General features: G+C 41.2%; 1 protein-coding gene across 5 annotated transcripts; it reads right to left on the reverse strand.

The window, feature by feature from the left end:
• Positions 1-463: 463 nt before the first annotated feature.
• ACSL5 (acyl-CoA synthetase long chain family member 5) lies at positions 464-86,110 on the reverse strand. Of its 5 annotated transcripts, none has more exons than XM_007520006.3 (22): positions 85,935-86,110; positions 53,755-53,938; positions 49,051-49,159; positions 42,163-42,227; positions 41,950-42,051; positions 32,018-32,117; positions 30,352-30,530; positions 29,287-29,319; positions 29,152-29,203; positions 27,949-28,022; positions 26,497-26,574; positions 25,405-25,539; positions 19,027-19,161; positions 17,022-17,117; positions 8,404-8,476; positions 7,473-7,561; positions 7,062-7,178; positions 4,148-4,291; positions 3,765-3,866; positions 2,840-2,911; positions 2,309-2,455; positions 464-675 (listed from the first exon to the last, which is right to left on the reverse strand). In XM_007520006.3, the coding sequence occupies exons 2-21, from the start codon at positions 53,908-53,910 to the stop codon at positions 2,315-2,317; spliced, it is 2,052 nt and encodes a 683-aa protein (XP_007520068.1). In that variant the 5' UTR covers positions 53,911-53,938; positions 85,935-86,110; the 3' UTR covers positions 464-675; positions 2,309-2,314. The 5 variants fall into 5 exon arrangements, with proteins under 5 accessions (XP_007520068.1, XP_060027298.1, XP_060027299.1 ...); XM_060171315.1 differs by lacking the exon at positions 85,935-86,110 and adding an exon at positions 82,438-82,675; XM_060171316.1 differs by lacking the exons at positions 53,755-53,938; positions 85,935-86,110 and adding an exon at positions 82,438-82,675.
• Between the last annotated feature and the right edge of the window lie 24,862 nt (positions 86,111-110,972).

The following is a 110,972-nucleotide window of genomic DNA, read 5'->3' on the forward strand; positions in this document are numbered from 1 at the left end:
CCATGGCCGGTGCGCCGCTATGTTCCATCGCTGGGGAGCCAGAGACGACCCAAACTGCCCCTGCGGCTACAGACAGACTATGACCCACATAGTCAACGACTGCCACCTCTCCAGATTCAAAGGAGGTCTCGAAACTTTACATCAGGCTCAACCTGACGCTGTTGACTGGCTACGGAAGAAGGGCAAACGCTAGAAGAAGAAAGTTGTTATTGATGTCATAGCTGTTGGATAGGACAGAGAGAAATGGCGAGAGGAAGGGGAAGACAGAGAGGGGGAGAGAAAGACACCCGCAGACCTGCTTCACCGCCTGTGAAGGGACTCCCCTGCAGGTGGGGAGCTCCAACCAGGATCCTTACTCCAGTCCATGTGCTTTGCACCACATGCTCTTAACCTGCTGTGCTACCACCCAACTCCTCAAAGGCTAATTTTCATTGTGGTGAATGAGGAAGCATGCACTATACTGTAAGTTTTTGCAACAATTTATTTCAGACTTTACAAGAGGAAGCAGCGTGTTGTTTAAGAGTGAGTTTTAGTATTTCTTCCCAGAAGATAAGCCTGACATATAAACATCTTGTTTGCTAATAGGTCTTTGTTCTCAGCCCAGGAGATTACAGGAAAAGTGTACTTGATGTATATTTCAGCTCCTTCTCCCATAGCTTCCAGCTCAGCTGCAAACTGTGGAAAGCAAAATGAGTCATCATTTACAACTACAGATAACACTTGAATATTCATTCTGGACAAAATGTTATAGGTCCTTTTTTTTTGCCTTCAGGATTATCACTGGGGCTCTACTGGCACTACGAATCCACTGCTCCTGACAGCCTTTTTTTTTTTTTCTTCAATTTTATTGGATAGGACAGAGAATTTGAGAGAGGTGGGGGGAAGATAGAGAGGGAAAGATAGACACCTGTAGACCTGTGTCACCTCTTGCAGAGCAGGGTCCTCCCCACACACACACACATAGGTGGGGAGCCAGGGACTTGAACCGACATCCTTGTGGGGGTCCTTGCACTTCATACTATGTGCACTTAACCTGGTGTGACACTGCCCAACCCCCACAATTTTTTAAGTCTTCCAAGTAAGACACTAGAGAGCTAATATATGTGCACATAGACAGTAATGTACACACTACATAGAAGACATTCGTATCGTGCTCTGGGAGGTGGCGCAGTGGATAAAGTGTTGAACTCTCAAGCTATGAGGTCCCAAGTTCAATCCCCGGCTGCACATGTACCAGACTGATGTCTGGTTTTTCTCCTCCTATCTCTCTCCCTAATAAATAAATAAATAAATAAAATATTTTTTAAAAAGAAGACATTAGTTTCCTGAATATGATAAATATTAGTGATGTATTAAAACTCAATTTCAATTGCTTATAGTTTCATGAAATAGTTTTAAAAAATGTGAATCATAAATGTTTCATAAAAAAATAAATAAATAAATGTTTCAGAACTGAAAGATCTGTTACTTTGAATATAGCAGAGCTGTGTATTGAAACTATCAACAAGGTAGGTTTACTGTAAATTATCAAAAAGTCATACAGGGTCATTTTTACCCTTGAGGTCATGGTAATCTAATAAACGTTAGAAACCATAGGAAGGGCCGATGAATGTCAACATGCACCTTGAAGAACAGTATGCTGATAAAAGTAACCCTAAAACTAAAGTGTAGGCAACATTGAAGAGGAAGTGGATAAGATTTACTTGGTTCAGGACTAAACTTCCACCTTAAGTTTCTCAACTAAGTATGGCTTTATAATTTAGTAGGAGACATAAAAGAAAAAAAGGAAAACATTTTTTTCCCCTTTTTTTGTTTTTGTTTACCAGAGCACCGCTCAGCTCTGGCTTATGGTGGTGTGGGGGGTTGAACCTGGGAATTCAGAGCCTCAGGCATGAGAATCTCTTTGCAAAATCATGATATTATCTACCCCTGCCCATAAAATTAATTTTTAATATTTATTTATTCCCTTTTGTTGCCCTTGTTTTATTGTTGTGGTTATTATTGTTGTTGTTGTTACTGATGTCATTGTTGTTGGATAGGACTGAGAGAAATGGAGAGAGGAGGGGAAGACAGAGAGGGAGAGAGAAAGATAGACACCTGCAGACCTGCTTCACTGCTTGTGAACTGACTCCCCCGCAGGTGGGGAGCTAGGGGCTGGAACCCAGATCCGGAACTGGGATCCTTCTGCTGGTCCTTGCTTTGCGTCTGCGCTTAGCCCACTGTGCTACCACCCGACTCCCATAAAATTAATTTTTAATCATCTTTCCATATGGCAGGCTCCCTCCAAGCCCCTTCCTGCAGTGAGTACCTCCATCTACTCCTGGATTGTCTCATACAGGTGATCGATTTCAGCCCGGAAATATTTGGAAAGCTCTGCTCGCTTTGCTTTCAGTGTTGGTGTTAAAAGCCCGTTTTCAATGGAAAACAGATTTGGATGAAGAAAGATGTTCTTCACCTAGAAGAGAATGCACATACAAATATATGTATGTTTATTACTGTTGGGGCTTTTCAACAAAACCCCCTTAAGTACTATGTAAAGAAGCTTAAAGACGATTTAACCTTATAAAAGTGAAGTTGATGAAGACTGAGGGGACAGTGGCAAATATTCATTCTCTCACATTTATTTACAAGAGAGAGAAGTAGTGAGAAGAGAGTAGATAGTGAGCTGTAGCGAGGAAATGAACAAGTAATTACTAAAAGCTACAGCCATTTGCAGTTAACAGGTTAATGGCCAAAATCTAAAATCAGTTCCTTGGACACTGCATTTAAATTTCATTATAAATGGGAACTTGAAACTTTCAGTGTATTGAGATACCTGGATAATGTCAGTAGTACATACCTGCTCAAATGATTTAAGGCCACTTTCTTTCCCAATTTTCTGCAAGTCTTCTAAGATGGCTTGCTTTACAACCTATGAATATAAACGTATCTTAAAGCATGGCTGTTTCAAAAAGAGCCTGAATGAAAGACTAAGCAAGAAAGCTCATAAGGATAAAAGGCAGAGCACAAATGTATAGACAAGCAGATTTTATACAATATAGGGCTCAAAATAATTAATGTGAGAAGAAGAAAAATATAACTGTTAATAGGGCTTTCCTCTGGATGGTACTGTTTTTCTTCCTATTTTTTTCATAGTGTACATATTACTATACAAAGAATTTTAACATGCATCCTATTCTCCAGTCCAATAAGACTACTCAGTTCGGGCTGGGGAGATAGCATAATGGTTATGCAAACGCCTTAAAAGCCTGAGGCTCTGAGATCTCAGGTTCAATCCCCAGCACCACCATAAGCCACAACTGAGCAGTGTTCTTCTGGTCTCTTTCTCTCAGTATATTTCCCTCTGTGTCTACTCTTTCTCATTAAAATAAAATAAATGAAAATATTAAAAAAAAAAAAAAAGACTACTCAGTTCATCTATTAGGGCTGTCACAAATGCAGGAAGACTTTCTCTTTTCCAGAGAGAATCTTTGGTGGTATTTTTCCCTTTTCCCACAGGGGACTTCATGGGTATGCATTTCTTTTTTCTTTTCTTTTATTATTATTATTTCTTTATTGGGGATTAATGTTTTCCAGTTGACTGTAAATACAGTAGTTTGTACATGCATAACATTTCCCAGTTTTCCACATAACAATTCAACCCCCACTAGGTTCTCTGCCATCCTGTTCTAGGACCTGAACTTTCCCACCCACCCACCCCAGAGTCTTTTACTTTGGTGCAATCCAGGGTATGCATTTCTTAAGCTTTCTTCAGTGACACTCACTTGGTTTTGGCACATTTCTTCCAGTGACCCCTTAACCCCAAGTTTGGCTGCAAATGCGGGAAGCACATCTGGGTCGGGAACCACCACTGCTACTAAGGATGACTATGGAAAGGAAACACAAAGCGACATTCTGAGAAAACTGCTAACAGTGTCCCCCCGGTAGCTCCAGAATTCAGAATTTTTACCATGCTAACATCTCCCAATATCTCAACTTTAATACTAGTGTTTTACTCTTCTTACAGTGCATTTCAAACCCTCGTGGAGCTCTAATCCCACTTTCTCAGGTTTGTGACCTTAATACTTTGTTCATCCTAAGTCCACCATACAGATTCCACCTAATTCCAGGAAGCCACTTGAGCTACTGGTAAAGCAGTTATTATTACCCGCAAACTGTCTCCATGTACAAAAATTTGTGCCACTGGACTACTCCTGATGTAGACATTCTCTATTTTCTCTGGAGCAATATATTCTCCTTGGGCCAGCTTGAAAATATTCTTTTTGCGGTCGATGATCTTCAGAGTTCCATTCTGTATGAGATAGATAACAGTATCAGTGTTCTTGAAATCTAGCGGGAGTATCAGCAGAGAGCATGGTGAAGTCAAATGTACTGGGAGCTGAGCAGTGAAGTGGTGCACCTAGTTAAACACACATATTACCAAGCACAAGGATCCAGGTTCAAGGCCCCACTCCCCACTTGCGAGGAGTCTGCTTCACAAGTGGTAAAACAGGTCTGCAGTTGCCTTTCTCTCCCTCTCTCTATGTTTCTGTCCCCTCTCAATTTATCTCTGTTCTATCTAAAAAAAAAAAAAAAGTAGAATGAAAAGAAGAAAAAGAAAGCTGCTGGGAGCAGTGGATTCGTAGTACCAGCACAAAGCCCTGCAATAACCCTGGTGGCAATTAAAACAGTCAAACTTACCCTAAAGTTTTAAAACCTCTTTAAACGTCATGCTTTTAAATTTCAAGTCTTTTTTTCTTTTCCTTCCTGGGTTTTAAGGGGAGGGAAGGGAAGCAAGTTCCATATGTGTTTATGTGGTGAGTTAATGGTCAGAGGTTCTAGGATCTGCAAGGTAGTCTTATTCAAGAGAGAAACTCTGCAACTCTAAATTTCTAATAATTTAATTTTCAATTACTCTACTTCTCATAACTGTGAGAAATAGAAGAGGAGCTCTTTTATTAAACCTTGAGTGAGTTAGCTCTCTGCCCTTCCTTGATTCCCTTTTATGTTTCCCCCCTGTTAAGATCCAAAGCAAGCTAAAGCAACTCCGTTGTGCTAACACCAATTAAACACGTCAACAATTCTGCTTTTTAGGACAAAAGCAAGATGGGGAAAGCTTCCCTAACCAGGCACCGGAGAGGTCATCTGCCCCTTCATTTCTTTGTGTTAATTGATCTGCCGAACTTAGGTACTTGGGTCATCCTACTCTGCCACTCGAGGAAGACTGTTTCTGAAATGAGTGCAGCCTAAAATGTTCTAACTGTGACAAGCTCAGACTGATGGAAACTTAGAGGTTAGACAGGCTCCTGTGCTAAATACGAATAGATATGAGCCCTAGGTCCCTAGGCAGATCAATCAATGTGTCCTGGAACCCCACCTCCTCAGAGCCCTGCCCCACTAGGGAAAGATAGAAACAGGCTGTGGGTATGGATCAACCTATTCAGTGGAGAAGCAGTTAACAGAAGCCAGACCTACCACCTTCTACACCCCATAAAGATCTTCCATCCATACTCCCAGAGGGATAAAGAATAGGGAACACTCCAGTAGAGGGGAGGGAATATGGAACTCTGGTAGGAGGAATTAAATGGAATTTTACCCCTCTTATCCTACAATACTGTTAATAATTATTAAATCACCAATAAAAAGAGAATTTGAATTGCAGAAATGGGACAAGTGAAAATTACAATCCACATGATCACACTCTAGGTAGGGCTTTAGACTGGACCAGTCATTGGCAAGGCTGATTCAGCAAATCAATCATCATTCAACCTTAACAGACATCCGAAAGTTATTCATAAGACACTGCCCTTTATAACTCAAGTTTAGGGAGACATCATTGACTGCATCGTTGGTTTATTGGAGCAAAATGCTCTTACTCTACATAAACAACATATTAGGAGACCCAGATCAGTGAGAAGCAACATTAGGAAAAGAATTCTTGGAAAGTGCATTGGCCATATTTTTTTTTTTGGGGGGTGTTGCTTCAATCTTGAGAATATTGAGCAAAAAGAAGTTTCCAGCTCTAGTTACATTTTCTCTTCCCCAGCACACCAAGAAGAGGTCTTAGAAAATCCCTTGTGGGAGGTTTGAACATTCCGTCTATGGAATAATTTCTGTTCCTCTTAGGAAAACAGATGAAGTTCACAGAGACTATTCATTACATATCTGTAAGTTATACTTAAAACCCTTGTCTCAGTATAGACTCAATTTAGAAACCCTGCTTCTTTTATGTCTCTACATAGTACATAACTGGAAATAAACTTATACTTTAGAAACTTACAAAACGCCAACATTATAAGAAATGAGGTGCAGTCAAGGAGGTGGCATTGGAGTCTTAAGCATTGGACTCTTAAGTATGAGGTCCCCAGTTCAAACCCTGGCAGCACATCTACCAGAGTGATGTCTGGTTCTTTCTCTCTCGTTATTTCTCACGAATAAATAAATAACATCTTTAAAAACAAAACAAAACAAATGACATTATCCAATTACAATTTCTGCCTCAAAAAAGTGCAAAGGGGATAAGAAAATACTACTATAATTCCTTTCCTGCTGAAGTCACAATTTTCCTCTGCTTGTGAGCAAATCTATTTAATATTAAGGGAGCCATACGTTCAATTTTGGTCTGAAAATAGTGCTGGTAAGACTGACTACTGACGTTTTTGTGTATTTTTATTAAAATAAGCTAAAAAGAAAATCCTTCTACTGGTTAGTATTTGCTATCTCTTATAACACTGTGATCAAATATGATCATGAGAAATCAAAATGATCTTTTTAGCATTAAGAAAGTCTAATTATGGGAAACCCTATTCACATTGTGATTTTTATCAGGATTTCATTTGGGGGGTGGGGGTTCATGGAACAGTTGAACTTAGAATATACATCTTCAAACCCCTAAGCTAGGTCCCATCAAAATAGATGTTCTCTTTATAGTTTGAGAAAGTCAGAAACTAGTTAGGATACTGACCTAATCCCTCTAGTTGTCTCAACTGACTAGTCTCCTTGGTTCTCTGTTCATCTTGTTATTAAGCACATGTTTCTGTTAAGTCTAGCACACACAAAACTCATTTTGAAAAAACACTCACCGGGAGCCATCGACCAATATCTCCTGTGTGGAGCCAGCCATCCTTATCCAAAGCCTCATTTGTCTTTTCGGGGTCCTTCAGGTAACCTTTGAACACATTGGTGCCTCTGATGCAGACCTGCACATAAGACAGTGTAAAGTGGTGACAGTAGCAAAGGCTGATGCTCCAGGCACGGGTACTTCACAGCTCTGTTCATACCTTACATCATGTGATGGTCCCCACTACAGTGTGGATATCACCAGACTAATCTTCCCAATTATAGGGGATAGGAAACTGAGGCTCAGAAAAAAATCAATTTTTTATGAAGCATCTCATGTCAGAACTAACCCTGCTCACAATTGTGTGCTCTTTCTGGAGTAAATAGCCCCACCATGATTCTTTGGCAGTGGCCCCGGATTTCAAACTACATACCTCTCCTTCATTGTTCACTGAAAAATAGTTCATGTCAGGCACGTCTTCCAGTTTTATGTGATTGCAAGCTAAGGGGGCTCCAACATGGCCTAGAACACACCACATCAAATCAGCTGAGAAATAATACAGGGAGAAACCCCAGGCATATTTCTGAAATGTCTATGGGCTTGAAAGGAATAAGACCAGGGACAGGCAGTATGTATTCTGTTGAGTGCACGTTACCATGTGCAAGGACCCAGGTTCCAAACCCCGGTCCCCACCTGCAAGGAGGAAGCCTCATGAGCAGTGCTGCAGATGTCTCTCCTCCTCCCTCTCTATCTCTATCCATTTCTTTCAGTTCTATCAAATAAAAAAAAAAAAAAGAAAGGAAGCTGGGTGGTAGTGCAGTGGGTTAAGCACACACGGCACAAAGCACAAGGACCAGCATAAGGATCCCGGTTCAAGTCCCCGGCTCCCCACCTGCAGGTCTGCGGGTGTCTTTCTCCCCCCCCCCTTCCGTCCTCTCTCCATTTCTCTCTGTCTTATGCAACAATGACAATAACAATAATTACTACAACAATAAAAAACAACAAGGGCAACAAAAGGCAATAAATAAATATTAAGAAAAAAAAAGGAAAGGAAAAAAAATAGTCACCAGGAGCAATGAATTTGTTGTACAGTCACTAAACCCCAACCATAACTCTGGTGGCAATAGTAGGTGGGTGGGGGGAGAAGTAAGACTGAAACATCATCTGGCACCAGTGATGGGTTATCATGATAGGAATGTGACCTTTTATCATGATAAGATGTGACCTGGAGCAAATTCCAAGTTTCACATTTGCCAAATTGACATGGATCCAGAGCTTTGGGGTTATCTAAACTTCAAAGTCCTAGTCCAATAGAAGCTTTATCCCAACCACCACACTTACTGCCCTGGAGCTGCGGAACCGACCTGATGTCCAATCCCCGGGGGATGTGAATGTACAGCCAGCAGTGCATTCTGTTTGGCCGTAAGCTTCAAACACCTGGAGAAACCAAAGAAAGACTTAGACTCACTCAAGACAAAACATGAACTGGTCATGCCTGATAGTGAAAATTTAAGGAAAACAAGATCTCGAAGTACTTTGGTACTAAAAGATACAAATCTCCACACTATTAGGGAAAGAGAGAGGCAGACTGAGAGTATGGATCAACTAGTCAATGCCCATGCTCAGCGCAGAAGCAATTACAGAAGCCAGACCTTCCATCTTCTGCAACCCACAACGACCATGGATCCATGCTCCCAGAGGGATAGAGAATGGGAAAGCTATCAGGGGAGGGGATGGGATATGGAGATCAGGTGGTGGGAATTGTGTGGAGTTGTACCACTCCTATCCTACGGTTTTGTTAATGTCTCCTTTCTTAAATAAATAAATAAATAAATATACAAGTCTCCTCATCACTTCCTTCACTTTAACAATGAGAACATTTTCGAAGATCCAGGCCATTGAGGCAAAGGTCTCTGGCCAAACTGCTAAGTTATCACAACTGGGCATCTACTCAAAAAATCAAAAGGATCCAGAAATAGACCAGAAATATTGGAAACTTAAGACTGTATTTTGGGAAATAGGGTCTCTTCTTTGGAAGGGGAAATATAACTTATTCATGAAGTGATGTCCAGCCCTGTAGTAATTGAACTTGAACCTGGGCAATGGAGCTCTGCTGAAGGGATTGAAGAAAGTCGGAAGTGATCTTGAGGGAAACGGCAGTAGCTGTGATGTACAAAAGAGACTGGAAAAAAATTTTCCCATATAGAACCACACAGTGAAATGTTTCTCCCCTCTGTGAGCCACCAGGTCTTTAAACTACTCAACCCTCTTAATGTCACACAAAAGAATCCATGGGCAGCATGTAAATGATTAAGTAAAGCTGTGCCCCATCCTCATTTTAGTTACAAAAACAGACAGCAGGTAAGATGTGGTTTGTACTGCGGTCTGCTAACCCCTGTATTGAAAAAAGCCTTGCTAGAGAGGGAAACAAGGGCTTGGACCACTGCAGTGGGAGTGTGGCTTTAGATAGTGTTGCTCTTAGCGAGCCAGAGGAGAGCATTTCCCCAAGGTAATGTTAACAACCTTCCAATAAGTTGGTATTAAAGGTGGAGAGAAAGGAAAGTATGAAAAATAGCCAAAGTGGGGCTAGGTGGTGGCGCACCTAGTTAAGTACACACAGTACAGTGTGCAAGGACCCAGGTTCAAACCCCTGGTTCCCACTTGCAGGAGGAAAGCTTCACAAGTGGTAAAGCAGGGCTGCAAGTGTCTCTCTATTTCTTTCTCTCACTCTATCCCCCTCCTTCCCTCTCAGTTTGTTTCTATCTAACAATAAATAAATAGATTAAAATAAAAAAAATAATTAAAACAAAAAAGTGGTCCGGGAGGTGGTGCAGTGGATAAAGCACTGGACTCTCAAGCATGAGGTCCTGAGTTCAATCACCTGCAGCACATGTGCCAGTGATGTCTGGTTCTTTCTCTCTCCTCCTATCTTTCTCATTAATAAATAAAATCTTAAAAAAATAAAAAGAATAGTAAAAGTTACCCCACTTCTGAGAATTTATCCAAAGAATACAAAAACACTAACTTGAAGAAGCGCGTGCACCCCCCATAGTCATTACAGTATGATTTATATCAGTCAAGAGTTAGAAATAGGGCAGGAGTAGATAGTATAATGATTATGCAAAAAGACTCTCATGCCTGAGGCTCTGAAGTCCCAGGTTCAATTCCTTGCACCACCATAAACCAGAACTGATCAGTCCTCTGGAAAGAAAGAAAGGAAAGGAAGGAAGGGAGGAAGGAAGAAAGAAAGGAGGAAAGAAAGAAAGAGAGGAAAGAGAGAAAGGAAGGAAGGAAGGAAGGAAGGAAGGAAGGAAGGCAGGAAGGAAGGAAGAAAGGAAGGAAGGAAGGAAGGAAGGAAGGAAGGAAGAAAGAAAGAAATTCTATTATACTTGTAAGGACATACTATCCTATAGGGATAACTGCAGAGGTACTAAAGAATCACAAGTCTCCTCATCACTTCCTTGACTTTAACAATGAGAACATTTTTGAAGATCCAGGCCATTGAGGCAAAGCTCTCTGTATATATAAAGAAGTGACTAGAGATTCGACTTCCGGAGGCGGAGCTACGAGCAGCAGATCGCTTTCTCTCCTCTCCTCTCCTCTCCCGGATCAACTAGGAATACCAAAGGAGACCACCCGGACCGAAACAAGACAGGACTAGAATGACCACAGAAACCCAGTAAATCACCCGTGAGTACAAACACGCGTGGCTGGTGACAGAGAGGAGAGAGGGGCCTAAAGAGAGACTAAGTGACTGCTAACAGTTCAACAGTTTGTCAGTGGAGACACCACCTCCAGTCTGCTCCACCAACAAGGGGACAGCTGAAGGGAGGAAAGGACTCCCCAGAGACTCACCAAGTGCAACTCTGAGTCTCCATTGCTACTACCCTCAGAATCTGGAGCAGCAACAGGGAGGGACACCAGGGTACACCAGGGTACAGAGATCTAACCGGGAAACTCAGGAGAAGACCTATACCTTGGTGGCATAGCTGAGGGGCTGTGAAAGTCTCTTTGCATAACCACTGGATTATCTCTGCCACACCCTGCTTTATCTCTTGGTCAGGAGTCAGTGATTAAGCTAAGAAGCCTATTGATAGTTTAAAAGCCCTCAGGCTCCCATAGCCTACAGGGGAAAAAAAAAAAAGCTTTTACACCACTGAACTCCAACTCAGGGATTGAAAAAACTGTTAACTTATATAAAATGGTTAAAACAACAAGAAAAAATATTGGAGACTCGAACCAGGACAAGAGTCCAGCTAAAAGTCCTCCAGAGGGTGAAGCACAAAACAACGAGTTCAACATCCAAACATTAGCTAAGGAAATAATAACAGGAGTGAGTAAAGAATTTGAAAAAATTGTAATCAGAAATGCAGGAACAACAAATGAGAATATGGAAGAAAATTCTAATTATCTCATGGTTATTAGAGAGCTGAAAGCTGAAATCGCTGAGCTAAGAAGGCAACTAGCTGAACAAGCTAAAACAGTATCAGAGCAGGGCAACAAAATAGATGAACTCCAGAAAGCAGTAGAGGGCAGAGAGAATAGAATCAATGAGGCTGAAGACAGAATTAGCAAGATTGAGGATGAATTAGAGACAACTAAAAAAGAAGTAAGAGATCTCAAAAAGAGATTAAGAGATGCTGAAAACAACAACAGAGTCCTATGGGATGACTTCAAAAGAAACAATATACGCATTATTGGCTTACCAGAGGAAGAAAGAGAAGGGGAGGAAGAAAGCATTCTCCAGGCCATAATAGCTGAAAATTTCTCTAGTCTAGACAACACCAAAGACATAAAGATTCAAGAAGCCCAGAGGGTCCCAAACAGAATTAACCCAGACCTAAAGACACCAAGACATGTCATACTTAGATTGGAAAGGAATAAGGATAAAGAAAGGATCCTCAAGGCTGCAAGAGAAAAACAAAGAGTCACATACAAAGGAAAACCCATAAGATTAGCAGCAGACTTCTCCATACAAACACTACAGGCCAGAAGAGAATGGCAAGATATCTATCGAGTGCTCAATGAGAAAGGCTTTCAGCCAAGAATACTATATCCTGCTAGATTGTCATTCAGACTAGATGGAAGCATCAAAACCTTCTCAGACAAGCAACAGTTGAAGGAAGCAACCATCACCAAGCCTGCCCTGAAAGAAGTTCTGAAAGGTCTCCTATAAACAACCAGACCACCACAAATAGGACATATATCAAAACACTCTAAAACTCTACAAGAATGGCGTTAAAATATTTTCAATCTTTGATATCAATAAATGTCAATGGCCTGAATTCACCTATTAAAAGACACAGAGTAGGAAGATGGATCAGAAAACACAACCCAACAATATGTTGTCTACAGGAAACTCACCTAACTCAACAAGACAAACACAGACTTAAAGTGAAAGGATGGAAAACTATCATTCAAGCCAATGGCCCACAAAAAAGGGCAGGAGCAGCTATTCTCATGTCTGACATGATAGACTTTAAAATAGATAAGATTAAAAAAGATAGGAATGGACACTACTTAATGCTCAGAGGATCAGTCAATCAAGAGGACTTAACAATTATTAATATCTATGCACCCAATGAGAAGCCATCTAAATACATCAAACTTCTACTGAAAGAGCTACAGCAATATATTAACAGCAACACAATCATAGTAGGGGACTTCAACACCCCACTATCTCAACTTGACAGATCATCCAGGCAGAAAATCAGTAAAGACATAAGGGAGCTAAATGAAGAGATAGATAAACTAGAACTATTGGACATTTTCAGAGTCATTCATCCCAAGAAACTGGAATACACATTTTACTCAAATCCGCATGGATCATTCTCAAGGATAGACCATATGTTAGGCCACAAAGACAGCATCAGCCTATTCAAGAGCACTGAAATCATCCCAAGCATCTTCTCAGACCACAGTGGAATTAAACTAACACTTAACAATCAACAAAAGATTAGTAACAGTGCCAAAATGTGGAAGCTCAATAGTACACTTCTTAACAACTTCTGGGTCAAAAAGGAAATCAAGGAAGAAATCAAAATGTTTCGAGAGTTCAATGAAAATGAAGACACAAGCTATCAAAATATTTGGGACACAGCTAAAGCAGTCCTAAGAGGGAAGTTCATAGCTATACAAGCACACATTAGGAAACAAGAAAAGGCACAAATAAACAGCCTGATTGCACATCTTAAAGACCTAGAAGAAGAACAACAAAGGAATCCTAAAGCAACCAGAAGGACAGAAATTACTAAAGTTAGGGCAGAAATAAATAACATTGAGAATAGGAAAACCATACAAAAGATCAATGAAAGTAAATGTTGGTTCTTCGAAAGAGTAAACAAAATCGACAAACCTTTAGCCAGACTCACAAAACAAAAAAGGGAGAAGACCCAAATAAATCGGATAGTAAAGGAAAGAGGAGAAATCACAACAGACACTGCAGAAATTCAACATATCATGCGAGGCTTCTATGAACAACTATATGCCACCAAGCTAGAGAACCTGGAAGAAATGAATGATTTCCTAGATACCTATCAACTTCCAAAACTAAGTAAAGAGGAAGTGGATAACATGAACAGGCCCATCACAGCTAATGAAATTGAAACAGTTATCAAAAATCTTCCCAAAAATAAAAGTCCTGGACCAGATGGTTTTACAAATGAATTCTACAAAACTTTCAAAGAAGAACTAATACCTCTACTTTTAAAAGTCTTCCAGAAGATTGAAGACACTGGAATACTCCCTGCCAGCTTCTATGAAGCCAACATCACTCTGATACCAAAAGCAGACAGGGACACAACCAAAAAAGAAAACTACAGACCAATATCTCTGATGAACATAGATGCGAAAATATTGAACAAAATTCTAGCCAACCGGATACAGCAGTATATCAAAAAAATTGTTCATCATGACCAAGTGGGGTTTATCCCAGGCATGCAAGGTTGGTTTAATATACGTAAATCAATCAATGTGATCCACCACATCAACAATAGCAAGACCAAAAACCACATGGTCATATCAATAGATGCAGAGAAAGCCTTTGACAAAATACAACATCCCTTTATGATCAAAACACTACAAAAAATAGGAATAGATGGAAAATTTCTGAAGATAGTGGAGTCTATATATAGCAAACCTACAGCCAACATCATACTCAATGGTGAAAAACTGGAAGCATTTCCCCTCAGATCAGGTACTAGACAGGGCTGCCCACTATCACCATTACTATTCAACATAGTGTTGGAAGTTCTTGCCATAGCAATCAGGCAGGAGCAAGGAATTAAAGGCATACAGATTGGAAGAGAAGAAGTCAAACTCTCCTTATTTGCAGATGACATGATAGTATACATGGAAAAACCTAAGGAATCCAGCAAGAAGCTTTTGGAAATCATCAGGCAATATAGTAATGTGTCAGGCTATAAAATTAACATTCAAAAGTCAGTGGCATTCCTCTATGCAAACACTAAGTTAGAAGAAATTGAAATCCAGAAATCAGTTCCTTTTTCTATAGCAACAAAAACAATAAAATATCTAGGAATAAACCTAACCAAAGAAGTGAAAGACTTGTATACTGAAAATTATGAGTCACTACTCAAAGAAATTGAAAAAGACACAAAGAAGTGGAAAGATATTCCATGTTCATGGGTTGGAAGAATTAACATCATCAAAATGAATATATTACCCAGAGCCATCTACAAATTTAATGCTATCCCCATCAAGATCCCAAGCACATTTTTTAGGAGAATAGAAAAAATGCTACAAATGTTTATCTGGAACCAGAAAAGACCTAGAATTGCCAAAACAATCTTGAGAAAAAAGAACAGAACTGGAGGCATCACACTGCCAGATCTCAAACTGTATTATAGGGCCATTGTCATCAAAACTGCTTGGTACTGGAATATGAACAGACACACTGACCAGTGGAATAGAATTGAGAGCCCAGAAATGAGGCCCCACACGTATGGACATCTAATCTTTGACAAAGGGACCCAGACTATTATATGGGGGAAGCAGAGTCTCTTCAACAAATGGTGTTGGAAATAATGGGTTGAAACATGCGGAAGAATGAAACTGAATCACTGTATTTCACCAAATACAAAACTAAATTCCAAGTGGATCAAGGACTTGGATGTTAGACCAGAAACTATCAGATATTTAGAGGAAAATATTGGCAGAACTTTTTTCCGCATAAATTTTAAAGACATTTTCAATGAAACGAATCCAATTACAAGGAAGACTAAGGCAAGTATAAACCTATGGGACTACATCAAATTAAAAAGCTTCTTCACAGCAAAAGAAACCACTACCCAAATCAAGAGACCCCTCACAGAATGGGAGAAGATCTTTACATTCCATACATCAGATAAGAGTTTAATAACCAACATATATAAAGAGCTTGCCAGATTCAACAACAAGACAACAAAAACCCCATCCAAAAATGGGGGGAGGACATGGACAAAATATTCACCACAGAAGAGATCCAAAAGGCCAAGAAACACATGAAAAAATGCTCCAAGTCTCTGATTGTCAGAGAAATGCAAATCAAGACAACAATGAGATATCACTTCACTCCTGTGAGAATGTCACACATCAGAAAAGGTAACAGCAGCAAATGCTGGAGAGGGTGTGGGGTCAAAGGAACCCTCCTGCACTGCTGGTGGGAATGTCAATTGGTCCAACCTCTGTGGAGAACAGTCTGGAGAACTCTCAGAAGTCTAGAAATGGACCTACCCTATGACCCTGCAATTCCCCTCCTGGGGATATATCCTAAGGAACCCAACACATCCATCCAAAAAGATCTGTGTACACATATGTTCTTGGCAGCACAATTTGTAATAGCCAAAACCTGGAAGCAACCCAGGTGTCCAACAACAGATGAGTGGCTGAGCAAGTTGTGGTATATATACACAATGGAATACTACTCAGCTGTAAAAAATGGTGACTTCACCGTTTTCAGCCGATCTTGGATGGACCTTGAAAAAATCATGTTGAGTGAAATAAGTCAGGAACAGAAGGATGAATACGGGATGATCTCACTCTCAGGCCGAAGTTGAAAAACAAGATTAGAAAAGAAAACACAAGTCGAACCTGAAATGGAATTGGAGTATTACACCAAAGTAAAAGACTCTGGGGTGGGTGGGTGGGTGGGGAGAATACAGGTCCATGAAAAATGATGAATGAAATAGTGGGGGTTGTATTGTTAAATGGGAATCTGGGGAATGTTATGCATGTAAAAAAAAAAAGGAAGAAGAAGTAGAAACGCAAAGCAGAAATTGACTGAGTTTGGAGTATGACACCAAAGTAAGAAAGCAGAAGTATACTAGAGTTTGCAGTGAGTACCTCCCTAATACTTCCTCTCCACTTTTCCAAGCTTTGGGTCCATGATTGCTCAACAATTTGTTTGGCTTTGTATGTTAACTCTCTTTTCAGTCTCCAGGTTCCAAGTGTCATCAGGATGCCGGCCAGACTTCCCTGGATTGAAGACCCCACCAATATGTCCTGGAGCTCGGCTTCCCCAGAGACCCACCCTACTAGGGAAAGAGAGAGGCAGAGGCAGACTGGGAGTATGGACCGACCAGTCAACGCCCATGTTCAGCGGGGAAGCAATTACAGAAGCCAGACCTTCTACCTTCTGCAACCCACAATGACCCTGGGTCCATGCTCCCAGAGGGATAGAGAATGGGAAAGCTATCGGGGGAGGGGGTGGGATATGGAGATTGGGCGGTGGGAATTGTGTGGAGTTGTACCCCTCCTACCCTATGGTTTTGTTAATTAATCCTTTCTTAAATAAAAAAAAAAAAAACTAAAAAAAAAAAAAAAGAAGTGACTAGCAGGGTAATTTCTCTTGAGTTAGAGATATGGGGTGATCCTTTGGTGCTTTCTGGTTCTACTTTCACCTTTATTGAAAACTTGATGTGTAAACAGTGAACTTGATGTGTGGAAGAAACTCAAATCAGATGTCTTCAAAGAAAGTGCTTACCTGACATCCCAGTGCTGCCCGGAGGAATGTGAGGACTGGAGAGGAGATGGGGGCGGCTCCAGTGACCATGAGGCGGATTTTCCCACCCAGGCTATCCTGCGTGGGGGAAGCATAAGGATCAATGAAGCTGATACCCTGGGTCTCCATTTCCTCCACCTCAAAAAGAGATAATAGTCCACCACCACCACCACCCCCCATGCTTTTAGGAAAATGAAAGCAGTTAACTGGTAAAGCACTTAGTGTAGGGCATGGCACTGAAAAGCATACTTAAATTTTTTTTCCTACTTTGTGTTTTCTTCTTTTTCAGCTTTTTAAAAATTATTATTAATGATTTAGTTACGATCAACAAGACTGGGATAATAGGGGTACAATTCCATGCAATTCCCACCACCATAGTTCTATATCCCATCCCCTCCATTGAAAGTTTCCCTATTCTTTACCCCCCTGGGAGTATGGACCAAAGCTCTTTAATGGTGTGCAGAAGGTGGAAGTTCTGGCTTCTATAATTGCTTCTCCGCTGAACATGGGCATTGACAGGTTGATCCATACCCCTAACTTGTTTCTATCTTTCCCCAATGGGGGCAGGAATCTGGAGAGCTTCTGCATAGCCAAAGAAACTATCACACAAAGAGACACTTAAATCTTAGAGCAGTTACTGTCACCACCATTCATAACTGGATCTCAACCTGTTATAGACATAGGCATAAATGTATGTCAAGGTCATCACTGGTGTCTACAGGGTTCCACTATCACTGATGGCCCTTATTTATTTTTTTATATAAGGTGAGAGACAGAGAGAGATTGGGAGGAAGACAATGAGAGACAGACAGATGGGGGCATATCTGCAGCACTACTGCACCACTCATGAAGCTCCCCACCCCTCACAGGTTGGGACCAGAGTCTTGAACCCAGGTCCTTGCCCACAGTAATGTGTGTAACTCTACTAGTTGTGCCACTGCCCAGACGCCTGGTCTGAATTTTTAAAAATACTTTATGTTTTTATAGCTTTAAATTTTTATTTACTTATTTACATATATATTGCATAGAGACAGAAAGAAATTGAGAGAGGAGAGAGAGAGCTAGAAAAGGAAAGAGAAAGACACTTCAGACTTGTTTCACCACTCATGAAGCTTCCCCTCTTGCAAGTGGAGACCAGGGACTTGAACACAGGTCTTTGAACACTGTAATGTATATATTTTACCATGTGCACCATTGTAAGTCCCACTTCAACCTGCATTTAAAAAATTATTACTAAATAAATCTTCAAATTGCTTATAATTCCAACAGATACCTAAAAGAAAAAAATACATATATAGCACTAGAGTCTAAGTAAAATTTCTATTTTAAAAATACTGTACTTTTTATTTATTTAATTTATTTATTGGATAGAGACAGAGAAATTGAGAGGAAAGATGGAGACAAAAATTGTGAGGTAATGAGAGAAAGAGACACTAGAATCACTGCTTCACTACTTATGAAGCTTTCTTCTACAGGTAGGGACCAGGGGCTTGAACCCAGGTCCTTGTGCATTGTAATGTGTTTACTTAACCAGGTGTGCCATGTCCTGGTCCCAAAACTTCTGTTTTCTTTTTTTTTCTCTTTTTTTTTTTCTTTCTTTTTTTTTTTTTTTCTATTTTCTTTTTACAAGTATTTTATTTATGTGTTAATGGGAAGGCCAGGAGGAGAGAGAGAGAGAGAGAGAGAGAGAGAGAGAGAGAGAGAAAATAAGAACATCACTCTGGTTTATGTGCTGCCAGGGATCAAACTTGGGACCTCAAGAGTTCATTGCTTTATCCACTGCACCACCTCCTAGACCACAAAAACTCTATATTCTATCTGATTTGTATCATAGACAAAATTATCCAAGAGACACTCAAAAAGCACTGAGCATGAAAAGAGCCAAAGAATCTGAAGTAACAAGACACTCAGCCATCAAAGAAAGAGAAAGGCGTGTTGCCTCCATGGACAGTACACATCTTTGCCAGACCCAGAATTACCAACCTACCTGAATCTTTCCAAAGATGATCTTGTCCCAGATACTGTTGCGTCTGATAATGCCCTTTTTCACTTCACTGAATTTACATGCAACAGCCAAGTTCAGCAAGAACTTCTTCAAGGGTGTCTTGGCTTCATTTTGTACCTGAAGGATGAGAACTCATCTTTTAGTTGGAAACCTGTTGAAGATACTCACCAAGGTCAGTCAGTGAGCAACTGATGCTGCTACTGGTTTCATTAACAAAGTGGTTCTCATTCATCAACTGTGACTGGCTGGCAATCAGTTCAGAGACATTAAGAAAGAAGTGAACTGAGCACCCCATAACAGAACTTCAGCTACTCCAGATTCTTTGTCCTGGATAAACAATTTTGACAATGGAAATAAGCATCTCTTCAAAAGGTAATCAATATGTATGTACAAAAACACCTGGGAATACTAACTAAACAACTCACCTGGGAACCACGTCTAGAACTTGGGTTTATTAGGTCAAAGAACGATTTGGCAGGCTGAGTTCTACTTTTTTTTTTCTTGCAATTTGTATGTAGCACCAGGGAGTGTATCTGGACCCTTGTACATGCATGACACAGCTGAATAGTCTCCCTGACCCAATCTCTTTATTTCTTTTTTAAAAAGAAAGAAAAGACAGGCAGACAGACAGACAGAGAGAGAGAGAGAGATGGAGAGAGAAGATACCATAGCACTTCTCCATCATCCATGGAGCTTCCATGAGAACACTAATGCTGTCCATGGTGCTCACATGTGTTGCCAGGGTTCGAACCCAAGACCTCATACACATCAAGGCATGTGTTCTTTTTTAAAATATTTATTTATTTATTTATTCCCTTTTGTTTCCCTTGTTTTAATGTTGTAGTTATTGTTGTTGATGTCGTCATTGTTAGATAAGACAGAGAGAAATGGAGAGAGGAGGGGAAAGGAGAGAGGGAAAGAGAAAGACACCTACAGACCTGCTTCACCACTTGTGAAGCGACTCCCCTGCAGGTGGGGAGCCGGGGGGGCTCGAACCGGGATCCTTACGCTTGCCCTTGTGCTTTGCACCACCTGCACTTAACCGGCAGCACTACCGCCCAACTACCGAGGCATGTGTTCTACTGAATGAACTATCTCTCAGCTCAGAATCTGCCATTTGAAGCAAGTACCACCTTCCCCTGCCATCTCTTGCCTCTTTTATGTTTACATAGAATAAGCCTGGAAGAATACCACTTTTTCTACCATTAAAATTCCTTTAGCTGCCACATATAAAGCCTAACAAGCCTTCCTACTAATGTAATTTTTTTAACCTTTGAGCTTAGTCTGATATTGTTTTCCCAGTTCATATTTTTCACTAGTCTTCCCTCATCAGCCTCACCATGACCCTATAATAAACCAACTACACCCCTGTCAAAGGAAAGCTTCACCAAATAAAATTCAAAGAAAACATCCTCAACTTCACAATTAAATTCTGAACTCTATAATCTTGCTTTCAAGACTCCATATGCCACCAAGCTAGAGAACCTGGAAGAAATGAACAATTTCCTAGATACCTACCAACTTCCAAAAGTAAGTAAAGAGGAAGTGGATAACATGAACAGGCCCATCACAGCTAATGAAATTGAAACAGTTATCAAAAATCTCCCCAAAAATAAAAGTCCTGGACCAGATGGTTTTACAAATGAATTCTACAAAACCTTCAAAGAAGAACTAATACCTCTACTTTTAAAAGTCTTCCAGAAGATTGAAGACACTGGAATACTCCCTGCCAGCTTCTATGAAGCCAACATCACTCTGATACCAAAAGCAGACAGGGACACAACCAAAAAAGAAAGCTACAGACCAATATCTCTGATGAACATAGATGCGAAAATATTGAATAAAATTCTAGCTAACCAGATACAGCAGTATATCAAAAAGATTGTTCATCATGACCAAGTGGGATTTATCCCAGGCATGCAAGGTTGGTTTAATATACGTAAATCAATCAATGTGATCCACCACATCAACAAAAGCAAGACCAAAAACCACATGGTCATATCAGTAGATGCAGAGAAAGCCTTTGACAAAATACAACATCCCTTTATGATCAAAACACTACAAAAAATGGGAATAGATGGAAAATTCCTGAAGATAGTGGAGTCTATATATATAGCAAACCTACAGCCAACATCATACTCAATGGTGAAAAACTGGAAGCATTTCCACTCAGATCAGGTACTGGACAAGGCTGCCCACTATCACCATTACTATTCAACATAGTGTTGGAAGCTCTTGCCATAGCAATCAGGCAGGAACAAGGAATTAAAGGGATACAGATTGGAAGAGAAGAAGTCAAACTCTCCCTATTTGCAGATGACATGATATTATACATAGGAAAACCTAGGGAATCCAGCAAGAAGCTTTTGGAAATCATCAGGCAATACAGTAAGGTGTCAGGCTACAAAATTAACATTCAAAAGTTAGTCCTCTATGCAAACACTAAGCTAGAAGAAATTGAAATCCAGAAATCAATTCCTTTTACAATAGCAACAAAAACAATAAAATATGTAGGAGTAAATCTAACCAAAAAGTGAAAGACTTGTATACTGAGAATTATGAGTCACTACTCAAAGAAATTGAAAAAGACACAAAGAAGTGGAAAGATATACCATGTACATGGATTGGAAGAATTAACATCAAAATGAATATACTACCCAGAGCCATCTACAAATTTAATGCTATCCCCATCAAGATCCCAAGCACATTTTTTAGGAGAATAGAAAAAATGCTACAAATGTTTATCTGGAACCAGAAAAGACCTAGAATTGCCAAAACAATCTTGAGAAAAAAGAACAGAAACGGAGGCATCATACTCCCAGATTTCAAACTGTATTATAGAGCCATTGTCATCAAAACTGCTTGGTACTGGAACATGAATAGACATACTGACCAGTGGAATAGAATTGAGAGCCCAGAAGTGAGCCCCCATACCTATGGACATCTACTCTTTGACAAAGGGGCTCAGACTATTAAATGGGGAAAGCAAAGTCTCTTCAACAAATGATGTTGGAAACAATGGGTTGAAACATGCAGACGAATGAAACTGAATCACTGTATTTCACCAAATACAAAAGTAAATTCCAAGTGGATCTAGGACTTGGATGTTAGACCAGAAACTATCAGATACTTAGAGGAAAATATTGGCAGAACTCATTTCTGCATATACTTTAAAGACATCTTCAATGAAATGAATCCAATTACAAAGAAGAGTAAGGCAAGTATAAACCTATGGAACTACATCAAATTAAAAAGTTTCTTCACAGCAAAAGAAACCACTACCCAGACCAAGAGACCCCTCACAGAATGGGAGAAGATCTTTATATGCCATACATCAGATAAGAGTTTAATAACCAACATATATAAAGAGCTTGCCAGACTCAACAACAAGATAACAAATAACCCCATCCAAAAATGAGGGGAGGACTTGGACAGAATATTCACCACAGAAGAGATCCAAAAGGCCGAGAAACCCCTAATACTTCCTCTCCACTTTTCCAAGCTTTGGGTCCATGATTGCTCAACAATTTGTTTGGCTTTGTATGTTAACTCTCTTTTCAGTCAACAGGTTCCAGGTGTCATCAGGATGCCAGCCAGACTTCCCTGGATTGAAGACACCACCAATGTGTCCTGGAGCTCAGCTTCCCCAGAGACCCATCCTACTAGGGAAAGAGAGAGGCAGACTGGGAGTATGGACCGACCAGTCAACGCCCATGTTCAGCGAGGAAGCAATTACAGAAGCCAGACCTTCTACCTTCTGCAACCCTCAATGACCCTGGGTCCATGCTCCCAGAGGGATAGAGAATGGGAAAGCTATCGGGGGAGGGGGTGGGATATGGAGATTGGGCGGTGGGAATTGTGTGGAGTTGTACCCCTCCTACCCTATGGTTTTGTTAATTAATCCTTTCTTTAATAAAAAAAAAAAAAAAGGCCGAGAAACACATGAAAAAATGCTCCAAGTCTCTGATTGTCAGAGAAATGCAAATCAAGACAACAATGAGATACCACTTTATTCCTGTGAGAATGTCATACATCAGAAAAGGTAACAGCAGCAAATGCTGGAGAGGGTGTGGGGTCAAAGGAACCCTCCTGCACTGCTGGTGGGAATGTCAATTGGTCCAATCTTGTGGAGAACAGTCTGGAGAACTCTCAGAAGGCTACCCTATGATCCTGCAATTCCTCTCCTAAGGAACCCAACACATCCATCCAAAAAGATTTGTGTACACATATGCTCTTGGCAGCACAATTTGTAATAGCCAAAACCTGGAAGCAACCCAGGTGTCCAACAACAGATGAGTGGCTGAGCAAGTTGTGGTATATATACACAATGGAATACTACTCAACTATTAAAAATGGTGACTTCACCGTTTTCAGCCGATCTTGGATGGACCTTGAAAAATTCATGTTAAGTGAAATAAGTCAGAAACAGAAGGATGAATGTGGGATGATCTCACTCTCAGGCAGAAGTTGAAAAACAAGATCAGAAAAGAAAACACAAGTCGAACCTGAAATGGAATTGGCATATTGCACCAAAGTAAAAGACTCTGGGGTGGGGGTGGGGAGAATACAGGTCCATGAAGGATGATAAATGACATAGTGGGGGTTGTATTGTTAAATGGGAAACTGGGGAATGTTATGCATGAACAAGCTATTGTATTTACTGTTGAATGTAAAACATTAATTCCCCAATAAAGAAAAAAAAAAAAAAAGAAAACATCCTCAACTTCACAATTATATTCTGAACTCTATAATCTTGCTTTCAAGACTCCATCCTGATGGAAGTCTGATTCAAGCAAACCAAAGTCACTTTGCAGTTTAAAATCTGAAGATGACCCCCAGCTATTGGCCATATCTTTAGTCCCATACCCAGGTCTCCAACCAACTGGAACAGCTTATCCATACTTCCTAATACCCACTGTGCTCTAGCATCTAAGTACCTCTTCATACCTGTATCAGCACCTTGTCAATACCTTGCCATCTCTTTCCAAGATCTACATGCAAAAGCTGTCCACATAGTATCACTCCTGACAACTCTCGTAGGCTTAAAAGATAAAGTTTTCTTCAATACTCACAAGACTCCGTCTCATCACCATATTCTAAAATACATCTCCCTCAGAAGTTAAAAGAAAAATCCTACACTATAAACAAAAATCATAATGAACACTATTGTAGGGAAATATTAACATTTTTTTCCCACACTTCTGTTGGAAACCATGACTTTCCAGACCTCCCACCTTCTGCACCCCATTATGACCCTGGGTCCATACTCCCAGAGGTATAAAGAATAGTAAAGCTATCAAGGGAGAGGATTGGATACGGAATTTTGGGGGTGGGAATTGTGTGCAATTGTACCCCTCTTATCTTATAGTCTTGTCAAGATTTCTATTTCATAAACAAAAATTAAAAAAAGAAGAAACCATGACTTTCATGGTTTTGAGGGGTCATCTGTTTTCTCGAATGCAATCTGAGCTACCTCTGATGAGATTCTCATACATGAGGAGGAATGTTGGTAGAAATTATGACCATATGTCACTTCCTACCATGGGCTACCATGACTAAAGAATTATGAAATAGGGGTGGGGGTAGATAGAATAATGGTTATGCAAACAGACTCTCATGCCTGAGGCTCTGAAATCCCAGGTTCTATCCCCCGCACCACAAGCCAGAGCTGAGCAGTGCTTTGGCAAAAAAAAAAGAAAAAAAAAAAATATATATATGACATAGTCAAACGTGTGGTTCAGAGTCTGGGCTATTATTATATTGCCCAGATTAAATATCAGATCCAGGGACTTCAGGGAGAAATAAACTAATTCAAAACATGAGTGAGAAACACACAGGAAAAACTTGTGGGGGGAGTTCTTTTTTCTAGGAGGGGGAATAGTTATAGCAGATTCCTAGTAGGAACAAGGTCCCAGATTAAATCTCCTGCAGTGCTTATAACTGGAACCATACTCCTGTCTTTTCATTAAATAAATACACCTTTTTTTTTTTTTAAAGAAGAGCTTACTAGAACATTTTGTGTCAAAGACAAGAAAGTTATCCAAACCAACTGAGGTCCTATCAATAGAACACCTGAGCATTTTTTTTTTTTTAGGCCAAAAAATGCTCTGCCTTATAGTGGTGCCAAGAGTTGAAATTGGGACCTCTGGTACCTTGGCACAAAAATCTGATGCACTACTGATGGTGTTATCTCTTGAGCCTCACAGGAACAATTTGATGAACTTCCAAGCTAAAACAACTTGAACGTGAAGAAAAGGGACTATGGGAGAGGAGTTACTAATAGCCTTAGTCAGACATGAACCCCAGAGCCCCAGACAGTTCCTTTAGCTCATGTCTAAGCTACAGAGGCAAGGCCAGTACCTTATCATAGACCCTGTTAAGGAGCCGAGGCACTGTAGGGAACACCGTGGGCTTTAGAGTCTTCATGTCATCAGGCAGCAACCGAATATCTCCTTGGAAGAACCCAACTCTGGCCCCACAAGAGTACACAACAGTCTAAAGGCAAAAGCAAAAAAGAGGGTTCAGTTTAAAAGATCACTGTAATTGGGGTATTCCTTGGAGAGAATTGAGTTACTAGGGTGAAAGCCATGAATACTTTTCACAAGTACAGCACCCCTCCCCTACCATTTCAGGAACCTAGAACTCTGGGAGTCTATGTCTAGGGCCCACTGGGGTTGTGGTATGGGCAAGATAGTTTGTGAGTTTTGAGAGTCCACCCCGACTCCACCCACAGCTCTGAGTGACAGTGTCAGATATCACTTTCTATGAAGACTTTATTATATCTCACTAAGCAAAAATTCAACTGTCAAATAAATTAGAGCATGCCTAGAGTTGTAAGAGTATCACAACTTCAGAAATGTTGCAATCCAGAAACATACACTTGATAGGATTGCTATTGTATTAATCAGACAGCCCACTTTTATGCCCATGGAACTGAATTTCATATCTCACTGGATGAACTTGTTGAAGAGACGCTCAAGTGGGGAGCAGAAAGGAATTGTCCTCCATACTGCATCCTGTTTCTGAAAGGCCAGCATTGCTCTCAGTAACCAAAGCAGCCTCAGAATAGCCTGGAAAGTCTCACCACCCTTGTACTACCCTGTATTCCCTGGACATCTGAAAAAATCAAATGCTCCTTCTCTGTCCCCAGCCCTAGATCTTTTTAAATATTCTAGTCAAAGTAAAACTGGACACACGTGTGAGCCACGTTCTAACCTCACTGGCATAGCATCCCCCACCTCACTCCAGTTGCAGACCCTGTGGTACTCGTAGGATCCACAGGAAAGTCCCAGCAGCAAGTTAGGGGAAAGTGTCAGAATTAGAACTTGAGGATTTATCTGGACCAACCCAATGCCTGTCCCCTTTATGCCAGGAAAAAGACAAGATATGGAACTAGCAAGCCAGATGATTGATTTCCTTTTCACAGACCTGCCAGGAGCACAAGACACTCACCTGTACAATCCTCTCAAACATATGAGCCAAGGGGAGGTAGGATATGCTCACATCCTCAGGGGTGGGCTCGAAACTGTACTGCAGAGCAGGAAGCAAAGAGGAGATACTTTCAAGTTAATGCCAATTTTCTCTTCCCAAAGAGCTCTAGAAGCTTCTCCTTCCTGGGATTGCCACATATGGTTATGTAGTTGTTGCATTTCATAACTCTAAGAGGTACCCTTCTGCACTGAGTGAGAGATGTGCAGAAATCTGCAAAATTCAGGTTTGCAAATGCACAGTCCTCTGGGAAAAAAAAAATGTACCACTATTTGTCCATGCTCCGATCTTTCACCTTGTTTTGGTTTACTTACTTATTGGCCTGTATGTTTTGCTACCAGGGTTATCTCTGAGGCTCAGTGCCTACATGACTCCTCCACTTTTTGTGGCCTCCACCCATCCCTTTTCCTATTTATGATAGAAACAGATAGAAATAGAGGCAGAGGTACCAAGAGAAAGAGAGAGACACCTGCAACACTGCCCCAAAGCTTGTGAAGCTTCCACCGTGCATCTGATGCCTGGGGACACAAACATAGATCCTAGCACATGGTAACATGTGCAGTCTATCAGGTACAGCAAGATATGGTTTCTCTCTCTATCTCTCTCTTTTATTTTATTTTAGATTCATTTACTTTCATGAGAGTGACAGACATAGAGAGACCGGCAGAGACTGAACAGACGCCCTAGAGCCTCAAGCATGAAAGTCCGTTGTGTTACCACTAAGCTATATCCCAGCCCTTTACCATGTTTTTCTTCTCTGTCTCCTGTAACTTATCACATACAAGTGCATGTGTATTTAAAACTTGTTTTCTCAGCGCACTAAATGTCATCATTATAAAGTAAACCTTCAGGGGGTCAGGTGGTGGCACAGCAAGTTAAGCGCAAATGACGCAAAGCGCAAGGACTGGAGGAAGAATTGCAGTTTGAGCCCCCAAATCCCCACCTGCAGGGGAGTCGCTTCACAGGCGGTGAAGCAGGTCTGCAGGTGTCTCTCTTTCTCTTTCCCTTTCTGTCTTCCCCTCCTCTCTCCATTTCTCTCTGTCCTATCCAACAATGAATGACATCAACAATAACAGTAACACAACAAGGCTACAACAACAAGGGCAACAAAAGAGAGAAAAAAATGGCCTTCAGGAGCAGTGGATGCATGGTGCAGGCACTGAGCCCCAGAAATAACTCTGGAGGCAAAAAAAAAAAAAAAAAAAAAAAGTGAACCTTCATCATCAAAAATTAAAAAAAAAAATCTTATTACATAATCCCATTCTTTTTCATTCTTAGAGAGAGAGGTGGAAACCATAGCACCGAAGCTGCCTCGGGTCATGTACATGGCAAAGCAGCACACTATTCAAGTGAGCAATTTCACCAGCCCTATATTCCCATTCTAATGAGGCCCCTCTTTTCCAGTTGATGACTGACCTCCATACACTTGAGAAAAGCAGCAGCATTTGAAATGATATTTTCATGTGTTATCAAGGCTCCTTTGGGGTCACCTATAGGAAACAAGGGATGAGGTAAAGACCCTTTACTAGGTAATCCCTGTCTTGGATGAGATCGGGCGCGTTCAGCATCATTTACCCATAGATAATCATTGGCTTGGAAAACAGAAGAAGTTCTGCTCAATTTGTTCTGCTCCAGAAAGTCAAGAACATCTCATGTCACCATGTCTTTTTTATTTTATGGATGATTGATATCTCTGTTTATGAAGATTAATGCTCCTGGGGATTCTACTGCTGAGAACACCCTGAACCTGCTACCAACACACGGCAAAGCCATGATTTTATCGCAGTTAAACAGGTCAAATGTTTAAGACTTCAGATTTTTTTTTTTTTTTTTAACCAGAGCACTGCTCAGCTCTGGCTTATGGTGATGCAGGACGTTGAACCTGGGACTCTGGAACCTCAGGAACAAGAGTCTCTTTGCATAATTGTTATGCTATCTACCCCCACTAAGACTTCAGATTTAACTATATTACCTACCTATCACTTCATAAACTGGAATGTATATAATGATTGGTCATCAGCCATTTTAAAAACTGTTAAATTTTATTTTTCTTTTTTTAAAATTTTTGAAAACATTTATTTATTATTGGATAGAGACAGAATTTGAGAAAGGAGGGGGGAGAGAGAGGGAGAGAGAGAGATACCTGCAGCCCTGCTTCATTGCTTGTGAAGCTTCCAACCTGCAGGTAGGAACCAGGGGCTTGAACCTGGGTCCTTGCGCACTGTAATGTGTGCCCTAAACCAGGTGCACCACCACTTGGTCTCAAGAATTTTTTTCTAATAGCTAAAAAGAGACAGAAGGTAGAGACTGAACTGTGTAGAACTATCATGGAACTATCTTAATAGAATGAACACACTCCAGTTGTGTCAAGTGAAGAGTGGTGGGTTGGAGAAAAATGCTGACTCTCTTATGCCAGTCTTCTAAGACCCCTGCAAACCATCGCATGTAAGTATATTCACAGCACAAAGTTTCTTTGCTTTTGTTTTTCTAGCTAGGCTTTTTATATTCAAAAGACTCTAGGACAGGATTCATTATTGAGTATGTTTATCAGCCTGTCAGTGACTCAAACCATGTTTTTGGTTGACCAGGAGCATAGGGGACAACTTTGTGGACACTAACCTGTGGTCCCACTGGTGAAGCAGATGAGACTCAGGTCTTCTGGCCTAGGAGGCTACAGGGGAAAATACAAGAGCTTGCCTTGAGTTTTAAAAAGTGAATGCAGCAGAAATCAAGTCTGGGTAGAAGGAAACTTACCACAGGCTTTCGGAAGTTCTCTTTGCCTATGTTCTATATAAACAAAAAGCAAAGACAAGAAAATGTTAGTTGACTTGGACAGTCTTAGCACAAATAACAGCTTTTTCTGTTTCCTTTTCATGAGAACACTCTGTGGAAATGTAACCAAGTTCCTGCCTGGATCAGGTGCCGATGTCAACATTTGGGCTCAATGGAAGGCCCAGGGAAGAGCATTAGTGTTTCTCTACAAAACCAGCCTCAAGAGAGCAGATTGCAAATATCCTTAATCATCTAGGACCATTGCTAAATCTTTGAGTAATATGAATAGTTAACAATTCAGGGCTATCTATATATTATTATCCTGATATATATATCCTGAATATATATGTATATATATACACACATACATAAAGATCATTATGTTTTGTAATTGTGACTATTAGATGGCATAAGTGATCATAACCTATATAAATCACTCATAGTTAAACAGCTTAACACATCTATACACGTCTATAGAACTTTGTAACTTGGGCTGAAGAGACAGCATCATGATATGTAAAAAACTTTTACGCCTGAGGTCCTGAGGTCCCAGGTTCAAACCCTAGTGCCACTGTAAGCCAGAGCTGAGCAGTATTCTGATCTCTTTCTCTTTGTACCTATTTCATTAAATAAATAAGTATATAGACAAAATATTTTTTTTTTAAAAAAGAACTTTACAATTCCTCTAAAAGGTAAGGAGTAGAGACTGTTATATCCCCATCTTATAGATAGGGAAAGGAAGGTTTAGAGTAACCTGTTCAGGTGATCACCTAATAGATTTTAGTTTGGACCATCAACCAGGCCACCTAACTGCAGGACCCATATCCTGAACCACTGCTGACATCTGTATTTCCCAGTTCTCAGAAGTCTGCACACTGCAGACTAACAGGCATTTCTCCTGCCTGAGCATAGTAGCGTGAGTTGCATTTATTCCTCTCATGGTCCTCAATCCCCCAGCAATAGCCTGTGCTCAAGTGGCATTGTTCTGCATGTAGCCTGTAGCTTCAGACCAGCCTTGGATCTGGAGACTATATTCCAGAGCCCTACCTCGGCATCAGAGAGGGCTAGGATCTTAACTCCACTTTTCTCGCCTCTTTGCTTCAGATCCTCATCGAAGGGATCCATGAGGATGATCATCTTCAGGCAGGTGGTGAGGCCCTTCTCCACATTGCCCAACAGGGTGGAAGCCTTCTGGGGTGTGTCACAGATCACCGTGGCAATTTCAGCTGAAAGCAGAAAAAGAGCCAGGGGTCACCCTGCTACTCTGTTATGTACCTGACTACCTTGCTAGGAAGATGAAATCTTTGAAAATTTCAAAGCTGGAAGGGGTCCCCAAAACAGATTATGTCTTCAAATCTGATTTGTCATGTCTAAAAGCTAAACATTTAATTGACAGTAAAGAGTTGAACTGAGACATAGTCTTCCTGCATACTATGATATAGTTTATAATTTCTTTATAAAAATACATATATATATTTGTTTATTGGATAGACAGCCAAAAATTGAGAGGGAAGGGAGTGATAGAAAGGGAGAGAGATAGACACCTGCAGCACTGCCTCACCACTTGTGAAGCTCTCCCCCCTGCAGGTGGAGACCAGGGCCTTGATGGGTCCTTGAGCCCTGTACCATGTGCACTTAACTAGATGTGCTACTGCCTGGCCCAAAAAATTTGTGCATTTTTCTTTGTTTCCTTGCCCTGCCCCCTTCTTCCTTAACCAGAGCACTGCTCAGCTCCCATTTATGGTGGTACAGGGGATGGAACCTGAGACTTTGGAGCCTCAGGCATGAGAGTCTGCTTACATAATCAGTATGCTATCTACCCCTGCCAGTTTACAGTTTCTAGGGTAAAGAGGAAGTTGCTTCTGTTTAAGAATACAAACAGTACATGTAGATTGCTTAGGTGTGGTCCTTTCTGGGTGTTTGACTTGGGGAAAGAGAACAGGGAGCAGAACCAGAAGGGGAATGTTTAGCAGACATGCACTTTAATTTGAAATACCGCATTTGTTTTGATACATGCTTGAATAGAAAAGCAAATATAGTTGTATCCATAGTTCAAGTGGATCTACTCAATTTACAAGTTGTGATAAGAGGTGCCATCTTAGTGGTCCACGAGGTGGAGCAGAGATAAAGCTTTGGACTCTCAAGCATGAGGTCCCAAGTTCAATCTCTGGCAGCACATGTACCAGAGTTATGCCTGGTTCTTTCTCCTCCTGTCTTTCTAATAAATAAATAAATAAATAAATATTTTTTTCAAAGTGCCATCTTAAATATGTGATAAAAGTGATTATTTGCCCATTGAACTTGTAGCTGTTTAACAAATAATGCTCAAAAATTCAGAATGTAGGAACATTGGGTCACTCTGGTTAACTAGATAGACTTGGATTTATAAGACTAAGGAATTCAATCAGCAGTGTCACAGTGATTTAGTCAAATAAGTGATTAAGTCACTCATTCAATGACTTCTGATCCAATGTGACCAAGTCAATAGTATTATCTCTAAACAATATTGTTGTACTATGCCATGTTCTATCTCTGCATATCCTGCCTAATAGATTTTTGAGACTTCCCTCTAAGTTATGTTCTCGGTTCTACAGAACAAGAAGACTTGAACATTTTGGGAGGCATAGCATTCCAAATCTACTAACAAAGGAGATATTACAGTATTACTCAGCATTAACACAAATCAAGTTATAATGCAATATCAAAACCTTACCCTTATTGACAATGTATACAATGGCTTCAGTTCCTAGGGTGTCATACAGCGGGACAGCTACCATGGAGTATGTGTAGCAAGCCAACTCAGAAATGATCCACTGTTTGGAGAGAAGTTCAAGTAAGAACTAGAGAATTTGAAAAGGAATAGTATTAATCCAATAAAGTAGATGTTTATTTTCTAGTTTTGAGTTTAAAAAAATTCACTGTAGTGGTCCGGGAGGTGGTGCAGTGGCTAAGGAACTAGACTCTCAAGCGTGAGGTTCTGAGTTTGATCCCTGGCAGCACATGTACCAGAGTGATGGCTGGTTCTTTCTCTTTTACTATCTTTCTTGTGAATAAATAAATAAATTCTTTTTAAAAAATTCACTGTAGAGCAAAAAGAACTGTTTCTATAACACTACAAAGTTAGATAAAGGGGTTAAGTTGGGCTCAGAGAAAGCTAAAAGATATAGATTAGAATACAAAGATATTGTGATTAAGTCCTATTCATGAGAAGTAAGGCAGATTTTAAAGAATTTTGTGGAGGTAGAGTATGCTTTTAGGACTGGGGTAAAACTATGTAGTCTTGGGAGTTGGGCAGTAGCACAGCGGGTTAAGCACAGGTGGTGTAAAGCACAAGGACAGGCCAGGCGTAAGGATCCCGGTTTGAGGCCCCCCCCTCCTGCAGGGAGGTCACTTCACAAGTGGTGACGCAGGTATCTATCTTTCCCCTTCTCTATCTTTCCCCTTCTCTGTCTCCTCCTCCTCTCTCCATTTCTCTCTGTCCTATCCAACAACGACGACATCAGTTAACAACAGTGGTCCGGGAGGTGGCGCAGTGACAAAGCTTTAGACTCTCAAGCATGAGGTTTCGAGTTCCTTCCTCGGCAGCACATGTGCCAGAGTGATGTCTGGTTCTTTCTCTCTCCTCCTGTATTTCTCATAAATAAACAACAACAAAAATCCTTAAAAAAAATTAACAACAATAATAATAACTACAACAATGAAACAACAAGGGCAACAAAAGGGAGTAAATAAATACTTAAACTAAAAAAAAACTATGTAGTCTTTATCAGGAAAATAAGACACCATGCTTAATGATTTAGCTTGAACTTGGATTGAATTCCACTCCTCTTAAAATCTAACATCTGCCTTTGACTCACTGTGAAAAAAGAGCTACAGTCTGTCTCTACATATGTGGTGTTTTGGCTAACAAGATAAAATTCAATAGCAAATACCAATTCCAATGTGATTTTATAGTTTTCCACAACACCCTTAATCTCAGTTTACCAGACACTCATATATTCTTTATTTTCCTAATAAAACAATCTGACTGGCTTCACATGACTCAAAAATCTGGGAAATAATTGAGCTGAAGTGCAATCACACAATATACCATGTCTGACATAACAATCAGGAATTAAAGAGCTAATTCAAGCAGAAAAATATTTGCTGTGGGGGAGTGGTGTTGCGCCAGGTTAAGCGTACATAGTACGAAGTACAAAGACCCGTGCAAGGGTTCAATCCCCCAGGGTTCCCTAGCTGTAAGGGGGGGCAGTTTGCTTCACAAATGGTGAAGCAGGTCTACAGGTGTCTCTTCCCCTCTCTTTTTCTATCTTTCCCTCCCCTCTCAATATCTCTGTCCTAAAAAAAAAAAAAAGAAAAAAAAGAACAATATTGGGTAGGACTTTGAAGGAATGGTAATATTTGTTTGTGGTGGTGATAACAGAGAAGGTAAGCAAGGAAGAAGGAAGAAACAAAATGGTCCAGGAAGGACTTCCAGAGGCGGGGCTACGAGGAGCAGCAGATCTGTATCTCTCCTCTCCTCTTCTCTCCCAGATCAGCTAGGAATACCAAAGGAGACCATCTGGGACTGAAACAAGACAGGACTAGAACGACTACAAGAACCCACCAAATCACCAGTGAGTGCAAACACATGTGGCTGGTGACAAAGAGGAGCCTAGGGAGAGACTAAGTGGCTGGTAACAGTCAGATGGTCTATCAGTTGAGACACCACCTCCAGTCTGTTCCACCAATAAGGGGACAGCTGAAGGGAGGAGAGGACTCCCCGGAGACTCACCAAGTGCAATTCTGAGTCTCCACTGCTACTGCCCTCAAAATCTGGAGCAGCGGCAGGGAGGGACACCTGGGGAAGAGATCTAACCAGGAAATTCAGAAGACCTATACCTTGGTGGCATAGCTGTGGGGCTGTGAAAGTCTCTTTGCATAACCACCGGACTATCTCTGCCACACCCTACCTTATCTCTTGGTTAGGAGTCAGTGATTAAGTTAAGAAGCCTACTTATAGTTAGAAGCCCTCTTCTCGCTAGCCCCATAGCCTAGAGAGAAAAAAATAAAAAGGCTTTTAAATCACCACTGAGTTCCAACTCAGGGACTAAAATACTATTAAAACAACTGTTAACTCCCACCACTGTGAACCCTTTAATTACCTTACTTAGACACAAGTCAATCCAGGAAATAGTGATCAGTAATTTGAAAAGTACTAAGAGAGGGAACTCATAACATAATATATAAAATGGGTAAACCAACACGAAGAAATATTGGAGAATCGAACCAGGACAAAAGTCCAGCTAAAAACCCCCCAAAGGGTGAAGCACAAAATAACGAGTTCAACAATCAAACATTAGCTAAGGAAATAATCACAGGAGTGAGTAAAGAGTTTGAAAGAATTGTAATCAGAAATACAGGAACAACAAATGAGACTCTGGAAGAAATCACTATCTCAAGGTTATTAGAGAGCTGAAAGCTGAAATAGATGAGCTAAGAACACAACTAGCTGAACAAGCTAAAACAGTATCAAAACAGGGAAACAAAATAGATGAACTCCAGAAAACAGTAGAGGGCAGAGAGAATAGAATCAATGAGGCTAAAGACAGAATTAGCAAAATCGAGGACGAAATAGAGACAACTAAAAAAGAAGTAATAGATATCAAAAAGAGATTAAGAGATTCTGAAAACAACAACAGAGTCCTATGGGATGACTTCAAAAGAAACAATATATGCATTATTGGCTTACCAGAGGAAGAAAGAGAGAGAGAGGAAGAAAGCATTTTTCAGACAATAATAGTTGAAAACTTCTCTAGTCTAGATAACATCAAAGACATAAAAATTCAAGAAGCCCAGAGCATCCCAAACATAATTAACCCAGACTTAAAGACACCAAGACATATCATATTTAGGATGGAAAGGAATAAGGACAAAGAAAGGATCCTGAAGACTGCAAGAGAAAAACAAAGAGTCACCTACAGAGGAAAACCCATAAGATTAGCAGCAGATTTCTCCACACAAACACTACAGACCAGAAGAGAATGGCAAGATATCTATCGAGTGCTCAATGAGAAAGGCTTTCAACCAAGAATACTATATCCTGCTAGACTGTCATTCAGAATAGATGGAGGCATCAAAACCTTCTCTAAAAAGCAACAGTTGAAGGAATCAATTGTCACCAAGCCTGCCCTGAAAGAAGTTATGAAAGGTCTTCTATAAACAGTCAGACCATCATAAATAGGACATATATCAGAACACTCTAAAACTCTACAAGAATGGCGTTTAAATATCTTCAGTCTTTGGTATCAATAAATGTCAATGGCCTGAATTCACCTATTAAAAGACACAGAGTAGGAAGATCGATCAGAAAATACAACCCATGTCTATGGCCATACCATCCTGAACACGCCCGATCTCATCAGATCTTGGAAGAAAATACAACCCAACAATATGCTGTCTACAGGAAACCCACCAAACCCACCTAACTCAACAAGACAAACGCAGACTTAACGTGAAAGGATGGAAAACTATCATACAAGCCAATGGCCCTCAATAAAGGGCAGGAACAGCTTTTCTCATATCTGACATGATAGACTTTAAAATAGATAAGATTAAAAAAGATAGGAAAGGACACTACTTAATGCGCAGAGGATCAGTCAATCAAGAGGACTTAACAATTATTAACATCTATGCACCCAATGAGAAGCCATCTAAATACATCAAACGTCTACTGAAAGAGCTACAGCAATATATTAACAGCAACACAATCATAGTAGGGGACTTCAACACCCCACTCTCTCAACTTGACAGATCATCCAGGCAGAAAATCAATAAAGACTTAAAGGAGCTAAATGAAGAGATAGATAAACCAGAACTACTGGAAATTTTCAGTCATTCATCCCAAGAAACTGGAATACACATTTTACTCAAATCCACATGGGTCATTCTCAAGGATAGACCATATGTTAGGCCACAAAGACAGCATCAGCAAATTCAAGAGCATTGAAATCATCCCAAGTATCTTCTCAGACTACAGTGCAATTAAACTAAAACTTAACAATCAACAAAAGATTAGTAATAGTCCCAAAATGTGGAAGCTCAACAGTATACTTCTAAACAACCTCTGGGTCAAAGAGGAAATCAAGGAAGAAATCAAAATGTTTCGAGACTTCAATGAAAATGAAGACACAAGCTATCAAAATATTTGGGACACAGCTAAGGCAGTACTGAGAGGGAAGTTCATAGCTATACAAGCATACACTAGGAAACAAGAAAAAGCACAAATAAACAGCCTGATTGCACATCTTAAAGACCTAGAAGAAGAACAACAAAGGAACCCTAAAGCAACCAGAAGGACAGAAATCACTAAAGTTAGGGCAGAAATAAATAACATTGAGAATAGGAAAACCATACAAAAGATCAATGAAAGTAAATGTTGGTTCTTTGAAAGAGTAAACAAAATCGACAAACCTTTAGCCAGACTCACAAAACAAAAAAGGGAGAAGACCCAAATAAATTGGATAGTAAATGAAAGAGGAGATATGACAACAGACACTGCAGAAATTCAACATATCATGCGAGGCTTCTATGAACACCAGCCTAGAGAACCTGGAAGACATGGACAATTTCCTAGATACCTACCAACTTCCAAAACTAAGTAAAGAGGAAGTGGATAACATGAACAGGCCCATCACAGCTAATGAAACTGAAACAGTTATCAAAAATCTCCCCAAAAATAAAAGTCCTGGACCAGATGGTTTTACAAATGAATTCTACAAAACCTTCAAAGAAGAACTAATACCTCTACTTTTAAAAGTCTTCCAGAAGATTGAAGACACTGGAATGCTCCCTGCCAGCTTCTATGAAGCTAACATCACTCTGATACGAAAAGCAGACAGGGACACAACCAAAAAAAGAAAGCTACAGACCAATATCTCTGATGAACATAGATGCTAAAATACTGAACAAAATTCTAGCCAACCAGATACAGCAGAATATTAAAAAGACTGTTCATCATGACCAAGTGGGGTTTATCCCAGGCATGCAACGTTGGTTTAATATACGTAAATTAATCAATGTGATCCACCACATCAACAAAAGCAAGACCAAAAACCACATTGTCATATCAATAGATGCAGAAAAAGCCTTTGACAAAATACAACATCTCTTTATGATCAAAATGCTACAAAAAATGGGAATAGGTGGAAAATTCCTCAAGATAGTGCAGTCTATATATAGCAAACCTACAGCCAACATCATACTCAATGGTGAAAAACTGGAAACATTTCCACTCAGATCAGGTACTAGACAGGGCTGCCCACTATCACCGTTACTATTCAACATAGTGTTGGAAGCTCATGCCATAGCAATCAGGCAGGAACAAGGAATTAAAGGGATACAGATTGGAAGAGAAGAAGTCAAACTCTCCCTATTTGCAGATGACATGATATTATACATGGAAAAACCTAGGGAATCCAGCAAGAAGCTTTTGGAAATCATCAGGCAATACAGTAAGGTGTCAGGCTACAAAATTAACATTCAAAAGTTAGTCCTCTATGCAAACACTAAGCTAGAAGAAATTGAAATCCAGAAATCAATTCCTTTTACTATAGCAACAAAAACAATAAAATATGTAGGAGTAAATCTAACCAAAGAAGTGAAAGACCTGTATACTGAAAATTATGAGTCACTACTCAAAGAAACTGAAAAAGACACAAAGAAGTGGAAAGATATTCCATGTTCATGGGTTGGAAGAATTAACATCATCAAAATGAATATACTACCCAGAGCCATCTACAAATTTAATGCTATCCCCATCAAGATCCCAAGCACATTTTTTAGGAGAATAGAAAAAATGCTACAAATGTTTATCTGGAACCAGAAAAGACCTAGAATTGCCAAAACAATCTTGAGAAAAAAGAACAGAAACGGAGGCATCACACTCCCAGATCTCAAATTGTATTATAGGGCCACTATCATCAAAACTGCTTGGTACTGCAACATGAATAGACACACTGACCAGTGGAATAGAATTGAGAGCCAAGAAGTGAGCCCCCACACCTATAGACATCTACTCTTTGACAAAGGGGCTCAGACTATTAAATGGGGAAAGCACAGTCTCTTCAACAAATGGTGTTGGAAACAAGGGGTTGAAACATGCAGACGAATGAAACTGAATCACTGTATTTCACCAAATACAAAAGTAAATTCCAAGTGGATCTAGGACTTGGATGTTAGACCAGAAACTATCAGATACTTAGAGGAAAATATTGGCAGAACTCTTTTCTGCATAAATTTTAAAGACATCTTCAATGAAATGAATGCAATTACAAAGAAGACTAAGGCAAGTATAAACCTATGGGACTACATCAAATTAAAAAGCTTCTTCACAGCAAAAGAAACCACTACCCAAACCAAGAGACAGACCCCTCACAGAATGGGAGAAGATCTTTACATGCCATACATCAGACAAGAGTTTAATAACCAACATATATAAAGAGCTTGCCAGACTCAACAACAAGACAACAAATAACCCCATCCAAAAATGGAGGGAGGACATGGACAGAATATTCACCACAGAAGAGATCCAAAAGGCCAAGAAACCCATGAAAAAATGCTCCAAGTCTCTGATTGTCAGAGAAATGCAAATCAAGACAACAATGAGATATCACTTCACTCCTGTGAGAATGTCATACATCAGAAAAGGTAACAGCAGCAAATGCTGGAGAGGGTGTGGGGTCAAAGGAACCCTCCTGCACTGCTGGTGGGAATGTAAATTGGTCCAACCTCTGTGGAGAACAGTCTGGAGAACTCTCAGAAGGCTAGAAATGGACCTACCCTATGACCCTGCAATTCCCCTCCTGGGGATAGATCCTAAGGAACCCAACACATCCATCCAAAAAGATCTGTGTACACATATGCTCTTGGCAGCACAATTTGTAATAGCCAAAACCTGGAAGCAACCCAGGTGTCCAACAACAGATGAGTGGCTGAGCAAGTTGTGGTATATATACACAATGGAATACTACTCAGCTGTAAAAAATGGTGACTTCACCATTTTCAGCCGATCTTGCATGGTTCTTGAAAAAATCATGTTAAGTGAAATAAATCAGAAACAGAAGGATGAATATGGGATGATCTCACTCTCAGGCAGAAGTTGAAAAACAAGATCAGAAAAGAAAACACAAGTCGAACCTGAAATGGAATTGGCATATTGCACCAAAGTAAAAGACTCTGGGGTGGGTGGGTGGGGAGAATACAGGTCCATGAAGGATGATAAATGACATAGTGGGGGTTGTATTGTTAAATGGGAAACTGGGGAATGTTATGCATGTACAAACTATTGTACTTACTGTTGAATGTAAAACATCAATTCCCCAATTAAAAAAAAGGGGAAAAAATAAAAAACAAACAAACAAAAATAAAGTGGTCCAGGAAGTGGCACAGTGGATAAAGAAACAAAGATAGGCTAATATGACATGACAATGCATACTTCAGCAAGTTTGAAGAGTGACAGGAGATTAATTGGAAAAACAAGTCTAAATCTGCTAATGGTTAGTCCTATGTAGGATTGAATTTTGTTCCCTCCACCCCAGTTTGCATCTTCATCTTGAATTCTTAACCTCCCGTGCAACTAATTTTGGAGATAGAACCATTAAGAAGATAATTAAGGTTAAATGAGGTCCTAGAATATGACTCAGCTATTAAAAATGGTGAATTCACCTTCTTCACCTCATCTTGGATGTAGCTTGATGTAATCATGTTAAGTGATAAAAGCCAGAAAGAGAAGGATGAATATGGGATACTCTCACTCATAGACAAAAGCGGAGAAAAAAGAACAGAAGGGAAAACACAAACAGAACTTGGACTGGAGTTGGTGTATTGCACCAAAGCAAAAAACTCTGGGATGGAGGGGGAGGGTTCAGAGCCTGGAACATGATGGCAGAGGAGAACATGGGGAGGGGGTTAGATTGTTATGTGAAAGACTGAGAAATGTTACACATGTACCAACTGTTGTATTTTACTGTCAGTTGTAAACCATTAATTCCCCCCAATAAAGAAAAAAAGGGGGGCAGGCAGTGGTACACCTGGTTAAGTACACACATTGCAGTGTGCATGGACCCAGATTCAAGCCCTCGCCCCCGCCTGCAGGGAGAAAGCTTCACAAGTGGTGAAGCAGGGTTGTGTCTCTCTGTCTCCTCCACCCTTCTCAATTTCTCTGTCTTTATGAGAAAATAATTAAAATTAAAAATATTTAAAAGAGAATAAAAGAAAAAAGAAGTTTTAAAGCTGAGTGCTATGTCAGTAAAACTGGTGTCTTTTAAAGAGAAAAGGACAGGATGGGGGTAGACAGCATAATGGTTGTGCAAAAAGACTCTCATGCCTGAAGCTCCAAAACTTCTGGTACAATCCCCCACACCGCAGTAAGCCAGAGCTGAGCAGTGCTCTGGTAAAAAATAAAAATAAAAAAAAAGAGAAAAAGTCATGTGAAGATACAGTGGGAAGTCAGCCATCTGCAAGTCAAAAGGAGAGATGAAGGAAAGCCAGACACACTGATACCTTGACCTTGGACTTCTAGTTTCAGAAGCTAAGAGCAAATTGTCTGTTGTGTAAGCCACCTAGTCTGTAATATTTTGTTATGGCAGTTCCAGTTAACAAATGTATTAGGTTTGATGTTCAGTTTATAAACTAGAGTTAAGAAACTCTCCTGTTCTTTAAAAAAAATTATGTATTCATTTATTATTGCACAGAGACAGCCAGAAATTGAGGGGGAAGGTAGAGATAGAGAGAGGAAGAGAAAAGAGACACCGGAAGCACTATTTCACTGCTCATGGAGCTTTCCCCCTGCAATGGGGGCCAGAGGCTTGAATCTGGGTCCTTTCACTTTGTAACATGTGCACTCAACCATGTGGACCACCATCTGACCCTAAACTCTCTTCTTAAGGGGCTAGGTTTTTTTAATTATTATTATTTCTTTATTGGGGAATTAATGTTTTACATTCAACAGTAAATACAATAGTTTGCATATGCATAACATTCCCCAGTTTCCCATATACGGGCTAGGTTTAACAAAGATGGAGAATGTAAATTGACTTAAAAGTACAAACCAGAGCTGAGCAGTGGTCTGGTAAGAAAATGTGAAGATTTGTCTCTGAGGAGACCAAATGGACTAATAAATTGAGCCTGGAGACAAACTGAATATCAATCATCGTAATGCCTAATATTTGCTTTCAACTCACTGGCTATGACCAGTCTCAGTAGCAGTGGGGATTTTGGTTTGCTAGCTCAAGTACAACATACAAATACCAATGCTGACATAAATACATCTCTTCCTACAGCATCCATTTGCTTGTATCTGACATTCTTACCTATTGTCCTTCTAAAGCAATTCAACTGACTTAAAATGACCCCTGACAGAGTTGGGAATAAGGAAAGTACAATCACGCAACACCGAGTACTAAATATAACAACTGGAAATTGAAGAGGCCTTGAACTGTAAAGCTTCCAAGGGGAAGAATAAAGAATAAGAGATCTTTAAATAGTTGTGTTAAGTCATCAACAAGTGCTAGAATGCTGAATTAGAGGTGGAGTTCACAGACATTAGACATAGTTCTGACTCAGGATATTTTATCATATTTTTAAAGCTAACTTCAACATGGTTACCTCTGGTCTATTCTGAGCAAAGATGCCAACATTTTGGTCTGGTGATGGCTTATATCCTTTATGCAAGAGACAGGAGCCCAGATACTCTGCTCGATCAGATACCTACAAAAAGACAGAATTTTATAAAAGCAGTCAAAATCCAGAAAGAGACCAAATTAGCCCAAGAAATCATATTAGCAGAGTAATCTATTCACTACCATGGGTAGAACATACCTGCTTGTAGGACAGCCATCTGTAGGGCTGCTTTGGTTTTCTATATCCCAAGCAAGGTCCATTTTCTGAAAACATAACATTAGAAGAAAGTCAGCTCTAGTTTGAAAATCCTTTGGGCCCAGAGTAGATAAAAATAGATTGGGGAGAGACAAGATACAGGGGATAAATCTAGGAAGAATGGGAACTTTTGTTATATACTAAGGAAATTCAAAGGTATTAAGTACTCACTTCTCAAAGGCATAAAGTCTTAACAGGGGCCAACACCCCCTATTAGCGCACAGGTTAAGAATATATAGTACAGGAGGGTAGATAGCATAATGGTTATGCAAACATACTCTCATGCCTGAGACTCCAAAGTCCCACGTTCAATCCCCCGCACCACCATAAGCCAGAGCTGAACAGTGTTCTGGTGAAAAAAAAAAAATATATATATATATATAAATATATGTATATATACACTTTGTACTATATATATAGTACAAAGTGTAAGGACCTGTACAAGGATCCTGTTTCCAGGCCCCAGTTTCCCACCTGTAGGGAGTCACTTCGCAAGCAGTGAAGCAGGCCTGCAGGTAGGTGTCTTTCTCTCTTCCTCTCTATCTTCCCCTCCTTTCAATTTTTCTCTGTCCTATCCAATGAAAAGGAAAAAAAATGGCCATCAGGAGCAGTGGATTTGCACTGCAGGCGCTAAGCTCCAGCGATAACCCTGGAGACAAAAAAAAAAAAAAAAGGGGGGGGGGAGGAAGGGGTCTTAACAAAATATATACAAGACATTTAGGAAAATCAGGAGTGAAATGGGCAAATACTGTGGCAATAGGTATTCAGAGAAAGACATAATTGTGGACTAGGCTATGTAATATGAACCAATAAAGGTCCACAAATAAATACATATAACAAATACTGGATAACCCTGAATTATATTTCCATCTAATAAAAAATGTATGTTTATAGAGTAAAAAATAATCAAAATATAAGCAATAAATAATGACAGTAACACCATTAACTCTAATATTTTCTTTTAAAATTTATTTTGCAGTGCTTTTTAGGACTAGACTCATTCCAAGTGTACAAATACACTTATGCCCATAGAGTTTGGCATTCTACTTCCTTCCTCCACTGAGTCTGTATACATTTCCATAACGCTAATTTTTGTCTGTAGGGTTCTCAGTGAACTTATTTTGGATAACCAATGATGGCTCTACTGTAGCTGAATTTATCTCATGATCATTTAGCTTATTTCCAAGTTTTTCATCTTAAAAAAAGCTGTGATAACTATTTTACAACTGTTTATTTTGAATTTAGATCATTTTATTAGAATAAAATCCCTAATACCAAGCAACTGGGTGGGGAGGGGAATTTGACATGTTTCAGAATAGTTGAGGTTTTTGGTACCTAACAGTATATTGTTTAATAGAGCCACTGTGACAATTTCTGTTTCTCCCACCATCAATATATCAAGTCAACATCAAACTAAAAAGCTTCTACACACTGAAAGCAAACTACAGGAGGATAACCAGGCAACTCAGTAAATGGGAAAAGCATTTGCACATTACACATCTGACAAGCATCTGACATCAAACATCTATGAAGAAATACTAAAGCTCAACAAAAGAATAACCCAATAAAAAAAGTGGGCCAAAGAACTAAAGAGATACACATATCCCACAGACATGAAGAAATGCTTCACTTACTGACAGAGGAATGCAAATTAAGTTAATGGTATTTATATACTTTTCCTATATTTGGGAGCTACTCTTCCCTGATCCAGTTTTCTAGTTCTATTTCCAACCCTGACATCATCTCCCCAGATAATACCTTTGGCCCACCTGAATGTTAATCTGTCAGGCTCAGGCAAAAATTAGTAAAGTCATGGGCCTCTTGGAATATAGACCTACTAACTTTTTCCAAAATGGAAACCTCAAATCTCATCTGCTGTATTCTTGCCTTTAGGTTCCATATTATAAAACAATTTGTTCTACTTTATATCTTATGCTTTTTCAGACACCAAGTTGCAGATGCTACCATGACGCAACCTGACTGCCCTGGGAAGACAGCCTCATCAATGTGTCTTGGAACCTCATCTCTCTGGAGCCCTGCCCCACTAGGGAAAGATAGAAACAGGCTGGGAGTATGGATAGCTCTCTCAACACCCATGTCCAGCAGAGAAGCAATTACAGAAGTCAGACCTTCCACCTTCTATACCCCATAATGATCCTGGGTCCATACTCCCGGAGGGATAAAGAATAGGGAAGCTTCCAGTGGAGGGGATGGGTTACTCTGGTGGTGGGGATTGTGTGGAAGTTTATCCCTCTTATCTTATGATTTTGACAATATACTCTATTTTTTTTACTTTATAAATAAATTTAATTTAAAAAATGATACAGAAATGGAAAAAAAAAACTACACTGAGATTCCATCTCACACATGAGAGAACGACTTACATCAATAAAATAAGAAATGACAGGTGTTGGTGAGATCTTGGATGTAAAGAGACTCTGCTCCTGTGCTGGTGGGAATGCAAACTGTTGGAGTAGCCCCTTTGGAAGACTGTATGGAAAATTCCTTCAAAATTAAAAATGGAATCACCTTATGTACCAGCAGCATAGCTCTTAGGGATTTATCCAAAAAACATGAGAACACTAATTTGGAGGAACATATACACCCCCTATGTACATAGATGCATTATTTATAACTGATGAAGAGTGGAAGCAGACTATATGCCCACCAACAGATGACTGACTAAAGAAATTATGTGATGATGGTCAGGGACGTGGCACAGTAGATAAGGCACTAAACTCTTAAGCATGAGGTCTCAAGTTCAATTCCTGGCATCACATGTACCAAACCAATGTCTGGTTCTCTCTGGTTCTCTCTCTCTCTCCTCCTATATTTCTCATAAATAAATAAAATATTTTAAAAAAAGAAAGTATGGGATGTATACTCCATGGAAAACTATTCTGCAGTAAAAAAAAAAAAAGATGATATTATGTCTTTGGAACAATATAGATGGAACTGGAGTTGATTATGTTTAGCAAAGTAAGTAGAGAGATGGAAGGAACTACTAGATGGTTTCACTAATGTGTGGAATCCAGAGAACTGATACATATGAACTTACAAAACAAACAACAACAACAAAAACCCAGAAGCAAACAGTTTCTAAGACTGTGAGAACTATGGTGGTTATCTTTGGGAAGTGAGAGGATGGGGACACAGAGCTCTAGTGGTGGGTGCAGTGTGGAGCTATTCCCTGAAATGTTACAATCTTGTAACTCACTATTAATCAGAAATAAAAAATGAAAAAGTATTTTAAAAAGAATATTCATTATTAAGTCATATATACTAAACATTGTCTTCTATAAATGTCTTCTGATTTTATTGACTTTCTATTTCTTTTACATCAGTCTTATTATTTTCTTTTTCTATTTCTCTCTCTCTCTCTCTCTCTCTCTTTTTGCCTCCAGGGTTATTGCTGGGGCCTGGTGACAGCACTATGAATCCACTACTGCCGGTGACCATTTTTTCCTTTTTTTTTTCCAGTAACTTTGTAATTTAAAAAATAGATATTTATAAAAATGAAACACTGGGGGGGGGGGAGAATACAGGTCCAAGAAGGATGACAGTGGACCTAGTGGGGGGGTTGTATTGTTATATGGAAAACTGGGAAATGTTATGCATGTACAAACTATTGTATTTACTGTTAATTGTAAAACCTTTATCCCCCAATAAAGAAATTAAAAAAAATAATAAAGTAAAATAAAAAAAAAAAGAAACTCAGTCATAGAAGCCAGAAAGTTGTAATATTAGTGCTGAACAACAACCTTAACTGAGAAGACTCCAGATAGAAACAAGTAGGAAACCTATACAAATCGAAAAGTAAATGAGAAGGAGAGTTGACAAAGAGCATCTGGCCAAGTTGCTGAGAGGAATTTAGGGCTTGCCAAAAGGAAACATTCAAAGAGGAGGTTACTAAGAATTCAAAGGTAAAGAAGTGAACTTCCAGACAATACCGACAAAGGAAAGAGGAAAGAAAGCAGGAAAGAGATGGCCACTCTGATTTCAGAGATACAAAAATAAAAAGATAAATACATACATATATATACATACATACATACATACATATGAGGAGACTGTCCAGAGAAAATGTGAATACTTTTTCTTCTTGCTAAATCAGCTGCATGAAAACTCAATATATCAAAAACTGAACTCGAACTTTCTTTCTCTCTCTCTCTCTCTTTCTTTCTTTCTTTCTTTCTTTCTTTCTTTCTTTCTTTCTTTCTTTTCTTGCCTTCAGGGTTATTGCTGGGCCTTGGTGCCTACATCAAGAATCCATTGCTCCTGGAGGCTGTTTTTTTCCCTTTTGTTGTCCTGGTTGTTTTATTATTGTTGTGGTTATTATCATTGTTGTTATTGCTGTCATTGTTGTCTAGGACAGAGATAAATGGAGAGAGGAGTGGAAGACAGAGAGGGAGAGAGAAAGACACCTGCAGACCTGCTTCACTGCTTGTAAAGCCACCCCCTGCAAATGGGGAGCCAGGGGTTCGAACTGGGATCCTTAAGCCAGTCGAACTCAAACTTTCTATGAAGCCAGGCTAATCTGCGAATGTTAGGTGCTCATAATAACACTGCCATTTCCAAAGCATGGTAGGTGGTCCACCAGTGGTGCCACTGGTAATTAACATTGATCACTGTAGCAACTACCATTGTTATCTCTATATCTCTACTCTAGCTATATATCTATATCTATCTAATCTATAATTTTTTTCCCCACCAAAGCACTGATCAGCTCAGGCTTATGACGGTGTGGGGAATTGAACCTGGGACGTCTACTATTTATGGACAACTTCTTTCCTCTGTGTTAGGCACCTTCACTTATTTGGTCTTTTCAACTATCATCATTCCCATAATGCTAATCATGAAGATGTGAACAGTTTAGTCAAGGTCCGTTAGTAAATGGTAGAGCTGGTGAATGTGGAAACACACACACACACACACACACACACACACACATACACTGCATTTCCTTATCACTTCCCTGTTGATGAAAATTCTGCCAGAAACTTTGCAGCCAAGGAGCAAGTCAAATAATTAGTCTTGGCAGAGGGGCAAGGGAGGGACACCCTCTGAAGTCTCATTAATCTTTGTGCCCTAATTAGCTTTAGTTTGATTAGTCAAAGTCCTGGCTAGGCAACAGTCCAGCCTTTAATTAATTAATCAACTTAGATATCCTAAGACACAGCCATTTACAAAGCCTCTGCCATTAATATCTTCTTAGCAAAATTTCTGCTCAAATGTAAGTAGAGTGAAAATATAGCATATACCCCCCAAATGCTGTTGAAAATTCAGAATTTTTATTTCTCACTGTATGGAATTATGATTAAGTGAAACAAGGCAGCGTCACAGGGTCTATATTTTAAACTCTGTCCATAGGTTATTCTCAACATAGACCATCTGTTAGGCAAGAGGTATAAAAATATATTAGACTAATGAATTAAACTCTAGTTAGGATCATTTGTCTATAGGAATAGGCCAAATTTCTTATACATGTTTATACAAGAAGTCATTTTACTATTAAAATAATCATTTGGTATTAAAAACTTTCTACATGAAGCTAAGCCACTTATTTCTCTTATAATAACAACATAGGCTGAATGGTGAAAACTTCAAAAAGAAAAACACCCCCTCCACACACACCAGAGGGTGTATTTGCTAGAATTTTTCAAACAGAGAAACTAACAATAGTAAGTTTTGTGTTTGTAATTTACATGGAAGACTAAATAAATTCTAGTTTGATGTCAGAAATAATAGGTACATTCCCAATTGGATTCTTCAGATAGGTGTGTGTGTGTGTGTGTGTGTGTGTGTGTGTGTGTGTGTGTGTGTGTGTGTTTTACAATGAAACATTCACTGTCTGGGGAAATAATTCTATAAGATACTTAAGGGCTGAACTAAACTAGAACAATCTGGTGAGACAGACAGAGATAAGTGTCAGTATCAACATTTCCAATTACCACTATTTTTGGAATATTCTTGAAACTTCAGCCCTTGTTTTCTCAATTAAAAAATTACTAAATCTTTTTTTTTTAAACCATCATTTCTAAGGTTAAGGTTCAGGAGATAATATATTTTCCTGTTACATAGTTAGAAGTCGGCAGGAGTTAGCTGTTAAATATTATCATTACTATCATGAGATAGAAGGCAAGGAGATAAGAAATCACACAGAAAACCTATACCTATATAGAATGCCTCCCTCCAAAGAAAAATATGTAGAGAGATGTTGAAATAGACTAAGCATTCATGAAACCATGCTCAAATGACACTAGACATATGTTACAAAGAGAAAAGTCCAAAGTGGTGGTACTTCTAAGAAACTGAAAGAATAATTACCTTCTGTGATAAAATTGTAGTTAAATGTATTATGAGTCTGGTATTGGGATCAAGGATAAGGTAAGATGTGGGGAGATCTGAACCCTAATTCTGGCTCAGTTTCTACTTCCATAAATGCGAGAAACTATATATCTGAAAATGTGGCCCTAACCAAGTCATATTTACTAGTGGTTCAACCAACATACTTCCCTACACACTTCTCAACAATAACTAGGCAAGGAAGTTCTTGTGCTCAGTGAAGAACAGATTCAGAGAGGTAAAGTGGTTTGTACAAGTTGACACTGTTAGAAATGGAAAAACTGGGTTTCAGATTCAAGTTTGTATTACATTATTTGCAGCAACCATTCTGAAACTATGTTAAAGGTGCTTCAAATTTTTATGTTATGATTCTTCTCAGACCACCAAATTCTGACAGCTAGGGTTTTGAAAAGACAGGGAAGAAAATGTGTGCAGTTAGAATTCACTTTGTTCGTCCTCCAAGCAAGGTTATGTTATCAGGCTTACCAGAAACTGCAAGTCCTCTTTGGAAATTTTCATATGCTGTTTTGGCATCTGAGAAGTAGTAAGTTATTAGGTCGTTGTTCTTCTGCCGGGCACCCTTCCGTGCTCCTCCCTAAGACACAAGACATGGTTGATGCCAAGTATGAAGTCTCTTCCCATCCTTGCCAAATTTTTCAGGTTGAAGAGAAAATAAATGCTGACCACTGGCTGAGGTCATTACGATGACCCCTTCACTAATCAGTCAATCATTTTAATACTTTTCAAAATGGTATTATCTTTACATTATAGAAATTATGGAAAATATAAAGAAAAAGAAAATTTAAGAAATATGTTCTGACTTCCATCTTCTGCACCCCCAAAAAAATATTGGTCCATACTCCCAGGACCCAGAGAAAGAAGAGGAAAAAAAGGATGGAGGACACACTCTAAAGTAATAATAGGTGTAGGTGTGACTTAGAAAGGAAGAGAAGCACCTGCATATCAGATGTCAGGCTCAGAAAAAAAAAAAAAACTAGTATAGTCATGGGCCCTTTGGAATATAACTAAAATAGACTTACTAACTATCTACAAAATGGAGACGCCCTCTCCAACTCATCATCTGAACTATTCCAGCCTTTAGGTTCATGATTAATCAACAATTTGTGTGGCTTTATATCTTAACTATTTTTTTCAGCCACCAGGTTCCAGATGCTAGCATGATGCCAAACAGACTTCCCTGGACAGACAATCCCACCAGTGTGTCCTGGAGCTCTGATTGCTTAGAGCTCCGCCCCAGTAGGGAAAAGAGAGAGACAGGCTGGAAGTATGGATCCACCTGCCAATGCCCATGTTCATCGGGAAAGCAATTACAGAAGCCAGACCTTCCACCTTCTGCATCCCATAATGATCCTGGGTCCATACTCCCAAAGGGATAAAAAATAGGAAAGCTATCAGGGGGATGGGATACAGAGTTCTGGTGGTGGGAATTGTGTGTTGTACCTCTCTCATCCTGTGTTTTTTGTCGGTGTTACCTTTTTATAAATAAAAATTTTAAAAAATTTTAAAAAGGAAGAGAAGGATCATAGAAAAAACAGGCAAAGAGAAATAAATATAGATAGATAAACAAAATATGTCTTGAAATCAAACATTAGGAAATGGTCTCAGTTTCATTTTGGGTTATCTCTCCTCACCCCTCAGGTAATCATAAACATGGATTAATAAGATAGTTTGGCATCCTTTAAAAAAAAACCTTATCAAGTCTAGACACCTTTCCCATTCATACTGTGTTCCAGGCATAGTGCAAATACTGTGGATGTAAAATGAGCCTCAGCAAGCTCACTGCCCATGACCACCTCATATACCTAGTTTTTGGAGTGAGGATAAAATAAGAAGGTGGGGGGAGGTGACACAACACCTAATACTGTGATATAATAATAAAAAATAAACATATGCTTTGGGAAGTAAATGAAACAACCAATTCTTTATAAACTTAAGAGGCTGTGGCAAAGAAAGGAAATTTCAGCAGAGACTTTGAAGACAACTATTCAAAAAAGAGTGATTTAGTAGTGAAGAGGGAAGGAAAAAAGAATCTAGAGTGAAGGAACAGACTGAATAAAGATATGGGGTAAGAAAACACATTGCTCCAGTCTGGGGGACCACTAGAACCAGAGCATGGGAGATAGAAAGAGGGAGTTGCTAGAGATGTGTTGAGAAATGAGGGTAATTGGCACACATGGCAAACGCAAGAGATCTGACTCAGTCTAGCACATGGGGGAAATTTCCATGAGATATCACATTAAGTCAAGGTGTCAGAAATAAAGTTCCTGGGCCAGGTGGTGGCTCACCTGGTTGAGTGCACATGTTACAATGCACAAGGACCCAGGTTCGAGCTCCCAGTCCTCACCTGCAGGGGAAAAGCTTCACAAGTGGTGAAGCAGGGCTGCAGGTGTCTGTCTCTCACTGTCGGGCAGCCCCCCTGCTCTGCTCCATGGTTGGTATTATGGTCTAATTATATAATCATTGCTTTGCCTGAGACCAGCCTTACCTGCAGGGTGTTAATTAATCCAAAAGGTTAAAACCTTCGCAACAGTTGCTATGGAAGCTTTGTGCTCTTTCCTTTTCTCCACCCCCTTTCCTAGCCATTTTCTTTTCCGACTTGCTACTTCCATTTGAAAAGATATAAAGGCGTTGTCTCTGATCAATAAAGACGCATTGTGTTCCCGCTCCACCATTCATCCCTCTCTCTCCTGCAATGCTAGCCCAGCATCTCATCCTCTCTATCTCCCCCTTCCCTCTTGATTTCTGAATGTCTCTATCAAATAAAGATTTTTAAAGTGGTAGGGTCTTGCTGTTTACATAGATAAATTCAGCAAGAAGAAAGAATGAAAGATAATCCATAATCAAGTGTTAGGCAACTGGATAAGAAAAGATGAACCGAACCGGGAGTCGGGCTGTAGCGCAATGGGTTAGGCACACGTGGCACAAAGCGCAAGGATGAAGGATCCCGGTTGGAGCCCACTGGCTCCCCACCTGCAGGGGAGTCGCTTCACAGGCAGTGAAGCAGGTCTGCAGGTGTCTATCTTTCTCTCCCGTTCTCTGTCTTCCCCTCCTCTCCCCATTTCTCTCTGTCCTATCCAACAATGAACGACAGCAATATCAACAACAACAATAATAACCACAACAAGGCTACAACAAGGGGAACAAAAGGGGGAAAAAATAGCCTCCAGGAGCAGTGGATTCATGGTGCAGGCACTGATCCCCAGCAATAACCATGGAGGCAAAAAAAAAAAAAAAAAAGGAAAGAAAGAAAAGAAAAGATGAACCTAGCAGAGAACTGGAAGGGAAATAGAAAAGTGTGTATGTGTATGGGGGGGGAGGGATTAATGGCCCAGAAGACTCTGGAATAGGTGGCAAAGGTGAGATCTCAGTGGACTGAAGCTCAGAAATGAAAATCAAGAAGGGATTACTTATAAAGAACTGTGGTGGAGAAAGGACTGAAGAGAGAAGGTGGGTGAAAGTGAACATGTGAACCTACCGAAATAATGGGGGAAGGTGAATGGGAGGGGAGCAGAAATTACAGGTACCTTAATGTAAAATTCTGCCTGTTTCACAGTGCTAGCAAAGGAACAGGAATGTTTTTGTTTGTTTGTTTCTTAAGGATAAAGACTGAAAAAAAAGAAGGGGGGTAGATTGCATAGTGGTCATGAAAAGAGACTTTCATGCCTAAGGCTCCAAAGTTCCAGGTTCAGTCCCCTGCACCACCATAAACCAGAGCTGAATAGTGGCTTGGTAAAGAGACATAATGTCTGGGGAGACATTATCTCCCCAGACAAAAACTTGGGTCCACCTGTATATCAGAGGTCAGGCTCAGGAAAAAAAAAATAGTATAGTCATAGGCCCTTTGGAATGTAACTAAAATAAGCCTACTAGCTATCTTCAAAATGGAGACCCCATATCTTCATCTAAAATATTCCAGCCTTTAGGTTCATGATTAGTCAATAACTTGTTTGGCTTTATATCTTAACTCTTTTTCAGCCACCATGTTCCATATGCTAACATGATACCAACTGGGCTTTCCTGGGCAGACGACCCCACCAACGTGTCCTGGAGCTCCGCTTCCCCAGAGCCCTGCCCCCTAGGGAAGGAGAGAGACAGGCTGGGAGTATGGATCAACCTGCCAATGCCCATGTTTAGCGGGAAAACAATTACAGAAGCCAGACCTTCCACCTTTCGCACCCCATAATGACCCTGGGTCTATACTCCCAGAGGGTTAAAGAATAGGAAAACTATCAGGGGAAGGGAATGGGATATGGAATTCTGGTGGTGGGATTGTGTGGAGTTGCCCCCCCCCCTTATCCTATGGTTCTTGTCAGTGTTTCCTTTTTATAAATAATTTTTTTTTAATTCTGAAAAAAAAAAAGACTGAAAGAAAACATTCTTAGATGTGGTCTGGGAGGTGGCGCAGTGGCTAAGGCACTAGACTTTCAAGCATGAGGCCCCAAGTTCCATCCCAGGCAGCACATGTACCAGAGTTCTTTCTCTCCTCCTATCTGTCTCATGAATAAATAAGTAAATTAAAAAAAAAAATTCTTAGAACTTTCCCTTTGTTAAACAATAAAATAAGAAGCTGGGTGATTTGATAAAGGTCAGACAGACTTTTTCTGTAAAGTGATAGTGAATGTTTTAGCCTTTTTAGATAACATAGAGGTGGGGATAGATAGCATAATGGTTATGCAAAGAGACTCTCGTGCCTGAGGCTCCAAAGTCCCAGGTTCAATCCCATGAACCATCATAAACCAGAGCCGAGTAGAGCTCTGGTTAAGAAAATAAAATAAAATAAAGAGTGAAAAAATGTAAACACCATTTTAAGCTTGAAAGCTGTAACAAAAATAAGTAAGTAAATAAGCTTTATAGGTAGCCAACTTCTGATCTATTTATTGGGTTACCAAAAAAGTCATGACACACTTAGAAAAACACAGAAAAAAAAAAGTCATTACTTTTCCAACAACCAATAGATCACTGGCAGGAGGTCTGGCTGAGGCTGAACTTTGCTGTACAGAGGAAAGTGTGCTATTAAGTTGAAATCTGTATATTCTCTGCTGAAGGGGTGCCCAAGAGATTTACTTGTTCACAACTATCCCCAGTTCCCTTTATGAGGTGTCCCAAGGTCTGGAATCACAGCTTGTGTTCAGTCAAGGTTGACTCACTAGAAGGTGACTAGTAAATTACCTCAATTCCCACTGACTGGTTATTCAGATCAACGAGAGGCAAGACTGGTTGAGGTTTGCGGATCAGCCACATGAAGATGGCAGCTCCAAAGACGAGGATGCAGATCAGCGCCGGGGTAGGAAGTGGGGAAAACAAGAAATTGAAGATAAAAAGCATCTTGTGAATAGCAGCAGGAAATTCAGGCCTTAAAAAAAGAGAAAGAGAGAGAGAGAGAGAGTTAGAGGAAATGGCTATGTATTTCTCATTCTTTAGCTCTACATTTACAGAAGGGTACACACACACACACACACACACACACACACACACACACACACACACACTCCAAATAGCCAGAATCTAACAGAATTTCTCCTACTGCTTACCTAGCATTGTTAAAAATAATAGAATGCATTTTCCACCTTTGCTATTTGACTGTCCTTCCACAAGCCAGCAAGGATCAAAGGAAACAAGTTAATAATTTCCCAGACTGTCTCAAGAACCCACTGCCCTTCTGGGTTGGACACATAAAGTCTCAAAGCCCTCTGGACCCAACAAAGCAGGTAGTCAGACAAGGACACTTTAGAGAGCTTCCCTGCCCCAGAAGACTCTTCTAGCTGGAACCAAAAAAGAGAGAAGGAACTCTGGGTGATGAAACCATAAATATTAGACATCAAGCACTGCATACAAAGCATGTCTCCTGCTGACCAGATATGTCATGCTCATTCTTCTCTTTTCTTTTCTTTTTTTTTTTTTTTTTGAAGCATCTAAATCTCAGAGACCAACAGCCTTCCCAGTGTTCTCTCCTTCTGAGAGTCCAGAGCAGCCATTTTCACTGAAGGTGAACATGAGATGCACAGGAGGCATGCTGGAAAATGGGTTCAAGGCATGGCAGCAAGGGAGCATTGAAGATTTAGTTCAGGAAGAGATCTCAAGGAGGCCATCATAACCAAGGCTGCTCCCCACTCCAGATTTCCTAACAATCCTAGTCCAGTTCTACCTTGAAATGCTATAATAGGAGGGACTAATGCTTGAGGAGCCTCTGGAACATACTCTCACATCCCAGTTTTCAGACTTGATTAGGATAATAGCAAGAGCAAACATGTAATTGATGGTCATTGTCATCCTCTGGGCTATTGTTGGCATGGATTTCTCACTTAATCAGATCAATAATATCAAGTAAATATTGTATAGAACAGCATACTAGAACTTCTCTGAAGTTAAGCAACTAGTTCAACTTTATTACCATTTCCCATTATTACTTCCTCATGACATCTACAAAACTACCACCTGGTTTTTTTTTCCTGATTGAGTCTTGCCACAGATTCAAGACAACTGGATTTGCCTGGTGCCTTGCAATTAATAGCAATGGAAGTTTAGAATTTGTATTCTTCTAAGTTTACTGCATTGCCCTACAGAACAGTAACTCAGGGAGGAAGTCCAATATTCCCTTTCAAACTCAAGTGAGCAAGGCAAAACCAATAAAATGTTTTATCAGATCAAGATTACAGTGACTCTGAGAGCTTTGGGAGCAGTTGCTACCTGCTGGCACCTGGGATCCTTTCCACTAAGGGAAACACTTCACCACAAAAGTCTCTCTCTCTCTCTCTCTCCCCCTCCCTCTCCCTCAACTGTGTATGTATGTGTATTGGAACAGAAATAGTCACCAGAAATCCTAAGCACACTTATCATTTTCCCACCCTCTGATTCATTATTACCTGAATTTGTAATAGTTCCTTCCCATTTTATGGAGGGAAACTCAACTTCTAAGGGTTGAAATGACAAGTGTCAACTCCTTGATTTCATCTGCTTTGTGTTTAGAGAAAGGGGGAAAAAAAAGAAGAAAAAAGACAAGACAAGACAAAAACAAAAGCAGAGCCTTGCAGATCCTAGGTTACCTAACAAAGGTTCTGTTTTTGTTTTGTTTTGTTGTACTTGTGACCACCTGCCAGGGTTCTGAGAGTTAGATTTGTGGAATCCAGTCTTACCTGGACTTGGATAGTGAAGTGGCACTCCAAGAGGCAAAACACATTCAAGAGCCAGCCGTGCAGGACACAGTTCTCAGGCTGTCTACTCCCAACCCAAGTGGGGGGGGGGTGCCCCCAGGGAAAATTGTGCAACTGACAGAGCTAGTAGGAGAGCCAAAGAGAAAAGAAGCTTTCTTTGTGACCCCTCCTCTCACCTGGGGAGCTGCCACTGCTCTGGGAGTATTTTATAATCTGGGATTCTCCCCTCTTCTCTAATACTACCCACAAAATTAAAACACTGTACTTCCTTGCATCAGAACACATGGATACACACAGGACTTGTGTCCTCTTCTTACAGAGGACACATTTACATTGTAACAGGGAACTTTGTAAACGATGGTCTAAAGGTGAAATCAGATGTAGTTTGGCAGTATGGAGAGAGGAAGCAAATGCAGGGAGGGAAAAGGTGAGAGGAGGAGGGCCTTGGGGTGGGGATCACCTTTGACCAATGTAAAGGCAGCACCTCCTGTTAACCCTAGCTGATTGTTACCACATAGAAATGTAAGCCCATGGTCACCAGTTTGTCAGATTTCCTCGCCCACGGTCACCAGTTTGTCAGATTTCCTCCCCAACTAGAAAATCAAGAACAATAAATCTTCCCTTTGGCTCATTGTCTCAACTGGTGAGACTTTGGTATGGGATAAACTTAAAAGCAGTCAACAATATTTATACCCCTTTCCCATATTAGGGAGCTCTTCTGTGATCCAGCTTCCTGTTCCTTTTTCCAGCCATGACATCATCTCCCCAGACAATAACTTGGATCCACCTGTATATCAGAGGTCAGGCTCAGGGGAAAAAAAAAAAAAACTAGTATAGACACAGGCCCTTTGGAATATAACTAAAAGAGGCCTACTAGCTACCCACAAAATGGGTACCTCCAACTCTTCATCTGCACTATTCCAGCCTTTAGGTCAATGACTGGTCAACAATTTGGTTTTGTATGTTAACTCTCTTTTCAGCCACCAGATTCCTGATGTTAGCAGGATGCCAACCAGACTTCCCTGGACAGACAATCCCACCAATGTGTCCTGGAGCTCTGCTTCCCCAGAGCCCGCTCTACTAGGGAAAGAGAGAGGGAGGCTAGGAGTATGGATCAACCTGTCAACACCCATGTTCAGTGGGGAAGCAATTCTAGAAGCCAGACCTTCCACCTTCTGCATCCCACAATGACCTTGGGTCCATACTCCCAGAGGGTTAAAGAATAGGAAAGCTGTCAGGGGAGGGGATGGAATACGGAGTTCCGGTGGTGGGAATTGTGTGGAGTTGTACCCCTCTTATCCTATGGTTTAGTCAATGTTTCCTTTTTATAAATAAAAAAAAAGAAATTAGTCAAAAAAGATGCACATCTAGTTTAATCTGGGCCTTGATCTATCAATTCTTTTTTTTTAACCCGCTGTGCTACCACTCAACTCCCTTCATTGCTTAGTTTACTATAATCTATCTATTTAAAACCAGAATATTTGCAGTTTTGAACTAACTCAATCTAATGTATGTTTCATGAATTGAAAGTATAGATTGATATCATTTAAAGCTTTTGTGCTTTTTAAATGTTACTCTGCGCTGTTAAAAATGCCATCTGGCTTGGTGTTCTTTCTAAGGATCTATCAATTCTTGAGTTCTCTTTTTAGGAAGGTTCTAGTCATATGGCCCACAGAAGAGCAAAAACAAGGGAAATAAACTTTAAGATACCAAGGTCATAGTTTCATGACAAGGCAAGCACTTTGCCTATGCAGCAAAGGATTCTATTTGCAGAAGACCCTGAAGGGTTTATCTATTTGTCAAGTGAAATAGCTTATTCCCTTTGTTTGCTGTCTCTGGCCAGGCATCCATTTCAAATGGAACGTTCACAGAACCCCAGATGGCTTCTCCTCATGTACTTTTTTATTGAGGTAAAATTCACCTACGTGGAATTAACCATGTGGAAATTGTGGAAATGCTAAGCAGTATTTATATATTCACAGTATGGTCCAATCATCACTTCCAGTCAGTTTCTAAACATTTTCATCAGCTCTGTAAGGAAATCATGTCCCTATTAAGCAGTGACTTTCTGTTCTCTCCTTCCACTAGCCTTAGGCAACCACTAACTTATTATTTCCATTGATATACCAATTCTGAATATTTCATATAAATAAAATCATATAATGAGCAAATTTTGATGTCTGATTTCCTTCACTCAATATATACATATATATTATTTTTATATTTATTTATTTTCCCTTTTGTTGCCCTTGTTGTTTTTCATTGTTGTAGTTATTGTTGTTGTTATTGATGTCGTCATTGTTGTATAGGATTGTTGTACAGAGAGAAATGTAGAGAGGAGGGGAAGACAGGGCGAGAGAAAGATTCCTGAAGACCTGCTTCACTTCCTGTGAAGCGACTCCCCTACAGGTGGGGAGCCTGGGGCTCTAATCAGGATCCCTACGCAGGTCCTTGAGCTTTGCGCCACATGTGCTTAATCTGCTGTGCTGTCGTCCTACTCCCCACTCAATATATATTTAAGGTTTACCCATGTTGTAAGCTGTTTGATTCCTTTCTATGGTTGAATAATATAGCCCACTACTTACTGATTTATTCATCAGTTAATAGATACCCTGCTGGTCATCTCCACTGTTTTTCTTTATATATATATTCCCTTTGGTTGCCCTTGTTGTTTTATTGTAACAGTTATTATTGATTTTTGTCACTGTTGGATAGGACAGAGAGAAATGGAGAGAGGATGGGAGACAAAGAGGGGGAAAGAAAGAGACACCTGCAGACCTGCTTCACTGCCTGTGAAGCGACCCCCCTGCAGGTGGGGAGCTGGGGACTCGAAATGGGATCCTTATACAGGTCCTTGCGCTTCGTGCCATGTGCACTTAACTGACTTCGTCCCGTTTTTCTTTCTTCTTTTTTTTTTTACCAGAGCACTGCTCAGCTCTGGTTTATAGTGGTGTAGAACCTGGGTCCTTGGAGCCTAAGGCAAGAGAGTCTCTTTGCATAACTATTATGCTATCTCCCCTGCCTTTTCCAGTGCTTTTCTATGGCAAATTGTTTGAATACCTTTTTTTTTTTTTTTTTGCCACGAAGCTTATTGCAGGTGCTCATCCTAGGTGCCTGCAGTATGAATGCACTGCTTCTGGTGGCTTTTTTCTTTTTAGTCACCAGGTTCCAGATGTCATCAGGATGCCGGCCAGGCTTCCCTGGACTGAAGACCCCACCAATGTGCCCTGGAGCTCCGCTTCCCCAGAGACACACCCTACTAGGGAAAGAGAGGCAGACTGGGAGTATGGACCGACCAGTCAACGCCCACGTTCAGCGGGGAAGCAATTACAGAAGCCAGACCTTCCACCTTCTGCAACCCTCAATGACCCTGGGTCCATGCTCCCAGAGGGATAGAGAATGGGAAAGCTATCAGGGGAGGGGGTGGGATATGGAGATTGGGTGGTGGGAATTGTGTGGAGTTGTACCCCTCCTACCCTATGGTTTTGTTAATTTATCCTTTCTTAAATAAAAAAATAAATTGGACAAGCTAGAGAGAATTAGAGAAGGGAGGGGAGAGAGAGAGGGAGGAAGAAAGATAGACACCTGAAACCTGCTTTGCCACTTGTGAAGTGACCCCCCCACCCCCTGCAGGTAGGGGAGCCAAGGGCTCAAACTGGGATCCTTGCATGAGTCCTTGCATTTCATACTATGTACACTTAACCTGGTGCACCACCCACTGACCTCCTCTATTTTTGTTTATTTTGGGTATAGACCTAGGAGTGGAATTTCTGGGCCACAGGTAATTTTTATACTTATTTTTTTTTCACCAGGGTTTTCACTGAGATTTCATGTCGGCATGATTCCATCACTCACGACAGGCTTTTGATTATTATTTTTTTTTAGAAAGGCTTGTTATTTATTTTTTTTTTAAGAAAGGATAAATTAACAAAACCATAGGGTAGGAGGGGTACAACTCCACACAATTCCCACCACCCCATCTCCATATCCCACCCCCTCCCCTGATAGCTTTCCCATTCTCTATCCCTCTGGGAGCGTGGACCCAGGGTCATTGTGGGTTGCAGAAGGTGGGAGGTCTGGCTTCTGTAATTGTTTCCCCGCTGAATATGGGCGTTGACTGGTCGGTCCATACTCCCAGTCTGCCTCTCTCTTTCCCTAGTAGGATGGGTCTCTGGGGAAGCTGAGCTCCAGGACACACTGATGGGGTCTTCAGTCCAGGGAAGCCTGGCCAGCATCCTGATGACATCTGGAACCTCGTGGCTGAAAAGAGAGTTAACATACAAAGCCAAACAAATTGTTGAGCATGACTATTTTTTTATAGAGTAGGAGGTAGGGAGAGGAAAGTCACCACAACACAGCTCCACTGCTCATGAAGCTTCCCCTGTGTGAGTGGTAGCCAGGGGCTCAAACCCAGATCCTTTTGTATCGTAAAGTGTGTGCTCTATCAGGTGAACCATCTCTTGACTCCCCTCCCACATTCAACTTTTTATTTTTTTAAATATTTATTTATTTATTATTAAATATAGACAGAAATTGAAAGAGGGGAGATAGAGAAAGAGACAGAGAGATAGATACCTGCTTCGCCAATTATGAAGCTTTCACCCTGCAGGTAGGGACCAGGGAATTGAACCTGGGTCCTTATACACTGTAATGTGTGCACTTAACCAGGTGTGCCACCACTTGGTCCCTCCACATTCAATTTTTTTTTTTTTTACCAGAACACTGCTTAGCTCTGGCATATGATGGTATAGGGGATTGAACCTGGGACTTTGGAGCCTCAGACATGAGAGTCTCTTTGCATAACTGTTATGCTATCTACTATTGATGCACATTCAACTTTTTAAGGTAACATACCATGATACTTTTCCATAGTGGCTGCATAATTTTACATTCCCACTAGTAACATAGAGGGTTCCAGATTCTTGACATCCATACCAACACTTGCTATTTTCTGGGCTTTTTTTTTTTTTTTTTTTTTTTTTAACCAGAGCATTGCTGGTTTATGGTGGTGCAGGGGATCAAACCTGGGACTATGGAGTCTCAGGTATGAGAGTCTGTTTGCATAACCATTATGTTATCTACCCCTGCCCTCACAGGCTATTTTTAGTGTGTGCATTTAACCAGGGGCTCCACCACGTGGCCCCTGAATGGGATATTTTTTAAATAGACATCCCCATGGGTGTAAAACATGGTTTTCTCACTGTGGGATGGGATTTACATTTTTTTAAAGAAATATTCTATTTTTATAAAATTTAGCACTAATTTTTGAAAGATGTATTCATTAATTCATTGTTATATGAGAGACCAGAGCACTGCTTAGCTCTGGTCTGTGTGGTGTCAGGGACAGAACCTGGGACCTTAGGTCTGCAAGTGATTTACCTTTCTTTCTTTCTTTCTTTCTGTCTTTCTTTCTTCTTTCCTTCCTTTCTTTTTTATTTTTTTAAAATCTTTATTTGATGGATAGAGACAGTCAGAAATTGAGAGGGAAGGGGGTGATATAGAGGGAAACAGAGAGACACACACCTGCAGCACTGCTTCACCAGTTGTGAAGCTTTCCCCCTGCAGGTGGCGACTGGGGCCTTGAACCTGGGCCCTTACGCACTGTAGCATGTGAACTCAACAAGGTGCACCACCACGTGGCCCCCCTTCCTTCCTTTCTTTTATTTCTTTCTTTTTCTTTTTTTCTTTTTTTTTAACAAAGTAAATTTTTTGAAATATTTATTTATTCCCTTTTGTTGCCCTTGTTGTTTTATTGTTGTAGTTATTATTGTTGTTGTCGTCATTGTTGGATAGGACAGAGAGAAATGGAGAGAGGAGGGGAAGACAGAGAGGAGGAGAGAAAGATAGACACCTGCAGACCTGCTTCACCGCCTGTGAAGCGACTCCCCTGCAGGTGGGGTGCCGGGGTTCGAACCAGGATCCTTATGCCGGTCCTTGTGCTTTGCGCCACCTGCGCTTAACCCGCTGCGCTACAGCCCAACTCCCTTTTTCTTTCTTTTTTTTTTTTTATAGATTTTATTAATGAGAAAGATAGGAGGAGAGAGAGAGAAAGAACCAGACAACACTCTGGTACATGTGCTGGCGGGGATTGAACTCAGGACTTCATGCTTGAGAGTCCAACATTTTATCCACTGCACCACCTCCTGGACCACATGATTTACATTTCTTTATGGATTAATTGTGTTGAGAATCATTTCATGAGTTTGCCAATCATTTGTATTTCTTCAATTTTTTTGTAAGGTCCCTAACTGGGTCCTCTATTCAAGAGTTTGGTCAACTGTGTTGACAGGATTCTTTCAGGCTATTTCTACAGTACACAAAGGATTTTTCTTTTGACAGTCCCCTTCCTTTAAAGTTTTTGAGTTTTTTTTTTCCTGCTCTATTTCTACTTTTTGGTTCCTGTTTATCAAACATTTTGTTCTGCTTTATATCTTGCCACCTTTCAGATCCCAATTGGAGATGCTACTATGAATTCATCTTGAATTCCCAGTGTAGATGACTTTACCAATGTGTCCCAGAATTTCACCTTTCCAGAGCTCTACCTCACTAGGGAAAGGTAGCAATAGGCTGGGGGTATAGATCAACCTGCTAATGCTCATTTTAAGTGAAGAAGCAAGCACAGAAGCTAGACCTTCTACCTTCTTCACACAATAAAGAATTTTGTTTCAGGGGCCAGGCGGTGGCACACCTGGTTAAGCACACACATTACAGTGCACAAGGACCTGGGTTCCCACCTGCAGGGGGAAAGCTTCACAAATGGTGAAGCAGAACTGCAGGTGTCTCTCTGTCTCTTTCCCTCTATCATCTCCCTCCCCTCTCAAATTTCTCTGTCTCTATCCAATAAATTAATAAAATAAAATAAAAAGAAATCTTAGTTCATACTCCCAGAGGGGTAAATGTTAAAAGATGACCAGAGGGCTCTGAACTTTAATTCCACCAGGACCAGAAGAGAAAAAAAAAAAAAAAGAAATGAAAAACAATAATAAGGAAAGACTCAGAAGCAGTATGACTTAGAAAGAAAAGCCAGGACCATAGAAAAATGGATATATCATACCATATCATATATATCCATAAATATATATATATAGTAATCAACTCATGTCTGTGGCCTTGGGAGAACTGATGTAGTTTCCAACAGAAACTGCAGACACAGAACTCTGGTAGTGGGAAAGGTACAGAATTATACTATTATCTTAAAATTTTGTTAATCAATATTAAGTCATAAATAAAGAAATATTCAAAAATATATTTGTCTTTCTCTATGTATATTTTTTCAGCCAGATGTAAATTGCCAACCTAGAGTTTTTGTATCTACTCTCTGCTTGAGACCCTCCCCCCTTCATCCCCTACCCCATGGTTTTGGATATGATTATAGGTGACTTTTGGTTGGGTCTCAGTTCAACTGTCATTTCCTCAGAGGTTGCTCTCTCTGATCACCATGTGTATACTGCCCTTTCCACCCAATCACTGTTATTATTGAGTTCATTTTCTCCTTTCCATGACTCTACTCTAATCTGAAATAGTGCTGTTGCCTTCATATCCATTGTCCCTACTAAACTGATGTGGTAAATGAAACCAGGGTTGTGTTTCCAGCTGTATACAGTAATTTCAATGAGTGGCTGTTAAATAAATGATCAGTTTGCTAGTTCAGAAAATATCTTCTAGAGAGCAGTGCTCTGGTTCTCTCCCTTTTCCTCTCTGTCTTGTATAAATAAATGAATGAATGAATGAATGAATGAATGAATGAATGAATGAAATATTTTAAGGACTTATTCATTCCTCTCAGAAAATTTAAAAGATGGAGTGGGTGGTGGTGCATCTGGTTGAGTGCACACATTACGGTGCTCAAGGGCCTGGATTCAAGTCCCCATCCCACCTACAGAGGGAAAGCATTGCAAGTGGTGAAGCAGGTCTGCAGGTATCTCTCTGTCTCTGTACCTCCCCCTTCCCTCTTGATTTCTGGCTGTCTCTAGCAAATAAAGTTAATTTAAAAAGTTCAAAAAGAGAAAATTTAAAAGATAAGAATATCTGTTCTAAATATTTCTAGTCAAACTGGAGGTGATTGTGCATAGCGAAGTAAGTAAAAAGATGAAAGACAGTTACCAGATGTTTTCACTCATGTGGAATCTAGAGAACTGATACATATGAATTTGAAAAAGAAAAAACAAAACAGAAGCAGGCGGAACTGTTTCTAAGACTTGTGAGAACAATAGAGGTTATCTTTGTGAGGTGGGGGGTGGGGATACAGAACTCTGGTGTTGAGTGTGGTGTGGAGCTATACACTATCATCTCACCATTTTTTTAAAGGTTTTATTTATTTATGAGAAAGATAAGAGAAGAGAGAAAGAACCAGACATCACTCTGGCACATGTGCTGCCGGGGATCAAATTCAGCTTGAGAGTCCAAAGCTTTATAACTATGCCACCTCCCTGACCACTCATCTTACAATCTTTTAACCTACTGTTAGTGTTAAATAAAAACATAACAACACAAATTCCACAAAATAAAATATTTAAATTAGGTGTCTATCCCTCTCTCTTCCTCTCTGTCTTTCCCTCCTCTTTTGATTTCTCTCTGTCCTATCCAACAACAACAATAGCTATAACAACAACAATAACAATAACAACCACAACAAGGGCAACAAAATGGGAAAAATGGACTCCAGGAGCAGTGGATTTGTAGTGCTGGCACTGAGCCCCAGCGGTAACCCTGGAGGCAAAAATAAATAAATAAATAACATCAATGTTTAAAAATAAATATTCCTAGTCAACCTGCTGGAAGGATAATGATTCCTCCTATAAACCCCTTAGCCCCAAACTCCAAAATCTGATATCATAAAACATCATTCTAGATAATCTTAAAATGGATAATGTCAAGTCTATATTTTGGCAAGGAACTGGGTTAGGGATGGCAGGTGGTGAAAGTGTCTATTTCTAACACACATCAAAGGACTGACCACTCAGGATCACCCTATTCTTTCCAGTTTGGGGGATCTGTGAGATAGGTTTTACTAAATAAAGTCATCTACAATGGTGATTGAGCAGAAAGTCCAGCCAAGAAAGAATTGTTACCCTGGGGTTTTGGAATTCAAGGAACAGTAAAGGCAAATTAAGTTCATTTTATTAGTCTTGAAGAACTAATGATTTTCAATGCAATAATGAGATATAAATTGCATCTGTAAGTTAATGAAATCTGCCTTCTAGAAAGTGGCATATACATTTAATTGGTTTGTCTGTTCTCTTACGTGTATGGGCTTATTCTGTGGTGATAGGAAGCTCATTAAAGGAGCTCAGATCCCCCAAGTGCTTACAGCCAATTAGTTAAGACACGTTTCTATGTGATTACTCACTCTATTCTGTAGACAGTGTCAGAGGTCTCTATAACTCATAATGCTTCCAAAGTCATCTGTGGGTTTTCTAAGAGGCTGTATATGGACATTTTGCTTTATTGGAGGGGTTTTAAGTTACTAATCTAGCTTCCATTTTTATTTTTCCACAATTGCCTGCTACTACTAACCAGGGGCTAGTCAACAACACAATTTAAAAATTTGTATTTATATATTTATTGTTTATTAGATAGAGACAGAAAGAAAGTGAGCAGCCAGGGTAAGATAGAAAGGAAGAGAGAGAAAGACATCTACCTATACCACTGCTTCACCACTTACGAAGCTTCACCCACTAGTGGTGGGGAGCAGGGGCTGGAACACAGATCCTTATGCGTTGTAACATGTGCACTCACACTCAACCAGGTGTGCTACTGCCTGGCCTCCCCACCCCCAAAGCACTGCTCCACTCTTGCTTCTGGTGGTGTGGGGCATTAAAACTGAGACCTGGGGGCCAGGCAGTAGCGCAGCGGGTTAAGCGCACAGGGATGGAAGCACAAGGACTGGCGTAAGAATCCGGGTTCGAGCCCCTGGCTCCCCACCGCAAGTGGTGTCTGTCTTTTTCTCCCCCTGTCTTCCCCTTCTCTCTCTATTTCTCTCTGTCCTATCCGACAACAACTGCAACAATAATAACAACAACAATGAAACACAACAAAGGCAACAAAAGGGAAAAATGGCCTCCAGGAGCAGAGATTCCTAGTGCAGGTCCCGGGAGCCCCAGCAATAACCCTGGAAGCAAAACAAACAAACAAACAAACAAAACACCATGAGACATTATAGCCCCAGGCATGAGAGCCTCTTTTCAGAAACTATTATGCTATCTCCCCCGCCCTCAATTCAACTCAGTTCTTAACTGCATTGCTAGTAGTTGCTGGCAAATTCCAAACTAATGGGAAAGACATTACAAATCATTATCTTCATGAGAAAAAAAAAAAATCTTCATGAGGAAGGTTTTGATAACCTTTCCTAAATATTCAGTTAAGAGTGAGCTCTCTGGGGTGGGTGGGTGTGTAGGGAGAATACAGGTCCATGAAGGATGATAGAGGACCTAGTTGGGGTTGTATTGTTATATGGGAAACTGGGGAATGTTATGCATGTACAAACTATTGTATTTACTGTTGACTGTAAAACATTAATTCCCCAATAAAGAAATAAAAAAAAAAGAGTGAACAAGTTATTTATTTATTTATTTATTTATTTATTTATACCAGAACACTGCTCAGCTCCTGTTTATAGTGGTGATGGTGGTGGGTGGATATTGAACCAGGGACTTTGGACAACAAGCATGAGAGCATCTTTGCATAACCATTATGCTTTTTCCCTTGCCCCCAGCTAAGTATTCTATCACAAGATGCTTCATCCACCCAGTTTTCTCAACTCCCCACTAAAGGTTTGTATGTTTTTCTTAAATCAGTTTACTTTCTTGCATCAAATGTAATTTTCCTCTCTCAAAAAATGAGAAAGTTTGATTTGTGATGATGATCTTCTTTTACAAATTCAGGGAAAGCTTAAAAAAAGTCTTATCTTTTTGGAGAAAAGTGACAAAAATGAGTGGGTGGCAGAATGGTAAATACTAGCAAATTTGCTTATTATAAAACTATAGAAAAACTCTGGTGGTTATGAATAGACATATAACAAAATAGAATGAGAGAAATCTCAACTGTAGAACTCATGCATTACCATGCACAAGGTCCAAGTTCAAATCCTGTTACCACATGGGAGTACCAACATCAGGATAAACTACAGACAGTGGAACAGTTCTGTGGTGTCTCTCCCTCTCTCTCACTTCCTCTATGTCTGATATAAAGTGAATGAAAAAGTAAGTCTGGCAATGGTGAATTGCACGTAGCCAAGACCCTGACAAAACACACACACACACACACACACACACACACACTCTGAAATACCACCAGTGTATTCTATAATTACATCCTCTATTTCATTTCAGAGAAGATAATAAGATTTTGTAGGCTTAGAATAAATTTCTGGTTGATTTCTAGTAAATTCTACACAGCCAAAGAGAATGCATAAAGCTGACTATCATCTTACTCTACAATTAAAATGGGTTGAAGATAGATCAAAGACTTAAATATAAATGATGAAAACCACAAGTACTTTGGGAATAAAAAGTACAACAGAGGGGGTTGGGCAGTGGCACACCGGGTTAAGCTCACATAGTACAAAGTTCAAGAAGGATCCCCATTCCAGCCTCTGGCTCCCCACCTGCAGGGGGGTGGCTTCACTGCAGGTCTGCAGGTGTCTATCTTTCTCTCCCCCTCTTGATTTCTCTCTGTCCTATCCAATAAAGTGGGAGAAAATGGCCACCAGGAGCAGTGGATTCATGCCTGAAACTCAGAGGTCCTAGATTTAATCCTCAAGCACTACTGTAAACCAGAGCTGAACAGTGTGCTCTGATATCTACCTCTATCTATCTATCTATCTATCTATCTATCTATCTATCTATCTATCTATCTACCTACCTACCTACCTACCTACCTACCTTTCTCATTACATACTTTTAAAAAGTACAAGAAAAAGGCTAGGGATATAACACATTGGGTATGCAAAAAGATTTTTATGCCTGAGGTTCTGAAGTCTGAGCTTCAGTTCCCAGCACCATCATGAACCAGAGTTAAGCAGTGCTTTGGTGTCTCGCTTTCTGTTTCTCTCTCATTAAAATAAATCAATAATTAAAAAATCAAACTGTATAGCAAAAAAAGAAAAAGGAGAACCCAAAACCTAGACACTATAAAATGAAATACTGGCATGTTTCATTATATAAAGTGTTAAAAATGCTGGTTACCAGAAAAACAAAAACAAAACAAAACAAAACAAAAAAGACAAGATGAAAGATAAACTGGAAAAAGTTTCAAATATTCTAGATAGGCAGAGTTCATTGCCTCAACAAAGAATGTTTACAAGCCAATGAAAACCAAAACACAACCCAATAAATAAAGAGCAGAGCATAGGACTAGGAAGTTCACAGTAAAATGAACATTTCCTTAAAAAAAAAAACTTGACTTTCTCTCAGCTTCAAAAAGTGCATATGTGAATGAAATGTCTTTTTCATCTATTAGATTAGTTGTGATAACAACACAAAGCCTGCTGTCCATTATAGAAGGTAAATCTGGTTCAGTCTCCTGAAAGATATACTATCTATTCTTCCACCACAATGTAAAAAACATGTGTCCTTTAACCAAATGACTAGCAGCATTTTATATGCATGATAAGAGGCTCTGTGTAAAGTACAGTTAGGAATGTGAGCTTTGAGTCACACTGCTTAGGGTGAAAAACTGCTAGCTCATCTTCTTTGTAAGTGAGGGTAGATAACCTCTGTATGGTTTCTTATCTGTAATACGCCAATAATATCTCTTCCATAAGGCTGCCACTCTGATTAAAGGAGTTGATGTTTGTATCAAGTTCTTAGAACAATGCCTGGCATGCAGACTCAAGAATTAGCTACTATAACATGTATAATTACAGAAACCAGGAAAGCCTTCCATCATAGCAAATATACAAAAGCGCAACAACCAAATACATTATGGCACTTTTACATCCAGAATTCTTGACAACTATCACAAAGAATAAAGATGACTTTGTGTACAGATATGCAACAAGCTGTATGTCACCTCATTCAAAGAAAAAATAACCACTTGGACATTGTGTACGCTTTTGCTTCTGAGATGATATTCATTGGGTGAAAGAGAAAAACTAATTGGACTTAGCAGAAAGTTTCTAGTGTCCTGTCAATATTTTTTTAACCTTTTTTTATTTCTTTATTGGGGAATTAATTTTTACATTCAACAGTAAATACAATAGTTTGTACATGCATAACATTCCCCAGTTTCCCATTTAACAATACAACCCCCACTATGTCATTTATCATCCTTCATGGACCTGTATTCTCCCCATCTGTCAATATTTTAAGCCTTGACTGTCTGCACTGGGTGGTGGCACAACTGGTGAAGCACAGATTACCATGCACAAGGAGCCAGGTCCAAACCTCTCTCTGATCCCCACCTACAGAGGGTGGGGGGAAGCTTCACAAGCAATGAGACAGTGCTATAGGTGTGTCTTTCTTTCTCTCTTCCCTCTCTGTCTCCTCCAATCCCTCTCAATTTTTGTGTCACTTAAACAAATTAAAGAAAAAAGGACTTGACTACCAGGCATATACTATGAACCCAATGTTGAGTATATAACAGAGAAAAACCTAGTATTGTGGATTACATTTTATACAAGAGTTTGACAGCAAATCTGAACAATAAATTTCACAGGACTGTAAAATTAAAAAAAATAAAAGGAGTAGGGATAGGAAATTGAGACTATAATAGAGGGGTCAGATTATTTAATTTGTTTTAGGATTTATTTTATTTTATTTTATTTTGCCTCCAGAGTTATTGCTGGGGCTCAGTGCCAGCACTATGAACCCACTGCTCCTGTAAGCCATTTTTTCCCATTTTATTAGATAGAACAGAGAGAAATTGAGAGCAGAGGGGAAGATAGAGAGGGAGAGAGAAAGATAAGACACCTGCAGTCCTGCTTCACTGCTTGTGAAGTGTCTCCACCACAGGTGTGGAGCAAAGGCTTGAACCTGGGTCCTTGCATGGATCCTTGAGCTTAGTACTATGTGCACTTAACTGAGTGTACCATCACCTGGCCCTGATTTATTTTATATAAGAGAGACATCTGAACATTGCTTTGGCATCTGCAGTGCCAAGTCTAAACCCCAGGCCTCAGGCATGCAAGTTCTGTGCTCTACCATAGAACCACCTCCCCAACAATGAGAGAAGTGGGTGCGGATGGGTGTGGTAAGTTTCTTTTTCTCCCAGAATTTTTTTCTAATTTTTATTTCTGACTAATAGTGGGGTGCAATATTTTAATATTACAGTGTATAGCTCCACAAGGGGTGGTGAGTTTTTATTTTATTCTAATGAGACAGAGAGAGAGATACAGAGGGAAAGATACAGTGGCTTATGGTGGTGCTGGGATACTGAAACTGGTACCTCAGAGCCTCAGGCACGCTAGTTTTTTTTTGTATCGCCACTATGCTGTCTCTCCAGCCTAGGAGGTGGTAGGTTTTGATGAGGTTAGAGTAGGCCTCACTGGGAAACCAACCCTTGAGAATATATGTGTTTTTAATCTGAAATAGCTATGCATAAAAAACCAACTAGCCGGAAAGTGGGCAACACATGTTACCCAGCCTTTAGTTCACTCAGGCAGCTGACTTGAATCCGCCCACCTCGGTTGGTTGCGTTTCAAGGGACGACTCCTGAGAACACAGCCCCAGCTAACTTTCTGAGCAAGCAGCTCTCCCTCCACCAAAGCCATGCTGGACACAGGCCTCCCAGGCTCACCTTGTGTATCATCTTGCTCAGGCACTGTGTAAACAAGTTTGTACATCAGTGTTGGGGGTGGCAATGTTTCTCATTCATTACTTTAACAGGAATCAGAGCAAAGGTGAAGGTTGAGTCATAGGACCAAGCAGCCCTGAAAAGTGCCATCTTTCAACATTTACTGTGAGGAGTTGAGATGAGAGGCTGGTGTAAGAGTCTGCCCCCAGGTGCCTACAGATAACTTCTCAGCCACTCACCAGCCTTAGCTGGCTGCTCAGGCCACCTCCTCACATTTACCTTCTCCCCAAGCAGGGCCATGTCACCAGGAACAGGTGACTCCATCTGGGAGGCTGGCTCTCAGGCAGGGAGGAAAGGTCATTTAATCAGCTCTAGGAGATAAACAAGGTAGAGCAAAAACAGTATTCACAAAGGGTAGCCCTGCTAATATGACACTATGGAAATGCTGAATGCTTTTTTTTTTATTTTTGTATTATCTTTATTTATGAAACTGACGCACTGCCTACTGCACTAAGGAAGCAATTTATCTTTATTTATTTACTGGGTAGAGACAGCTAGAAATTGAGAGGGAAGGGGGTGATAGAGAGGGAGAGAGACAGAGAGACGCCTGCGATACTGCTTCACTACTCACAAAGCTTTCTGTCTGCAGGTGGGAACCGAAGGCTCAAACGCGGGTCCTTGCGCCTTATAACATGGGCACTCAACCAGGTGAGCCACCACCTGCCCCCCTTGAGTGTTTACGAAGAAACTGATATTAAAGGCAGTCGGGCGGTAGCACAGTGGGTTAAGCGTGGCCCCAAGCACAAGGACTGGAGTAAGGATCCCGGTTCGAGCCCTCCGCTCACCACCTGCAGGAGAGTCGCTTCACAGGTGGTGAAGCAGGTCTGCAGGTGTCTTAACTTTCTCTCCCCCTCTCTGTCTTCCCCTCCTCTCTCCATTTCTCTTTGTCCTACCTAACAACGACGAGATCAATAACAACAGCAATAATAACTACAATAATAAAAAAAAGGGCAACAAAAAGGGAAAATAAATATTAAAAAAAAAGAAACTGATATTAAGATAGCCCAGCCCCCCACCCACCCCAGCTACTTGGCTGCCTCTAACAGCTTCAAATTTGTAAGGTGAGTGAGGGCTTGGGACAGGTCTTCTTATCATGAGCAAGTATGTTTAAATAAGCCATTGCATCTTTTCATGCACAACCACTTTTTTTTTTTTTGCTGCCAAAGACATAGGAAAAGCTCCAGAAGCCAGAGTTGGGGTGGGGTGGGGTGGGGTGGGGCGGTGATAATGAGGTCTTTAGTCCTGCTCAGGTCTCAGCCAGGCATCGTGTTAATCTGTGGAAAACTTGGGCTATTAGATAGGTGCTGGTATAGCCTTCAAACTGTACTGCTGGGAACCTAATGGTGGTGATTCTCCTGGTAGAGTGCACACGTTACTATGCATGAGGACCCAGGTTCTAGGACCCAGACCATCACGTGGGAGCATCTGCAGGGAGGTGGAGAGGTGATGCTTCATGGCAGGGGACAGGGGCTGCAGCCTCTTTCCTCTCTCTAGCTCTGCTTCTTACCATCTATCAAAGAAAAAAAAAAAAACTGCTGGAAGCAGTGGAGTGGAGTTGACTAGGCACTAAGCACCAGAGATCATCCTGATGGAAAAAAAAAAAAAAAGAAAGAAAGAAAGAAAGAAAGAAAGAAAGAAAGAAAGAAAGAAAGAAAAAGAAAAAAAACTTCTATTGCCCCAGACTAGTGGAACCTACCCAAGCCTGTGAGTCACACCCCATTCACCCACATTCAGAGAACAGCATGAAGGGAAGGTATCTGCTGAAGGAAACAGGTTGTGGAATTCAATTCTTTTTTTTTTTTTTTAAGATTTTTTTTATTTATTCATGAGAAAGATAGGAGGAGAGAGAGAATGAACCAGACATCACTCTGGCATATGTGCTGCCGGGGATTGAACTCAGGACCTCTTGCTTGAGAGTTTGATGCTTTATCCACTGTGCCACCTCCCGGACCACTGGAATTCAATTCTTTACTTTTTTTTTTTTTTTTTTTTTGCCTCCAGGGTTATTGCTGGGGCTCAGTGCCTTCACCATGAGTCCACTGTTCCTGGAGTTGTTTTATCATTGTTGTGGTTACTATTACTGTTGTTATAGATGTCATTGTTGTTGTATAGGACAGAGATAAATGGAGAGAGGAGGGGAAGACAGAATGGGGGAGAGAAAGATAGACACTTGCAGACTTGCTTCACCACTCGTGAAGTTACCCCCTGCAGGAGGGGAACCGGAGGCTCGAACTGAGATCCTTACTCAGATCCCTGTGCTTCGCACCATGTGCTCTTAACCTGCTACACTACTATCCGACCCCTGGATCCTTCATTTTTTTTTTATTTTTTATTTATTGCATAGAGACAGCCAGGAATCTAGAGGGAAGGGGTAAGATAGAGAGAGAGACAGACAGAGAGACAACTGCAGCACTGTTTCACCAATTGCAAAGCTTCCCCTTGCAGGTAAGGACTGGGGTTTGAATCAGGGTCCTTGTACATTGTAACACATAAGCTCAATCAGGTGCACCACCACCCAGCCCCAACTTTTAGACACAGAAGGAGATATGGTCTGCTGCCACAGCTCAGCCCAGATAAGATCAATGGGGGACTCATTCTTCGTGCATTGAAATATTTTCACAGCACCTCCCATGGATCAGGCATTGTGTTCAACATGGAAATAAGCACACTTGAACTTCACAGGCTAACAGAGGAGAAAGCCAATTCTTCAAGTAGTCACATTAATTTGAGACAATTTGTCTATAGGTTGCACCTCACCCCAGCTCCCCACCCCCCACCTACCTCAGAGAGCACCAAGTGGACTAGAGAAACTTGTGAGTGACAAGGGATGCATTTAGCCTCTGTACGTTTAATTTACTTATACACTTATTTACATTTACTGCTAATAAGACAAAGGCCTTGAATCTACTGTACTTTGTATGGAGGAACAAAGGCTGAGAGGCCAGAGCTTCTCCGGGAGTTTCTTAGTCTATGGGGATGCTAAAAACATGTGCGTGATGGATGATTCAGTGTGTGGGAGAAGTTCATGAGTTAGAACAAGGATGAGGCTAGTATAGAGTGGAACTGATGAAGTAACATAGAATGCTGAGCCCTGATGGCAGTGTGCTCCCTGGTGCCTAGGTTTTTATTGCCAGGAGTTGTGTTTCTAGGGGAAATCCTATATTATAGAGTCACCAGTGGAGCCAATGGCAAGTAAGACATCAACTCTGATTCTAACTGATAGTTGTCATGACCAAACCATCTTTCTCAACTGTTGTCTGTATTTCTCTCTCTCTTTTTCAACTGCTTTAGCTTCAATCTAGGATTAGCTTTACTACTGAGATTCTCTAAGTATCTCTTTTTATTTTAAACTTTACTTACTTAATTTGATAAGACAGAGAAAATGTGAGAGGGAAGGGTGAAAGAGAAGTAATGAGAGATAGACACCTGCAGCACTGTTTTCATCACCTGTGAAGCTTTCCCCCTGCAGGTGAGGACCAGAGGCTTGAACCTGGGTCCTTGTGCAAGGTAACATGTGCATTTAACCAGGTGTGCCACCATCTGGCCTCTGCCTGTGTTTCTCCATTGACTTTTTTCCATGAAGAGACCAGTCATCAAGATAGGGTGGATGTATCTAAGTGGAGTGGGAGGTAGAGTATGGCTAGAGACATAAAGTGAGACATCTGAACATTTATGGGGGGAGAAATAATGAAGTTTTATTCACAATGGAGCTAGGGAATCCTGGTTAGTTGACAGTGAATGAAAGAGAAATTCTCCAAGAAGGTTGAAGAAGCCTGAGAATTGGTACATATATTAGAGCACTGGAGTCACTTCACTTCATGAACATCAAAGAGCACTGGAGGGTCTTAGCTTGAGTGATATTCCACAGGGAAATCCTTGTTAAGTCAGTTACCAAATACTCAAAACCACTTAACTCAGCCTATGAAGATAGCACAGAACGGTTGGTCATTGAACCATTTGTCTGCTGGAGATAGGGAGTGACAGATCTCCTTGGAGCTCAGGTTGGAAGAGTCACCCTTGATCCACCAGTGTACTTCCAAGAAACCACAGTCAGCAGTCCCGGTCTGAGGTAAACCTTGTCTCAGTCACCCTAACAACATCCCAAGCTAGTTGCTGACCAAGTGAATCAAGAGAGAACCCAGGTCAGAAGTCCACTGGGTATGAAAAAAGAACTTGTGAAAAGATAGAGTGGACAAAGTACTAGGCTCCTATCACCCAAGCCAGGATAAAGATGGGGTGATGCAAGATTGTGAAAGAGCCGCTCCCTGAAGAATCAGCCTTCGCACTACCAGTGGTCTGGGCAGTGACAGGGTCATCAGGTCCAAAGTGCAAATGCCAAGTATTATTAGGAAGCTTTATTCCAGGGGGCAAAGCTTCAAGGTCACAGCCTTAGAAGGTGTTAGAATGGCAAGTCTACCACTTATTAGCAGGGTGGTCCTGGACAGTTAAAGTGACTAAACATCGATTTTCCTCAAATGTATACATAAAAAGACAGGAAATAATTTCTGCTTTGTAAAGACACCATAGGTGAATGTTTCTTATATATTGTCAGGTGCTGTCCTCAGTAAAGACTAACCCCCTTTCTCTCCACTTACTCCTGGGTTTTTTCTTTTGTAATTTTAAAAATAATTTTTATTTGTTTATTGGATAGACAACCAGAAATTGAGAGGGAAGGGGGAGATAAGGAGAGCAACAGAGAGAGATCTGCAGCCCTACTTCACCACTTGTGAAGTTTTCCCCCTGCAGGTGGGGACTAGGGGCTCAAAAATGGATCCTTGTGCATTGTAACACGTGTGCTCAACCAGATATACCACCACCCAGCCCCCTTACTCCTGTTTTTTTTTCTCCTGGATAATATCATATATTTTATTTTGAGAAATCCCAAAAGAGATGTCCATCATCTTTATACTATAAGTGCCCTTCAACTTAAGTATAGTTGCTTTTCTGCCTGTAGTGGAAAATTCCTGTAAAAAAGGGGGGCTAGACAAAACCCACACCCCAAGATGTAAGCCACCTGTTGTTTGTCTTAAAAAGAATAGCTAGCCTAACCAAATCCTTGAAACTCAACCATTTGCTCAAGGACAAGAGAGCTGATAGCCAGGTGGTCTTGGCACACAACGAGAAAGAGTGGTGACCCTATTTTACATAAAGGCTTGAAATTAGACAATTCTTATAGGCTGCTTAGGGCATGGCAATGTCTGAAATGATTGGATCCTGTGTTTTCTGCAAAATGCTATTGTGTGTGTATTAGAATTCTAGTTTTGCATATTCCCCCTCCCTGAGTGTATTCAGAAATTCTATAAATTGTGTGGTTTGAGCCTTGTTCAAGGTCGAGCTTGGTAGACTAACATCAGTCACCACTCGGCCTGGATTGCAATTCGTAAACAAACATCTTTTGCTTCCTTACAGTGGATGGTGGTTAATTCTCGCTCTGTAACAATGAGTAAATGAATAAATTCTTTTAAAAAATATGAATATCCACTTCTAATCTCTAACTCAGTCATTCCCCCTGAATCACATCCACTATAAGCTATCACAACTCTGGGACTAGAATGCCCCATGGGATTCCAACTCCCTGGGCTGCTCACAATTGTACAACAGCTGCCTGACCTTCCAAACTGAAGCACTCTAATTATTCAAACAAAATATTATGAGAGCCTGGGAAACATTAGGCTCTGTGTCAGACGGAAGAGCAAGTGAGAGTTCATTTCTGACCTCAGGACTCACAGTTCCTGAGAGGAGAATCAGAATTAGATGCACTTGGGGTTCGGTGGTGGCATGTCTGGTTGAGCACACACGTATTTCAATGGACAAGGATCCAAGTTCAAGTCCTTAATCCCCACTTGCAGAGGGGAAGCTTCATAAGCAGTAAAGCAGTGCCACAGGTGTCTCTCTATCTCCTTTTCTCTTAATTTATATCTCTATTCAATAAGTGAACAAATAAAGTTTTTTTAAAGAAGAACTAGGTGATTTTATAGCAAAGTGTGGTCAGAGCAGTGGTGGCTGAGTTCTGGTCTTTAGAGGCTCCATTTCCCTTTTAGGGAGGTGCTAGACCCAGAATTAGCTTAGTCTGTACCCCACAGGAAGTTCACAGCTTCTACAGGCCAGGCTCCCCAGCTAGACTGGTGCAGAAATCCATTAGTAGTTTTTAAAAATCTCCCAAGATCATATGTCTAGAGATGAAAAGACACGTTTTGGGTATAACTCACCCAATGGGAAATGTGATCACCTCAAACCGAACAGTTTGGGACCAGGAGATAGCCTGCTAACGCATACACTTTCTCTCTCTCTCCCAGAGCACTGATCAGCTCTGGCTTATGGTAGTGCTGGGGATTGAACTTGGGATGTCAGAGCCTCAGGCACGAGAGTCTATTTGCATAACCATTATACTATCTATGCTCTCTGTCTCTGTCTCTCTTCTTTTAAGACACACTTTTCCATGTGTGAGGGCCCAGCTTTGAGTCCCCAGTCACCACACTGGAGTATCTGCATAGGGGAAGCCCCATAACCAGTGGACTGGAGCAATTCTCTGATGTCTCCTCTTTCTCTTTGTCTCTCACCTTCTATCTTAAAAAAAAATAGTCTACTGTGGCTTGGGAGGTGGTGCAGTGGATAGAGCGTTTGACTCTCAGGCATGAGGTACTGAGTTCGATTCCTGGCAGCACATGTACCAGAGTGGTGTCTGATTCTTTCTCTCTCTCCTCCTATCTTTCTCATTAATAAATAAATAAAATCTTTTTTAAAAAAATAGTCTACTTGGAGTAATGAAATTGTGCAGGCATGGAAACCCAATGATAATCCTGGTGGCAATAAATAAACAAATAAGCAATTTGACAGCCCTTAGTGCACTCACCATGCTATACAAACAAAGCCTTTATCTAGTTTCAAAGAATTGTGAATAATCCTATGCAAATTGTCATGCCTGAGGCTCCAAAGTCCCAGGTTCAAACCCCCACACCACCATAAGCCAGAGCTGAGCAGTGCTCTGGTGTTTCTCTCTGTATGCATCTCTCTCAAAAATAAGATAAATAAAATATTTTAAAAAAAGAATTGTGAAGAATCCTAATGAACACTGTCCTCATAAGCAGGTATTCTCTAGTCCTCTCTCCCCTAAACTCTGGCAGTCACCAGTCTTCTCTCTATCTGTGTAGATTGAGGTGGGAGGATTTTCCAAAAAAGAAATGTCTTCTTCCCCACACCTATGGACATCTAATCTTTGACAAAGGGGCCCAGACTATTCAATGGGGAAAGCAGAGTCTCTTCAACAAATGGTGTTGGAAACAATGGGTTGAAATATGCAGAAGAATGAAACTGAACCACTGTATTTCACCAAATACAAAAGTAAATTCCAAGTGGATGAAGGACTTGGATGTTAGACCACAAACTATCAGATACTTAGAGGAAAATATTGGCAGAACTCTTTTCTGCATACACTTTAAAGACATCGTCAATGAAACGAATTCAATTACAAAGAAGACTAAGGCAAATATAAACCCATGTGACTACATCAAATTAAAAAGCTTCTTCACAGCAAAAGAAACCACTACCCAAACCAAGAGACAGACCCCTCACGGAATGGGAGAAGATCTTTACATGCCATACATCAGATAAGAGTTTAATAACCAACATATATAAAGAGCTTGCCAGACTCAACAACAAGACAATAACCCCATCCAAAAAATGGGGGGAGGACTTGGACAGAGTTTTCACCACAGAAGAGATCCAAAAGGCCAAGAAACACATGAAAAAATACTCCAAGTCTCTTATTGTCAGAGAAATGCAAATAAAGACAACAATGAGATATCACTTCACTCCTGTGAGAATGTCATACATCAGAAAAGGTAATAGCAGCAAATGCTGGAGAGGGTGTGGGGCCAAAGGAACCCTCCTGCACTGCTGGTGGGAATGTCAATTGGTCCAACCTCTGTGGAGAACAGTCTGGAGAACTCTCAGAAGGCTAGAAATGGACCTACCCTATGACCCTGCAATTCCTCTCCTGGGGATATATCCTAAGGAACCCAACACATCCATCCAAAAAGATCTGTGTACACATATGTTCTTGGCAGCACAATTTGTAATAGCCTAAACCTGGAAGCAACCCAGGTGTCCAACAACAGATGAGTGGCTGAGCAAGTTGTGGTATATATACACAATGGAATACTACTCAGCTGTTAAAAATGGTGACTTCACCGTTTTCAGCTGATCTTGGATGGACCTTGAAAAATTTGTGTTAAGTGAAATAAGTCAGAAACAGAAGGATGAATATGGGATGATCTACTCTCAGGCAGAAGTCTGGAAAACAAGATCAGAAGAAAAAAAAAAAACACCACACAAATAGAACCTGAAATAGAATTGTCTTATGGCACCAAAGTAAAAGACTCTGGAGTGGTGATGGGTGGGTGGGGAGAACACAGATCCAAGAAGGATGACAGAGGACCTAGTGTATTGTTATATGGGAAACTGGAGAATGTTATGCATGTACAAACTATTGTATTTACTGTTGAATGTAAAACATTAATTCCCCAATAAAGAAATAAAAAAAAAGAAAAGGAAATAAAAATAAATTTAAAAAAAAGAAATGTCTTCTAGAGTGGGGGTATAACATAATGGTTATGCAAAGAGACTTTCATGCCTGAGGCTTTCAAGTCTCAGGTTCAATCCCCCACACCACCATAGACCAGAGCTGAGCAGTGCTCTGGTAAAAAAATAAATAAAATAAAATAAAATAAAATTTTAAAAAATGTCTTCTAGTTTCTAAACTTTGGCCTATGTACTCAACCAGACTTGTCAGAAATCAAACAACAGTTTCCCTTTGGAACTAAAAGAGACAGAGCTTGAATTCCAGCTCAAATGTTTTCATAGTATGCCCCAATTTTTAAAAAATATTTATTTATTCCCTTTTGTTGCCCTTGTTTTATTGTTGTAGTTATTAATGTTGTTGTCTTTGTTGTTGGAAGGACAGAGAGAAATGGAGAGAGGAGGGGAGACAAAGGGGGGAGAGAAAGACAGACACCTGAAGACCTGCTTCACCACTTGTGAAGCGACTCCCCTGCAGGTGGGGAGCCAGAGCCTGGAATCAGGATGCTTAAGCAGGTCCTTGTGCTTTGTGCGACATGTGCTTAACCCACTGCGTTATCGCCCGACTCCCAATTTTTTTTTTTTTTTTGCCTTGGTTTGTCCAACTCTCAAAGTATTTACTTTACAGGACTAATATGAAGAACAAAAGATATAAAAATGTTATGCATGTACAAAACTATTTATTGTATTTACTGTCAAATGTAAAACATGAATTCCCCAATAAAGAAAATTCAAAAAAAGATCTAAAATAGTAAGCTCTGGTACTGCCCCATAGAACACATAGAATGAATGACAGCAGTAGGGTTTGCGATACCAGAAGAGTGTCAACCTGAGAGTATCCAATAAAAGTATAAGCTCGTGACCTGCCCATGTCACGTGAAAATCTTCTAGCAAGTGAACATCTTTAGGAAGGTTAACCACACATGAGTGAACGGAGCCTGGATCCTAGCGTCTAACTGACTGCAGCTTCAGTCCACTTTGACATCTTTGACATGGTTGCTTTGTGATCTTGGGAAAGTTACCTCACCTTTCTGAGTCTACTCTCTCAATTATGGAATGGTGAAACCAGTTGCTTATAGGCTATCTTGATTAAGTGTAAGAGTACTTACCTACCCTGAGCAGGTGCTTAAATGACTTCATGCCATTCAATCCTAGATCCTCTCACCTCCCCGCCCCTTCTCTGTAGAGTCTGTGCCCACACCGCATATGGGACAGAATGTAGACATCCAGGGTCCGGGCGTCAGCACAGTGGGTTAAACACACATGGGGCAAAGCACAAGGACCTGGCTCCCCACCTGCAGGGAAGTTGATTCACAGGCGGTGAAGCAGGTCTGCAGGTGTCTATCTTTCTCTCCCCCCTCTCTGTCTTCCCCATCTCTTTCCATTTCTCTGTCCTATCTAACAACAACGACATCAATAACAACAACAATAACTACAACAATAAAACAAGAGAAACAAAAGGGAAAATAAATAAATAAATAAAAGAACATAGACATCCAGTGATACAGTGAGATTCCTGGAGGCATTTTTGTCCCAAAGAAATTTAAATTTAGTCTGGTAAGGAAGATTACTTTGGGTCAGGGCCAAATATGAATGAAATAAGTGGCTGAAATGCTGTTTTGTTTGGATAACGCTTGTGAAATAAAATAAAACTGGGGCTGTAGGTGGGGAGATGGTTCAGTGGGTAGAGCACAACTCTTATACATGGGAGACCCTGGGTTCAAATCATAGCATCACCTGAGAGCACTAGGACAGAGATAGGTAGAACTCCAAGGATAGTGGCACAGTGCTTTAATGCCCCCGTCTCATAAAAATAGAAAATAAAAAATGGTCTGAGGAGAACTACTGTAGCTTCCAATGGAGCTTACAGAACTCTGGTGGTGGGAGTGGTATAGAATTATACCCTTGTGTGGTCCGGGAGATGGCACAGTGATAAAGCTTTGGACTCTCAATCATGAGGTCCCAACTTCGATCCCCAGCAGCACATGTGCCAGAGCCATGTCTGGTTCTTTCTCTCTGCTCCTGTCTTTCTCATAAATAAATAAAATCTTTAAAAAAAAAAAAACTTTACTAGAATTATACGCCTGTTACCTTATAATTTTGTAAATTAATATTAAGTCACTAATAAAATTTTTTTAAAAAAGAAGAAAATAAAAAATGGGCCTGGGAAGACCACTCAGTGGGAGAGCACACAAATGAGCCCCTGGTTTCAACAAACAACACCCAAATTAAAAAAACAAAAACAAATAAGTAATAAATAAACTGTTATGTGTCGATTATTGTGTCACTATGTGAACATGGTGCTTGCCTGACTTATAAGCATGTGAGAGTTTTTGTTTTGCTTCTTTTGTTTATTTGTTTTACCAGAGCACTGCTCAGCTCTGGCTTATGGTGGTGTGTGAGACTGAACCTGGGACTTTGAAGCCTCGGGCCTGAGAGTCTCTTTACATAACCATCATGCTATTTACCCCACCCTGCGAGTTTTCTTTACTGAGGTTTTTGCCCCTTTTGTTATGCTAGGTTCAAAAAGAGATGCCTCTGAGTGCTTCTAGAATGACTCTTCCAGAACTATTCTATGTCTGTCTCCCATCCCTGTCAGTTCAAGGGGAGTTTTACTCCATGTGGGGCACAGGAGGGATCAAGCAAAACTGCACAATGTATGCTTTTAAAGAAAAAGCTATTTTTTCCCTTTAAAACTTAATTCTGCTTTAAGATGTTCCCTGCTAGAGAATAGTAAGTGCCTCCAGGTTGGAGCTAGAGAGTCAGTCCTGCTTTTTCTTTTTTTTTTTTTTTTAAGTCCTGCTTTTTCAAACCACTGAACACACTGACACCCACAGGAGCCACTGAGCCTTAGCCCTGAAGCTCTGGTCCAGCTGTACTTCATGAAGGTCCTTGAAGCTCATCTTAAATCCTACCTATGCCCCTGACCTCAGCAAAGATCTCACTTCACCCAGAAAGCACCCTACCGGCCCGTCTCATATGTTGTCTCCTGAGAAAGCAGGCCAAGTCCACCATAAGAATGGAGGGTAACTCCCAGCCTACGGCACAAGAAAGATGGCAGGTGCTCAGCCCTCTCAAAAGGGGGTCTCAATTGAGATCCACTGCTCCCAAGAGGGGCAGAAAATAGAAAATCCCACCCAGACCCCATATTTCTCCTCACCTCTTCTGAGAGGGAAGGTCTAAAGGTGTGTGGTCCAGGGCACAGTAAATTCTACATGTGCTGAAGCTGGAGGCTAGGAAGCCCCTGAGCATCTACTTCACACTCCGCAGGGCCCCCTCATCACCGCCTCAGCAACCCCAGCTCTACACCACCCTCCCATGGTTCCCTTACCCTGAAAGGGGGCCTCATCTCTTCAGGCTTCCAGCGAAGAGGGCTTCCTGGCTCTGAATTCTTCAATCCCTGTCCCTCCTTTCTCACCCCTGGCTTTTCCAGGTACAGAGTAGCTGCAGAGGACCCATACAGGGAGACGGCCTGGTTCAGAGAGTCCAGGTTCTGCCCTGCCTGAGCTGTCTGTCCCCCGTCAGGACATGGCCGGCTTGCTAGCTAACATGCTCTCTCGGGGACTTCACTTCCTGGTTTTTCTTTCACAACTGAAAGTGGAAGCACTCTGACCAGGAGGCGAGAAGCTGCCCTAGCTACCCTGGCTAGTTTTCAAAACCTTTAACTCCAGCCCCTCAGGGCTGAAATGCAAGGCAGGCTGTAGCCACACAATTTATCTGTTTCTCCTTGGTCTCACCACCTCCAAAACATGGAAAAAGCCCAAACTGAAAGGACCAAGATGCCTCTCTCTGACCAAGAGTGTCAGAGAGATGACTGCTCTCAGCTGGATTCCCAGGACTAGATAGCACCCCAGGGGACATGACCATTCTCAGGTCCATCCTAGGTCACCCTTGGCTCAGCAACCCATCTTCCCAAGCACCTGCCCCAATCTCTGGAGCAATTCTCATACAGCCAGAAAAACAAGCACAGCAGGAATTGTCAGGGGCATGGTGGGTAAGGGGGTGTCTGGGCTCCTCTGATATGTTGATATACCAAATATATATATTACCAGACACTGCTCAGCTCTGGCTTATGGTGGTGTGGGGGATTGAACCTGGCACTTTGGAACCTTATACATGAAAATCTCTTTACATAACCATTATACTATCTACCCCTGCCCTCAACCACAACTTCAAACCTCAAAATTTATCAATAAAAATAATGAAGAAGAAGAAAAAAATAAAGGGAGTCGGGCTGTAGTGCAACAGGTTAAGTGCACGCTAGGATCCTGGTTCAAGCTCCAGGCTCCCCACCTGCAGGGGAGTTGCTTTAGAGGTGGTGAAGCAGGTCTGCAGGTGTCTCTCTGTCTTTCTTCCTCTCTATCTCCCCCTTCTCTCTCAGTTTCTCTCTGTCTCTATCCAATAACAAATAAAAAAAATTTAAAAAAAGACATTAAAAAATAATGAAAAAAAAAGTACCCCTCATCTCACAAAGTCAAACCAGCAAAGCTTGCCACCTCAGGAAGGCTCAGACACACAGTCCATTGGCTGTCAGACTCTGCATCTTGGAGTTTCTGGAAGACTCCACAGCACATATGTGAGACAATCATAGTGGAGAAGGAAACCACTTGTTAATGCTTTATGAAGTTTGATCTGGGTGTGCAAACCCCCTAGAGGTGTTGAGAGATTGGAGTGCAGTCTTGAAGATGGGTATACATTGGAGTCATCTCTCTAGATTCATCCAAAGTAGTGGCCACAGAAGATCAAAGGAGTTTCCAAACTCAGTTTTGGAGGTAGAAATTATGAGTTTGCTTCCTCCTCCCTCCTTGTACCTCAAAGATACCCCAAAATATGCAATATTTTTCCCAGCCTTGAAAAAGGTCCATGGCGAAGTTCAGCAGAAGCCTGACTCTTTTATAGAGCTAGATTAGTAGTCTTGCTAATTCTTTCCTCTAGAGAGGAAAGGCCCTAAAAAGCCTTCAGGTAGAAAAACTCCAGGGTGATCTGTGACACAATCTCAATAAATAAGACCTAATTTTCATACAGCACATTCCAGAAGGAAATAAATTAGTAAAAGATATCTTTATATCTTTTAATAAAGATATAAAAGGGGTTGGGGGTAGATAGCATAATTGTTATGCAAACAGACTCTCATGCCTGAGGCTCAATCCTAGGCTCAATCCCCCAAACCACCATAACCATAAACCAGAGCTAAGCAGTGCTCTGGTTAAAAAAAAAAAAAAAAAAAAAAGTCCAGGAGATGGCACAGAGGATAAAGCATTGGATTATCAAGCAGGAGGTCCTGAGTTTGATCCCTGGCAGCGCATGTACCAACGTGATGTCTGGTTCTTTCTCTTTTTCCTCCTATCTTTCTCATTAATGAATAAATAAAATCTTTAAAATAAATATCTTTAAAAAATGAATTTACCTTACAGGAGCCCCTCTAACATGAGACAGATGAAACACATGAAGAAAAAAAGAGCAGTGCCCGCTACCCCCACCCTACTTCAGTCTTCTGGGGGCCTCATAGCTGGGGGTACTCTTTGCTTAGTCTCAGGAGCTCAGCAGAGGATGCAAAGGCTTCAAGAATGGGTATTACATCTCATTAGCTCACTGGGTTTTGCTTTTGTCAACTAAATGAAGTGCTTCTGGCCAAGAGCAGATTATATATATTTGGATAGAGGAGAAAAACTTAGAGGAAAGGCAGAAATGCCCTGCTTCACCTCTGGTGAAACTTTCCCTATACAGGTGGAGACTGGAGACTTGAATCCAGGTCTTGGCACATTGTAACATGTACACTCAACCAGGAGTGCTACTGCCTGGCCCTGAGTATTTATTTATTTATTTATTTATTTAACTCTTTTTTTGAAAACCTTTTTATTATCTTCATTTTTTTATTGGATAGAGACTGCCAGAAATTGAGAGGAGGAGGGGGAGAGAGAGAGAGAGAGAGAGACAGAGGGACACCTGCAGCCCTGCTTTACCATTCGCAAAGCTTTCCCTCTGCAGATGGGGACCAGGGGCTTGAACCCAGGTCCTTGTGCACTGTAACATGTGCACTCAACCAGGTGCACCACCACCCTGCCCCTATTTATTTATTTATTTATTTATTTATTTATTTTAAAGATATATCTGTTTTCAGTTTCTTTCCTCCAAAACTGAATCCTCACTTCAAAGGGTCTGCCTCATTCTAAGTTTCCAGCAGAATTACATTCTCAACTCAATCCTCTTAACTCACGCGACAACCCCAAGATTTGAAAGAATAATGAAAGATCTCGGTCAACACTGAGAAGAGGTGGTGCACTACTCAGAGCTAACACACATCACACACCTCACAGGGACTCCAGCACCTGATACGCCACAAAGGATTCTCTTTCCGTCCTCCCTCCCAATTGAGTGGGAGCTGCTGTCACCAAAAGCTGACGCAAATCTTTTTTTTTTTTTTTTTTTAACTCTGTACAGAAAATTTTGAATGGAAGCTGCAGACCCAGATCTTGGCTTGGTCTGCAACCCTGGAAACTTCCATGTCTGTTTTACTTGTGTTTAGTGAGGTTGATAACTCTCTCCCAAACCAATCTATACCAGAATTTAGAGTCTCCACCCTCTTCCCCACTGAGGTTTTTTTTTTCTTACTTCTTTCTCTCTATCTCTGTCTCTCTTTCTTTGTTTCTTTCTGTACCTCCCACACAAATCAACTGAGATTACTCCTCCATCCAATATGGTTTTATGGTGTAAATAAACCATAGACTAGGAAGAAACACGTGTCCCACCATCTTCCCACAAAACACCTCCATCCCTGATTGCCCACAGGCTGATGAACTAGAGAGCAGGTGTTATTATTCAGCTTACCTTCTAAAATCCTCTCCCTTCCTTGGTCCAGGGAATGCGTTCCTCACAACTGACTGTACAGTTCAGCACTCCATTCAGACACCTATGCCTTTTCTACTACTCCTGGGATGTGGCTACACCTGAAAGCACTGAAAACTGTCTTGAGGGTGGCCAGCAAGCTCCCCCTGGAACCTTTGAATCTGTTGCAACAGAGGTTCAAAGGTGGAAGTTACCTGTACAAACACTCTTAGTAACCTTCAGCAGTGAGAAGTGTAGGGTTTGGCAAAAGGTTAAAACTGGAAGCTGTTATGCAATGCACTTAAGAGGAGGAAAGGGAGGGGGAAAAAAAAAAACAGCATTCAGCTCAGAAAGCTAACTTTAACAAGCAAAAATTTGTTACCGAGCCCATACCTCAGGGGAGGGAGTAGGTACGGGTTTGTGAGTGCTTCTTCTTTCTGGACAGAATCCCTGAGGCTGTGATAAGGAATGGAGGATCTAGATAGATAACAAGAGGAGAAAATAAAAGTGTTCTCTGAGTTCAGAGAAGGAGAGAGAGAGAGAGAGAGAGAGAAAGGGAAGGGGAAAAGGAGAAAGAGGAATGAGAAGCCACTCTGACTAGAACTACAATCTGAAGGTTCAGAGAAGCAGAAGACTGCAATTAGAGATTTACATTCTAGAAGGCACAAGTGACTCACTCCCCTCACCCCCTGGAATTAGAACACGTCCAAGGCAACCAAGCATGCCTTAGCACTCTAGAATCTAGAGTCTAGGCTGAGAGACAAGACTGGCTGGGTCTTATTTAGAAAGCATTGGATCGACCTTCTTGTGGTGCATCCCGTGAGTCCCCATTCATTGGGGAAACTGAGGATCCTTCCTAGCCGACTGAATCCACATGGATCCCAGTCACTTTCAAAGCCAGCAACAAGCAGACATCAGGCTCAACCTGACGCTGTTGACTGGCTACAGAAGAAGGGCAAACGCTAGAAGAAGATTTAGAAAGCAGATTCACTTGCAACTACCCCCAGCTCAGCAAGGCCCTTGAAGAGGCAAGCTTACTCTTGCCTCACTCAGTAAGCCACTGAGCCTACTCTCCTTCCATTCTGAAGTCATCATTCTCAATTCTGAAATCACTAAGCATCTGCACTATACAAAAGGAAAAAAGAAGAAAGGAAGGGATGAAAAAGAGACGAAGAAAGAAAGAAGTACAGAGGAATGAGCTTGGAAGGAAGTATTTAATCTTGGTTTTTGTTGTTGTTGTTTTCTTCTTTATTTTACTTTATTATTTGTCATTTATAAAAATGAAACATTGACAAAAACCATAAGATAAGAGGGGTACAACTACACACAATTCCCACCACCAGAACTCCATATCCCCTCCCCTCCCCTGATAGCTTTCGTATTCTTTATCCCTCTGGGAGTATGGACCCAGGGTCATTGTGGGATGCAGAAGGTAGAAGAAGGTCTGGCTTCTGTAATTGCTTCCCCACTGAACATGGGCTTTGACAAGTCAATCCATACTCCCAGCCTGCCTCTCTCTTTCCCTAGTGGGGTGGGATTCTGGGGAATCAGGGCTCTAGGACATATTGGTGGGGTTGTCTGCCCAGGGAAGTCTGGTTGGCATCATTGTAGCATCTGGAACCGGGTGGCTGAAAAGAGAGTTAACATATAAAGTTAAAAAAAAAAAGTTGACTAATCATGAACCTAAAGGCTGGAATAGTGCAGATGAAGAACTGGGGGGGGGAGTGTCTCTGTTTTGTAGATAGCTGGTAGGTCTATTTTAGTTCTATTCCAAAGGGCCCATGACTAAACTCATTGCTGTTTTTTTTTTTTTTTTAAGCAAGGTCAGTGAGGTGCTTTCAGGTGACAGGCATGACCCAGAATCACAGAACCAGATAAGCATCAAGGGCCCAGGCAAACCAGTGCAGGAGCTTGCTCCTCTTCACTCTGCTTCCTCCATCGCTGCCCACTAAGCTCCCATCACCGGCAGCTGAACATATTCTGTGTACTCAACCGGTAGAAATTCATGGAAATGTTGCACTTGGTTGCTTTCTTATTGTATCCGGTCAGGCAGCAAATATCTAAATCAGAAGCCAATACCACTTCCTGCAGTGTGGAGGAGTGGCTACTGCATTCTCAGCTAGATCCTAGTCTGTCAGATTCTCACACAGGGCTTAACCGAAGTCACTTAAAAAAATTATTAATGTTAATGACAGAGATACAGAGAGAGACTACAGGACTGATCAGCTATGGTTTATAGTGGTGCTGGGGATTGAATCTGGGACCACAGAGCCTTAGGCATGAAAGTCTTTTGCATAATCATTACACTGACTTACAAACTCCTTGAGAGGCTGCTTCTGTCACGTATTTCTCATCTTACAGAGAAATTCCTATCATCCGCCCAAGCTGGTTTCTGCCCAGGAAGATCTACCTGCGAACAAGCCCTGGCCCTCTCAACTTACATTGAAAATGGATTCCAGAAGAATTTAAAGACGGGTGCTGTCTTTGTTGATCTCACAGCAGCCTATGACACGGTCTGGCACCGTGGTCTCCCAGTCAAGATCTCAAGATGCCTGCCTCCATGGATGGCCAACACTATATCGTTTCTTCTCCAAAACAGAAGATTCCGGGTGCATCTGGGTGACAAGTCTAGCAGATGGAGACCTGTCTCAAGTGGCCTCCCCCAGGGCTCTGTTCTGGCTCCTACGCTATTTAATATTTACATCAATGACCTCCCAGAAACTTCTTCAAGGAAGTTCATCTACGCCGATGACATCTGCTGTGCAACTCAGACATCCAAGTTCGACATCCTCAAGGAAACACTCACGAAAGACATGTCTCTGATATTTGATTACTGTAAAAAATGGCGACTAATCCCTAGCACTGCAAAAACGGTATCATCTGTTTTCCATCTACACCATGCCTCGGCCTCGCGTGAGCTTAATGTGCAGCTTGGCGGTACGAGAATCCAGCATGAAGCCCAGCCAGTCTATCTTGGCATTACTCTCGATCGCACTCTGTCATTTCACAAACATCTAATAAAAACTGCAACAAAGGTGGGCGCGAGGAATAACATCATTGCAAGACTGGCCAGCTCCTCATGGGGCACGAGCGCTTCCACACTACGATCATCATCTCTGGCATTATGCTATTCCACTGCAGAATACTGTGCCCCAGTATGGTTCTGTAGCCCCCATGTCCACTTGGTCGATTCCAAATTATATTCCTCCATGAGGATAATTTCTGGAACCATCCGTTCCACCCCGGTTCCATGGCTGCCAGTTCTTAGCAACATCGCCCCGCCAGATATTCGTCGGGATGCGGCATTATCTAAGTTCATTTCCCACGTCTACGCTCGATCGGACCTGCCAATATACGTGGATATCTTCGCCCACCCTGTCCAACGCTTGACGTCTCGTCACCCAATCTGGTCCCCTACGCCTACACTGAACTTCTCTGTTCCAGACTCTTGGAAACAGAGTTGGCAGTCAGCTGAGGTAAAGAACAAACACCTCATCACAGACCCCTGCAAGCGTCAACCCGGCTTTGACCTAGCACGTTATGATTGGGCCCTCCTCAATCGCTATCGAACAGGCCATGGCCGGTGCGCCGCTATGTTCCATCGCTGGGGAGCCAGAGACGACCCGAACTGCCCCTGCGGCTACAGACAGACTATGACCCACATAGTCAATGACTGCCACCTCTCCAGATTCAAAGGAGGTTTCGAAACTTTACATCAGGCTCAACCTGATGCTGTTGACTGGCTACGGAAGAAGGGAAAACGCTATAAGAAGATTACACTGACTCACCAGCCCACTGCTGTGACTCTTTAAGGCCCCTTTTTGAAGGCAGAGGTCCTGGGCCAGGACCTGAAAGAAAAGAGCTAAAGGAAATATAGTTCCACTGAGAATGGGAGCCTCTTTAGGCTGAAATAATGCGAAGCTGTATTAAGCAGCAACCTGCTGAAGCCTTTTGGTACCACCCTGACTGAGGACAAGGTATTCCAAGTCAGTAGTTCCAAAACCTTAGCAAGTGTCACACTGCCTTGAGAGCTTGTGAAAACATGGACTACTAGGCCCACACCAGAGTTTCTGATTCAGAAGACTTGGGTTCAGGGCATGAGAAATCTGCATTTCTGACAATTCCAGGTGATGCAGGTACTATTCTGGGGACCATTCTAGATGCACCATGTCTCCAGACAGCCAATGCCACTATCAGTGGATTCAAGAACTGAAATACCAAAGGGCTCTGTGTTTGGGTAGCCTTGGCTGTGACACTTCCACAGCTGAAAGGACAACTGGACACCCAGTGATAGTCATGTGCTGTAGGAGAGAGGTGCCACTCAAAACCAGCAGGTTGGGGAAGTCCTAGAATAGCACTGTGGCCACAGCAGAAGGTTGGCCGCTCTTAGTCCCACTTCACCCTTAGGTAAATATGAATCAAAGTCACACAACATCCCAACCAGACAAATCACAAGGATACAAGGATGATCAGGACATCATCTAATCAGCAACCTTAACTTGGTTCTTAAAAGCAACTCAAGTCTGTAACTATGAAGCAGCTGGTGTGGTGAGGAATGAATTCAGGAGGAGAAAGGAGATTGAGAATCTAGGTACTAAGCACCTTGGAAGCTGCACTGTCTCTGGAGCATCTCACCAGTGCGTGTGCTAGAAAGGTCTTTGCAGCACCTTTTACCCCTCCCTAAATGCAGACACATGTATTTATAACTGAAAAAAGGGGGGGAGCTGGCACTGGATATCCTGTAAGCCTTAAAACTATCAAGTCCTTTATTGTCTGAGTCACTTAGAGGTGAAGTGCCTGAGGTGTGATATCTGTCCCCACAGCTATAATTCTCTCTCATGCGGCTGCTCTGGGCAGTATCTAGGTATCCCTTCCTTTTTCTACAAATGAATCAGTGTAACTCCTGGCCAATAGTTCAGTTCTAGGAAACATTTCAGAGTTTTATACAACAGTCTAGAAGTAACCAGGATGATACCCCTGATGATAGGAACTGAAACCAGATATTTCCTTTTTTTTTTTTTAAGATTTTATTTATTTATTAGAAAGATAGGAAGAGAGAGAGAGAGAAAGAACCAGACATCACTCTGGTACATGTGCTGCCAGGGATCGAACTCAGGACCTCATGCTTGAGAGTCTAGTTCCTTAGCCACTGCGCTACCTCCCAGACCACTTTTCCTTTTTTTCTTTTTTTCTTTTCTTTTTTTTTTTTTTTACCAGAGCACTGCTCAGCTCCGGTTTATGATGGTGCAGGGGATTGAACCTGGGACTTTGGAACCTCAGGCATGAGAGTCACTTCGCATAACCATTATATTATCTACCCCCACACTTTGATTTTCTCTCTTTTTTTAAAAGAATTTATTTATTCATGAGAAAGATAGGAGGAGAGAAAGAACCAGCCATCACTCTGGTACATGTGCTGCCAGGGGTCGAACTCAGGACCTCATGCTTGAGAGTCTAGTGCCTTAGCCACTGTACCACCTCCCAGACCACTGATTTTCTCTTGAATGAAGTAGAGAGAGTATGGCACCATACCACTAATTTGGAGACTCTATTTGCTTTTGTCTTTCTTGTTTTTGTGTGGTTATGGGTGTCAAACCATGGGTCTCATGCATGCTCGCCATATATTCTACTACTGAATTGTCTCCCCAGACCCTAACCCCCAACTAGGTTCTCCCCCTTGTTGAAAGCAAGAAAAGATCTTAAAATGGCCTCATTGACCATGGACTTTCCTCTTCTCAGTTGATTTATTTTTTATTTTTTAAGTTAGTGATTTAATAGTGACCTACAAAATTATTAGATAATAGGAGTATAATTCTACACCATTCCCACCAACATAGCTCTTTGTCCCTACATCCCTCTAGCAGAAACTGCAATAGTTCTCCCAAGGCCACAGATATGGGTTGACTTTATATCTCTTTGTTTTCTTTTTTTTTTAATTTTATATTTATTTATTTATTTATTTATTTATTCCCTTTTGTTGCCCTTGTTGTTTTATTGTTGTAGTTATTGATGTCGTCGTTGTTGGATAGGACAGAGAGAAATGGAGAGAGGAGGGGAAGACAGAGAGGGGGAGAGAAAGATAGACACCTGCAGACCTGCTTCACCGCCTGTGAAGCGACTCCCCTGCAGGTGGGGAGCCAGGGCTCGAACCGGGATCCTTATGCCAGTCCTTGTGCTTTGTGCCACCTGCACTTAACCCGCTGAGCTATAGCCCGACTCCCCTACTTTGTTTTCTTTCTTTCTTTCTTTCTTTCTTTCTTTCTTTCTTTCTTTCTTTCTTTCTTTCTTTCTTTTTGCTGCTTATCTCTACAGTCTTGCCTTAACTTCCTTTCTAAATCACACCACCTATTTCTACTTCCCAGCGTCCCTCCTTTTTCCTTTTTTCTCTCAGATAAGTGAACCAGTGCCTGAATTTCTCTATTTTTTTCCAGATTAGATTCTTTTTGAATGATGGTATAAAAACAAAGATTCCTGGTGACAAATGTTTCAGGTACTGATGGAACTGGGGTCCAGAGCCTTCTGACCATCTTCCCTTATCTTTTCTCCCTTCTGGGGGGTACCTCCTCTCAGCTTATTTTATTTTTATTATTATTTAACAAGAGCCTGTTCAGCTCTGGCTTATAGTGGTACGGGGGGATTGAACCTGAGACTTTGGAGCCTCAGGCATGAGAGTCTGTTTGCATAACCATTATGCTGTCTACCCTCTGTCCCCTCCTCTCAGTTTATAAAACATTCCTGTACAATCACATAACAAACACAGGAGGTTTAAGTGGGGCTTATACCTTCAATATCAAACCTTCACTGGTGGCTGGGAGCCAGGGCCTGTGACTAGCACTTCATGTGTTTCTCGTAGGAAGTCAGCAGATTCATAAAATTCACACGAATGAGGAAATGGGAGCTCAGAGAAAGTCTGTCACCTCCCCTAGATCCCATGGCTTGATTGGGGGGGGGGGGTGATTATGGTGGTCACAGGGTCAACATTTCTTTTTTATTTCCTTTTTTAAACAACCACAGGCTATTTTGCAGAGCCAGGTGATTTACATGCAGCCTGTCCCTGAAATGGAGTTCTTTTGGGAGCCCAGTTGGTAGCAAAGTTCAGAGCAGTAGTGTTATCAAGTATTACTCAAAGCTTTTGGAAGAGGATGTTTTCATAAATTATCTTTATTTATTTATTAGATAGAGACAGCTAGAAATTGTGAAGGAAAGGGGTGATAGAGAGGGAGAGAGCCAGAGAGACACCTGCAACCCTGCTTCACCACTCGTGAAACTCCCCCTCTGCAGGTGGGGACTGAGGGCTTGAACCTGGGTCCTTGAGCTTTGTAACATGTGCACTTAACCAGGTGTGCCACCACCCAGCCCTGATGTTTCCACATTCTAAAGACTGCTGAACCTAAAGAAATTCTTCTACAGAATAGTAGAATTCTCCTCTTAATAAAACCTTATTAAAAATTCTCCTCTTAATAAAATCTCCCTTAGAATGCAGAAGAGTCTTCCTAAATGTCTGGTTCCTCTGCTTTAGAAAATTTCATGGGTGGGGGCAGGCAGTGGCACACCTGTTTAAGTGCACACATTACCATGTGCAAAGACCCAGGTTTGAGCCCTTGCTCCCCACCTGCGGGGGGGATGCTTCATGTGAGGTTAGAGAAAAGCCCAGAATATTGAGAACAGCTGTTAACCCGAAACCAATTGTTCCTTGTTCCGTGTAAATATTTCTGCCTGTACCCACCCTGTGATAACTATAAAAAGGTGGGATGAAATATGATCAGGGTCACAGACTCTCCCCTTGCGTGGAAGGGTGTCAGCGGCCCAAGCTTAAGCTTACTAATAAAGGCTCTTGCTATTGCATGTGATTCTGGTCTTTTTTTTTGCGTGAGATCGGGACTCGAACCTCTGGGCACAACATTTCACAAGTAGTGAAGCAAGCACTTTGAGTATCTCCACCGCACCCCCAACCAGAGCACCGCTCAGCTCTGACTTATGGAGGTGCAGGGGATTGAACCTGGGACCTTGTAGCCTCAGGTATGAGAGTCTGTTTGCATAACCATTATGTTATCTACCCCTGTCTTTTTTCTTCCTCTCTATCTCTCCCTCTCCTCTCAAAATGCTCTCTGTCTTACCAAGGAGGTGGTGGGAAAGACCAGAGAAATAAGGCTTATTCTACAAAAGTGCCTTAAGAATTCAATAGATTCTTAGATTCAGATCATGAGAAACCTATTCATCAATGATCCTGCTAAGTTTTCGAGGTAAGGGCAAAGAAAAAAGATAAAGAAGAAAAGACAAGGGGTGGGATGCAAAATATCTGGAGCAGCTGGGGCATGGGGGAGACATATTCCAGAAAACTCTTGGGTTGTATAGCTAGAAGCTAGTCCAATTATTTAGAAGCCAGGCTCTAGGACCCAAGAATTAAGAGAAGCTGAGCTGTAGTATTGTAGGCTGAATTTATTCATGATAACTTAGCAATAATAGATTAGGACAAAAGGAAGTCTCTCCCTGGAGTTAGCCATATAATGGAGCAGAGGTTGTGATGACATAAAGTGGGCAGAAAGAAAGCTGAGAGGACTTGACCTTTAGCTTCCCACATGGCAGAGCTGACTTTGAAGTTTACCCTTTCCACTGAGATGTGAACAGGAAGAGGCAAAGTCCCTTAAACTTTCTTAACAAGAATGTCACAATTGGTCATTCTGATGATGCAGAATTCTATACCCACTTATTCCCCCTGGTTATCTGATGTTTCCGAAGGCTAAGAGCACTCAAAGTACACCTTGCTGAGTGGCTATCAGGTTTCCTTCTGCCTGTTCCTCTCTGAAGAAGGCGTCTTCCCTACGATCATGTACCTGAGTGAGAACTTCCCATGTGGCATCACTGAGTTGAGCTTTGTCTTTGATATCTCACTTAATCCCACAGCAATCCTATGAAGAAACGATCAGTTTTCAGTAGAGGAAAGGCTAGGTAAGGTCAAGGATTTTTCCTTAAGGCAGGTGGCAAAGGAATGGTAGAGTATCAATCGTCTGAGCTTGGGTTGTCTTGAACCAGGTGCCAAGCATGTATCTATTATAATATATAATATATTCCATGACCTCTTGAAATCTTGGATGTTTTACTTATACATTTATTTTTCTCAAAAGACTTCTCTGGTTTCTCAAAGGAAATTAAGAACTTATCCCCGAATGGAAGGAGGACCCAATGCCAGTCATGTTGACCCAATATTAGCATCAGGTGCAACAGGATACCTGTCCCATCTCTGAATGACTTCCCGTCTGCCTGGACTTCTTTCCTGGAGCGGAATGAACTCATTTCCCACACAGAGCTTTGCTTCACCTTACTGGAGACCAAGCTGCCCCATGTGCAGCTGTGCAACCCTCCAGCTCTTTCTGCATAGTTATCTGCTCCACCCTGAACCCTGCATGCTGGGCCTTCACCCTGCACCCATGGAAGCTGACCCCACAGTTCAGTACCTCTAGGAGCTTGTTTTACTCAACTCAGGTCCTTGACACCAATAGCTTGCAGACATGAGCTCTTGAGGCCACTGGTTCATCCTTTGTGAGAAAGAAATGTTACTTAAGTATGAGCATTGGCTTGACAAAAATGGTGCTTACACAGATTGCAAGAAACACCTTCCTCCCAACCCCAGATATGCCACACACACTCCTATCATCTAATGCACGCAGGACAAATTGCCTTGCAGACTTTGATTAGAGTTTTCCATCTGGGGAGCCAAGAGAGACCAGCCTTTCTGCCCTCATAGCAGTTAGGTGTCCTCATAGGTAGTCTCATTTGGGATCTCAGTGTGCTTACAATTAATGCTGTTCTCAATATCGAACTCAGTGACCTAGGCAACTTGCTCCATTATCAGTAAGAATGTCCCAAGAACATTTTAGAATTATCATTGTTTTAAATATTTTATTTATTTATTTATTATTTTATTTATATTTATTTATTATTTGTTCCCTTTTGTTGCCTTGGTGGTTTTTTATTGTTGTTGTTATTGATGTTGTCATTGTTGAATAAGACAGAGAGAAATCGACAGGGGAGGGGAAGACAGAGAAGGGGAGAGAAAGATAGACACCTGCAGACCTGCTTCACTGCTTGTGAAGTGACCCCTCTGCAGGTAGGGAGCCAGGGGCTCGAACTGGGAACATTTTAGAATTAGATGGTATATAGGGCCTGGGTGGTGGCACACCTGGTTGAGCGTACATGTAGCAATGTGCAAGGACCCGGGTTCAAGCCCCCAGTCCCCACCTGCAGGGGAAAGCTCTGCAAGTGGTGAAGCAGTGTTGCGGGTGTCTCTCTCTCTCTCTCCCATATCTACCACCCCCTTCCCTCTCAATTTCTGGCTGTCTGTATCCAATAAATAAATAAAGATATTTTTAAAAATTAAAAAAGAAGAATTAGATGGAATGTTTAAGCATATGAAAAATCAGATCCCCTAGAGAGATGTCAATTCTTAATCCCTAGAACTTCTAGAAACCTCATAGGAAACATCAGACCATCAGTGCTGAATGCTGTAAGCAGTAGTCACAAGTCACTCAGTAGCTACTAAGTACTTGAAATGAAGGGAAACTGCCAGGACATCTAAGGACAAAAAACACACTACCTTTTGGAGGCTTATTAAAAAAAAAACACAAAAAACCCCCCAGCTTTTAAAATATTGATTGCATGTATAATAGTATTCAGGACATGCCAAATAATTAACTGCACTTATTTCTCTCTCTCTCTTTAAAGATTTTATTTATTTATTAATGAGAAACATAGGAGGAGAGAGAAAGAGCCAGACATCACTCTGGTACATGTGCTGCCGGGGATTGAACTCAGGACCTCATGCTTGAAAGTCTGATGCTTTATCCACTGTGCCACCTCCCTGACCACAAATGTAATGGCAAGTGTAACTTTAATATATTTCTTTTAAAAAATATTTTATTTATTTTATTTTTGAGAGAGATGCAGATAAACACCAGAGCACTGCTCAGCTCTGGCTTATGGTGGTGTGGGGGATTGAACCTGGGACTTCGAAGCCTCAGGCATGAGAGTCTCTTTGTATAACCATTATGCTATCTACCCCTGCCCTTATTTCTCTTTTTTAATGTGTCTGCTAGATGTTTTAAAATAACATATGGGGCAGGTAGATAGCATAACGGTTATGGTTATGTAAATGGACTCTCATGCTTGAGGCTCCAAAGTCCCGGGGTTCAATCCCCTGCCCCACCATAAGCCAGAGCAGAGCAGTGCTCTGGTAAATAAACAAACAAATAAATAAATATGGCTGGGAGTAAGATAGCATAGTGGTTATGCAAATAGACTCTCATGCCTGAGGCTGTGTCAAATCCCAGGTTCAATCCCCCATACCACCATAAGCCAGAGCTGAGCAGTCCTCTGGTAAAAAAATAAATAAATAAATAAATAAAAATAACATATGGATAATTCCCTATTTTTCTTGGACAATACTGATTTAGACCAAGGGTCCTCCTTAATGTTTATACAATCTAAGCAAGTGGTGATATAACCCAGTGGCAGAAGTGAGTGTGCTGTAACCTATTTGGGTGAGTGGACTTGAAGGTATCTTTTATCTTTTTTTTTTTTTTTAAGATTTTATTTATTTACTGATGAGAAAGACAGGAGGAGAGAGAGGAAGAACCAGACATCACTCTGGTACATGTGCTGCTGGGGCTTGAACTCTGGGAGCTCATGCTTGAGAGTCAAGCGCTTTATCTACTGCGCCACCTCCCGGACCACTCTTTTATCTTTTGTTCTGGGTCTGGCTGCTACTACTCTGTCCGCTGTTCCAACCAGCTCTCTGTTGCATGCCATATCACTTCATCTAATCCTCCTATAAGCTCATCAGGGCGATTATTAGAGACAAGTTACTTCCAGCATTTAGCCAGCTTAAGTCTCCTTCCAGACCTGGGTTCCCCACTATGCTGATATGCTGCCTTTTACAGAAAGGTATGGGAGGAACCTGCAAGACAGCATCAGTACATGGGGAACTGGGAATGGGGTGAGGGGTAGAGGTGGTTTAGGAACCCCATGTCCTCCCCCAGCTTTGAAGGCCATCCTCCACCTCACTGCAGGGACACTGACAGCACTTGGCTGGAGAGCTGTGGGAGAGCCTTTAACTAGAGCAGAGCTGAAATGCCAGGAAGTGGGAGGGGTTCTGGTCCCTCCAGACCAGAAAGGAAGAGGGTGGAGAAGTGGGAAGGGACATCCTGTCTGGCTTGAAATGCTCAACACCTTCACTCTGCTGTTTCATGGGTCCTGCCTGGGCCAGAGGGAGGCTAGTATGTCATTCTCACATGCCAAAACTGTTTCAAAGTGAAAGAAAGAAGACTTAAGACCAGGTGCATCCCTTGGAGTTTAGTACACCACAAAGATATCTTGGAAAACTTGAATTGGGGAGCAGGGGTAGATAGCATGATGGTTATGCAAATACACTCTCATGCCTGAGCCTCTGAGGTCCCAGGTTCAATCCTCAGCACCACTATAAACTAGATTTGAATACTGCCCTGGTTGGGGAGGGGGAGGGTGGTGGGCAGCAGTGCACCAGGTTAAGATCACATAGCATGAAGTGCAAGGGTTCCGGTTTGAGCCCCCAGCTCCCTACCTGCGGGGGTGGGGGTGTCACTCCACAAGCAGTGAAGCAGGTCTGCAGGTGTCTATCTTTCTCTCTCGCTCTCTATCTTGCCCTCCCCTCTCAATTTCTCTCTGAATTTGGCTTGGAATTGGAATTAGAGTGCCCACCTCAAATGTGTGAGGCTCTGGGTTTGAATCTCTCTGCAAGACAATTGAGTGGCAAGGAAAGCTCCGTGGGTGGTGGAGCCATGCTTTGCTAGCTCACTCCCTCTGTCTTTCTGAAAATAGATAAAAAAAGAAAGAAATAAAGGAAGAAAGAAAGAAAGGAAGGAAGAAAGAAGGAAAAGGCCTGGGAGGCTACTCAGCAGTAAAGCACATGCTTGAGACTTTGAATTCATTCTTTGGCACTGTATAAAAAAGTTTAAAAGGGTGTGGATAGCACAATAGTTATGAAAGGAGACTCTCCTGGCTGAGGCTTCCAAGTTCCAAGTTCAATCCCCTTGCACCACCATCAGCCAGAGCTGAGCAGTGCTCTGGTAAGTAATAATAATACTATAAAAAAACTTCTAATGCTGCACAGCCAAAGAAACTATCACACAAACAAAGAGATCCCTCACAGAATGGGAAAAGATCTTCACATGCCATACATCAGACAAGAGACTAATCACTAAAATATACAAAGAGCTCAGCAAACTTAGGACAAAAGAGCAAATGACCCCATCCAAAAATGGGCAGAGGATATGAGCAAAACATTCACTTTAGAGGAGATCCAAAAGGCTAACAAACACATGAAAAACTGCTCCAGGTCGCTGATTGTCAGAGAGATGCAAATAAAGACAACATTGAGATACCACCTCACTCCTGTGAGAATGGCATACATCAAAAAAGACAGCAGTAACAAATGCTGGAGAGGCTGTGGGGACAGAGGAACCTTTCTGCACTGCTGGTGGGATTATAAATTGGTCCAACCTCTCTGGAGAGCAGTCTGTAGGACTCTCACAAGACTAGACATGGACCTTCCATATGATCCAGTAATTCCTCTCCTGGGTATATACCCCAAGGACTCCATAACACCCAACCAAAAGGATATGTGTACACCTATGTTCATAGCAGCACAATTCATAATAGCTAAAACCTGGAAGCAACCCAGGTGCCCAACAACAGATGAGTGGCTGAGAAAGCTGTGGTATATACACACAATGGAATACTATGCAGCTATTAAGAATAGTACCCACATTCTCTGACCCAGCTTGGATGGAGCTAGAAGGAATTATGTTAAGTGAACTAAGTCACAAAGATAAAGATGAATATGGGATGATCCTATTTATCAACAGAAGTTGACTAAGAAGATCTGAAAGGGAAACTAAAAGCAAGATCTGACTAAATCGAGAGTACCAAAGTAAAAACCCTGTGGTGCATGCAAGGTTGGTTTAATATACATAAATCAATCAATGTGATCCACCACATCAACAAAAGCAAGACCAAAAACCACATGGTCATATCAATAGATGCAGAGAAAGCCTTTGACAAAATACAACATCCCTTTATGATCAAAACACTACAAAAAATGGGAATAGATGGAAAATTCCTCAAGATAGTGCAGTCTATATATAGCAAACCTACAGCCAACATCATACTCAATGGTGAAAAACTGGAAGCATTTCCACTCAGATCAGGTACTAGACAGGGCTGCCCACTATCACCATTATTATTCAACATAGTGTTGGAAGTTCTTGCCATAGCAATCAGGCAGGAGCAAGAAATTAAAGGGATACAGATTGGAAGAGAAGAAGTCAAACTCTCCTTATTTGCAGATGACATGATATTATACATGGAAAAACCTAAGGAATCCAGCAAGAAGCTTCTGGAAATCATCAGGCAATACAGTAAGGTTTCGGGCTATAAAATTAACACTCAAAAGTCAGTGGCATTCCTCTATGCAAACACTAAGTTAAGAAATTGAAATCCAGAAATCAATTCCTTTTACTATAGCAACAAAAACAATAAAATATCTAGGAGTAAATCTAACCAAAGAAGTGAAAGACCTGTATACTGAAAATTATGAGTCACTACTCAAAGAAATTGAAAAAGACACAAAGAAGTGGAAAGATATACCATGTTCATGGGTTGGAAGAATTAACATCATCAAAATGAATATATTATCCAGAGCCATCTACAGATTTAATGCTATCCCCATCAGGATCCTAAGCACATTTTTTAGGAGAACAGAAAAAGTGCTACAAATGTTTATCTGGAACCAGAAAAGACCTAGAATTGCCAAAACAATTTTGAGAAAAAAGAACAGAACTGGAGGCATCACACTCCCAGATCTCAAGCTGTATTATAGGACCATTGTCATCAAAACTGCTTGGTACTGCAACATGAATAGACACACTGACCAGTGGAATAGAATTGAGAGCCCAGAAATGAGGCCCCACACCTATGGACATCTACTCTTTGACAAAGGGGCCCAAACTATTCAATGGGGAAAGCAGAGTCTCTTCAACAAATGGTGTTGGAAACAAGGGGTTGAAACATGCGGAAGAATGAAACTGAATCACTGTATTTCACCAAATACAAAAGTAAGTTCCAAGTGGATCAAGGACTTGGATGTTAGACCAGAAACTATCAGATACTTAGAGGAAAATATTGGCAGAACTCTTTTCTGCATAAATTTTAAAGACATTTTCAATGAAACGAATCCAATTACAAAGAAGACTAAGGCAAGCATAAACCTATGGGACTGCATCAAATTAAAAAGCTTCTTCACAGCAAAAGAAACCATTACCCAAACCAAGAGACAGACCCCTCACAGAATGGGAGAAGATCTTTACATGCCATACATCAGATAAGAGTTTAATAACCAACATATATAAAGAGCTTGCCAGACTCAATAATAAGACAACAAATAACCCCGTCCAAAAATGGAGGGAGGACATAGACAGAATATTCACCACAGAAGAGATCCAAAAGGCCAAGAAACCCATGAAAAAATGCTCCAAGTCTCTGATTGTCAGAGAAATGCAAATCAAGACAACAATGAGATATCACTTCACTCCTGTGAGAATGTCATACATCAGAAAAGGTAACAGCAGCAAATGCTGGAGAGGGTGTGGGGTCAAAGGAACCCTCCTACACTGCTGGTGGGAATGTAAATTGGTCCAACCTCTGTGGAGAACAGTCTGGAGAATTCTCAGAAGGCTAGAAATGGACCTACCCTATGACCCTGCAATTCCTCTCCTGGGGATATATCCTAAGGAACCCAACACATCCATCCAAAAAGATCTGTGTACACATATGTTCTTGGCAGCACAATTTGTAATAGCCAAAACCTGGAAGCAACCCAGGTGTCCAACAACAGATGAGTGGCTGAGCAAGTTGTGGTATATATACACAATGGAATACTACTCAGCTGTAAAAAATGGTGACTTCACCGTTTTCAGCCGATCTTGGATGGACCTTGAAAAAATCATATTGAGTGAAATAAGTCAGAAACAGAAGGATGAACATGGGATGATCTCACTCTCAGGCAGAAGTTGAAAAACAAGATCAGAAAAGAAAACACAAGTAGAACCTGAAATGGAATTGGCATATTGCACCAAAGTAAAAGACTCTGGGGTGGGGGTGGTGGGGAGAATACAGGTCCATGAAGGATGATAGATGATATAGTAGGGGTTGTATTGTTAAATAGGAAACTGGGGAATGTTATGCATGTACAAACTACTGTATTTACTGTTGAATGTAAAACATTAATTCCCCAATAAATAAATAAATAAATAAATAAATAAATAAATAAATAAAACCCTGTGGTGAGGAGGAGGGTGGACATTTGGTTTCCCCGGGGCAGTGGGGGTGGGGTGGGGGAGGGGGATGGGTGGGAGGGGACACAGTCTTGGTGGTGGGAATGGTGTCTATGTACACTCCTATTAAATTGTAGTCATATAAATCACCATTTAATTAATATGAGAGGGGAAAATTGATTGTATGTCTTGAACTTTTTAAAACACAGACTGAGTCTTTTAAATACATAGGCTGAGTCTTTGATATGTGAACTTTCTCAAAAGCCTAGACCAGGGAGAACAGAAGCAACTGGTAGCACAGCTATATACAAGATGTTGGGTATTGTACAGCAAATCCTAACAAAGGGACTTTTCAAAGTTAACCCAATTACCAAATAATGTAATGATAACAATAACTATCCATTGTCTTCTTGAACCCTAAGACAGCAGGAACCTCACATTTCCACTCTACCCTATATTTCCACCAGTCCTGGAACCTTAGGGTGGGGCACACTTTCCTGTATGCTTCTCTCAATTCATATCAAATATTACATCCACCGATCACAACCTAATCAATGCAATAAGTGCCACCTCAGCAGGCTTCACTTCCAACTGTGTCCAGAAACTTCAGTTGTGGAATGACAACCCTTCAGCTTCATTGCTTGGGTGAGACCGTTCCTTTCATAGTATTCTCTAATTCCATTCCAGGTGGTTCACTTCCTAACAAAGTTCCAAAACCTAGATATAGACCAGGTCCCCTGAGACAGAGCATATGTTCACACGTATCCATAAACTAGGGCAAAATATATACCTGAAAGCAGAAGTACAACAAGAGTCTGCAGTGAGTAACCCCCCACACTTCATCTGCACTATTCCAGCCTTTAGGTCCATAATTGTTCAACAATTTGTTTGGCTTTGTATATTAACTCTCTTTTCAGCCACCAGGTTCCAGATGCCAGCAGGATGCAGACCAGACTTTTCTGGACAGAAGACCCCACCAGTGTGTCCTAGAGCTCCGCTTCCCCAGAGACCCACCCTATTAGGGAAAGAGAGAGGCAGGCTGGGAGTATGGATCAACCAGTCAATGCCCATGTTCAGCAGGGAAGCAACTACAGAAGCCAGACCTTCCACCTTCTGCAACCCACAATGACCTTGGGTCCATACTCCCAGAGGGATAAAGAATAGGAAAGCTATCAGGAGAGGGGATGGGATATAGAGATCTGGTGGTGGGAATTGTATGGAGTTGTACCCTTCTTATCCTACGGTTTTGTTAATGTCTCCTTTTTAAAATTAAAAAAAAAACTTATAATGACTAGAAAGTGACTTAGGAAGGTCCTAGCATCAGTGTATTTGAGTACAGAGAAGTCAGAGTAAACAGCTAATTATCCTGCCACTTCTTCCTGAAAGTCTGGCTTTCATGCTAATGCTTTATGGGTATACACAGGGGGGGGGGGGGGCAAATCAAAGACCACAAAATAATATTGATTTTAAAATGTTTTTAATATGACACTGGGGCCTCATAGATGCTCAATATTACAATTCTTAGACCAGCTATTCTGTAGTTTTAGGGGATGGGAGAGAGAGAAGGGGTGTGTGTGTGTGGGAGAGGCTACTGCGTTTTCCACATTCATGGACCCCTATCTCCAACCCCATGATTCTCCCATGAGGTGCCAAGAATTGAATCCAAGGCCTCACACATGCTAAAGTGCATGCTTTACCTAGTAAGTTATCTCCCAGCCTCCAACAAAAATATTTAGATCAGAAATCTGATCTGGGACAGCCAGGGGGGTTTACAGTGGTAAAGAACTTGCAAATTGGAGGTCTCAGGCTTGAGCCCCAGCACTACAAATGCCAGAGTGATCGGATACTCTGATTCCCTCCCTCCCTCTTCCCTTCCTTCTTCCCTTCCTTCTTTCCTTCCTTCTTTCCTTCCTTCTTTCCTTCCTTCTTTCCTTCCTTCCTTCCTTCCTTCCTTCCTTCCATTCTTTCTTTCTCCCTTTCCTTCTTTCTTCTTTTCATATACATATGCACACATACATTATTAAAAAGAAAAGGAAAAGGATCTTCTCTGGCATTTAGGTAGGACCAACCTGCTAAACTTAAGATTCTGACAGTAGCTAAAAAACTGGCAAGTGTTGATGAGAAGTCCAGGTTATCGAAAACAACATCTTAAGCAGCAAAGACTCAGTGATGGTGGAAACTGGTGTGAGAAAGCATATAGGGGATCATGCAGGAGTTTTTTTCAACAGCATAGGATGACTAGCAAGTGGTTCAAGTACATAAGGGACAGAGTTCCCACAAGGGAGCATTTTCTCTCCTCATATGGCAGTAACACGTCACTTCAGAAACAAGAGCAGGGAGTCTTCATCAGAAAATCAAGGCCAGTACCTGGGCCTTCTATCAGTGTGCCTACTTACCCAAAGGTGTAGTTCTAGGATCCAGAAATTTGCTTTGTAGTTGACCTAAGAAACTTGATCTTCCCTTTTATTCACCAGTCAGCCTTTGCCCCACTTTCCTCTGCCTTCTCAAACATTTACTTAACAGGGAACTTTCCTATTTGGTGGCTTACTGTCTGCATCACAGCTATCTGCCAGAGCTGAGAGCACACCAGTGGTGTTTGACTTTCACGCCCTGATAGATAACAGTCAACTTTCACTTGCTTCTGTTTCTGGGATGGTTGGTACAAGATGTGTTAGGTCTTCAGGGACATCCCTTTAGGGACCCAGAGATGAAGAGTCTTGCTTCTATCACCATGGAGCAGAGTCCTAGGGTGAGAAGCTAGTAAGGCCAAGAGGCCTCTGCCTGGGTATTTTCCCATGGATACAGTTTTGTTATGCCTTTTCCCAGAACACACCACAAGATGCTATAGTGTGTGTGTGTGTATGGGGGGGGGGAAGGTGGGGGTAGTAAGGGTTAGGTCCTCCTTATGTTTTTCCCCTCTGGATAACTAAAAGTCCACCTCATCTTATTTTATATTATTATTATTTTAAGTTTTTATTGGTGATTTACTAATGATTAACAACACTGCAAGATAACAGGGGTACAATTCTCACCACCAGAGTTCCTTGTCCCCTCCTCTCCATCGGAAGTTTCCCTATTCTTTATCCCTCTGGGAGTGTGGACCAAAGATCTTTATGGGGAGCAAAAAGTAGGAGGTCTGGCTTCTGTAATTACTTCTCTGCTGGACATGGGCATGGCAGGTGGATCCATACCCCCAGCCTGTTTCTCTCTTTCCCTAGGGGGACTGGGCTCTGGGGAGGTGAGGTTCCAAGACATATTGGTAAGGTCGTCTGCCCAGGGAAGTCAGGTTGGCATTATGGTAACATCTGCAACTTGATAGCTGAAAAGCATTAAGATATAAAGCAGAACAATTTGTTTAGTAATCAGGAGCTTAAAGGAATAAGTACAGCAGATGAAATTTGGGGTCCTCATGTTGGAAGGAGCTAGGAAGTCTATTTTAGGTATATTCTAAGGGCCTCATGACTTCACCAACTTTTGACAGAACTGAACAGCTAACATGCAGGTGGGCTAGGAGTATTGTCTAGGTAGATGGTGTCAGAGTTGAGAATAGGCCTCAAAAGCTGCATGAGGGTAGAGAGTAGCCCCTAAATTTGTGGGAAGTATATAAATACCTTTAATTGTAAACCCTATTTATCTGATGAAGTGTCCCTGTCTATTCATACTTTGCACAGGAGCCTGTGTAACCTCTGAGTTCCTGTCAGTCTTGAGCTTACTAGGTCACAATAAGGAACATTTAAGGCTGTACTCATTTCAGGACCAGTCTTCCTTGAGTGGCAGAGTAGGTTGACCCAATCTTCTTTTGGATAGTAAGGCCATCTCTACCATTGCTGCACTACAGTGAGGGCAAGTCCTGGAGAGGCCCGTAAGACGGCTTACGATGATGTTCCTGATGGAAGTGACCAGTGATGGTGGAGAAAACAATCTGTTAGAGGTCTAGGCCCATCATATCTATGTGGGAATCTCAGGATTCCCTGCTCAGGCCCCTGATGATGGGGTAGCCTGGTATTGACCAAAAAGGCCATCATTAAAGTGTGCCAGTCTCTTGCCCTTATGCAGCTTTAGTAGTCCTTTATCTGACAAAGTTAGACTTAAAGTGACTGAGGGAAGTGAGGGAGGGGGTAGGAGAGGAAGGTGTCTGGGCCTAAGTCTTAAATATTTGATTAGGTACTTTATGTTGTCTTCCTTAGATCTTTCTACTTTCTGCACTTACTGAGTCTAAGTCTACTCACCACAGACTATTGAGCACTTTTACTTTGAGGTAAATATTTTCTCCTAGCTGGGGGCCAGGCGATAGTACATCAGGTTAAGCACACGTTTCACAAAGTGCAAGGACCTATCCCGCTTTAAGCCTCACCACTTGCAGGGGTGTCGTTTCATAAGCGGTGAAGCAGTTCTGCAGGTGTTTATCTTTCTCTCCCCTCCTTTCTTGATTTCTCTCTGTCCTATCCAACAACAACAACAACAATAATAACAACAACAAGGGCAACAAAAAAATGGGAAAATAGACTCCAGGAGCAGTGGATTCCCAGTGCAGGCACTGAGCCCCAGCGATAACCCTGGAGGCAAAGAAAAAAAAATTTTCCCCCCTAACTTATGGATACGTGTGCATATATACCCTGTCCCTTAGGCCTTGGTCTGTATCTAGGTTCTGTAACTTCATTAGGAAATGCATCATTTGAAATGGAATGAGGGAGTCCCATGTGTTAGGAAAGGTCTCATTATTACTATTACTATTACTATTACTATTACTATTACTATTACTATTATCACCAGAGCACTGCTCAGCTCTGCCATATGGTGGTGTGAGGGATTGAACCAGGGATCTTGCAACCTCAGGCATTAGAATCTTTATTGTTTAATTTATTTTTACCAGAGCACAGTTTTGGCTTATGGTGGGGTGGGGGATTGAACCTGGGACCTCAAAGCCTCAGGCATGAGAGTCTTTTTTGAATAACCATTATGCAATCTCCCCCACCACAGTCCACCTCATTTTAGTTCTTTAAAAAAATTATTTATTTATGAATGTATTTATTTATTTGCCTCCAGGGTTATCGCTGAGGCTCAGTGTCTGCACTACAAATTCACTGCTCCTGGAGGCTATTTTTTCCCTTTTGTTGCCCTTGTTGTTGTTATTATTGTTGTTGTTGTTATTGTTGTCATTGTTGTTGGATAGGACAGAGAAATCCAAGAGAAGAGGGGAAGACACAGAGGAGGAGAGAAAGACAGACACCTGCAGACGTCTAACTGGGATCCTTAGGCAAGCTGATGAGCTTAGTGCCATGTGCACTTAACCGGCTGTGTTACCGCCCATCCCCCACTCATGAGAGAGAGTTCCACATGAGACAAAGAGAGAAAGAAAGACAAAGCAGAGCACCACCCCTGTATATGTGGTGCTGGGACTGAAGTGGCATGAAAATCCAAAGCTCGAAGTTATGTCCCCCCTACAGTCTATCTCATTATATTCTAAATGGGTCAAACATCCCTTCTGCCTCTCACCTTCTGAAGAAGATCAAGCCTGCACAATCTAGATATTCGATTTCTTTCTCTCTTTCTTTTTATTATTTTTATTTTTTAGTTATTTTATCAGAGCATTGCTCAGCTCTGGTTTATGGTGTAGGGGATGGAGAGTCTGTTTTGCATAACCATTGTGCTATCTACCCCTGCCTCAGAGTTTTTCTCAATAGGAGCAGGTCTCTGATTTGCTAATTGTTGAAGGGAGGGAGGCAGGAAGACGTTAGCAAGAGCAGGAGCAGCTAGAAAACCCACTGGAATTTTTTTACTGAAACCCCATCACCTGGAGGCAGCTAGAGTCTGAACAGTTGACATTTTGCTTCTTTCTTTCTTCCTTTATTTCTCTACCTCTTTCTTTCTTTCTTTCTTTCTTTCTTTCTTTCTTTCTTTCTTTCTTTCTTTCTTTCTTTCCTTCCCCTTTTTATTTAAAAAAAATTTATAAAAAAGGAAACACTGGGAGTTGGATTGTAGCACAGTGGGTTAAGTGCAGGTGGCGCAAAGCACAAGGACTGGCTTAAGGATCCCGGTTCGAGCCCCTGCCTCCCCATCTGCAGGGAAGTTGCTTCACAAGTGGTGAAGCAGGTCTGCAGGTGTCTATCTTTCTCTCCCCTCTCTGTCTTCCCCCTCCTCTCTTCATTTCTCTCTGTCCTATCCAACAATAAAACATCAAGGGCAACAAAAGGGAATAAATAAATAAAATAAGTTAGAAAAAAAAGGAAACACTGACAAAAACCATAGGATAAGAGGGGTACAACTCCACACAATTCCCACCACCAGAACTCTGTATCCCCTCCCTCCCCTGATAACTTCCCTATCCCTCTGAGATTATGGACCTAGGATCATTATGGGGAGCAGAAGGTGGAAGGTCTGGCTTCCGTAATTGCTTCCCGGCTGCACATGGGTGTCGACAGGTGGATCCATACTCCCAGCCTGTCTCTCTCTTTCACTAGTGGGGCAGATGCCTGGGGAAGCGGAGCTCCAGGACCTTTTGGTTTCTACCCAGGCTATTCATGTGGGTCGGAAACACCATAGATCTGGCAGAAAAATCACTCTTCGTTATATATATATATATTTCCCTTCCCCCCTTTTTTTTGCCCTTGTTTTTCATTGTTGTTGTAGTTATTATTGTTGTTGTTATTGATGTCATCATTGTTGGATAGGACAGAGAGAAATGGAGAGAAGAGGGGAAGACAGAGAGGGGGAGAGAAAGACAGACACCTGCAGACCTGCTTCACTGCATGTGAATAGACACCCCTGCAGGTGGGGAGCCGGAGGCTGGAACCTGGATCCTTCTGCCTCTCCTTGTGCTTTGTGCCATGTGCCCTTTACTCGCTGTGCTACCACCCGACTCCCCACATTTTTTTTTTTTAATGGTCTCCTCAGGAATCAGAGAAGGAATAAAGTATACAGGACTCAAAAGGTGACTGGGGAGATAGCATAAAGGCTATGTGAATGACCTTAAAGTCTAAGCTCTCAGTTTCAGTCCCCAGCACCACTATCAACCAAAATTGAGCAATGCAGTGCTCTGGAGGAGGGGCAGGGGGTGGGGAGGGAGGCGGCAGGTGGAGAAAATACTGGCAGAGAACCAAGTTCTGCAGGTCTACTAGGCAAGAACAGAATACTTTCAAACCCTCCTTTCTACACTGCTGGTGGGAATGTAAATTGGCCCAACCCCTATGGAGAGCAGTTTGGAGAACTCTCAGAAGGCTATAAATGGACCTACTCTATTACCCTACAATTTCTCTCCTGGGTATATATCCTAAGGAACCAAACACAGCCATCCAGGAATATCTGTGTATACTTGCATTCATAGCAGCACAATTTGTAATAGGCAAAACCTGGAAGCAACCCAGATATCCAACAACAGATGAGTGGCTGAGTAAATTGTGGCATATATATAATAGAATATTACTCAGCTATTAAAAATGATGAACTCACCACCTTTTTTTTTTTAATTGCTTCCAGGGTTATTGCTGGAGCTCAGTGCTGGTATTACACTACTCTTGGTAGCCAGTTTTCCTTTTTTTTTTCCTAATTCTTTTTTTAAAAAATATTTTTATATTTATTTATTTTTCATTTTGTAGCCCTTGTTGTTTAACATTGTTATGGTTATTGATGTCATTGTTGTTGGATAGGACAGAGAGAAATGGAGAGAGGAGGGGAAGACAGAGGGGGAGAGAAAGACAGACACCTGCATATCTGCTTCACCACTTGTGAAGCGACTCCCCTGCAGGTGGGGAGCTGGGGGCTCGAACCGGGATCCTATGCCAGTCCTTGTGCTTTGTGCCACATGTGCTTAACCCGCTGCGCCACTACTCAACTCCCTAATTCTTTTTTTTTAACTTTTTAACTTTTATTTATTTATTTATTTATTTATTTGATAGAGAGGGAAAGAGGCAGAGAGACAGAGAGATACCTGTGGCCTAGCTTAACCACTCATGAAGCTTCCCCCCTATAGGTGTGGACCAGGGGCTTGAACCTGGGTCTTTATATCCTGTAATGGGAGCACTTAACCAGAAGGTCCACTGCCTGGCCCCCTATTTTTTTAAAAATAGGACAAAGAAATTGAGAGAGGATGGGATGATAGAGGGTGAGAACGAGTCAGCTGCAGACCTGCTGACCCCCTGTAGGTGGGTAACTGGGGCTGGAACACAGGTCCTTGCACCTGTTAACATATGTGCTTAACCAGGTGTGTCACTGCCTGACTCCTGAATTCGCTTTCTTCATTTCATCATGGATGGAGCTTGAAGGAATCATGTTAAGTGAGATAAGCTAGAAAGAGATGAATATGAGATGATCTCACTCATGGAAGTTGAGAAACAAGAACAGAAGGTTAAACACAAAGTTGAATGTGGACTGGGTTTCGTGTATTGCACCAAAGTAAAGGATTCTGAGGCAGTGGAGTGGGGGAGAGTGAAAGGTGATGGCTTTCATGTCCGGGTGCACTGGTAGAGAAACTCTGTGAGGTGTCAGAGTGTTTTGCAGAAAACTGAGAAATTTTATGAACATACCAGCTACTTACTATTGACTGTAAATCAGTAATACTATGTGGCCGGTTAGCTCAGTTGGTTAGAGCATGGTGCTAATAAATCAGTAATCCTAATTAAAACAAAATAAGAGTACTTTCATGCCAGAGCATTGTTAGACAACACAACATTATCTCCAC

The sequence above is a fragment of the Erinaceus europaeus genome, chromosome 14 (genome assembly GCF_950295315.1).
Source record: "Erinaceus europaeus chromosome 14, mEriEur2.1, whole genome shotgun sequence".
Classification (NCBI taxonomy): Eukaryota; Metazoa; Chordata; class Mammalia; order Eulipotyphla; family Erinaceidae; genus Erinaceus; species Erinaceus europaeus.

Excerpts from the sequence above, each read along its gene's own strand:
- ACSL5 (XM_007520006.3), bottom strand. The coding sequence starts at position 53,910 with ATGCTTTTTATCTTCAATTTCTTGTTTTCCCCACTTCCTACCCCGGCG. Across the intron at positions 17,118-19,026 it reads TCATCTTTGGAAAGATTCAG|GATAGCCTGGGTGGGAAAAT; the intron begins GTAGGTTGGTAA and ends TCCCCCACGCAG. Across the intron at positions 4,292-7,061 it reads ATATTGGTCGATGGCTCCCG|AATGGAACTCTGAAGATCAT; the intron begins GTGAGTGTTTTT and ends TATCTCATACAG.